This window comes from Delphinapterus leucas, chromosome X (genome assembly GCF_059928025.1).
Source record: "Delphinapterus leucas isolate spDelLeu-1000000601 "Yukka" chromosome X, BTC_Dleu_Yukka2, whole genome shotgun sequence".
NCBI lineage: Eukaryota > Metazoa > Chordata > Mammalia > Artiodactyla > Monodontidae > Delphinapterus > Delphinapterus leucas.
Genome location: NC_143150.1, coordinates 2,972,821 through 3,111,128, shown reverse-complemented (window position 1 = coordinate 3,111,128; position 138,308 = coordinate 2,972,821). Strand labels below are relative to the sequence as shown.

Genomic DNA, 138,308 nt, shown 5'->3' with positions numbered 1-138,308 from the left:
TGAACACTTAGGCTGTTTCCATATCTTGGCTATTGTGAACAATGCTTCAATGAATGTTGAAGTACAGATATCTCTTTAAGATCCTGATTTAATTTCCTTCATATATATACCCAGAAGTGAGATTGCTGGATCATATTGTAGTTCTGTTTTTAATGTTTTGAGGAACCTCCATGCTATTTTCCATAGTGGCTGCACCAATGTACACTCCCACCAACAGTGGAGAAGGATTACCTTTTTGCCACATCCTCGTCAACACTTGTTGCCTCTTGTCTTTTTGAAGATGGCCATTCTAACAGGTGTGAGGTGATGTCTCATTGTGGTTTTGATTTGCATGTCACTGATGATTAGTGATGCTGAGCATCTTTTCATGTGCCTGTTGGCCATTTGTATGTCTTCTTTGGGAAAATATTCAGTTCCTCTACACATTTTTGGTCAGATTGTTTGTTTTTTTGCTATTGAATTATGTGAGTTCCTTATATATTTTGGATATTAACCCCTTATCAGATGTGTGGTTTGTAAATTTTTTCTCCCATTCCATAGGCTTCCTTTGGATTTTGTTGGATGTTTCTTTTGCTATGCAGAAGATTTTTAGTTTGATATAGTCCCACTTGTTGATTTTTGCCTTTGTTGCTTATAATTTTGATGTCATATCAAAAAAACAGTTGCCAAGACCAATGTCAAAGAGCTTTTCCCCTATGTTTTCTTCTAGTAGTTTTATAGTTTAAGGTCTTACATTTAAGTCCTTAATCCATTTCAGGTTAATTTTTGTGAGTAGAATAAGATGGGGTCCGATTTAATTTTTCTGCATGTGGTTAATCCAATTTTTCCAACACCACTTATTGAAGAGACTCTTATTTCCCCATTGAGTCTTTTTGGCTCCTTTGTCAAATATTAGTTGACCATATAGGCATGGGCTTTCTTCTGGGATCTCAATTCTATTCCATTGTTCTATGTGTCTATTTTTATGCCAGTACCATGCTGTACTGATTACTATAGCTTTGCAATAAAGTTTAAAATCAGGAATTGTGATGTCTCCAGCTTTGTTCTTCTTTCTTGGTATTACTTTAGCTATTCAGGGTATTTTATCATTCTGTATGAATCTTAGGATTCTTTTTTTGTATTTCTGTGAAAAATGCCATTGGAAGTTTGATAGGGATTTCATTGAATCTATAGATTAGACTCATTATTTTTAGCTTTTTAAGAAGCAGAAGTAAACAATACTCTCCTAACTACTGTCATCGTCCTCAGTTTCTCTTCCTTCCAGTTTCTCCTTCACAAAGTAACCAGGCATTCTTCCAAGGCACCATTCTGATTGAGTCATTCCCTTGCACAATCCTTTCAAAAGCATACAGTTGACTCTAAAATAAAAATCAAAGTCCTTTGTTTGGACAATTAGGTCCAAAACTCTCTTGCTTCATTTATTTATTGTACACTGAGTGTGGGTGCTCACTAGGCCAGGTTCTGCCTAATCTCTTGCCTCTTACCTCTTGTCTTACTCCAAACATAACCTACACTCCAGCCAAACTGGAACATTTACTGCCGTGTGGCAGACTTGGATCCAGAACACAGATGGGCTAACTTCCAGGTCAATGCTCTTTCTCCTACATCATGGTCCCATAGGTGTAAGCCCATTCAATCTGGATATTTATGGATATTCTAATAAATTAATTAGACCAAAGCTCAACAAGTATTGATGCAAATTATAGTGGCATTTTTGTATTTCTTGTTGTTTTGTGGGCTATTTGTCTTGTGAGTTAGAAATTTCAACAAAGCATTACCTCTAGGGAGAGCAGAAGTGGGGGAGGACCCTCTGGGATGTAAGGCCTGGAAGTGAATTCTTCATCATCAACTTTTTGGCAATCTTCGTAGTCACAAGGGCACCTAGGAATAAAACTTCAAGCTTCAGGCTTGTTTTCCCCTGACAAATGAGGGACCAATTGCCTGTGGAATTTGATTCCAGGATACTGGGAACACCCTCATCTAAATAAATTTACTCCCATCTGCTGGCGGTTGCCTGAATTTCCAGTGGACACTGAATCACACTAAAACAAAACAAAACAAAAAACATAATGTTTTGGAAGTAGTCAAACCTGGAAATAGGATTCTAGTTTGGGCCTCTACTGTTATGTGACCTCAGGCCAACCCCTTTTCCTTCTCTGGGCCTCAGTTTCTCCATATTACAATCCAGATGGTTGGACAAAATGACCCAGAATAGCCATTCCCACTTTTATCAAGCAAGGATTGTCTCTACAAGGATGCCTGGATGACCAGAGACAATGGGGGCAGAATTAATAGCAGTAGGGATGAGTTTTGTTGATCCATTCCTGTATGTAATAGCCAGTGACATGCAGGTTCCACCATGTTCTTTTATTTCTACACTCATGTGAGAAGGAGACCATTTGCTGCAATAGTGGGGCAAAGGGAAAGGAAGGTGCAAGGGTGTTCTGCTCGTTAAAAAAGGCAGGGGACTATGAGACACATTTTTTTAAAGTTTGGTTCTAAGATGGTTAAGAAAGTGGGGATAAAGAGTTAAACACTTAAGTGTGGGCAACACTCAACCAAACAGGCAACTGGAGGTTTTCTGAGCACAAGTAGTCCCAACTCACTTCACCAAATACTGAGAGAAAGGAGAAGAGGGCTATATCTCTGTGTAAATGTTTTAGCTAACCAAGAGTGAACCTAAAATTCATTTTCATTGAAACCCTTCTCAGTGGCATGCCTTAGGAAGTTCAGCATTGGTGAACGTGACTGAGATCTATTTATCGATTGCCCATCTGGCCCATGTGCTCTGAAGGACGTCTTTCTGAACTTCATTTGTCAAGGATCTGAGAAGGGAAGGACAGAGGGGATTGGGTGAAGGAATTTCCCTATCCTCTGAGATCCTTTTGTTTCATAGGAGAGTGTTTGAGGTAGTGGAAAGAATAGCTAAAATTCCAGGCTTTTCCACATGATGGGCCCAAAATGCAGGAGCATTAGAGTTGCCTGCTCTCCAGGAACTAACTCCCTTGAATATCTGAAACACTGGTCTTTGCCTTCTTCCCCTTCCATGGTGTCAGCCCTGGCTATGGGACAGTCACATCTCAGCGTGATCCCAGTTGGTGAACCCTTCCAGTTCCCTGAGCTTTGTCCTGGGGACCCAAATGTGTCCAGCTCTATCAGAATGTAGATTCAGCCAGGGCAGTCTAATTACCTCACTCCCTCACCACAAAAAACAAACTCCTGGGCACACGGTCTTCCAAAAGAAACGCACATTTTGCATTTTTGCAGAGAGAAAGAGCAGGACCCACCGGGTGCCCTAGGTGCGGATGCATGCCCAGACCCCCTGCAGCCGATTCCCCTCCCCCTCCCCCGGGCCGGCCCCGCCCCTGTCTGTGTCTGTTGCTAGCAGGGGGACGACTGCAGAGGTCTGAAGGGGCGGGGAGCGGGCGGTGCGCTGGCTGCGGGCGGAGGCAAGAGCGCGCGCCTTTTTGTGTGGCTCCTGGCACCTGCTGGATTGGTTCTGCCAGTGCTACCGTCGGAGTGGGCGGAGTCAGCCGGGCGCCAGGCTGGGTGCCCAGTCGCAGCCTGGAGCGGCCGCAGACGGAGCGCACCTCACACCTGCTGGGCGCGTCCTGAGGGCGCTGCGTCGGGCAGAGGTACTGGAGGACTGCTCCCCCTGGGTTCTGGGCTCCGGTCCGAACCCCGCGCTCCCTGCTCCCCATACTCTCGCTACTGTCTCCTTAGAGGCGACTCCTAGCGACCCCCCAGCTCCCTCTCTCCCCGCACTGCCCACACCCCGTCCCTTTCCCCGGCGACTGACGGCAGTCTCTCGCGCCCTCCGACCCCCGGAGTGCCGTAGCCATGGGCATCCGTGGGATGCTGCGAGCCGCTGTGCTGCTGCTGCTCATCAGAACCTGGCTCGCGGAGGGCAACGACCTCAATCCCACCCCGAAGTTCCACTTCTTCGAGCTCTCCTCCACCGTGCCCGATGTCGTCCTGGACCTCTTCAACTGGTAAGCGGGAGCCACCAGCCTGGGCATGGCAGTGACAGGAGAGGATGGGCAGCCTCGGACCTCTTGGACGGAGCGGGCTGGGGAAGACTTGGACCCGGGCTCGCCGAGCCCTGGCGTGCGGGCCCTGCCTACAGGTCCCTGGAGGTTGGTGGGATGGGAGTGGCGGCCGCAGGGGGCCCTGTGCTTCAGCCCACCTGTTACTGCGGCGCCTGACCTGACAGAGCCCTGCGTGTGCCCAAACTGCAGCCCCGGGGGGTGGGGGGGGAAAGATGCTCTCACCCCAAGGTCTGCCATCCATCCCCGGGGACCAAGGCCCCTAGTAGCTTTTCCCAGTCACGTCCTTTGGCACCTGTAGGATTGGGGGAAGGGGTTACAGGGTGATGAGAAATTCACAAAACATAGACAGCAGAGACACCTGTTTGAGTCCGGATTTTTTTCCTATTCCATGAGGTGCGTGTGTGTGTTCCTGAATGCGTGTGTTGAGCAGTGAGGGACCTTTTCCGATGCTGCAGATAGAAATTATTGACTCAACCTCATCGTAGCCCAGACAGTGCGATCGGCGGCTGTATAGCATATAACCTTGTGGCCTGAGATGGGTGCATTTTTGTACTTGCTTCCTGTGAAAACATTTGAAGATTAGCTGTTTGATTTCAAGTTTGTTTGGGTCTGCAAATAACTGAAGAGATGTTAAACAGTCAGCCTTTACATGTAGATCACATGGAAATGTGTATTTGTGGTGGCCACAGATCCTGAGCGCTGGCATATGGATAATCTGTGTGTGGTCCTAAACAGGCAGAAATGCGTTGCTTTAATTCAGGAATCATTCATGTGCACACTTTGAAATTTTGTCATTAAAGATGATGAGAGTTTTTTTAAAGATGATTGAGAATAATTTTTTAAATGGCAAACCAGAAATGAACATGTATTAGGAAAAGGGGGCATAGTTGGGCAAGGTTCCAGCAGACAGCTCTGCAATGTCCTCAACCCAACATACCAAACTGCGCTAGTGAACACACACACACACACACACACACACACGAGAGATTTGCAGAGGCTGACATTCCATAGTCAATGCATCAAAGATCCTAAGAGTCATAGTGATGCCCAGGGCCTATTCTCATTCACAAGCCCCTTTTGGGGAAAAGAGCCCCCCATGAAGGACTAGGTGAATTGGGAGGGCACATCAGAGACTTCTGGAAAGGCCAGCTCTCTGCGGGGTTGCACTGGGTCCATTTACATGTGCTCACCCAAGACATGTCTAGGCTGGAAGCACATGCTTAGCCAAAGAGATGCCTGCTCCAAGAATACATGTGTTTTTGAGGACAGCCCTGAACCCCAAGAATCAAAAATCGTGATTGATGAGGGTCATAAAACTCTGCTACATGAGCAAGGCTGTCTCTCTGTGTCATATGTAATATGCCAAGTCTTAGAAACAGAGGTGTACAAAAACAGGATTCACATAGACGTGACAACAAAATGCTGGCCTTAGCCTAGGTAGGGGAAATGTGACTGAGCTAGAGAACATAGACTGGTGGGATCAGCTCATGGGACTACTGAGGGTGAAAGATGACCTTTCCTGGGGCAATCAGGTGCCCCCAGAAAGAGGACTCCCACCAACCTGGAAAGCTGCATCCAGGCTGATGGTAAAGTGGGGCTCCTTAGGGGGCTGAAGTAATACATTATGTGAGGGCTCACACCTGCCCACACCCTCTTCTCTCCACTTCCCCTACAGTTTCCCCCCATCCCCCCAATTCTGCCTGGTAACAAGAATCCAGTCTTGAGGCCCCACCCTTTGGATAAAAGCTGGGGAGGTGGAGGGGGGAAGAGGAGTCTGCGTCGCTGCTGTGCTTCTGGCTGACTCACTGCAGGGATGGAGGGGAGCGGGGAGAGACGTGTACATGTATGACTGTATATGTCTGCATGTGTGCAGGAGGGAAGGCCCTGGCAAGTTGATGCTTAGGGTGCTCTTTGTTGTTTGTTTTCTGAGAAGCAGTGTGGCATTCACTGATGACCAATATTTACCAATGACTTCTCTTTCAGCAAAAATTGTGCAAATGAAGCTATGGTTCACAAGATTTTGGACAGGGTGCTGTCGAAATATGATGTCCGTCTGAGGCCCAATTTTGGAGGTAAGACACGTCCAGACACTAGAGCTGAGATACAACAAGCCAGCCCCACCCAGTGAGCTGACCAGGAGCAGTCCTCTAGACCGGACACTTGTGCCTCTCCAAACCCCACCTTCCCGACCCTGCAGAGACCTGTAGCAGAGCACTCCCAGGCCCCCAACCCACAGGCCTTTCACTCTGCCCCTGGAATTTCTCCCACTTCTCTGCCTTCTAATGCAAGAGGCCTCTGCCCCCTCCACACTCCTTTACAGTGGCACAGAGCCTGAAGCACACTCCCTGGGGTGGCTGGAGAAGCACTAATCACACCAGGTGTGCTTCTCATGCTAGAGTTTTCTGCTCCATCTATGGGGAGGACACGTGTTCCACCTGTGAACACATTCTTTGCACCCTGGGCACTTACTCCATTCAGCTGGCTTAAAACTAAGGGCATGGACTTCTCTGCCTAGTTTACTTCACCCACCTGGGTCCCAGGCACTTCTGCTTCTGCTCCCCCTCCCCAAGCCTTCAGCTCCTACCAGGTTCAGTTTATTCAACACACTGCAGTCAACATGATCTTTATTAATCCCACCTAACCACCTCAGGAACTTTTGATGGCTTTATTTAACTGCAAAATAAAATCTAAACTCCTTAGCCTAGCACTCAGATCTTAAACACAAAGGTGAGAAATGACAAGGAAACTGAAATACAAACCTCCAGGAAGCCAATACATCAATTTCTCCTCTTATTTCTGCCTAGCCTCACCTCCCCCTACCCCTGGCTTTGGAAAGGGCGACTGGCTTCCATCACACAGCTTTGAAGTAACAGGCAAACTTCCCTGACACCACAGAACAGGAATAGCATTCTCTGGCTGAGGGGACACCCAAGAAACCCAGACCAAGGACAGACAAGAGGAAGGGTGAATTAAATAGACATTAGTCACATTTTGGCTCAGAGGAAACAGAGAAAGAACTAAAAAGTTGGGCGGCTAAGTCAGAGAAAGCACTCTCCTTCCTGCAGGTGGTAGAACTAGACACCCAATCTAAAGGGTTAATAAATGCTAATATTCACATTTGTACCTATGAATAGAGGTCTTCTGAATACACAAAGCCTCCACCCTAAAGGGCACACAGCTGTTAGCACTTGCCTTTGTGCTAGACCACTGGGGGGCTCTGTTATTTGCTTAGGAAGCCCCCTTGAAAACCAAGTTGATCGCCCTATGCCCTAAGGTTTGGAGGTTGGACATTTGACTGGTATCCCATTGGCTGCTTTGCTTCCTCCGAGTGTGAGGGCAGAAGGCCGTGCTGTCCCTGGATCCAAGGTGAGTGTGCACTGGGGAGTGGGCGGCTGGAGTGGAGAGGGCAGAAGGTAAGTTCTTTCATTATAGAAATTCAGGTGTTAGGGCACAGCCAGCACTCCATTGCATGACACTGGTTTTGGACCAGTTGCACCAAGCAACAGTGGGTGTCAAGGGTGTAGCTGTTACATTTTCTCCATTCATTGTTTTCCTGTTTCTCAGCAAAGGCTAACCAACAGCCATTCAAGTATATCAAGCACGTTCTCCTTGCTGCTTCAGGTTGCCATCTCTGCAGGCATCCGGGGCTATGGGGACAAAACAGGGACAAGGACCACCCTCTGGGGATTGTCAGGTGTGGCTGGCCCATGGTATCTCCAAGGCACCTCACCACCATTTTTTGAGCTAACTTGGATTTGTTTACACCTGATGCCTAACCTCCTGGGTTACCTAAGCTTTATGGGCATGCAGACCTGGGGAGTATGGGAATAGCTGGGTCCCCAGTTTGGCCAAACAGTAGATGAAGGTGGGAGAGCAAGGACAACGCAGGACCTTCTAGCATTTAGACAGAAGGAGGAACTACAGACTCTAAGTCTGGGGCTGTTTTATTGGGTTGGGGGGAGGCAGTCAATTGGAGAGCTGGGCCAGGGGGTTTAGAGTTGGGGTAGCCCATGACTCCCACTAGACACAGAGTCAAATTTCCCTCTGTGTCTGAAGTGAAGTAGAGTTTCAGAGCTTAACACGCAGGCACACACGCCCCCCACATGCAGAGACATGACCTAACTGTGGTTGGGTTCAAATGGGAGACATTCCTTCCTTGAGAAGAGGAGGATGAAGAGGAGGAGGAGGGACCAGGGAAAGTTAACAAAGCTGCTTCTTTCTGAGCACGTGCTGCAGAAGGCAGGTCCCTAAGGCCTTTGCTTAGCCCATCACCTGGTATGACATAGGTGTGGAGTGAAGGAATAAATGGGACATCTTCATCATTCCTTCATTTACCTCCTCTTCCTCTGGTACTCTGATGGATGCGAGGGAGGAAGTAGAGTTGGGTAGCAAAGTTTCCAAGAGGGAGGGAAGTGATTACCCCCTCCCACTTTTTCTGCCTTCCTGAGTCCATCAGGAAGGACAGCGATGGGATATGGGACAGAGGCCATCACCCCCGAGATAGCATTTAGATACCTTACCTGGAAGCATCTTGTTCCCCTCTGTTATCCTTGTAAGGATGTGGGATATCTTAGCTAAGCTCTTGTTCTGACCACTACTAGCACATAAGATATTCCCTCCTAATTTAGGTGGATAAATTAGAAAAAGATCCCAGGTCTCCTTCCTCCAGGCCACAGTCCTGGGCCAAGACTCATGCCTTGGTGAGGGGAATGTGGACTGCACTTCAGTTCCCACTTGCCTCTTCAACTGGGAACCTTGGACAAAGCTGAGCCCTGGCACTTTAGGGTTCGGGTCCCCAGGATTCTGCTGTAAGTAATTGGATTGCCTGAATGACACAGAATGGTCTAGGATTATAAGTTTGACACTAGAGTGAGGTAGTTGAGGGGATGACTGCCTGGCCCTTCTGGGGCTTGTTGCCTGCGTAACACAGCCTCCATCCTCATCTAAACGCATGTGGGGAGCCTGAAAGGCTGTAATAAAAAAACTGCCTTTCTAGAAACCCCTGTCACTACATAGCGATCATTCACAATAGCTGTGAATGCTATGCCTTCACACAGAGGCCCATTTACTTCTCAGCTGCCATTCATATGTGGATTCCCAATAGCACTTTGCAGCTCAGCTTCTAGGTAGCCAGCCTGCAGTGAAGCCAGCAGGCTGAATTGGAAGCGTCACACATGTTTCCATAACAGCTATGTGATGTAATACACATAGAATAATGGCTTAGCTGTGAGGCCCGGTGAAGAGTTTTGAGTCAATGAGGAAACAATTAAAATGTATTTTTCCACAGTACTTTATAGTCTAGTACATATTTGCACATCCATTATCACATTTGAATGGGCAGCACTAACACCTAGTCCTGAAAAAGAAAGCCAGGAGGCAGAAACAGACACACACACACACACACACACACACACACACACGCACACATGCACATGTACACGCACAACTTCAATCACAGTTACATATTAACACACACAAACACCCTCACCCATGTACTCACTCACATGAACACACAAATTCACTCACACACATATACACACTCACATACACTAACACACATGCTCACACATTTGCATACACACATGAACATGTTCATACATTCATTCTCACACAAACGTGCTCACATACACAAACACACTCACAAATTCATTCAAACACACCCACATACATCCACATGCTCATGCATTCACTTATACTTGCACACAAACATCCTCAGATATACAAACACAAATTCACTCACACACATAGACACACACACTCACACATGCTTTGTCATTCACACACATGAACATACCCACATGTTCACTCACACATGCACACATATACAAACATGTCTACATATTTACCAACTCAGAAACACACGCACCTGAACATGCTCACACATTCACTCATACCTATATAGTGACATGCTAACACACATGGATATGCTCATGGGTTCACTTGCACATCAGCATGATCACACACTCACTCAAACACACACATTCAGCCACACACACATGGACAAGTTCACAGATTTTCTCAAGCACATAAACATGCTTACATACACTCACACTTACACACTCACAGTTATAAGTGTGATGGGTGTGAGTGTAGAAGTGTAATCATTTATCACACTTATCACTTGCATGTGAACAAGGTCACACACACAAATACATTCATATATTCACACAATGAACTTGCTCACTCACACATACATACACCCATAAGTTCATTTACATTCCCAAACACAACTTTACACACACAAACATAATCATGCATTCACTTACACATGGACATGCTCACAAATACACTAAGTGAACAGCCTCACGCAAATAACCTACATATTCACTCCCACACAATACACTCAAATACACACACATGCTGACACATTCATTCACCCAGAAATGTGCTCACACATTCACTTATACAGAAACATGCTCACATACATGAAAACACTCACAAATTCACTCACACACATACAAACAAGGTTACAAACACACCCATGTTCACACATTCCCTTGCACATTAACAAGCTCACATACACTCACACAGTCACACATTCTCTCATACATGATCACGCAAACACATTAACTCATAATTCACTCCCACACAACACACTCAACTATACAAACATGCTCAAATACACTCATGTGCACACTGACACATTCACCTGCACATGAATACATGCACAGATTTACTCAGGTATGTGAACATGCTCACATACACTCATGCACACAGCTCATGCATTCATTCACACAAAAACACACGTTTGTTCCCACATGGACACATTCACATGAACTCACACAAATATGCTCATGCACACCACAGATCTTGTTTTGGGGCTCATTTCTCTTAAGTTTTTTATCAAGAAAACGTTTAGAAAAAGAGTGCTTCATTGCCTTATTTTTTTCTTCATTTTGGCCTGACTCTTTCTTTTCAGCATATTGTGAGCCAGGCCCTACTCTAAGTGCTTGGCTTGCATTAACTATGAGATAAGTGCTATCATTATCCCCATTTTACTCATGAGGAAACTAAGCTCAGAGAGGTTAGGTAGCTTATTCAAGGTCACATAGCTAGTAAGTGCCAAAATGGGGTTCAAACTTCAGGCAGTCTGGCTCCTGAGTCCATGTTTTACCCTTTTTCCTACACTGCATGTAATAGTGTCTTCCTGTATTGTAGGTGCCCCTGTGCCAGTGGGAGTATCTATCTATGTCTCCAGTATTGAACAGATCTCAGAAATGACTATGGTAAGTGTGTCAGTTCCAGCCATGAGACAAGGAGCAGGGTCATAAGCCTGTTGTTCTGACCTGCAGCAGAGGCCACATGGAGGGCACAGTAGGTTTTGGAAACTACAGCCACCTGAAATTAAAAATAAATAAATCTAGATGTATTACAGACATTAAAGTGAAAGGCTTATGATGGTTTTGAAATATAATATAGGATATTCTTTTAGTGTCTTTGAGATAGGTAAGGACTTTTAAAAAATGACACAGAAAACACAAACTATAAAAATAAATACTGGTAACTAAACTATATTAATATTCTCTTTAGCCAAAACTTCTGGCACTTCTGTTTTGCAAAATAAAAAAGCAAAGTGAGCATGACAAGTTTGAAAGGATAGTTCAGATTGGACTAAAATATTTGCAACACAAAAGACTGGTATTGAAAATACACATAATTCCTGTGAATTAATAAGAATATTTTTATTTTTTTTACATCTTTATTGGAGTATAATTGCTTTACAATGCTGTGTTAGTTTCTGCTTTATAACAAAGTGAATCAGTTATACATATACATATGTTCCCATATCTCTTGCATCTCCCTCCCTCCCACCCTCCCTATCCCACCCCTCTAGGTGGTCACAGAGCACCGAGCTGATCTCCCTGTGCTATAAGGCTGCTTCCCACTAGCTATCTATTTTACGTTTGGCAGTGTACATATGTCCATGCCACTCTCACAGAGTGAGAGTGAGAAGAATATTTTTAAAGCAATAGAAAAATGATCAGAAAATTTAAACAAGAACTTCACTTTTGTGAAGAAAACCAAGTAGCAGATAAACTTATGAAAATATGCTTGACTTTATTATTAATCAGTGAAATGCAAAATAAGACCACAGTGAGAACCCATTACATATCCACCAGACTAGCAAAAAGTCAAAAGTCAGACAGTACCAATGTTGGTAAGGCAGGAGCATTGGGAGCTCTTATCTGCACTTTATAGGGGTATAAACTGGAACTTTTGCTTTATAGTTTTTATTTCATTGCGATTTTGATGTGTATGGTGTCATCACATAATAATACACATAGTATATTCATATAAGGGAATAGTATCCAACAATGCAAGTGAACAAATTTTAATTACACACATCGACCTGAGCAAACACACAAACATAATGTTGAGTGAAAGAAGCAACTTATGAATACATAGAGTGTGATTCCATTCAGAAAAAAATTTTAAATAAGTCCAACTAAGCAATATGTTTCTTAGAAATACATAGACAATAAAACTTAAGAAAACATAAAGAAAAAATGGAAAAGCAAGGGATTATTATCATTAAAATCTAAGATAATGGTTACTGCTGGGAGGTGTGGGAAATATGTTCTGCAAGAGACACGTTGAAGATTGATAGTTATTGGGAACATTCTATTTCTTAACCTGAATTTTAATTTTATGGGGCTCGTTTTATTATTCGTAACATTGAACATTCTTACATATGTTTCGTTACGCATCTATATTTAGGATGTATTTCATACACCTGCATACACACACTGAGGACAGAAAGCTGGGCAACCTCACTTACAACTAGGATTTACCTTTCTTTCCTCAGGACTATACTATTACAATGTTTTTTCATCAGACCTGGAAAGATACACGTTTAGCATACTATGAGACCAATCTGAACCTGACCCTGGACTATCAGATGCTTGAGAAGTTGTGGGTCCCTGACTGCTACTTTCTAAATAGCAAGGATGCTTTTGTGCATGATGTGACTGTAGAAAATCGCGTGTTTCAGCTTCAGCCAGATGGAACGGTGCGGTATGGCATCCGGTGAGTTCTCCCAGGGACCTGGGGGTCACCATGACAGCCTACCTTCTTCCCACTAATTATCCCATGAACACACTCCAAGGGACACACAGAGGAGCCCACTGCTTTCCAAATCTCTCTTTCACTGCCCCCCTCACTCAGTAGTCAAAGTGGAACCTTCAGAGTTTCCCACAGCCATCCTTGGCTGTCCTATCCCCACACCTTGCCTTATGCTGTTGCTTCTGTCTGGAATGACCCGTTCCTCTTTCCACGAGTCTGAAGCTTTCCTATCCTTCAATCCCTAATTCAAATGCCCTCTTTGTCAAGAAATCATCTTTGATACTCTCAACTGGAAGAGCTCTCCCTTTGCCTTAGCATTGAATGTATATTCTGTTATTTATTTGTGTCTTTTCTCTCCCATGCAGTGAAGGAGGGGGACTGGTCTCTGCCATTGATCATATATTCAACATGCAGGGGACCCAAGGGTGCGCAGTGTGCGTATATTGCCTATGGCTTTGTACAAACAGAATGTGTGCACACTGGAGCTCCTCACTGGCATATTTATAGCATAGCAGACAGTCACCAAAGCCCTCCGCACAGCCTCATCTCTTACAAACCGTCTCTTAAGACAAGCATGAGACATAAATTTAGCTCAGAAAATGTCTCCAAGAGGGAACTACTAGGGTACAGCTCTTTCTCTGCGGTTCTCTTGCTGAATCCCTTTGTTTCCCTCTTCTTTCTCCATCCACTTTCCCATGGACCCAGACACTGGAGTCAGAGAACAACAAAGCTTACAGGGAACAGGTCACTGGTCACAAAGGGGGCCTCAGATGATTAATGTTCATGTAGAATTCACAGAAAGGAGATAAATACACACACACACACACACACACACACACACACACTACCCACTGTACAAAATGGAAATCACTTCAAGAGTTGAAAGGGACAAGGGTGGTATCAGCAACTGGGAAAGGCAGGACAAGGAAGGGGCCAGAGCTTCCCAGCTGGGGCTGCAAAGAACTTTTCTAATTATCCTCTTCCCCATTGTTCAATTCTCCCACTTCCCCAGGTCTTCCAAGATCCCTCCTCAGATTCCTCTTTTGGACCTACCACATGACAACTTGAAGCCCCATTCCATAGCTCACCTCAGATATATTAATCCCTCCTATCCATTTATACCCACTGGCATTTTGCTAAGCCCCAGTACCCTCATAAGCAATGCACAGAGATGGGATTGCTGCCGGAGCAGCTCCCATGGCCAAAGGTAGGCCAGGGCCACTGCCCACATCGGTACCCGCACACCACACACAGGCACTCCACATCAGATCTGGTGTTTCAGCTGCTTCAGTGTAGCAGTTTCCTCCTGACAGCTTTGCTGCTCCTTCAGCAAGAAAGTCCTCTTTCTGCCTCTGCATTCAGTTTCCTCAAGGACCCTTCCCATTCTGACACCCTGAGGCTTCCTGACATGCCATGTATCTGTTGTCATCTGTGTAAGTCCTACCAGACTTTTGGGTGTCTTTGTCACATACAAATTCCCTCTCTCCTCCTTACACAACTGCAACTCATCTTTCCTCTAGGAGGGAAGGAAGCGTGCGGGGCGGGGGCGGGGTGGGGGAGGAGAAAGAAGGAAAGAAGAAAGGGAGGGAAGGAGGACCCAGCTCTAATGTGACCAGTGTGGGAAGGTGTTAGGTGGGTCAGTCCTTGCGGTGCCTCTCCCCACCCCACCCCTTCAGTTTTCTCAGGAACAGTTACTTGCCTGGGCTTGACTCACTTTTCTCTTCCTTTTGCTTTTCCTTTGCAGGCTCACCACCACAGCATCTTGTTCCATGAATCTGCAAAAATTCCCTCTGGACAAGCAGACCTGCAAGCTGGAGGTGGAGAGCTGTACGTATGTCTCCCAAGGCCCCTTTTTTCCCTACCCAGGGTTGGGGCCGTGACAAAGCCAAAGGCAAACTTGACAGTGAGAGGGCCTGCATATCTCCCCTACTCCCTCCCTCCCCCATTTCTCTCTCTCCCACGTAGATAGATGATAGATAGATAGATAGATAGATAGATAGATAGATAGATAGATAGAGACAGAAAGACAGAGAGACAGACAGAGAGGGGTATATATACATATGGTATCAAGGAGAAGGTGGCCTTTAGGCTATAAAGAGTCCCATAGGGAAATGTGCCTAGCTATGGGAAAATTGTGCACAAGCTAATGGGTAGGAGCATATCTCTTTGCTGTGCTTTCCTTCCTGGATAAGAAACTTCAAACTGAGAGTTCTCTTTCCATGTGACCCCCTTCCTTATGCTCAGACCCACAAAACACAAAGGTACCCCAATATTGCAGGTTCCAACTACCCTTTGGTTTTCACAAGCTCCTCTGGTGTGAAATCTGCCTATGCCTGCTTTCTGAGATTAACTCTGTTTCCTTCCCCCTCCTAGATGGCTACACAGTTGAAGACATCCTATTATACTGGGAAGGCAATGGGAATGCCATCCAGGGTACTGAGAAGCTGCACATCCCTCAGTTCAGTTTCCTAGGAAAGACGATGACTAGCAAAGAGGTGTTTTTCTACACAGGTGGGTCTGACCCCCTCCTTCTCTCCTATCTCCTGTCTCTTTTGTACACTAGGAAACTCCTGGTGACCTCTGCCTTTGACCTCTAGACTCTCTTCTTCCTTCTTTCCTATTCCCTTCTTGTTCTGGACACCTTCCAAAGCCCCCTTCATAAAGTCCCAATGGCTTACCCTCTGCCAATGAGGAAATGTGTGTGGAAGCAGTTGGCCAGGTTTGACACTCCACAGGCCTCCTTCCAGGGCCAGCCTCTCCCCTTCCATCTGTTGTAGCTTTGAAATATCTCATGTCTTTCCCATTTCAACTTCAGTTGACATGGAGAAAGTGAGGAAGGAAGGAAGAGATAGCAGACTTGCTACGCCATATGGGCCTGCTGACACATGCCATTGTCACTGGCCTTAAGGCAGCAAATGGAGTCAGGTCTACATACTGCCCAGACTGTAATATTAGAGGCTGAACTGGCCATTGGTTTCCCCTCCACCATCGTGTACTTTACTCGGAAAATCCCCTCAGCCCTACCACCCTAATACCAGTATGTCTACCTGCCAGGTTCCTATGTGCGCCTGATAGTGAGGTTCCTGGTCAAGAGGGAAGTCACCAGCTACCTTGTGCAGATCTATTGGCCTACTGTCCTCACCACTGTTGTTTCCTGGATATCATTTTGGATGAACTATGAATCCTCTGCAGCCAGGGTGACAGTAGGTAGGTCCTGTTCCCATCCCAGGAAGGAACTTGGGTTGTCTTGCTCAGAAAAAAGTTGAAAGTAAGGAACAGTGTGTGACTGTACAGGCAAGGAAACAAGATGGGACCTAACAGGCACACTACAGGTGCCCAGCCAATCCACAGCAGAGAGACCAACATTGGAGACAGATGTGAAAAAAACATCAGGGTTGGGATCTTGGTATGTTGGGTCCAAAGTACCAGAATTCATTATTTGCTGGATACATAAATGAATGGACAAGTCACAAATTTAGATCAGAAATGCAACACAATAAACATTGATTAAGCAACATATCAAAATGCCCAATTAGGCAGCAGAGGGCTTCTAGATGAGCTGCTCCTGGCAAGTGTCTAATGGAATGCTGAGACAAATGCTATCAGAGTCCAGAGGAGGAAATGACCCAGGTCTTATTGGCTAAAACTGCACCAAGAAAGTATTGCTCAAACTGGGTTTTGAGGACTTCCAGGAGGGTGCCTGGAGCACAAGCTGGGGAAGTGGGGAGAGTAGCAGAAAGACAGCTTGGGCTGACTTGGGAAGAACTTGAAATTCCATTTTAAGCAGTTGGAACTTCATGTATAAGCAATGGGGAGCATCAAAGGCTTTTGAGCAGTACTAAGGAGGGGCCTAAAGAGATCAGCTCCCAAATTTATTTGGTCCCACTCTGCAGAATGCCTGTGTATCCCAGACCCTGGTCTGCTTTCTCCTTCACCATCTTTGGGGCAGACTTTTCAGCCTCCTTCTTTAGAAGCACACACTAGGCTAAACCTTTATATTTATGTAATATTTTAGGGGTCACAAAACTTTCTGAGGGATGGACTACAGGAAAGCTTACATACTAGCAGGCAAAGGGGGAAAGGACCATCATAGGGCAAAACGGGGCTGGACATGTAAATCACTATGAAACCATGGCTGGAGATTTTTGACTTGATCCTAAGAGCAATGGGAAATCACTAAACTATTGAAGTACATGATGGGTGTAAAGATGGGGGAGGAGAAGCAAAGATAGCAATTGAGCCAGGGCCCTAAGCCTGGTAAGCTGAAGGCCTTTTGCTGAGGGCCCTCTCAATCTCAGAGATGGCCTTTGCTCCCTTCCAGTGGGGTGTGGGCCTGATGGCTTGCCAAGAACTTCAGCCACCTGAGGGGACTAACCCTGTGCTATGTTGTTTATAGGTTTGACTTCAATGCTCATCCTGAATGCCATCAACTCACATCTACGGAATAAACTCCCCCAATTTTCCTGTATCAAGGCCATTGACATCTATATGGTCGTATGCTTCTTCTTTGTGTTCCTGTCCTTGCTAGAATATGTCTACATCAACTATGTTTTCTACAGCCGAAGAGGACCTCAGCGCTCTCAGAGGCAACTCAGAAGAGCCCAAAGAGTCATGACCCGCTACCGCTACCAAGAGGCGATGCAGGTTTGGCTTTTTGACTGATAATCTGCTTTCCTTGAGCACTTCTTAAACCTAAGATTAGCACTTGACCCTTTCAAATTTCTTAGCTCCTTTAATCCTCATACAACACACACACACGCGCACACATGCACGCACACACACACACGCACATGCACACACACGCACACGCACACACACACGCACTCCAGGTAAGAAAGAAGTAGAACAATTTATCATCACTCCTTTATAGGTTGAGTCATTGTCCAAGGTCATAAGTGGCAGAGCTATAGATTTCCCAAGACCTTTGGGCTTCAAATCCAGTCTACTTAGCATGCCTCCAGTGGCAGGCAATGGAGCCAGAGGGAAAGGGAACACAGGGAAGCTGAAAGGAAGAGACACCAGAGAGGCTGACCTAACCCTCCTTCCTTTACTCTTTTGACTCCGAAAGCCATGCTGAGCATTTTGCTGCTGGCAGTACGTTAATGTCCCTCCTTTACAGGGAACTTACCCCCACCTACCTGAGGAGGTCTTGCCTCTGTCCACTACACAGCACTCCAGAGGGAGCAGCTGCCCCAGAGGGGCAAGAGCCATGAACTTCCCTTGCATGCAAACAGCCTCTCGGTCCTGTTCCTCAGCACCTTGCGCACAAGAGACCCCAGGAAGAAGAGGTGGCTTTCTCAGTGGAAGAGCCCATCAGTCATGTTACAAGTGCTCATGAGGAAAGTCCCCCCCCCCACACTCCCTAAAAGTGATTGTACATGCAGTATTCGACCTCATGAGTCTATCCACTGTCTCCTTAAAGGATGACCAGTTGCACGTAGAAGATGAAAATGGCTCTCCTCCCTCCAGACGGGTGTGGGCTGGCCTAGCAAGCCCAGAAAGCCTCGGCTCTCTAGCCTCCATCTCAGAGCAGGCACCTCTGGCCTCCTCAGAAAGCCTCAGCTCACTGTCTTCTCTCTCGGACCAGTCCTGGCTGGCCACTGCAGAAAGCCTGAGTGACCTCCCATCCACCTCAGAGCAGGCCATGCCCAGCTATGGCATTCGCGTTAATGATATTGATATTGATGACAGTGTTATTCCTACTGAAATCCGCAACTGTGCAGAGGCCCATGGCCGTGCTGAGACCTGTGACCCAGAAGACCCTGAAGAGAGCTCCAACTCCAATGAGAGCCAAGACCATGGCCCCAGTAGGAAGCATCTGCTTGTCCACAGCCAGAGGTGTGTGCAAGAAGCAAACTACAACCTTGAGGAGATCCATAGCACCCTTCATGACATTTGTAGCTTGCCTGATGACGTCAGAGTTGAGAGTGGCTACCTTGACCTTGAGAAGCAACTCAAGTATAATGTTGACAGTACCTGGAGCCTTTATGGTAATGTTATGGGTTTTGATCCAGACAAGAACACTAACTCGGAGTCTGATGACAGTTCCCCCGCAAGCCCTGGGTGCTCCTTCAGTAAAGGGTTCTCTTCCAAGCTCTTTCACCCTGACTACATCCCTAAGGTCGACCAGTGCTCCCGGCTCCTCTTCCCTCTTGCCTTTGTGGTGTTCAACATTGTTTACTGGGTGTACCATATGTATTAGTTCCATAGTGTCCCAGAGTGACACTATGCTCCTTTCATAGTTCCTTTTGGTTCTGTTTTACCTTCTTTTCTTTTTTCGTTCTACTTTGTGGTTATTTGGGCAGTTGAATCAGTTCCACCTTTCTCTTTACAAACATGAGGTGGGGAGTAGTTGGAAAGGTTGTGTTCTGGCTGAAAGTAAAGGGATTGAGGTGGAGTTGGAGGTAAATAGCACATTGATTTCCCTTTTCTTCCGAATACTATCACGTTTTCAAAGCCTTCTAACACCTAATAAGCACAGAAAAGCCCCCTGGAAATGGAAATGTTTAGAAGATAGAGAGGAGCCAGACTGGGGGACAGAAAGGATCCAAGCCCTGTACACAAAAACATTTCTGGGGGCTTTTCTGTCCCACTAAAGTGTTGAGTTTTCTTTTTCATTACTTTTTTCTTCTGGTTTTTTTTTTCCCCCTCCTAGGGATTATGGTCCTTGCTCACCCTCTGCTTAGGGTTTTACAGGAGAAAGCCAGACTGGGTTGGGGAAGGGCTAGCCATCTCTTGCAAATGCAGGTGGCTGGCTTTGGGGAACTTGGGGGATTTTGCAAGTGCCTTCCCCCCACTATTTTTGTTTTTTTCTTGCGGTACGCAGGCCTCTCACTGTCGTGGCCTCTTCCGTTGCGGAGCACAGGCTCCAGATGCGCAGGCTCAGCGGCCATGGCTCACGGGCCCAGCCGCTCCGCGGCATGTGGGATTTTCCCGGACCGGGGCACGAACCCGTGTCCCCTGCATCGGCAGGCGGACTCTCAACCACTGTGCCACCAGGGAAGCCCTCCCCCACTATTTTTTCTGTTGTATTTTGAGTGTGGTGTTGTGGTGCGGGGTTGGGAATGGAATGTGGGTGGGTGGGTAGGGGTGCTGAGTGAAATGTCAGGGTAAATGAGAGAGCATGTTCCCAGCAGGAGCTCGCAGAGGGTGAATGATGTTGGGTTGGAGATTACTCAGATTGAGGCAGCATCTTTGGAGGGATTGGAACTTCTCTTGCGTATATTTCTGCTTCAGAATGTTTGACAATGGGGACTCAATACATCTGTCTAGGTCACATGCTGAGTTGATCACTAGACACAGTGCAAGCACTTGGTGAATGAAGACTAGGGTTTGGAAAGTTCACCATCTGATCTAGAATAGCTGTTGTGAATCAGTATACTGATTCTTTCTGTTTGTCAAGTGCATAGTGTCAACGAGCTTACCCACACATCCCATTGTTGAACCCTCACAAGAGTCCTGTGAGCCAGGGAAGGCAAAGTACATTGTCCCCAGTGTTCTGAGGGGGAAAAAATGGAATTTATGTACCACGCTTGAGGACATGCATCCAGTGAGTGGTGGAGCCACCCCACTTGCTCTTCCTTCTTCTTGTCCTCATAACTCTGTCAGCTGAGGTGCTCCCCTGTCTCTCCTCCCTTTTACAAAAGGGGGGTGCTCCATCAGGTTCTGCTTATGTGCCAGGCATCAGACCTCATCCTACAGCACCTGGAGCATCTCTGCAGAAAGAGACCAGTGACCAGCCAATGAGTGTGAACCGAGCACATTGAACATAGGCACTGCTCACCTGATGGGGCTCCTAAGGGAAGTGGGCAGTAGCCTGCATGCCAATTTGCCAAGCAGCTCCATTTCACTGACAGAGGAGGTGGGGGAGCAAGAATCGCCAAGCACCCAGCTTATGTTCCTCCTTCCTCCATAGGCAGAGCCTCTACTGCAGCCCCTCAGCCACCTACGCTTTTAACCGTGTTTCTATACTTGTGTTTCTGTGTATACCTGGGTGTGTGTCTGCATCAAGATAGTTCTGTGTGCACATACAACCAGTTGAGAAGCTGTATAGTACTATGTACATCAGTGTAAATCTATATTGGTGTGTATAAGATTGTATATATAAAAACATGTAGATGCACATGTGTGTGCATGTGTGCACCCCTATGAAAGAGTGTGTAAACTTACGGCTTATGTATGTGTGTGCTTGTGTGTACACACATGGGTGTATGCTGCATGCATGTGTATAAGTGCATGTGTGCATACCTCTGTTTATTTATCTGATTTGAATAGGTGTGAAAGGAAATACGTGTGAAAGCATATGCATTCCCTTTTGGTGGCTCTTCTTGAACCACCAGAATTCCCTTGGCCTGTTCCCACATAAGGGGGGCCGTATTTGGCCGGACTACTTAACTGACCATTTCTTTCCAATTCCCTTGTTCCAGGGAGCAGTGTCTCCCGGTCCCCATCCACTCTTCTCCTCGTCCCTCCACCCATCTGTGCTGTCTCCTGGACGGAAGATGCAGAAGAAGTGAACGTAGTCCCAGGAAGAGATAATTTAGTGCCTTGAGGTAGGAAATGCTCGATCATGGGCTAGGATGGGAGTTCAGAGATTTTGCTTTGTCCTGGAAGGACGTGTTTGGGAGTAACAAAGGTAGGGGTTGGGGTGGGGAAGCCTTGAAGATGCAGTAAGAACAAAAATATGATGTACACAATGGGATGGGAGAGCTAAAGAGCTGGAGAGGAGGTTGTATATAGCCTTTATGATTCATCCTTTTATTATAATCACCTTGTAAGTCTGAAACGTGTCAGGGCGGAGCCAGCTGCAAGCAGGTGGGTGGTATGAGGAAACGGCTCAGGGGATTGGCTGCTAGCAGTTGGAGGCAAAGAACCAAAGGGCACTTTGGTAGCCCATCCTGGGATGGTTGTTAGTTGCACTTCAGCCTTGGGTTTGGATTTGTAGTCCAGAGCTCCCTACTTCCACCCCCTCCAGGGAAAGAATAATCAGAGGGGTGAGAGGGCTGACCAAGGAGAGAAGTGCAAAGGAGCCCTCAGGGGATGACTACCTCGATCAGCTCAGCTTGTCTCTTCTTCTTTTCTATACACACAGCATACAAATATAGCATCCTAACACACCCACAGAGACCTACACAGTAACACATACATGTATACACACATGGGCACTCACCTTCAGCAGCATATACATATATACACACAGATATGCACAAACACATACAGCCACACGTACGTAAGTTCACATGCAAAATCACCCGTTTACCCTCATATCCGCACACAAACACACACATACACACACACAAATCTTATGAGACAGCTAAAAACAAGAAAATTGCTGCTGGAATATCAAAGATAGCCTCTTTCTTTTTGGACACCCCTCACAGAGAAATCAGGTTTGTGGGGAGAGCAATGACCTCACATCTGAAGCTCCCATCATGGCTATTGAAAGCCTTGCTTCCTGGGGTCTAAACATTGGTTGATTGATTTGGATTTGGGTTTCCAGGACCCAGGAGTGCCTTTGAGCCCTGCAGGAGGCAAGCAGTTCATTTGGGAGGAGATCATACAGATAGATTGGAGGAGTGGGGACAAAAAAAGAAGGTTTTAAGATGTATCTGGCAGAAATGCTCAGAAAGTCTTCAGAGTGCAGAGGAAGGGCAGAGAGGCAAGTTGTAAATATCTCTACAGATCCATGTAGCTAGATATAATATTATACTTTTAAAAAAGAATACCCTGCCCTAGTGTGCTGCAATGAGAGCAGTTGAACTACTGCGACTCACACTGTGTGAGAGTGAGTGTCAAGGTGAGGCGGAGGTTTGGCAATGACACCTTATCAGAAACTTGAACCTTTGAGTTTGCCATAGAATTGGTCGTTTTAGCCTGAAAATTGCCAGATCTCCCCTGTGTCATTCTCTGTGTGTTCTGTCGTCAGTGTCGTGGTTGAGCCCCACTCTTAGCTGCCCCCAGTTGTACAAGCACGCCGCCCTCCAGCTGGCTGCCTACACCCCCCACCCCCGCACTCCTCATCTCACACCCACTAACTCAATCAGGGTCTGTGCTAACAGAGAATTTGGAGCTTGGGCAGAGGGAAGGGTCTTGCTTAGTCTGGGATGGAGCAGCCCGGACTTTATTCGTCTACCCACCTTCTCTTTCTTTACCCCCGAAAATTGCTCCTCTACCACTACCACGGGAAGGAGACCTCTGTGTCTTTAATGTGTCAGTTTGTTGTGGGGATGTGTGACACGATTCCTACGAAGTTCTTGCATGTGCCACTGTGGGGCACCTTTGCAGAGATAACAGACAATCTCTTGGATCTTACTGGAGCTTGTCAAATGTATTCTTACAATCCATGTCATCTTGTTAATAGCAAGGCTGCAAAGTGTTTGCCCATTTAGAGCTGAGTTTTGCTGAGACTGTGGCCATTCCTAATGAAGTTTCCTTATTCTGTACATAAAAGAGCTAACCCTTTGAGCTATTAACTAATGAATGCATTCACTAAGCTATCCACCTGCATGGTACCCTGCTGTGGTGATGACCACCAAAGGAAATCATGACTTGTCCTACTGAAAGTGCAGTGTGTTTGTGTAGGTTGTATCGTGTCCTGTGATCAATATGAAATATTTATTATCAGTGTTAGGTTTTCAGGGTAGGGAGCAGGGAGGGCGTTACAGTGTCTCCCTGATATACTTCAATTATGAAATACCCCCAGTTGGTCAGGGTCACCTCTGTTGACTCAACATATGTAAGACTTTGTACCCACCATCTTGCCGGACTGCATCTCTGGGGTCAATAGTCATCAGTGGAAGTGAATTCTTCAGAGGGCAGCCAAGGCAGTGCCATTCTGGAAGCAGAGGAAATACAGTAAAACCACACATGTGCAGGTCTTCAGGAGTGGTGCTGGGCCCAGGCAGTGAAAATCAAGAAAGAAGACCAAGACCCATGTGTCCTGGATGGTCTGTCTGGCAAAAGGGCCCAGAGCAGCAGAGAGCCCCCAAGATGACCCAGTTCCCTCTTTGTCTTCATTAAATGCACATTTTTGCATGAAAAAGACCTCGACCAATCCTGACTTTTGAAAAGGAAAACATGAAGAAACATAAAATTATGCTTCTGAAAATATGCTGAAATAAAGGTTTGTAAATAGCCAAAAGGGGAAAATAAATGTATATAATTGCAAATACACATACATATGAGTCATTGCGTTTCCTCTCTATTATGTTGGAAGGGACCTTCATCTGGGTCCAGGAAGCCTCTGTCTTCCATTCATCACCTTTGCCTCCCCACAGCTTTGCACACCCACCTCCCCATACCCTGGGATATCTGAATCCATAGTTTTCAAGAGGAGGGGAAATAATGATGTCACAGTTGAAATTAGTTTATGCTCTTGCAAAAATCATTCTAATTATTTAAGACAAAAATTTTAAAACACAGCAAGTCATTGTGGTGTCAAATACAATGTGCACACTTATTTCCATTCGGGGGGACGGCTGGAGGAGAAAGGTCTTCATAAAGAAAATTTTTTTAAATCTCCATTACCAATGTGGATGTGCAGAGTAAAAAGCAAGAAAGCCCTGTAGAGGTGGGAAGAACGGTGTGCTCAGGTTTTAAAAAGTTTGCAGAGTCACATTAAAACATCCTGCTGATGCTGCAGAAGGTCATTGCTGTGGCCCACATTTGTCAGTGTGCCTGCCTCCAAACACCTTTTGTTGAAAACCTTGGACTTGCAGCAGGAACCCAGACCTAATGTCTCCTCCTCTGTGGTCCCTTTTGTACCCAAAGCAGGACAGGAGAGCTGTGCATTCACACCCAACAGGTCTGATCTGCCCAAGGGTCTGGGGGCTGGTGTTGTCACAGGGACATACAGAAAGAGAAAATGCAGTTGGGGGTAAAAGGGTAGTTTTCACAGTATGTCTGGAGTAAGCCCCTAGCTACTGAGTTATTTTCTGCTGGCTAATTTATTGCCAATAACTCAGGTTCTGAAACTGGCCTGCAATCCCAGGTGGAGTTGTGACCCTTGAATCGTCCTACTGTAACTTGCTACCCAACAACTATACAACCACCTTAATGGATATGGGGTAAGAGAAGGGGGATGTGGTCTCCCTCCCCATTTACAGCTTCCCTAACTCTCAGGGTGAAAGAACCCTTGCTACAACTTCTCCAGGCTCTCAGCAAGGTCTCTTCCCAGCCTCCCATGTTGGCTCAGCTGCCTCTGAGCCCTGGCAGGGCCTCCAGGGACCCCTTAGTACTGCCATGGTGCCACTTCCCCCAACCAGGTCTCTCCCAAGCTGCCTTCCTGGTAAGACTCTCAAGGGAATTACTAAGGTATACAGGACTGAGGAAGGATTATTTTATTTTTAATAACCTTAAGCACATTTTTTATACTGATATGTTTAATAGCAATAGGGGAAAATGGGGAAAAAAGAAAGTGAAGATCAAAAAAAAAGTAATGGGGGGACTTCCCTGGTGGAGCAGTGGTTAAGAATCCCCCTGCCAATGCAGGGGACACAGGTTCAATCCCTGGCCCAGGAAGATCCCACATGCCACGGAGCAACTAAGCCCGTGTGCTACAACTACTGAGCCTGTGCTCTAAGCCACAAACCACAGCTACTGAAGACCACACCTAAAGCCCCTGCTCTGCAACAAGAGAACCCACTACAATGAGAAACCTGCATGCCACAACGAAGAGTAGCCCCCTGCACACTACAACTAGAGAAAGCCCGTGCACAACAACGAAGACCCAATGCAGCCAAAAAAATAAATAAAATTTGTTTTAAAAAAGTAATGGGTGATGAGGACCTATTCCTCACGGGACTCAAACAAGTTTCTCTCCAATGGTCTAGAAGCAACTCAGGGACTGTACAGTGAGCAAGGGCCATAATTTGAACATAAACTCTGCCAATGGCCAGGCTAAGAGTTGCTACAGTAGAATGCAGCTCTGCATCCTTGACTAAATCTCTCAATTTCAATTACAAATCATCTTCTTAGAGAGTCTCCCTTTAATATCACATGAGGGATGGAGGTTAAAAATTTATTGGAAGTAGTGGACCCCAGCCCTCCCTTCTGTCTGGAATTCTCTGTGTGCCTTTAGGCAAGACCCTGTTCATTAGGGGGCCTCTTCGAATCCTCTCCTTTCCCAGCCCCAACCAAGGAGCCAGCCCATTTTCACCCCAGGCCAGGTGCACTGCTTAAATCTCTGCCTATTAGGAAGATTTTCCATCCCTGCTCTCTTTCAATAGCACTATCCATTTTCAACTTGTACCCACATACTGCACCAGCCCATGCTTAAACCAGCCAGGGCCTAAAAAAACTCTATATGGTCATAGGTGCAAGCTGGGGAAGGGGTGCTGGTGCAACTGTAGTGGGTGATATGGAGATCTGAGCTATCTGCTCATATAATTATTTGAACCCTCTGGTCCTGCTCAGGCTGGAACAAGCCAACACTACTATCCCTGCCATGCTGAATCATTGGATGAGAGCAGCCCAAGGGGGAAGTGTGACCTCATTGCAAACTCAACTGGGGCTGGCAAGCAACTATGCCCCCTACAATAGGTTCTCTTGCTGGAGATCTGAGTGGCATATCTACATCACCACAAGACAAATACATCTTTCTATTGTTAATGTTGGTCTACCTCTTTCAGGATACAATTTTGCACCTACCCAAAGACCACCTTGTTACTATCGTTGTAGTTTGGTGTATGCCAGGGATCCAGGACAGTCCCCATCCTGACACTATCTCCATAGAGGAATACATGAATGCTTTGCTAAGGAAGTGAGACACCCACCTTCCTTTCCAATGAGCAGAAAACACTCTACCCCATCACACAACCAGACAATAGAATAACGAGTGAACCACAGAGAGTAAGGGTAAGTATTCTTTCATGAAATTATATATATACATATATATGTGTATATATGTATATTACATATATACATATATATTCTAAAAGTACACTTGGTAGAGATATAAAATGTACTGTTTACTAGAAAAGAGGGTTCAGAAAAAAAAATCATTTCAATGGACAATGTAAAGTTAGATAGCCTGAAAACAACAGGACTTCCCCAAATCCCACCACGCAGCCTCTTCCGTGTAGAAAAGAAACCTTGTGAAACAACAGGTTTCCAAAGTCTGGTGGCTGGTGAGGAGCCCCGAGGGGAAGGTGTGCGGTTCTCTGTGCTCCCCCCACGGTCATGGGCACGGCAGCCCCCCTTCCAGCATCTGTGCTGGGACTGCAGCCTTTCTCTCAGGGGTTGAGGAGGAACCTCCTGAGTGAGGATGGAGGGGTCCAGCAGGCCCGGAACAGAGGGTCCCCCAGCATACAACTCCACCCATACTGGGACTCCTGGGGCACCCCGGGCCGGGCTATCAGGCTGCCCATCACCCCCGCTGCCCCCAACTCCTCAGGGATCTCGGGGGTTCAGAGGCTCAGTCTGAGGGGCACAGTCTCAGGTGGGCAGAGGGAGGGGCCCAGGTGCTGCCTGGAGTCGAGGTGAGGACCAGAGGAGGACTGAGGGCCCCCAGGGGGATGCATCTGCAGCCCTCCCGACAGCCCTGGGAGCCCCCCCACCCTGGCATGCTGTCAGGATGGGACTGCACTGATCCCCCTGGGAGGGGCAGGGAGGGGCCTGGGTCAGGGAGGCCGGGGCCAGGTCGGCAGAGGGAAGGAGCCCAGCCCCACCAGGAGTCAAGGTACAACCGTGAGGGGGACTCGGAGGCCGCAAGGCATCCAGGTTGGCCCTGCTGTCAGCCCTGAGAGACCACCGGCTGAGCTGTGGGAATAAGCGCCACCCCCGACCCCCGCTTCCCTCTCAGGGGTCCTGGCTGGGGAGGGCCTGGGTCTCAGGAGACCAAAGTCAGGTGGGTGGGGGGTGGGCCCTACCAGCTGGGAGAGAAGGTGAGTAGCCAACGGAGGGCTGAGGGACCCCCGCGGGATCATCTCAGCCCTGGGAAGCCCTGGGCTTGGGGGCCTGATGTGTTGTCCATAGATTCCCCCTGGGGGTCTCAGGACAGTGAAAGCCTTGGTGTGAGGGTCCGGCCTCGGATCAACACAGGGGGCGTCCAGGACCTGCCAGAGATCCAGCTGAGGACTCTGAAGGAAGACAGAGGGGACCCCACAGATCCCTGCCCCTGCCATCAGCCCTGGGCGGTCCCGGGACGGAATGAGCACTTGGCAAGGAGTTTTGACTTCCGCATCTGGGTCTCAGAGACACTGGGGACCTGGTATAAGGGGGGGGCCTAAGGTGGGTGGAGGGGAGAATCACAGGTCCGGCTGGGAGTCAATGTGAGGTCCCTGAGGGAGGACAGAGGGGACCCTGGGCCCCAGATCAGGGTAGGCCCTGGGAGGTCATAGGGCAGGAGGACCCCTTGCAGAACTTCCTGACATCCGGGTCCCAGAAAGAGTGGGGCCCCGGTATGAGGCGCGGGGCCTCAGGTGGGCAGAGGGGAGAATCCCAGGTCCTGCCGGGGGTCAGGGTGAGGACCCTGAGGCAGGACTGAGGGGACCCTGGACCCCAGAACAGAGGGGACCTCAGAGGAGCTCGCCCATGCTGTCAGCCCTGGGAGGTCCCGGGCAGGGCTGACTGGACGTTGCAGGCTCTCACCTCTGCCACGTGGTTGGGGATGGAGGTGTCTAGGGATGCGAGGACCTTGGTCTGAGGGGAAACATCAGGGCAGCGGAGGACGGAGTCCCAGGACCTGCCAGGGGTCAAGGTGTGGACCCCGAGAGAGGACTGGGGGGAGCCCAATCCCCGGAACAAACGGGGGCCCACAGACATCTGGCCTGACCCAACTGTCAGCCCTGGAAACCTCGGGCAGGACCTGTCTCACTGCCCCCTCCTCATTTCCAGATGGGTGGGCTCAGGGAGGAGGGAACCATGCTCTGGGGGTCTGGCCTCAGGCCCCGGCAAGGGTCATGGAAAAGACTGGGGAGACCCCTACTCACACAGAGTACTTGGAGCCCAGCCGGCCCTGCCCCTTTTGTCACCCATGGGTGTCCCAGAATAGGTGGGAGCATTGACTCCCTGTCACATCCTCTCCTGGTGTCTTATGGAGGTGAGGCCTTGGCTGAAGGAGATTGGTCATAGTCAGCAGAGGGAGCTGTCCCAGGCCCTGCAGGGTGTCAAGGTGCAGACTGAGCCGACCACCCATCGTTCCAGCACAGATGGACCCCACGGAGTTCGGCCACCCCTTTTTGTCCCCTGTGACCCCTGTTAGCCCCTGGGCAGGTGTAGCCAGTATTCGGGGCCCCTCACTTCTTGTCAGTGCAGGGAATTTGTTTGAGAATTTTGACTCAGACAGCAGACAGAGGGCCCAGGCCCTGCCAGGGGGAAGGGGAGGCCCTGCCCTGAGTGAGCACAGAGGGGGCCACCCATGCCAGGACAGTGGGAACCTCACAGAGTAAAGCCCAGTCCTCCTCCCAGCACCGAGGGGCACAGGGCTGTGCCACAATCTACAGCCGAGGTGCCCCATCCATCCCTCTTATAGGGGCTCAAGGAACTGGGAGGTGAAGGCCCAGGTCTGAAGACTGTGTCCTCAGGGCACAGAGCAGAGGAGGCCCAGGCAGTGCCAGGTATCAAGGTGAGGTGTGTGCCCTGAGTGTGTACCCAGGGGCTCCCCCTCCCAGAACAGAGGGGACCCCACAACACCCAAGTCACCCCACTGCCCTGTCAGCCCCAAAACCTGGGGCTGTGCTGGCTGCACCCTGAGGAGCCCCCTCACTTCCTTCTTCAGGTTGGCGGGGGACAGGCCGCCCAGGAGGAGCACCCCTGTGAGGCCCGAGGGCAGCCTTTAAGAGGAGACCTGTAAGTGGCGTTTGTCAGAGCTGCCCAGGGTGCCTTTCTCCGCCGAGGCCACTCACACCCCCTCTCTACCCCAGGTACGAGGTCCCCACCTGTCGCCCCTGCCCACACTCCCGTCGGCGACCTGACCCCAGTCATCAGGCCCCTGGTTGAGAGGAGTGAGCTCCGCCAGCCTGAGGCCGACCTTCATGCCCCAGTCCCGGCCCAGGGTCCGGTGGAGGCGCAGCTGTTGGGGGCTGTGGGGGAGGAGGCCGCATCCCTCTCGTCCTCCGCCTCCTCTTCTTACTCTGTCCTGTTCCTGGGCACCCTGGAGGAGGTGGCTGATGCTGGGGAACCCAGTCCCCCCCAGATCCCCTCCCCCACTGCCATGGCCACCCCTCCATGGAGCCAATCTGAAGACGACGGCCTCAGCACCCCAGATGAGGAAGGGCCGAGCACCTGGCATGACCAGGAAGATGCTGAGTCCTTGCTCCAAGATGCACCACATCAGAAGGTGGCTGACCTGGTGAGGCTCCTGCTGCTCAACTATCGCACAAAGGAGTCGACCACAAAGGCAGAAATGCTGCCATCCTCAAAGATTACCCAGACCACTTCCCCGTGGTCTTCAGCTGAGCCTCCGAGTGCATGCAGCTGGTCCTTGGCCTCGACGTGAAGGAGGTGGACCCAAGCAATCACTCCTATGTCCTCGTCCCCACCCTGAGCCTCACCTAGGATGGGATGCTGAGCAACGGGCAGAGCACGCCCGAGGCCGGCCACCTGGTGCTGGTCCTGGGCGTGATCGCCCTGTTCGGCGACCGCGGCCCTGAGGAGGAGGTGTGGGGAGTGCTCGGCAACATGGGGGTGTGTGCTGGGAGGGAGCCCTGCATCTATGGGGAGCCCAGGGAGCTGCTCACCAAAGTGTGGGTGCAGGAGGGCTACCTGGAGTACCGGCAGGTGCCCCAGAGCGACCCTGCCCACTACGAGTTCCTGTGGGGTGCCCGGGCCTACGCGGAGACCAGCAAGTGGCAGGTCCTGCAGCATCTGCTCAGAGTCAATAGCTTGGATCCCAGGTCCTTCCCATCTGTGTCTGCAGAGGGTGTGAGCGATGAGGAAGGCGGAGCCTGAGCCAGAGCAGCAGCTAGGCTCCTTCCAGGCCCACGTCCAGCAGCTTCTCCTGTGGGGCAGGAAAGGAGGCTGATCCTTCACTCTGAGTTTGAAGAGGGAGCGGTTAGCCTTCTAAGCAGTGAGGTCCCGGGCCAGTCGGAGGAACTCAGTGGGTAGCATCTTTGGGTTCCTGTTGTATATGATGACATGGAATTTCATCTCTGTTTTCTTTGGGAATTTTTCACATATTCTCTCATATAAAAGAAGGCTTAATAAGCTTCAGTATCTAAGTTTGCAAATGACATTAATCACACATGTATTTGCATTAGTTCAGTTCAATGACAAGAGTTTTGCAATTGTGTAAAACAAATTGTAAGATTCCCATATTATTTTGTGATGGTGAACAAGATAACATGGCATTGGAATAGGAATTTACTTGGAAATGTGAAAGTAATTAGCAGTACAACTGAAGGCCACCACGTTGTTCCTCGGGACACCCCGTCGTCCACTCAGTGGTGGGTGCCCTGCTGTGGGACGTTCCTGTTCCAGACAGAGGGCAGGGCTAGGCCCCGGGCATGTGGACCAGAGGGGGAGTGGCTGACCTGGGGGAGCGGGCATTGCCGGCACCCATCTTCCTGGAGAGACACCACCCGCAGGGCCCTCAGGAAGGGAGGCAGTGGGGGGATGGAGGGCCGCCAGGTGGGGTGTAGTGGAGGCATATTGTTGGGGACACTGGTGGGGGCGCCGTGACCCCCGGACTCTGGTGGCCGTTAGAAGTTCCTCTGTGTGTTGTTATGCCCTCTGTTCAATGGTTTCAGTCAATGTTTCTCTTTAATAAATTTCCCTGAACGTTTCCTCTGAGTCTGGCCTCTGCTGTGGGCAATGGAGGGAAAGGGCTGCTGCGGGTGAGGGCGTGGGTCCAGAGTGCGATTCCTGCTCAGCACCCATGGGACACCTCTCCAGGGAGAGGGTAAGGTAGGCACTTTGCAGACCCAGACATCGTGAGGGTTTTTCTTCCAGTTCATAGGTGAACTGTAAAGTTTTAGCGAAAACTGATAATTGCCTACAAAGGCAGTAGAGAAGTTAAAATGTAAATGAAAACCTTGAGTATCTCAGCAGGAAAAAGGGAACATAGGAGCAACAATAGTTGGACAGACACTGCTATGGACTGAATATTTGTAAACCTCTCCCCCTCATTCACCTGTTAAATTCTAACCCCCAAAGGGATGGGATTTGGAGGTGGGGCCCTGGGAAGTGATTAGCCCATGAGGGGGGAGCCCTCATGAATGATTACCTCCCTTATAAAAGAGGCCCCAGACGGCTGCCTCATTCTTTTGTGCCATGTGAGAAGATGGCTAGTTGATACAACTAGACAAGAAATCAGTCCATATGAAGAAGAGCTTTATTACTATTATTTATTACTCAGTTGTACAAAGGAACGAAACTGGGTCATTTGTAGATGCGTGGATGGATCTAGAGACCGTCATACAGAGTGAAGGAAGTCAGAAAGAGAGAAACAAATATCGTGTATTAATGCACATATGTGGAACCTAGATAAATGGTACAGATGAACCGGTTTGCAGGGCAGAAATAGAGACACAGACGTAGAGCACAAACATATGGGCACCAAGGTGAGAAAATGGTGGGGGCGGGCGGGGGGTGTGATGAATTGGGAGATTGGGATTGACAAAGGTACACTAATATGTATAAAATGGGTAACTCATAAGAACCTGCTGTATAAAAAAATACATAAAATAAAATTCAAAAATTAAAACAAACCAAAGAAATAAGAATAGGTTTATGACATTATCAATCACAGTAGGAAACCACCTGTGAAGACAAATGGACGTACTTGCCACAATGGGCTCTGCATCGCCAAGTTTGCTCCCCCAACTCCGCAGCCTTGCAGGGAGGCCTTCCTATTGGTGGAAGGCCAATGGGCGTGTCTTTTGCTTCCGGAGGCGCCAAGCCTTGGGACCTCAGGCCCTCAGTGCGCATGGCTACTGCTGCTTCCGTAGCAAAGCGCCTCCTCACGTGCTCTTCTGATCCAACCACTTTCCCTGTAAAGCGACGTCTAGAACTTTCTCCCTCATCTTCCTGGGGCTTCCGGGAACACCCGGAAACCCACGTGGCGTTCGCACAGAGTGCCTGGGACAGTCAGCTGCACAGTTCCCGGCTGCTCGGCTGAGACGAGCTCTTCAGCCCCTCGTGAGCGGGACTCCGGAGCCATCCACAGAGTCAGAGCAAGTCAGGAGACAGGCGGGGGCTTTGCCGGGGTCTGGACTCCGCAGGTACCGGGGGCCCTGGGAAGGAGTGGAGGTCGGGGGAGGGCTACGGGCTGCTCGGTTGGGAGTGGGGGAGCGGCGGCAGAGGGTAGCGGGCTGAAGGGGGCTGAGAGAAGGGTCCCCCAGTGAGCGGGTCAGAGGGGAGGACCGCTGGCTTCCGGGGTGGCTGGTGGGGGGCGTTCTGGAGTCGGGGTGCAGAGGGTGGGGCTAATGGCTAAGCGTGGGGTGGGGGCCGGAGCGGAGGGCTTCCTGCCGGTCGGGTGGGGCCGGCTTTGGGGGCCAGAGGAGAGGACGACTGGCTGCGGGGGTGGGGAGGACGGCCCGGGCGGGCCCCAGCCCCGGGGCCGAGACCGGAGGGGAGGGCTAACGGCTGCTGCGTGTGGCGGGAGGAAGGGGGAGCTACTCCTGGCTGAGGCGGGGGTCGATGGGGAGGACTCCCGGGCGCGGGTGCGGTAGGCGTTAGGGGAGCTCCCGCCGGGGCGGGGCGTGGGGTGGGGGGGGCGGGCGCTCGTGGCAGTTAGGGGGCTCCAGCTCCCGGGTGGGCGGGGGCAAGACGGGTGGGCTGTGCGTCTGGGGTACGAGAAGCGAGAGCCTCCGGCGCTGAGTGTGCTCGGGGGAGGACTCCCCCGTGTGGGGAGGTGAGAGAGGCAGTCTGACCTGTATGCATGGCGGGGCGCCCGGCTTCCAGGGCCCAGAGCGGAGCGCCACCAGCTGGTGGGTGGGGGAGGGTGTATGGAGGGGATGTAGTGCGAGGGGCCGGGGAGGAGCCGCCTGGCCACGGGGCGCGTAAGTGATGCTGAGAGGGGGAGGCGCTGGGGCTGCTGTGATCTGGTGGAGGCTGTTGGCCATGGCAGATGGATTTGTGGGGGTCCAGGGAGGGGCTCTGGCCCACTGCATTAGGCATCGAGAGCTTCAGGTCGCCTCTGTCCGGGTGGCACAGGAATTGCAGAGGTGGGTGGGCAGGGCAAGGCCCTGGCCTCCGCACAGAGTACGCAGATTCTTTACGAGGGTGCTTTGCACATTCACCCGGACACGCCATACCAGAGTTGTAAAAAAGTCTCCATAAATTTAGCAGTATTGCAAGTTTACATGATAGGTTTTCTCATCACGGGGGAATTCTATTTGATGGTACTAATGATAATATATCTTCAAATATTGGGAAACCCATGGATCAAAGAAAAAATCACAGAGGGACTTAGAAAATATTTCAACGTGAATACTAAAAAAGCACAACTTACCAAAATTAGTGGGAGGCAGCAAAAAGCGACAGGAGGAAACTGTATTCCCCTAAATGCTTCTGTTAGAAAAGAGTCAGGACATAAATTCAGTGAGCTAACAGTCCATTTAGAGATGCTAGAAGAAGAGCAAAGGAAACATAAAATGAAGTAATAAGAGAGCTAAGAGAGGAAATCAGTGATAGAAAGCAAATTATGGACACGATGAACAAAGCCATGCGCTTCTTTCAAAAGAGCAAGGAAACCGAGAAAGTCCTAGAACGATGAATCACGGAAAAATAGAAAGAACGCTGATCACCAATATGAGGAATGAAAGAGGGCCAACGTTACGGATCAGATGTACATTAACAAAGAGGATATAGGGGAATATTATGGGATATTATGGAAATGTTTATGCTAACAAATTGGAAGACTTGAAACATTCCTTGGGAAAAAGGCAGCTTCCTAAAGCTGAGGCCAGAAATGTAGAAAAGGTGACGAGCCTTCTATCTGTCTTTTTTTAAAACGTTATTTTATTTTATTTTATTTTATTATTGTTTCTTGAGTCGTACGCAACAAGTGCTCTTTTGTTATTATTTTTAAATTTTATTTTTACTTTTGGCTGCGTTAGGTCTTTGTTGCTGCGCGCGGGCTTTCTCTAGGTGCAGCGAGCGGCGGCTACTCTTCGTTGCGGTGCGCAGGCCTCTCATTACGGTGGCTTCTCTTGTTGCAGAGCACGGGCTCCAGGCATGTGGGCTTCAGTAGTTGTGTCACGTGGACTCAGTAGTTGTGGCTCGTGGGCTCTAGAGCGCTGGGTCAGTGGTTGCGGCGCGCGGGGTTAGTGGCTCCGCGGCTTGTGGGATCTTCCCGGACCAGGGATCGAACCTGTGTCCCCTGCACTGACAGGTGGATTCTTACCCACTGCACCACCAGGGAAGTCCCTAGCCTTCTATCCTGTAAATAAATGGAATTTATTTTAAAAGTTTCCTAAAGTCAAACAAACCAAACAGGGCAGGGAGGTGCTCCAGGCTGCTGCTGTGAGGGGCACTAGGGTGGCCTGTGTGGCACAAACATGATCCTCTCCTCTTTGCACCCACAGGCCGATTCCCACACTTCAACAGCCTGTGCACACCTGTTTGATCGCTTCCCCCCACCCTCAGGTCCTCGAAGATGGCGACGGCTCTGGCGGTATTGCGGGACTGGTGCAGGTCGATGGGCGTGAACGCTCAGCGATCTCTGCTCATCCTGGGAATCCCAGATGACTGCAAAGACCAGGAATTCCAGGAGGCTGTGCAGGCTGCCCTGCGTTCCCTGGGCAGGTACCGAGTGCTGGGCAAGGTCTACAGAAAGGAGCTGGGGTCGAGTGTTGCCCTGGTCGAGTTTGCTGAGTGTTTAAATCGAAGCTTGCTCCCCCGCCAAATACCAGGCAAGGGAGGGCCCTGGACTGTGGTCTGCCTGCCCCAGGCCCCTGATGCTGATTCACAGGATAGACCCAATGTCCCTGCGCAGCCCCAGAGACAAGCAGTGGTTGGCAGGGCAGGTGAGGCAGGAACTGCAGGTCACTCAGGAACTGCAGGGGAGGAGGAAGCTGCAGGGGAGGCGGGAGTCGCAGGTGTGGAGGGAGACAGAGGTGAGGAGGAAGCCTTAGGTGAGGAGGGAGCTGAAGGTGAGGAGGGAGCTGAAGGTGAGGAGGGAGGTGCAGGTGAGGAGGGAGGTGCAGGTGAGGAGGGAGCTGCAGGTGAGGAGGGAGCTGAAGGTGAGGCAGGAGCTGCAGGTGAGGAGGGAGCTGAAGGTGAGGGAGGTGCAGGTGAGGAGGGAGGTGCAGGTGAGGAGGGAGCTGCAGGTGAGGCAGGAGATGCAGGTGAGGAAGGAGCTGCAGGTGACGAGGGAGCTGCAGGTGAGGCAGGAGATTCAGGTGAGGAAGGAGCTGCAGGTGAGGAGGGAGCCTCAGGTGAGGCAGGAGCTACAGGTGGGGAAAGATCTGAGGGTCGAGCAGGAGCTGAAGGTGAAGCAGGAGTGTCAGATGAGGAAGGAGCTGCAGGTGACGACGGAACCTCAGGTGAGGCAGGAGTTGCAGGTGAGGCAGGAGCTGCAGGTGAGGAAGGAGCTGCAGGTGAAGCAGGAGATGAAGGTGAAGCAGGAGCTGAGTCAGATGAGGAAGGAGCTGCAGGTGCGGAAGGAGCTGAGGGTGAAGCAGGAGCTGAGGGTGAAGCAGGAGCTGAAGGTGAAGCAGGAGCTGAGTCAGATGAGGAAGGAGCTGCAGGTTACAGAAATGTTGCAGGCGTGGCAGGACTTCTGAGTATGGCAGGACCCACAGGCCAGGCAATGACTGCGCCTGAGGAAGCAGTTGTGACAGTGGCAGGCGCCATGGGTGAGGCAGGGCCCGGGACCCAGCAGTGGAGGCAGGCCCTGCAGCCCGTGCTACACGGCATGGGCTACCAGGAGCTGGGAACCTTCTCTGGGATGGAAGAGCCGGGCCACGGGGAAGAGTCCTCTGAGAGCTGGCTGGAGCAGGCCAACGACATGCTGCACCTGTGGCGCCACGTGTCTGAGAGGGAGAGGAGGAGGAGGCTGGTGGAGAGCTTGCGCGGCCCCGCGCTGGACCTCCTGCGCGGCCTCCTGGCGGAAGATCCCGAGCTGGCTGCCCAGGACTGCCTGGCCGCGCTGGTGCAGGTGTTTGGGAACAAGGACCCCCGGGGGAGTGCTCGGCTGAAGTTCGTGACCTGTGCCCAGCGGCCCCAGGAGACTCTCTCTGCGTACGTGAGGCGCCTGGAAGGCCTGCTGCAGTCGGCCCTGGAGAAGGGGGCCATCCACCCGGCCATGGCGGACCAGGCGCGTGCCCGGCAGGTGCTGATGCGGGCCCGGCTGAACGACACGCTCCGGGACACGCTGAGGACGATGCGGCTGAGGAGGTGGCCTCCCGGCTTTGCGGGGATGCTGCGGCTCATCCAGAAGACCGAGGCCTGGGAGGCCGGCCCGGCTAGCAGGGAGCACTTCCCAGGGCAGGAAGAGGCCCGTGTGGACGTTGGAGTCCTGGCAGCAGCCGCCCAGGCCGCCGCGGCCCATGAGGCCATCACCGCAGGTACCACTGCACATGGCACCAAGGCCTCCCCGGCCGGTGAAGATGCCACCGCCCAGGCCGCCCGTTCCAAGGAAGGGAGCGCCGAGGACCACCCGGCACGTGAGGAGGCCAGTGCGGCAGTTGCCGGCACTGCCAAGGCTGGCGAGGCGGCCCCTGAAGACCATGGTGCCACCAGGGCAGCCCCTGAAGACCATGGTGCCGCCAGGGCAGCCCCTGGCCCTGGGGAGACCAGCAAGGCGTCCGCGGCCACTCAGGAAGACGGAAGTGCTGCCGCCCCTGCGGGCCTAGGTCAGGCAAGACCCTCAGATGCCCCCAGAGTCCCCATGCCTGGCCGGATGGGCAGTGCTTCCCCGGTGGCCCCAGGAGGTCCTGGCTGGGAGCCAGAGGGCCTCGCCCAGGCAGGAGGCCAGGAGGCCGAGGAGAGCCCCGAGGAGGGGCTCAAGCCCATCCCAAAAGAGCCGGGAAATGAGGACGGGGCTGCAGAGATGAGCCCCCCGGGGTCCACCTCGGGCCAGTAGGCTCAGCAGGCCGTGGGGCCGCCAGGCTTGGAGGCAGGGGGAGGCCAGGCCTGGCAGCCTACTGGCCCCATATTAGGGGCTACTCAAGGTGCCTGGGCCTCCCTCCTGAGAGGGGACCCCTATTCATCATCCCCTGAGGCAGGTTGCTCCCTGTACTGGCAAGCCCAAGTGTGTCCCTCTAGGCCCCAGAGGGACCCAGGTGTCAAGGAACCCCCCAGCCCCCGCTCCCCTCCCCCCAACACATACACCCTAGCCATCGCCCCCCCGCAGAGCCCTGAGGTGTGCCACGTGCCAGCCAAGGCTCTGGTCTCTGTGGGCCAGTGTCCTGAGCTCAACGTGTGCTTTCTGGGCATAGATTCAGGCCCAGCGCTGCCTGTTGTTGTGGAAATGTGCATGTGTTCCCCTCTGAGCAGTTCCCCAAAACCCTGCGCGGCGTGGAGACCCCGAGCCCAGTCCCAGGAGCTGGCGGGAAGGACGGGATGGACGAGGTCACAGCCAGCGCCCAGCCCAGGACCTGGGATCCCACCTGGGACCTTGGGAAGGAAGACCTTGACCGTGGCTGCAGGATGTCTGCGGGAGGCCCCCCAGGGCTTGTGTTCTGCTGGGCCACCCCGTTGTTCCTCGGGACTCCACGTCCCCGGCTCGGTGGCGCGCGCCCTGCTGTGGGACTGTCCTGTGGCCGCCATAGGGCAGGGCCGGGCCCCAGGCATGTGGGCCAGAAATGGAGGGTCTGCCCTGGGGGGAGCGGGCATGGCCGGCGCCCATCTTCCTGGCGAGAGGCCACCCGCGGGGCCCTCAGGAAGGGAGACTGTGGGGAGACGGAGGGCCGCCGGGTGGGGTGTAGCGGAGGCACCTTTTGGAGGACCCTGGGGGGGGGCCGGGACCCGTGGGCTCCGGTGGCCGTTAGAAGTTCCTCTGTGTGTTGTTATGCCCTCTGTTCAATGGTTTCAGTCAATGTTTCTGTTTAATAAATTTCCCTGAACGTTTCCTCTGAGTCTGGCCTCTGCTGTGGGCAATGGAGGGAAAGGGCTGCTGCGGGTGAGGGCGTGGGTCCAGAGTGCGATTCCTGCTCAGCACCCATGGGACACCTCTCCAGGGAGAGGGTAAGGTAGGCACTTTGCAGACCCAGACATCGTGAGGGTTTTTCTTCCAGTTCATAGGTGAACTGTAAAGTTTTAGCGAAAACTGATAATTGCCTACAAAGGCAGTAGAGAAGTTAAAATGTAAATGAAAACCTTGAGTATCTCAGCAGGAAAAAGGGAACATAGGAGCAACAATAGTTGGACAGACACTGCTATGGACTGAATATTTGTAAACCTCTCCCCCTCATTCACCTGTTAAATTCCAACCCCCAAAGGGATGGGATTTGGAGGTGGGGCCCTGGGAAGTGATTAGCCCATGAGGGGGGAGCCCTCATGAATGATTACCTCCCTTATAAAAGAGGCCCCAGACGGCTGCCTCATTCTTTTGTGCCATGTGAGAAGATGGCTAGTTGATACAACTAGACAAGAAATCAGTCCATATGAAGAAGAGCTTTATTACTATTATTTATTACTCAGTTGTACAAAGGAACGAAACTGGGTCATTTGTAGATGCGTGGATGGATCTAGAGACCGTCATACAGAGTGAAGCAAGTCAGAAAGAGAGAAACAAATATCGTGTATTAATGCACATATGTGGAACCTAGATAAATGGTACAGATGAACCGGTTTGCAGGGCAGAAATAGAGACACAGACGTAGAGCACAAACATATGGGCACCAAGGTGAGAAAATGGTGGGGGCGGGCGGGGGGTGTGATGAATTGGGAGATTGGGATTGACAAAGGTACACTAATATGTATAAAATGGGTAACTCATAAGAACCTGCTGTATAAAAAAATACATAAAATAAAATTCAAAAATTAAAACAAACCAAAGAAATAAGAATAGGTTTATGACATTATCAATCACAGTAGAAAACCACCTGTGAAGACAAATGGACGTACTTGCCACAATGGGCTCTGCATCGCCAAGTTTGCTCCCCCAACTCCGCAGCCTTGCAGGGAGGCCTTCCTATTGGTGGAAGGCCAATGGGCGTGTCTTTTGCTTCCGGAGGCGCCAAGCCTTGGGACCTCAGGCCCTCAGTGCGCATGGCTACTGCTGCTTCCGTAGCAAAGCGCCTCCTCACGTGCTCTTCTGATCCAACCACTTTCCCTGTAAAGCGACGTCTAGAACTTTCTCCCTCATCTTCCTGGGGCTTCCGGGAACACCCGGAAACCCACGTGGCGTTCGCACAGAGTGCCTGGGACAGTCGGCTGCACAGTTCCCGGCTGCTCGGCTGAGACGAGCTCTTCAGCCCCTCGTGAGCGGGACTCCGGAGCCATCCACAGAGTCAGAGCAAGTCAGGAGACAGGCGGGGGCTTTGCCGGGGTCTGGACTCCGCAGGTACCGGGGGCCCTGGGAAGGAGTGGAGGTCGGGGGAGGGCTACGGGCTGCTCGGTTGGGAGTGGGGGAGCGGCGGCAGAGGGTAGCGGGCTGAAGGGGGCTGAGGGAAGGGTCCCCCAGTGAGCGGGTCAGAGGGGAGGACCGCTGGCTTCCGGGGTGGCTGGTGGGGGGCGTTCTGGAGTCGGGGTGCAGAGGGTGGGGCTAATGGCTAAGCGTGGGGTGGGGGCCGGAGCGGAGGGCTTCCTGCCGGTCGGGTGGGGCCGGCTTTGGGGGCCAGAGGAGAGGACGACTGGCTGCGGGGGTGGGGAGGACGGCCCGGGCGGGCCCCACCCCCGGGGCCGAGACCGGAGGGGAGGGCTAACGGCTGCTGCGTGTGGCGGGAGGAAGGGGGAGCTACTCCTGGCTGAGGCGGGGGTCGATGGGGAGGACTCCCGGGCGCGGGTGCGGTAGGCGTTAGGGGAGCTCCCGCCGGGGCGGGGCGTGGGGTGGGGGGGGCGGGCGCTCGTGGCAGTTAGGGGGCTCCAGCTCCCGGGTGGGCGGGGGCAAGACGGGTGGGCTGTGCGTCTGGGGTACGAGAAGCGAGAGCCTCCGGCGCTGAGTGTGCTCGGGGGAGGACTCCCCCGTGTGGGGAGGTGAGAGAGGCAGTCTGACCTGTATGCATGGCGGGGCGCCCGGCTTCCAGGGCCCAGAGCGGAGCGCCACCAGCTGGTGGGTGGGGGAGGGTGTATGGAGGGGATGTAGTGCGAGGGGCCGGGGAGGAGCCGCCTGGCCACGGGGCGCGTAAGTGATGCTGAGAGGGGGAGGCGCTGGGGCTGCTGTGATCTGGTGGAGGCTGTTGGCCATGGCAGATGGATTTGTGGGGGTCCAGGGAGGGGCTCTGGCCCACTGCATTAGGCATCGAGAGCTTCAGGTCGCCTCTGTCCGGGTGGCACAGGAATTGCAGAGGTGGGTGGGCAGGGCAAGGCCCTGGCCTCCGCACAGAGTACGCAGATTCTTTACGAGGGTGCTTTGCACATTCACCCGGACACGCCATACCAGAGTTGTAAAAAAGTCTCCATAAATTCAGCAGTATTGCAAGTTTACATGATAGGTTTTCTCATCACGGGGGAATTCTATTTGATGGTACTAATGATAATATATCTTCAAATATTGGGAAACCCATGGATCAAAGAAAAAATCACAGAGGGACTTAGAAAATATTTCAACGTGAATACTAAAAAAGCACAACTTACCAAAATTAGTGGGAGGCAGCAAAAAGCGACAGGAGGAAACTGTATTCCCCTAAATGCTTCTGTTAGAAAAGAGTCAGGACATAAATTCAGTGAGCTAACAGTCCATTTAGAGATGCTAGAAGAAGAGCAAAGGAAACATAAAATGAAGTAATAAGAGAGCTAAGAGAGGAAATCAGTGATAGAAAGCAAATTATGGACACGATGAACAAAGCCATGCGCTTCTTTCAAAAGAGCAAGGAAACCGAGAAAGTCCTAGAACGATGAATCACGGAAAAATAGAAAGAACGCTGATCACCAATATGAGGAATGAAAGAGGGCCAACGTTACGGATCAGATGTACATTAACAAAGAGGATATAGGGGAATATTATGGGATATTATGGAAATGTTTATGCTAACAAATTGGAAGACTTGAAACATTCCTTGGGAAAAAGGCAGCTTCCTAAAGCTGAGGCCAGAAATGTAGAAAAGGTGACGAGCCTTCTATCTGTCTTTTTTTAAAACGTTATTTTATTTTATTTTATTTTATTATTGTTTCTTGAGTCGTACGCAACAAGTGCTCTTTTGTTATTATTTTTAAATTTTATTTTTACTTTTGGCTGCGTTGGGTCTTTGTTGCTGCGCGCGGGCTTTCTCTAGGTGCAGCGAGCGGCGGCTACTCTTCGTTGCGGTGCGCAGGCCTCTCATTACGGTGGCTTCTCTTGTTGCAGAGCACGGGCTCCAGGCATGTGGGCTTCAGTAGTTGTGTCACGTGGACTCAGTAGTTGTGGCTCGTGGGCTCTAGAGCGCTGGGTCAGTGGTTGCGGCGCGCGGGGTTAGTGGCTCCGCGGCTTGTGGGATCTTCCCGGACCAGGGATCGAACCTGTGTCCCCTGCACTGACAGGTGGATTCTTACCCACTGCGCCACCAGGGAAGTCCCTAGCCTTCTATCCTGTAAATAAATGGAATTTATTTTAAAAGTTTCCTAAAGTCAAACAAACCAAACAGGGCAGGGAGGTGCTCCAGGCTGCTGCTGTGAGGGGCACTAGGGTGGCCTGTGTGGCACAAACATGATCCTCTCCTCTTTGCACCCACAGGCCGATTCCCACACTTCAACAGCCTGTGCACACCTGTTTGATCGCTTCCCCCCACCCTCAGGTCCTCGAAGATGGCGACGGCTCTGGCGGTATTGCGGGACTGGTGCAGGTCGATGGGCGTGAACGCTCAGCGATCTCTGCTCATCCTGGGAATCCCAGATGACTGCAAAGACCAGGAATTCCAGGAGGCTGTGCAGGCTGCCCTGCGTTCCCTGGGCAGGTACCGAGTGCTGGGCAAGGTCTACAGAAAGGAGCTGAGGTCGAGTGTTGCCCTGGTCGAGTTTGCTGAGTGTTTAAATCGAAGCTTGCTCCCCCGCCAAATACCAGGCAAGGGAGGGCCCTGGACTGTGGTCTGCCTGCCCCAGGCCCCTGATGCTGATTCACAGGATAGACCCAATGTCCCTGCGCAGCCCCAGAGACAAGCAGTGGTTGGCAGGGCAGGTGAGGCAGGAACTGCAGGTCACTCAGGAACTGCAGGGGAGGAGGAAGCTGCAGGGGAGGCGGGAGTCGCAGGTGTGGAGGGAGACAGAGGTGAGGAGGAAGCCTTAGGTGAGGAGGGAGCTGAAGGTGAGGAGGGAGCTGAAGGTGAGGAGGGAGGTGCAGGTGAGGAGGGAGGTGCAGGTGAGGAGGGAGCTGCAGGTGAGGAGGGAGCTGAAGGTGAGGCGGGAGCTGCAGGTGAGGAGGGAGCTGAAGGTGAGGGAGGTGCAGGTGAGGAGGGAGGTGCAGGTGAGGAGGGAGCTGCAGGTGAGGCAGGAGATGCAGGTGAGGAAGGAGCTGCAGGTGACGAGGGAGCTGCAGGTGAGGCAGGAGATTCAGGTGAGGAAGGAGCTGCAGGTGAGGAGGGAGCCTCAGGTGAGGCAGGAGCTACAGGTGGGGAAAGATCTGAGGGTCGAGCAGGAGCTGAAGGTGAAGCAGGAGTGTCAGATGAGGATGGAGCTGCAGGTGACGACGGAACCTCAGGTGAGGCAGGAGTTGCAGGTGAGGCAGGAGCTGCAGGTGAGGAAGGAGCTGCAGGTGAAGCAGGAGATGAAGGTGAAGCAGGAGCTGAGTCAGATGAGGAAGGAGCTGCAGGTGCGGAAGGAGCTGAGGGTGAAGCAGGAGCTGAGGGTGAAGCAGGAGCTGAAGGTGAAGCAGGAGCTGAGTCAGATGAGGAAGGAGCTGCAGGTTACAGAAATGTTGCAGGCGTGGCAGGACTTCTGAGTATGGCAGGACCCACAGGCCAGGCAATGACTGCGCCTGAGGAAGCAGTTGTGACAGTGGCAGGCGCCATGGGTGAGGCAGGGCCCGGGACCCAGCAGTGGAGGCAGGCCCTGCAGCCCGTGCTACACGGCATGGGCTACCAGGAGCTGGGAACCTTCTCTGGGATGGAAGAGCCGGGCCACGGGGAAGAGTCCTCTGAGAGCTGGCTGGAGCAGGCCAACGACATGCTGCACCTGTGGCGCCACGTGTCTGAGAGGGAGAGGAGGAGGAGGCTGGTGGAGAGCTTGCGCGGCCCCGCGCTGGACCTCCTGCGCGGCCTCCTGGCGGAAGATCCCGAGCTGGCTGCCCAGGACTGCCTGGCCGCGCTGGTGCAGGTGTTTGGGAACAAGGACCCCCGGGGGAGTGCTCGGCTGAAGTTCGTGACCTGTGCCCAGCGGCCCCAGGAGACTCTCTCTGCGTACGTGAGGCGCCTGGAAGGCCTGCTGCAGTCGGCCCTGGAGAAGGGGGCCATCCACCCGGCCATGGCGGACCAGGCGCGCGCCCGGCAGGTGCTGATGCGGGCCCGGCTGCACGACACGCTCCGGGACACGCTGAGGACGATGCGGCTGAGGAGGAGGCCTCCCGGCTTTGCGGGGATGCTGCGGCTCATCCAGAAGACCGAGGCCTGGGAGGCCGGCCCGGCTAGCAGGGAGCACTTCCCAGGGCAGGAAGAGGCCCGTGTGGACGTTGGAGTCCTGGCAGCAGCCGCCCAGGCCGCCGCGGCCCATGAGGCCATCACCGCAGGTACCACTGCACATGGCACCAAGGCCTCCCCGGCCGGTGAAGATGCCACCGCCCAGGCCGCCCGTTCCAAGGAAGGGAGCGCCGAGGACCACCCGGCACGTGAGGAGGCCAGTGCGGCAGTTGCCGGCACTGCCAGGGCTGGCGAGGCGGCCCCTGAAGACCATGGTGCCGCCAGGGCAGCCCCTGAAGACCATGGTGCCGCCAGGGCAGCCCCTGGCCCTGGGGAGACCAGCAAGGCGTCCGCGGCCACTCAGGAAGACGGAAGTGCTGCCGCCCCTGCGGGCCTAGGTCAGGCAAGACCCTCAGATGCCCCCAGAGTCCCCATGCCTGGCCGGATGGGCAGTGCTTCCCCGGTGGCCCCAGGAGGTCCTGGCTGGGAGCCAGAGGGCCTCGCCCAGGCAGGAGGCCAGGAGGCCGAGGAGAGCCCCGAGGAGGGGCTCAAGCCCATCCCAAAAGAGCCGGGAAATGAGGACGGGGCTGCAGAGATGAGCCCCCCGGGGTCCACCTCGGGCCAGTAGGCTCAGCAGGCCGTGGGGCCGCCAGGCTTGGAGGCAGGGGGAGGCCAGGCCTGGCAGCCTACTGGCCCCATATTAGGGGCTACTCAAGGTGCCTGGGCCTCCCTCCTGAGAGAGGACCCCTATTCATCATCCCCTGAGGCAGGTTGCTCCCTGTGCTGGCAAGCCCAAATGTGTCCCTCTAGGCCCCAGAGGGACCCAGGTGTCAAGGAACCCCCCAGCCCCCGCTCCCCTCCCCCCAACACACACACCCTAGCCATCGCCCCCCCGCAGAGCCCTGAGGTGTGCCACGTGCCAGCCAAGGCTCTGGTCTCTGTGGGCCAGTGTCGTGAGCTCAACGTGTGCTTTCTGGGCATAGATTCAGGCCCAGCGCTGCCTGTTGTTGTGGAAATGTGCATGTGTTCCCCTCTGAGCAGTTCCCCCAAACCCTGCGCGGCATGGAGACCCCGAGCCCAGTCCCAGGAGCTGGCAGGAAGGACGGGATGGACGAGGTCACAGCCAGCGCCCAGCCCAGGACCTGGGATCCCACCTGGGACCTTGGGAAGGAAGACCTTGACCGTGGCTGCAGGAGGTCTGCGGGAGGCCCCCCAGGGCTTGTGTTCTGCTGGGCCACCCCGTTGTTCCTCGGGACTCCACGTCCCCGGCTCGGTGGCGCGCGCCCTGCTGTGGGACTGTCCTGTGGCCGCCATAGGGCAGGGCCGGGCCCCAGGCATGTGGGCCAGAAATGGAGGGTCTGCCCTGGGGGGAGCGGGCATGGCCGGCGCCCATCTTCCTGGCGAGAGGCCACCCGCGGGGCCCTCAGGAAGGGAGACTGTGGGGAGACGGAGGGCCGCCGGGTGGGGTGTAGCGGAGGCACCTTTTGGAGGACCCTGGGGGGGGGGCCGGGACCCGTGGGCTCCGGTGGCCGTTAGAAGTTCCTCTGTGTGTTGTTATGCCCTCTGTTCAATGGTTTCAGTCAATGTTTCTCTTTAATAAATTTCCCTGAACGTTTCCTCTGAGTCTGGCCTCTGCTGTGGGCAATGGAGGGAAAGGGCTGCTGCGGGTGAGGGCGTGGGTCCAGAGTGCGATTCCTGCTCAGCACCCATGGGACACCTCTCCAGGGAGAGGGTAAGGTAGGCACTTTGCAGACCCAGACATCGTGAGGGTTTTTCTTCCAGTTCATAGGTGAACTGTAAAGTTTTAGCGAAAACTGATAATTGCCTACAAAGGCAGTAGAGAAGTTAAAATGTAAATGAAAACCTTGAGTATCTCAGCAGGAAAAAGGGAACATAGGAGCAACAATAGTTGGACAGACACTGCTATGGACTGAATATTTGTAAACCTCTCCCCCTCATTCACCTGTTAAATTCTAACCCCCAAAGGGATGGGATTTGGAGGTGGGGCCCTGGGAAGTGATTAGCCCATGAGGGGGGAGCCCTCATGAATGATTACCTCCCTTATAAAAGAGGCCCCAGACGGCTGCCTCATTCTTTTGTGCCATGTGAGAAGGTGGCTAGTTGATACAACTAGACAAGAAATCAGTCCATATGAAGAAGAGCTTTATTACTATTATTTATTACTCAGTTGTACAAAGGAACGAAACTGGGTCATTTGTAGATGCGTGGATGGATCTAGAGACCGTCATACAGAGTGAAGCAAGTCAGAAAGAGAGAAACAAATATCGTGTATTAATGCACATATGTGGAACCTAGATAAATGGTACAGATGAACCGGTTTGCAGGGCAGAAATAGAGACACAGACGTAGAGCACAAACATATGGGCACCAAGGTGAGAAAATGGTGGGGGCGGGCGGGGGGTGTGATGAATTGGGAGATTGGGATTGACAAAGGTACACTAATATGTATAAAATGGGTAACTCATAAGAACCTGCTGTATAAAAAAATACATAAAATAAAATTCAAAAATTAAAACAAACCAAAGAAATAAGAATAGGTTTATGACATTATCAATCACAGTAGAAAACCACCTGTGAAGACAAATGGACGTACTTGCCACAATGGGCTCTGCATCGCCAAGTTTGCTCCCCCAACTCCGCAGCCTTGCAGGGAGGCCTTCCTATTGGTGGAAGGCCAATGGGCGTGTCTTTTGCTTCCGGAGGCGCCAAGCCTTGGGACCTCAGGCCCTCAGTGCGCATGGCTACTGCTGCTTCCGTAGCAAAGCGCCTCCTCACGTGCTCTTCTGATCCAACCACTTTCCCTGTAAAGCGACGTCTAGAACTTTCTCCCTCATCTTCCTGGGGCTTCCGGGAACACCCGGAAACCCACGTGGCGTTCGCACAGAGTGCCTGGGACAGTCGGCTGCACAGTTCCCGGCTGCTCGGCTGAGACGAGCTCTTCAGCCCCTCGTGAGCGGGACTCCGGAGCCATCCACAGAGTCAGAGCAAGTCAGGAGACAGGCGGGGGCTTTGCCGGGGTCTGGACTCCGCAGGTACCGGGGGCCCTGGGAAGGAGTGGAGGTCGGGGGAGGGCTACGGGCTGCTCGGTTGGGAGTGGGGGAGCGGCGGCAGAGGGTAGCGGGCTGAAGGGGGCTGAGGGAAGGGTCCCCCAGTGAGCGGGTCAGAGGGGAGGACCGCTGGCTTCCGGGGTGGCTGGTGGGGGGCGTTCTGGAGTCGGGGTGCAGAGGGTGGGGCTAATGGCTAAGCGTGGGGTGGGGGCCGGAGCGGAGGGCTTCCTGCCGGTCGGGTGGGGCCGGCTTTGGGGGCCAGAGGAGAGGACGACTGGCTGCGGGGGTGGGGAGGACGGCCCGGGCGGGCCCCACCCCCGGGGCCGAGACCGGAGGGGAGGGCTAACGGCTGCTGCGTGTGGCGGGAGGAAGGGGGAGCTACTCCTGGCTGAGGCGGGGGTCGATGGGGAGGACTCCCGGGCGCGGGTGCGGTAGGCGTTAGGGGAGCTCCCGCCGGGGCGGGGCGTGGGGTGGGGGGGGCGGGCGCTCGTGGCAGTTAGGGGGCTCCAGCTCCCGGGTGGGCGGGGGCAAGACGGGTGGGCTGTGCGTCTGGGGTACGAGAAGCGAGAGCCTCCGGCGCTGAGTGTGCTCGGGGGAGGACTCCCCCGTGTGGGGAGGTGAGAGAGGCAGTCTGACCTGTATGCATGGCGGGGCGCCCGGCTTCCAGGGCCCAGAGCGGAGCGCCACCAGCTGGTGGGTGGGGGAGGGTGTATGGAGGGGATGTAGTGCGAGGGGCCGGGGAGGAGCCGCCTGGCCACGGGGCGCGTAAGTGATGCTGAGAGGGGGAGGCGCTGGGGCTGCTGTGATCTGGTGGAGGCTGTTGGCCATGGCAGATGGATTTGTGGGGGTCCAGGGAGGGGCTCTGGCCCACTGCATTAGGCATCGAGAGCTTCAGGTCGCCTCTGTCCGGGTGGCACAGGAATTGCAGAGGTGGGTGGGCAGGGCAAGGCCCTGGCCTCCGCACAGAGTACGCAGATTCTTTACGAGGGTGCTTTGCACATTCACCCGGACACGCCATACCAGAGTTGTAAAAAAGTCTCCATAAATTTAGCAGTATTGCAAGTTTACATGATAGGTTTTCTCATCACGGGGGAATTCTATTTGATGGTACTAATGATAATATATCTTCAAATATTGGGAAACCCATGGATCAAAGAAAAAATCACAGAGGGACTTAGAAAATATTTCAACGTGAATACTAAAAAAGCACAACTTACCAAAATTAGTGGGAGGCAGCAAAAAGCGACAGGAGGAAACTGTATTCCCCTAAATGCTTCTGTTAGAAAAGAGTCAGGACATAAATTCAGTGAGCTAACAGTCCATTTAGAGATGCTAGAAGAAGAGCAAAGGAAACATAAAATGAAGTAATAAGAGAGCTAAGAGAGGAAATCAGTGATAGAAAGCAAATTATGGACACGATGAACAAAGCCATGCGCTTCTTTCAAAAGAGCAAGGAAACCGAGAAAGTCCTAGAACGATGAATCACGGAAAAATAGAAAGAACGCTGATCACCAATATGAGGAATGAAAGAGGGCCAACGTTACGGATCAGATGTACATTAACAAAGAGGATATAGGGGAATATTATGGGATATTATGGAAATGTTTATGCTAACAAATTGGAAGACTTGAAACATTCCTTGGGAAAAAGGCAGCTTCCTAAAGCTGAGGCCAGAAATGTAGAAAAGGTGACGAGCCTTCTATCTGTCTTTTTTTAAAACGTTATTTTATTTTATTTTATTTTATTATTGTTTCTTGAGTCGTACGCAACAAGTGCTCTTTTGTTATTATTTTTAAATTTTATTTTTACTTTTGGCTGCGTTAGGTCTTTGTTGCTGCGCGCGGGCTTTCTCTAGGTGCAGCGAGCGGCGGCTACTCTTCGTTGCGGTGCGCAGGCCTCTCATTACGGTGGCTTCTCTTGTTGCAGAGCACGGGCTCCAGGCATGTGGGCTTCAGTAGTTGTGTCACGTGGACTCAGTAGTTGTGGCTCGTGGGCTCTAGAGCGCTGGGTCAGTGGTTGCGGCGCGCGGGGTTAGTGGCTCCGCGGCTTGTGGGATCTTCCCGGACCAGGGATCGAACCTGTGTCCCCTGCACTGACAGGTGGATTCTTACCCACTGCACCACCAGGGAAGTCCCTAGCCTTCTATCCTGTAAATAAATGGAATTTATTTAAAAAGTTTCCTAAAGTCAAACAAACCAAACAGGGCAGGGAGGTGCTCCAGGCTGCTGCTGTGAGGGGCACTAGGGTGGCCTGTGTGGCACAAACATGATCCTCTCCTCTTTGCACCCACAGGCCGATTCCCACACTTCAACAGCCTGTGCACACCTGTTTGATCGCTTCCCCCCACCCTCAGGTCCTCGAAGATGGCGACGGCTCTGGCGGTATTGCGGGACTGGTGCAGGTCGATGGGCGTGAACGCTCAGCGATCTCTGCTCATCCTGGGAATCCCAGATGACTGCAAAGACCAGGAATTCCAGGAGGCTGTGCAGGCTGCCCTGCGTTCCCTGGGCAGGTACCGAGTGCTGGGCAAGGTCTACAGAAAGGAGCTGGGGTCGAGTGTTGCCCTGGTCGAGTTTGCTGAGTGTTTAAATCGAAGCTTGCTCCCCCGCCAAATACCAGGCAAGGGAGGGCCCTGGACTGTGGTCTGCCTGCCCCAGGCCCCTGATGCTGATTCACAGGATAGACCCAATGTCCCTGCGCAGCCCCAGAGACAAGCAGTGGTTGGCAGGGCAGGTGAGGCAGGAACTGCAGGTCACTCAGGAACTGCAGGGGAGGAGGAAGCTGCAGGGGAGGCGGGAGTCGCAGGTGTGGAGGGAGACAGAGGTGAGGAGGAAGCCTTAGGTGAGGAGGGAGCTGAAGGTGAGGAGGGAGCTGAAGGTGAGGAGGGAGCTGAAGGTGAGGCAGGAGCTGCAGGTGAGGAGGGTGCTGAAGGTGAGGGAGGTGCAGGTGAGGAGGGAGGTGCAGGTGAGGAGGGAGCTGCAGGTGAGGCAGGAGATGCAGGTGAGGAAGGAGCTGCAGGTGACGAGGGAGCTGCAGGTGAGGCAGGAGATTCAGGTGAGGAAGGAGCTGCAGGTGAGGAGGGAGCCTCAGGTGAGGCAGGAGCTACAGGTGGGGAAAGATCTGAGGGTCGAGCAGGAGCTGAAGGTGAAGCAGGAGTGTCAGATGAGGAAGGAGCTGCAGGTGACGACGGAACCTCAGGTGAGGCAGGAGTTGCAGGTGAGGCAGGAGCTGCAGGTGAGGAAGGAGCTGCAGGTGAAGCAGGAGATGAAGGTGAAGCAGGAGCTGAGTCAGATGAGGAAGGAGCTGCAGGTGCGGAAGGAGCTGAGGGTGAAGCAGGAGCTGAGGGTGAAGCAGGAGCTGAAGGTGAAGCAGGAGCTGAGTCAGATGAGGAAGGAGCTGCAGGTTACAGAAATGTTGCAGGCGTGGCAGGACTTCTGAGTATGGCAGGACCCACAGGCCAGGCAATGACTGCGCCTGAGGAAGCAGTTGTGACAGTGGCAGGCGCCATGGGTGAGGCAGGGCCCGGGACCCAGCAGTGGAGGCAGGCCCTGCAGCCCGTGCTACACGGCATGGGCTACCAGGAGCTGGGAACCTTCTCTGGGATGGAAGAGCCGGGCCACGGGGAAGAGTCCTCTGAGAGCTGGCTGGAGCAGGCCAACGACATGCTGCACCTGTGGCGCCACGTGTCTGAGAGGGAGAGGAGGAGGAGGCTGGTGGAGAGCTTGCGCGGCCCCGCGCTGGACCTCCTGCGCGGCCTCCTGGCGGAAGATCCCGAGCTGGCTGCCCAGGACTGCCTGGCCGCGCTGGTGCAGGTGTTTGGGAACAAGGACCCCCGGGGGAGTGCTCGGCTGAAGTTCGTGACCTGTGCCCAGCGGCCCCAGGAGACTCTCTCTGCGTACGTGAGGCGCCTGGAAGGCCTGCTGCAGTCGGCCCTGGAGAAGGGGGCCATCCACCCGGCCATGGCGGACCAGGCGCGTGCCCGGCAGGTGCTGATGCGGGCCCGGCTGAACGACACGCTCCGGGACACGCTGAGGACGATGCGGCTGAGGAGGTGGCCTCCCGGCTTTGCGGGGATGCTGCGGCTCATCCAGAAGACCGAGGCCTGGGAGGCCGGCCCGGCTAGCAGGGAGCACTTCCCAGGGCAGGAAGAGGCCCGTGTGGACGTTGGAGTCCTGGCAGCAGCCGCCCAGGCCGCCGCGGCCCATGAGGCCATCACCGCAGGTACCACTGCACATGGCACCAAGGCCTCCCCGGCCGGTGAAGATGCCACCGCCCAGGCCGCCCGTTCCAAGGAAGGGAGCGCCGAGGACCACCCGGCACGTGAGGAGGCCAGTGCGGCAGTTGCCGGCACTGCCAAGGCTGGCGAGGCGGCCCCTGAAGACCATGGTGCCACCAGGGCAGCCCCTGAAGACCATGGTGCCGCCAGGGCAGCCCCTGGCCCTGGGGAGACCAGCAAGGCGTCCGCGGCCACTCAGGAAGACGGAAGTGCTGCCGCCCCTGCGGGCCTAGGTCAGGCAAGACCCTCAGATGCCCCCAGAGTCCCCATGCCTGGCCGGATGGGCAGTGCTTCCCCGGTGGCCCCAGGAGGTCCTGGCTGGGAGCCAGAGGGCCTCGCCCAGGCAGGAGGCCAGGAGGCCGAGGAGAGCCCCGAGGAGGGGCTCAAGCCCATCCCAAAAGAGCCGGGAAATGAGGACGGGGCTGCAGAGATGAGCCCCCCGGGGTCCACCTCGGGCCAGTAGGCTCAGCAGGCCGTGGGGCCGCCAGGCTTGGAGGCAGGGGGAGGCCAGGCCTGGCAGCCTACTGGCCCCATATTAGGGGCTACTCAAGGTGCCTGGGCCTCCCTCCTGAGAGGGGACCCCTATTCATCATCCCCTGAGGCAGGTTGCTCCCTGTACTGGCAAGCCCAAGTGTGTCCCTCTAGGCCCCAGAGGGACCCAGGTGTCAAGGAACCCCCCAGCCCCCGCTCCCCTCCCCCCAACACATACACCCTAGCCATCGCCCCCCCGCAGAGCCCTGAGGTGTGCCACGTGCCAGCCAAGGCTCTGGTCTCTGTGGGCCAGTGTCCTGAGCTCAACGTGTGCTTTCTGGGCATAGATTCAGGCCCAGCGCTGCCTGTTGTTGTGGAAATGTGCATGTGTTCCCCTCTGAGCAGTTCCCCAAAACCCTGCGCGGCGTGGAGACCCCGAGCCCAGTCCCAGGAGCTGGCGGGAAGGACGGGATGGACGAGGTCACAGCCAGCGCCCAGCCCAGGACCTGGGATCCCACCTGGGACCTTGGGAAGGAAGACCTTGACCGTGGCTGCAGGATGTCTGCGGGAGGCCCCCCAGGGCTTGTGTTCTGCTGGGCCACCCCGTTGTTCCTCGGGACTCCACGTCCCCGGCTCGGTGGCGCGCGCCCTGCTGTGGGACTGTCCTGTGGCCGCCATAGGGCAGGGCCGGGCCCCAGGCATGTGGGCCAGAAATGGAGGGTCTGCCCTGGGGGGAGCGGGCATGGCCGGCGCCCATCTTCCTGGCGAGAGGCCACCCGCGGGGCCCTCAGGAAGGGAGACTGTGGGGAGACGGAGGGCCGCCGGGTGGGGTGTAGCGGAGGCACCTTTTGGAGGACCCTGGGGGGGGGCCGGGACCCGTGGGCTCCGGTGGCCGTTAGAAGTTCCTCTGTGTGTTGTTATGCCCTCTGTTCAATGGTTTCAGTCAATGTTTCTCTTTAATAAATTTCCCTGAACGTTTCCTCTGAGTCTGGCCTCTGCTGTGGGCAATGGAGGGAAAGGGCTGCTGCGGGTGAGGGCGTGGGTCCAGAGTGCGATTCCTGCTCAGCACCCATGGGACACCTCTCCAGGGAGAGGGTAAGGTAGGCACTTTGCAGACCCAGACATCGTGAGGGTTTTTCTTCCAGTTCATAGGTGAACTGTAAAGTTTTAGCGAAAACTGATAATTGCCTACAAAGGCAGTAGAGAAGTTAAAATGTAAATGAAAACCTTGAGTATCTCAGCAGGAAAAAGGGAACATAGGAGCAACAATAGTTGGACAGACACTGCTATGGACTGAATATTTGTAAACCTCTCCCCCTCATTCACCTGTTAAATTCCAACCCCCAAAGGGATGGGATTTGGAGGTGGGGCCCTGGGAAGTGATTAGCCCATGAGGGGGGAGCCCTCATGAATGATTACCTCCCTTATAAAAGAGGCCCCAGACGGCTGCCTCATTCTTTTGTGCCATGTGAGAAGATGGCTAGTTGATACAACTAGACAAGAAATCAGTCCATATGAAGAAGAGCTTTATTACTATTATTTATTACTCAGTTGTACAAAGGAACGAAACTGGGTCATTTGTAGATGCGTGGATGGATCTAGAGACCGTCATACAGAGTGAAGCAAGTCAGAAAGAGAGAAACAAATATCGTGTATTAATGCACATATGTGGAACCTAGATAAATGGTACAGATGAACCGGTTTGCAGGGCAGAAATAGAGACACAGACGTAGAGCACAAACATATGGGCACCAAGGTGAGAAAATGGTGGGGGCGGGCGGGGGGTGTGATGAATTGGGAGATTGGGATTGACAAAGGTACACTAATATGTATAAAATGGGTAACTCATAAGAACCTGCTGTATAAAAAAATACATAAAATAAAATTCAAAAATTAAAACAAACCAAAGAAATAAGAATAGGTTTATGACATTATCAATCACAGTAGAAAACCACCTGTGAAGACAAATGGACGTACTTGCCACAATGGGCTCTGCATCGCCAAGTTTGCTCCCCCAACTCCGCAGCCTTGCAGGGAGGCCTTCCTATTGGTGGAAGGCCAATGGGCGTGTCTTTTGCTTCCGGAGGCGCCAAGCCTTGGGACCTCAGGCCCTCAGTGCGCATGGCTACTGCTGCTTCCGTAGCAAAGCGCCTCCTCACGTGCTCTTCTGATCCAACCACTTTCCCTGTAAAGCGACGTCTAGAACTTTCTCCCTCATCTTCCTGGGGCTTCCGGGAACACCCGGAAACCCACGTGGCGTTCGCACAGAGTGCCTGGGACAGTCGGCTGCACAGTTCCCGGCTGCTCGGCTGAGACGAGCTCTTCAGCCCCTCGTGAGCGGGACTCCGGAGCCATCCACAGAGTCAGAGCAAGTCAGGAGACAGGCGGGGGCTTTGCCGGGGTCTGGACTCCGCAGGTACCGGGGGCCCTGGGAAGGAGTGGAGGTCGGGGGAGGGCTACGGGCTGCTCGGTTGGGAGTGGGGGAGCGGCGGCAGAGGGTAGCGGGCTGAAGGGGGCTGAGGGAAGGGTCCCCCAGTGAGCGGGTCAGAGGGGAGGACCGCTGGCTTCCGGGGTGGCTGGTGGGGGGCGTTCTGGAGTCGGGGTGCAGAGGGTGGGGCTAATGGCTAAGCGTGGGGTGGGGGCCGGAGCGGAGGGCTTCCTGCCGGTCGGGTGGGGCCGGCTTTGGGGGCCAGAGGAGAGGACGACTGGCTGCGGGGGTGGGGAGGACGGCCCGGGCGGGCCCCACCCCCGGGGCCGAGACCGGAGGGGAGGGCTAACGGCTGCTGCGTGTGGCGGGAGGAAGGGGGAGCTACTCCTGGCTGAGGCGGGGGTCGATGGGGAGGACTCCCGGGCGCGGGTGCGGTAGGCGTTAGGGGAGCTCCCGCCGGGGCGGGGCGTGGGGTGGGGGGGGCGGGCGCTCGTGGCAGTTAGGGGGCTCCAGCTCCCGGGTGGGCGGGGGCAAGACGGGTGGGCTGTGCGTCTGGGGTACGAGAAGCGAGAGCCTCCGGCGCTGAGTGTGCTCGGGGGAGGACTCCCCCGTGTGGGGAGGTGAGAGAGGCAGTCTGACCTGTATGCATGGCGGGGCGCCCGGCTTCCAGGGCCCAGAGCGGAGCGCCACCAGCTGGTGGGTGGGGGAGGGTGTATGGAGGGGATGTAGTGCGAGGGGCCGGGGAGGAGCCGCCTGGCCACGGGGCGCGTAAGTGATGCTGAGAGGGGGAGGCGCTGGGGCTGCTGTGATCTGGTGGAGGCTGTTGGCCATGGCAGATGGATTTGTGGGGGTCCAGGGAGGGGCTCTGGCCCACTGCATTAGGCATCGAGAGCTTCAGGTCGCCTCTGTCCGGGTGGCACAGGAATTGCAGAGGTGGGTGGGCAGGGCAAGGCCCTGGCCTCCGCACAGAGTACGCAGATTCTTTACGAGGGTGCTTTGCACATTCACCCGGACACGCCATACCAGAGTTGTAAAAAAGTCTCCATAAATTCAGCAGTATTGCAAGTTTACATGATAGGTTTTCTCATCACGGGGGAATTCTATTTGATGGTACTAATGATAATATATCTTCAAATATTGGGAAACCCATGGATCAAAGAAAAAATCACAGAGGGACTTAGAAAATATTTCAACGTGAATACTAAAAAAGCACAACTTACCAAAATTAGTGGGAGGCAGCAAAAAGCGACAGGAGGAAACTGTATTCCCCTAAATGCTTCTGTTAGAAAAGAGTCAGGACATAAATTCAGTGAGCTAACAGTCCATTTAGAGATGCTAGAAGAAGAGCAAAGGAAACATAAAATGAAGTAATAAGAGAGCTAAGAGAGGAAATCAGTGATAGAAAGCAAATTATGGACACGATGAACAAAGCCATGCGCTTCTTTCAAAAGAGCAAGGAAACCGAGAAAGTCCTAGAACGATGAATCACGGAAAAATAGAAAGAACGCTGATCACCAATATGAGGAATGAAAGAGGGCCAACGTTACGGATCAGATGTACATTAACAAAGAGGATATAGGGGAATATTATGGGATATTATGGAAATGTTTATGCTAACAAATTGGAAGACTTGAAACATTCCTTGGGAAAAAGGCAGCTTCCTAAAGCTGAGGCCAGAAATGTAGAAAAGGTGACGAGCCTTCTATCTGTCTTTTTTTAAAACGTTATTTTATTTTATTTTATTTTATTATTGTTTCTTGAGTCGTACGCAACAAGTGCTCTTTTGTTATTATTTTTAAATTTTATTTTTACTTTTGGCTGCGTTGGGTCTTTGTTGCTGCGCGCGGGCTTTCTCTAGGTGCAGCGAGCGGCGGCTACTCTTCGTTGCGGTGCGCAGGCCTCTCATTACGGTGGCTTCTCTTGTTGCAGAGCACGGGCTCCAGGCATGTGGGCTTCAGTAGTTGTGTCACGTGGACTCAGTAGTTGTGGCTCGTGGGCTCTAGAGCGCTGGGTCAGTGGTTGCGGCGCGCGGGGTTAGTGGCTCCGCGGCTTGTGGGATCTTCCCGGACCAGGGATCGAACCTGTGTCCCCTGCACTGACAGGTGGATTCTTACCCACTGCGCCACCAGGGAAGTCCCTAGCCTTCTATCCTGTAAATAAATGGAATTTATTTTAAAAGTTTCCTAAAGTCAAACAAACCAAACAGGGCAGGGAGGTGCTCCAGGCTGCTGCTGTGAGGGGCACTAGGGTGGCCTGTGTGGCACAAACATGATCCTCTCCTCTTTGCACCCACAGGCCGATTCCCACACTTCAACAGCCTGTGCACACCTGTTTGATCGCTTCCCCCCACCCTCAGGTCCTCGAAGATGGCGACGGCTCTGGCGGTATTGCGGGACTGGTGCAGGTCGATGGGCGTGAACGCTCAGCGATCTCTGCTCATCCTGGGAATCCCAGATGACTGCAAAGACCAGGAATTCCAGGAGGCTGTGCAGGCTGCCCTGCGTTCCCTGGGCAGGTACCGAGTGCTGGGCAAGGTCTACAGAAAGGAGCTGGGGTCGAGTGTTGCCCTGGTCGAGTTTGCTGAGTGTTTAAATCGAAGCTTGCTCCCCCGCCAAATACCAGGCAAGGGAGGGCCCTGGACTGTGGTCTGCCTGCCCCAGGCCCCTGATGCTGATTCACAGGATAGACCCAATGTCCCTGCGCAGCCCCAGAGACAAGCAGTGGTTGGCAGGGCAGGTGAGGCAGGAACTGCAGGTCACTCAGGAACTGCAGGGGAGGAGGAAGCTGCAGGGGAGGCGGGAGTCGCAGGTGTGGAGGGAGACAGAGGTGAGGAGGAAGCCTTAGGTGAGGAGGGAGGTGCAGGTGAGGAGGGAGGTGCAGGTGAGGAGGGAGCTGCAGGTGAGGAGGGAGCTGAAGGTGCGGCAGGAGCTGCAGGTGAGGAGGGAGCTGAAGGTGAGGGAGGTGCAGGTGAGGAGGGAGGTGCAGGTGAGGAGGGAGCTGCAGGTGAGGCAGGAGATGCAGGTGAGGAAGGAGCTGCAGGTGACGAGGGAGCTGCAGGTGAGGCAGGAGATTCAGGTGAGGAAGGAGCTGCAGGTGAGGAGGGAGCCTCAGGTGAGGCAGGAGCTACAGGTGGGGAAAGATCTGAGGGTCGAGCAGGAGCTGAAGGTGAAGCAGGAGTGTCAGATGAGGAAGGAGCTGCAGATGACGACGGAACCTCAGGTGAGGCAGGAGTTGCAGGTGAGGCAGGAGCTGCAGGTGAGGAAGGAGCTGCAGGTGAAGCAGGAGATGAAGGTGAAGCAGGAGCTGAGTCAGATGAGGAAGGAGCTGCAGGTGCGGAAGGAGCTGAGGGTGAAGCAGGAGCTGAGGGTGAAGCAGGAGCTGAAGGTGAAGCAGGAGCTGAGTCAGATGAGGAAGGAGCTGCAGGTTACAGAAATGTTGCAGGCGTGGCAGGACTTCTGAGTATGGCAGGACCCACAGGCCAGGCAATGACTGCGCCTGAGGAAGCAGTTGTGACAGTGGCAGGCGCCATGGGTGAGGCAGGGCCCGGGACCCAGCAGTGGAGGCAGGCCCTGCAGCCCGTGCTACACGGCATGGGCTACCAGGAGCTGGGAACCTTCTCTGGGATGGAAGAGCCGGGCCACGGGGAAGAGTCCTCTGAGAGCTGGCTGGAGCAGGCCAACGACATGCTGCACCTGTGGCGCCACGTGTCTGAGAGGGAGAGGAGGAGGAGGCTGGTGGAGAGCTTGCGCGGCCCCGCGCTGGACCTCCTGCGCGGCCTCCTGGCGGAAGATCCCGAGCTGGCTGCCCAGGACTGCCTGGCCGCGCTGGTGCAGGTGTTTGGGAACAAGGACCCCCGGGGGAGTGCTCGGCTGAAGTTCGTGACCTGTGCCCAGCGGCCCCAGGAGACTCTCTCTGCGTACGTGAGGCGCCTGGAAGGCCTGCTGCAGTCGGCCCTGGAGAAGGGGGCCATCCACCCGGCCATGGCGGACCAGGCGCGTGCCCGGCAGGTGCTGATGCGGGCCCGGCTGAACGACACGCTCCGGGACACGCTGAGGACGATGCGGCTGAGGAGGTGGCCTCCCGGCTTTGCGGGGATGCTGCGGCTCATCCAGAAGACCGAGGCCTGGGAGGCCGGCCCGGCTAGCAGGGAGCACTTCCCAGGGCAGGAAGAGGCCCGTGTGGACGTTGGAGTCCTGGCAGCAGCCGCCCAGGCCGCCGCGGCCCATGAGGCCATCACCGCAGGTACCACTGCACATGGCACCAAGGCCTCCCCGGCCGGTGAAGATGCCACCGCCCAGGCCGCCCGTTCCAAGGAAGGGAGCGCCGAGGACCACCCGGCACGTGAGGAGGCCAGTGCGGCAGTTGCCGGCACTGCCAAGGCTGGCGAGGCGGCCCCTGAAGACCATGGTGCCACCAGGGCAGCCCCTGAAGACCATGGTGCCGCCAGGGCAGCCCCTGGCCCTGGGGAGACCAGCAAGGCGTCCGCGGCCACTCAGGAAGACGGAAGTGCTGCCGCCCCTGCGGGCCTAGGTCAGGCAAGACCCTCAGATGCCCCCAGAGTCCCCATGCCTGGCCGGATGGGCAGTGCTTCCCCGGTGGCCCCAGGAGGTCCTGGCTGGGAGCCAGAGGGCCTCGCCCAGGCAGGAGGCCAGGAGGCCGAGGAGAGCCCCGAGGAGGGGCTCAAGCCCATCCCAAAAGAGCCGGGAAATGAGGACGGGGCTGCAGAGATGAGCCCCCCGGGGTCCACCTCGGGCCAGTAGGCTCAGCAGGCCGTGGGGCCGCCAGGCTTGGAGGCAGGGGGAGGCCAGGCCTGGCAGCCTACTGGCCCCATATTAGGGGCTACTCAAGGTGCCTGGGCCTCCCTCCTGAGAGGGGACCCCTATTCATCATCCCCTGAGGCAGGTTGCTCCCTGTACTGGCAAGCCCAAGTGTGTCCCTCTAGGCCCCAGAGGGACCCAGGTGTCAAGGAACCCCCCAGCCCCCGCTCCCCTCCCCCCAACACATACACCCTAGCCATCGCCCCCCCGCAGAGCCCTGAGGTGTGCCACGTGCCAGCCAAGGCTCTGGTCTCTGTGGGCCAGTGTCCTGAGCTCAACGTGTGCTTTCTGGGCATAGATTCAGGCCCAGCGCTGCCTGTTGTTGTGGAAATGTGCATGTGTTCCCCTCTGAGCAGTTCCCCAAAACCCTGCGCGGCGTGGAGACCCCGAGCCCAGTCCCAGGAGCTGGCGGGAAGGACGGGATGGACGAGGTCACAGCCAGCGCCCAGCCCAGGACCTGGGATCCCACCTGGGACCTTGGGAAGGAAGACCTTGACCGTGGCTGCAGGATGTCTGCGGGAGGCCCCCCAGGGCTTGTGTTCTGCTGGGCCACCCCGTTGTTCCTCGGGACTCCACGTCCCCGGCTCGGTGGCGCGCGCCCTGCTGTGGGACTGTCCTGTGGCCGCCATAGGGCAGGGCCGGGCCCCAGGCATGTGGGCCAGAAATGGAGGGTCTGCCCTGGGGGGAGCGGGCATGGCCGGCGCCCATCTTCCTGGCGAGAGGCCACCCGCGGGGCCCTCAGGAAGGGAGACTGTGGGGAGACGGAGGGCCGCCGGGTGGGGTGTAGCGGAGGCACCTTTTGGAGGACCCTGGGGGGGGGGCCGGGACCCGTGGGCTCCGGTGGCCGTTAGAAGTTCCTCTGTGTGTTGTTATGCCCTCTGTTCAATGGTTTCAGTCAATGTTTCTCTTTAATAAATTTCCCTGAACGTTTCATCTGAGTCTGGCCTCTGCTGTGGGCAATGGAGGGAAAGGGCTGCTGCGGGTGAGGGCGTGGGTCCAGAGTGCGATTCCTGCTCAGCACCCATGGGACACCTCTCCAGGGAGAGGGTAAGGTAGGCACTTTGCAGACCCAGACATCGTGAGGGTTTTTCTTCCAGTTCATAGGTGAACTGTAAAGTTTTAGCGAAAACTGATAATTGCCTACAAAGGCAGTAGAGAAGTTAAAATGTAAATGAAAACCTTGAGTATCTCAGCAGGAAAAAGGGAACATAGGAGCAACAATAGTTGGACAGACACTGCTATGGACTGAATATTTGTAAACCTCTCCCCCTCATTCACCTGTTAAATTCCAACCCCCAAAGGGATGGGATTTGGAGGTGGGGCCCTGGGAAGTGATTAGCCCATGAGGGGGGAGCCCTCATGAATGATTACCTCCCTTATAAAAGAGGCCCCAGACGGCTGCCTCATTCTTTTGTGCCATGTGAGAAGATGGCTAGTTGATACAACTAGACAAGAAATCAGTCCATATGAAGAAGAGCTTTATTACTATTATTTATTACTCAGTTGTACAAAGGAACGAAACTGGGTCATTTGTAGATGCGTGGATGGATCTAGAGACCGTCATACAGAGTGAAGCAAGTCAGAAAGAGAGAAACAAATATCGTGTATTAATGCACATATGTGGAACCTAGATAAATGGTACAGATGAACCGGTTTGCAGGGCAGAAATAGAGACACAGACGTAGAGCACAAACATATGGGCACCAAGGTGAGAAAATGGTGGGGGCGGGCGGGGGGTGTGATGAATTGGGAGATTGGGATTGACAAAGGTACACTAATATGTATAAAATGGGTAACTCATAAGAACCTGCTGTATAAAAAAATACATAAAATAAAATTCAAAAATTAAAACAAACCAAAGAAATAAGAATAGGTTTATGACATTATCAATCACAGTAGAAAACCACCTGTGAAGACAAATGGACGTACTTGCCACAATGGGCTCTGCATCGCCAAGTTTGCTCCCCCAACTCCGCAGCCTTGCAGGGAGGCCTTCCTATTGGTGGAAGGCCAATGGGCGTGTCTTTTGCTTCCGGAGGCGCCAAGCCTTGGGACCTCAGGCCCTCAGTGCGCATGGCTACTGCTGCTTCCGTAGCAAAGCGCCTCCTCACGTGCTCTTCTGATCCAACCACTTTCCCTGTAAAGCGACGTCTAGAACTTTCTCCCTCATCTTCCTGGGGCTTCCGGGAACACCCGGAAACCCACGTGGCGTTCGCACAGAGTGCCTGGGACAGTCGGCTGCACAGTTCCCGGCTGCTCGGCTGAGACGAGCTCTTCAGCCCCTCGTGAGCGGGACTCCGGAGCCATCCACAGAGTCAGAGCAAGTCAGGAGACAGGCGGGGGCTTTGCCGGGGTCTGGACTCCGCAGGTACCGGGGGCCCTGGGAAGGAGTGGAGGTCGGGGGAGGGCTACGGGCTGCTCGGTTGGGAGTGGGGGAGCGGCGGCAGAGGGTAGCGGGCTGAAGGGGGCTGAGGGAAGGGTCCCCCAGTGAGCGGGTCAGAGGGGAGGACCGCTGGCTTCCGGGGTGGCTGGTGGGGGGCGTTCTGGAGTCGGGGTGCAGAGGGTGGGGCTAATGGCTAAGCGTGGGGTGGGGGCCGGAGCGGAGGGCTTCCTGCCGGTCGGGTGGGGCCGGCTTTGGGGGCCAGAGGAGAGGACGACTGGCTGCGGGGGTGGGGAGGACGGCCCGGGCGGGCCCCACCCCCGGGGCCGAGACCGGAGGGGAGGGCTAACGGCTGCTGCGTGTGGCGGGAGGAAGGGGGAGCTACTCCTGGCTGAGGCGGGGGTCGATGGGGAGGACTCCCGGGCGCGGGTGCGGTAGGCGTTAGGGGAGCTCCCGCCGGGGCGGGGCGTGGGGTGGGGGGGGCGGGCGCTCGTGGCAGTTAGGGGGCTCCAGCTCCCGGGTGGGCGGGGGCAAGACGGGTGGGCTGTGCGTCTGGGGTACGAGAAGCGAGAGCCTCCGGCGCTGAGTGTGCTCGGGGGAGGACTCCCCCGTGTGGGGAGGTGAGAGAGGCAGTCTGACCTGTATGCATGGCGGGGCGCCCGGCTTCCAGGGCCCAGAGCGGAGCGCCACCAGCTGGTGGGTGGGGGAGGGTGTATGGAGGGGATGTAGTGCGAGGGGCCGGGGAGGAGCCGCCTGGCCACGGGGCGCGTAAGTGATGCTGAGAGGGGGAGGCGCTGGGGCTGCTGTGATCTGGTGGAGGCTGTTGGCCATGGCAGATGGATTTGTGGGGGTCCAGGGAGGGGCTCTGGCCCACTGCATTAGGCATCGAGAGCTTCAGGTCGCCTCTGTCCGGGTGGCACAGGAATTGCAGAGGTGGGTGGGCAGGGCAAGGCCCTGGCCTCCGCACAGAGTACGCAGATTCTTTACGAGGGTGCTTTGCACATTCACCCGGACACGCCATACCAGAGTTGTAAAAAAGTCTCCATAAATTCAGCAGTATTGCAAGTTTACATGATAGGTTTTCTCATCACGGGGGAATTCTATTTGATGGTACTAATGATAATATATCTTCAAATATTGGGAAACCCATGGATCAAAGAAAAAATCACAGAGGGACTTAGAAAATATTTCAACGTGAATACTAAAAAAGCACAACTTACCAAAATTAGTGGGAGGCAGCAAAAAGCGACAGGAGGAAACTGTATTCCCCTAAATGCTTCTGTTAGAAAAGAGTCAGGACATAAATTCAGTGAGCTAACAGTCCATTTAGAGATGCTAGAAGAAGAGCAAAGGAAACATAAAATGAAGTAATAAGAGAGCTAAGAGAGGAAATCAGTGATAGAAAGCAAATTATGGACACGATGAACAAAGCCATGCGCTTCTTTCAAAAGAGCAAGGAAACCGAGAAAGTCCTAGAACGATGAATCACGGAAAAATAGAAAGAACGCTGATCACCAATATGAGGAATGAAAGAGGGCCAACGTTACGGATCAGATGTACATTAACAAAGAGGATATAGGGGAATATTATGGGATATTATGGAAATGTTTATGCTAACAAATTGGAAGACTTGAAACATTCCTTGGGAAAAAGGCAGCTTCCTAAAGCTGAGGCCAGAAATGTAGAAAAGGTGACGAGCCTTCTATCTGTCTTTTTTTAAAACGTTATTTTATTTTATTTTATTTTATTATTGTTTCTTGAGTCGTACGCAACAAGTGCTCTTTTGTTATTATTTTTAAATTTTATTTTTACTTTTGGCTGCGTTGGGTCTTTGTTGCTGCGCGCGGGCTTTCTCTAGGTGCAGCGAGCGGCGGCTACTCTTCGTTGCGGTGCGCAGGCCTCTCATTACGGTGGCTTCTCTTGTTGCAGAGCACGGGCTCCAGGCATGTGGGCTTCAGTAGTTGTGTCACGTGGACTCAGTAGTTGTGGCTCGTGGGCTCTAGAGCGCTGGGTCAGTGGTTGCGGCGCGCGGGGTTAGTGGCTCCGCGGCTTGTGGGATCTTCCCGGACCAGGGATCGAACCTGTGTCCCCTGCACTGACAGGTGGATTCTTACCCACTGCGCCACCAGGGAAGTCCCTAGCCTTCTATCCTGTAAATAAATGGAATTTATTTTAAAAGTTTCCTAAAGTCAAACAAACCAAACAGGGCAGGGAGGTGCTCCAGGCTGCTGCTGTGAGGGGCACTAGGGTGGCCTGTGTGGCACAAACATGATCCTCTCCTCTTTGCACCCACAGGCCGATTCCCACACTTCAACAGCCTGTGCACACCTGTTTGATCGCTTCCCCCCACCCTCAGGTCCTCGAAGATGGCGACGGCTCTGGCGGTATTGCGGGACTGGTGCAGGTCGATGGGCGTGAACGCTCAGCGATCTCTGCTCATCCTGGGAATCCCAGATGACTGCAAAGACCAGGAATTCCAGGAGGCTGTGCAGGCTGCCCTGCGTTCCCTGGGCAGGTACCGAGTGCTGGGCAAGGTCTACAGAAAGGAGCTGAGGTCGAGTGTTGCCCTGGTCGAGTTTGCTGAGTGTTTAAATCGAAGCTTGCTCCCCCGCCAAATACCAGGCAAGGGAGGGCCCTGGACTGTGGTCTGCCTGCCCCAGGCCCCTGATGCTGATTCACAGGATAGACCCAATGTCCCTGCGCAGCCCCAGAGACAAGCAGTGGTTGGCAGGGCAGGTGAGGCAGGAACTGCAGGTCACTCAGGAACTGCAGGGGAGGAGGAAGCTGCAGGGGAGGCGGGAGTCGCAGGTGTGGAGGGAGACAGAGGTGAGGAGGAAGCCTTAGGTGAGGAGGGAGCTGAAGGTGAGGAGGGAGCTGAAGGTGAGGAGGGAGGTGCAGGTGAGGAGGGAGGTGCAGGTGAGGAGGGAGCTGCAGGTGAGGAGGGAGCTGAAGGTGAGGCGGGAGCTGCAGGTGAGGAGGGAGCTGAAGGTGAGGGAGGTGCAGGTGAGGAGGGAGGTGCAGGTGAGGAGGGAGCTGCAGGTGAGGCAGGAGATGCAGGTGAGGAAGGAGCTGCAGGTGACGAGGGAGCTGCAGGTGAGGCAGGAGATTCAGGTGAGGAAGGAGCTGCAGGTGAGGAGGGAGCCTCAGGTGAGGCAGGAGCTACAGGTGGGGAAAGATCTGAGGGTCGAGCAGGAGCTGAAGGTGAAGCAGGAGTGTCAGATGAGGATGGAGCTGCAGGTGACGACGGAACCTCAGGTGAGGCAGGAGTTGCAGGTGAGGCAGGAGCTGCAGGTGAGGAAGGAGCTGCAGGTGAAGCAGGAGATGAAGGTGAAGCAGGAGCTGAGTCAGATGAGGAAGGAGCTGCAGGTGCGGAAGGAGCTGAGGGTGAAGCAGGAGCTGAGGGTGAAGCAGGAGCTGAAGGTGAAGCAGGAGCTGAGTCAGATGAGGAAGGAGCTGCAGGTTACAGAAATGTTGCAGGCGTGGCAGGACTTCTGAGTATGGCAGGACCCACAGGCCAGGCAATGACTGCGCCTGAGGAAGCAGTTGTGACAGTGGCAGGCGCCATGGGTGAGGCAGGGCCCGGGACCCAGCAGTGGAGGCAGGCCCTGCAGCCCGTGCTACACGGCATGGGCTACCAGGAGCTGGGAACCTTCTCTGGGATGGAAGAGCCGGGCCACGGGGAAGAGTCCTCTGAGAGCTGGCTGGAGCAGGCCAACGACATGCTGCACCTGTGGCGCCACGTGTCTGAGAGGGAGAGGAGGAGGAGGCTGGTGGAGAGCTTGCGCGGCCCCGCGCTGGACCTCCTGCGCGGCCTCCTGGCGGAAGATCCCGAGCTGGCTGCCCAGGACTGCCTGGCCGCGCTGGTGCAGGTGTTTGGGAACAAGGACCCCCGGGGGAGTGCTCGGCTGAAGTTCGTGACCTGTGCCCAGCGGCCCCAGGAGACTCTCTCTGCGTACGTGAGGCGCCTGGAAGGCCTGCTGCAGTCGGCCCTGGAGAAGGGGGCCATCCACCCGGCCATGGCGGACCAGGCGCGCGCCCGGCAGGTGCTGATGCGGGCCCGGCTGCACGACACGCTCCGGGACACGCTGAGGACGATGCGGCTGAGGAGGAGGCCTCCCGGCTTTGCGGGGATGCTGCGGCTCATCCAGAAGACCGAGGCCTGGGAGGCCGGCCCGGCTAGCAGGGAGCACTTCCCAGGGCAGGAAGAGGCCCGTGTGGACGTTGGAGTCCTGGCAGCAGCCGCCCAGGCCGCCGCGGCCCATGAGGCCATCACCGCAGGTACCACTGCACATGGCACCAAGGCCTCCCCGGCCGGTGAAGATGCCACCGCCCAGGCCGCCCGTTCCAAGGAAGGGAGCGCCGAGGACCACCCGGCACGTGAGGAGGCCAGTGCGGCAGTTGCCGGCACTGCCAGGGCTGGCGAGGCGGCCCCTGAAGACCATGGTGCCGCCAGGGCAGCCCCTGAAGACCATGGTGCCGCCAGGGCAGCCCCTGGCCCTGGGGAGACCAGCAAGGCGTCCGCGGCCACTCAGGAAGACGGAAGTGCTGCCGCCCCTGCGGGCCTAGGTCAGGCAAGACCCTCAGATGCCCCCAGAGTCCCCATGCCTGGCCGGATGGGCAGTGCTTCCCCGGTGGCCCCAGGAGGTCCTGGCTGGGAGCCAGAGGGCCTCGCCCAGGCAGGAGGCCAGGAGGCCGAGGAGAGCCCCGAGGAGGGGCTCAAGCCCATCCCAAAAGAGCCGGGAAATGAGGACGGGGCTGCAGAGATGAGCCCCCCGGGGTCCACCTCGGGCCAGTAGGCTCAGCAGGCCGTGGGGCCGCCAGGCTTGGAGGCAGGGGGAGGCCAGGCCTGGCAGCCTACTGGCCCCATATTAGGGGCTACTCAAGGTGCCTGGGCCTCCCTCCTGAGAGAGGACCCCTATTCATCATCCCCTGAGGCAGGTTGCTCCCTGTGCTGGCAAGCCCAAATGTGTCCCTCTAGGCCCCAGAGGGACCCAGGTGTCAAGGAACCCCCCAGCCCCCGCTCCCCTCCCCCCAACACACACACCCTAGCCATCGCCCCCCCGCAGAGCCCTGAGGTGTGCCACGTGCCAGCCAAGGCTCTGGTCTCTGTGGGCCAGTGTCGTGAGCTCAACGTGTGCTTTCTGGGCATAGATTCAGGCCCAGCGCTGCCTGTTGTTGTGGAAATGTGCATGTGTTCCCCTCTGAGCAGTTCCCCCAAACCCTGCGCGGCATGGAGACCCCGAGCCCAGTCCCAGGAGCTGGCAGGAAGGACGGGATGGACGAGGTCACAGCCAGCGCCCAGCCCAGGACCTGGGATCCCACCTGGGACCTTGGGAAGGAAGACCTTGACCGTGGCTGCAGGAGGTCTGCGGGAGGCCCCCCAGGGCTTGTGTTCTGCTGGGCCACCCCGTTGTTCCTCGGGACTCCACGTCCCCGGCTCGGTGGCGCGCGCCCTGCTGTGGGACTGTCCTGTGGCCGCCATAGGGCAGGGCCGGGCCCCAGGCATGTGGGCCAGAAATGGAGGGTCTGCCCTGGGGGGAGCGGGCATGGCCGGCGCCCATCTTCCTGGCGAGAGGCCACCCGCGGGGCCCTCAGGAAGGGAGACTGTGGGGAGACGGAGGGCCGCCGGGTGGGGTGTAGCGGAGGCACCTTTTGGAGGACCCTGGGGGGGGGGCCGGGACCCGTGGGCTCCGGTGGCCGTTAGAAGTTCCTCTGTGTGTTGTTATGCCCTCTGTTCAATGGTTTCAGTCAATGTTTCTCTTTAATAAATTTCCCTGAACGTTTCCTCTGAGTCTGGCCTCTGCTGTGGGCAATGGAGGGAAAGGGCTGCTGCGGGTGAGGGCGTGGGTCCAGAGTGCGATTCCTGCTCAGCACCCATGGGACACCTCTCCAGGGAGAGGGTAAGGTAGGCACTTTGCAGACCCAGACATCGTGAGGGTTTTTCTTCCAGTTCATAGGTGAACTGTAAAGTTTTAGCGAAAACTGATAATTGCCTAAAAAGGCAGTAGAGAAGTTAAAATGTAAATGAAAACCTTGAGTATCTCAGCAGGAAAAAGGGAACATAGGAGCAACAATAGTTGGACAGACACTGCTATGGACTGAATATTTGTAAACCTCTCCCCCTCATTCACCTGTTAAATTCTAACCCCCAAAGGGATGGGATTTGGAGGTGGGGCCCTGGGAAGTGATTAGCCCATGAGGGGGGAGCCCTCATGAATGATTACCTCCCTTATAAAAGAGGCCCCAGACGGCTGCCTCATTCTTTTGTGCCATGTGAGAAGGTGGCTAGTTGATACAACTAGACAAGAAATCAGTCCATATGAAGAAGAGCTTTATTACTATTATTTATTACTCAGTTGTACAAAGGAACGAAACTGGGTCATTTGTAGATGCGTGGATGGATCTAGAGACCGTCATACAGAGTGAAGCAAGTCAGAAAGAGAGAAACAAATATCGTGTATTAATGCACATATGTGGAACCTAGATAAATGGTACAGATGAACCGGTTTGCAGGGCAGAAATAGAGACACAGACGTAGAGCACAAACATATGGGCACCAAGGTGAGAAAATGGTGGGGGCGGGCGGGGGGTGTGATGAATTGGGAGATTGGGATTGACAAAGGTACACTAATATGTATAAAATGGGTAACTCATAAGAACCTGCTGTATAAAAAAATACATAAAATAAAATTCAAAAATTAAAACAAACCAAAGAAATAAGAATAGGTTTATGACATTATCAATCACAGTAGAAAACCACCTGTGAAGACAAATGGACGTACTTGCCACAATGGGCTCTGCATCGCCAAGTTTGCTCCCCCAACTCCGCAGCCTTGCAGGGAGGCCTTCCTATTGGTGGAAGGCCAATGGGCGTGTCTTTTGCTTCCGGAGGCGCCAAGCCTTGGGACCTCAGGCCCTCAGTGCGCATGGCTACTGCTGCTTCCGTAGCAAAGCGCCTCCTCACGTGCTCTTCTGATCCAACCACTTTCCCTGTAAAGCGACGTCTAGAACTTTCTCCCTCATCTTCCTGGGGCTTCCGGGAACACCCGGAAACCCACGTGGCGTTCGCACAGAGTGCCTGGGACAGTCGGCTGCACAGTTCCCGGCTGCTCGGCTGAGACGAGCTCTTCAGCCCCTCGTGAGCGGGACTCCGGAGCCATCCACAGAGTCAGAGCAAGTCAGGAGACAGGCGGGGGCTTTGCCGGGGTCTGGACTCCGCAGGTACCGGGGGCCCTGGGAAGGAGTGGAGGTCGGGGGAGGGCTACGGGCTGCTCGGTTGGGAGTGGGGGAGCGGCGGCAGAGGGTAGCGGGCTGAAGGGGGCTGAGGGAAGGGTCCCCCAGTGAGCGGGTCAGAGGGGAGGACCGCTGGCTTCCGGGGTGGCTGGTGGGGGGCGTTCTGGAGTCGGGGTGCAGAGGGTGGGGCTAATGGCTAAGCGTGGGGTGGGGGCCGGAGCGGAGGGCTTCCTGCCGGTCGGGTGGGGCCGGCTTTGGGGGCCAGAGGAGAGGACGACTGGCTGCGGGGGTGGGGAGGACGGCCCGGGCGGGCCCCACCCCCGGGGCCGAGACCGGAGGGGAGGGCTAACGGCTGCTGCGTGTGGCGGGAGGAAGGGGGAGCTACTCCTGGCTGAGGCGGGGGTCGATGGGGAGGACTCCCGGGCGCGGGTGCGGTAGGCGTTAGGGGAGCTCCCGCCGGGGCGGGGCGTGGGGTGGGGGGGGCGGGCGCTCGTGGCAGTTAGGGGGCTCCAGCTCCCGGGTGGGCGGGGGCAAGACGGGTGGGCTGTGCGTCTGGGGTACGAGAAGCGAGAGCCTCCGGCGCTGAGTGTGCTCGGGGGAGGACTCCCCCGTGTGGGGAGGTGAGAGAGGCAGTCTGACCTGTATGCATGGCGGGGCGCCCGGCTTCCAGGGCCCAGAGCGGAGCGCCACCAGCTGGTGGGTGGGGGAGGGTGTATGGAGGGGATGTAGTGCGAGGGGCCGGGGAGGAGCCGCCTGGCCACGGGGCGCGTAAGTGATGCTGAGAGGGGGAGGCGCTGGGGCTGCTGTGATCTGGTGGAGGCTGTTGGCCATGGCAGATGGATTTGTGGGGGTCCAGGGAGGGGCTCTGGCCCACTGCATTAGGCATCGAGAGCTTCAGGTCGCCTCTGTCCGGGTGGCACAGGAATTGCAGAGGTGGGTGGGCAGGGCAAGGCCCTGGCCTCCGCACAGAGTACGCAGATTCTTTACGAGGGTGCTTTGCACATTCACCCGGACACGCCATACCAGAGTTGTAAAAAAGTCTCCATAAATTCAGCAGTATTGCAAGTTTACATGATAGGTTTTCTCATCACGGGGGAATTCTATTTGATGGTACTAATGATAATATATCTTCAAATATTGGGAAACCCATGGATCAAAGAAAAAATCACAGAGGGACTTAGAAAATATTTCAACGTGAATACTAAAAAAGCACAACTTACCAAAATTAGTGGGAGGCAGCAAAAAGCGACAGGAGGAAACTGTATTCCCCTAAATGCTTCTGTTAGAAAAGAGTCAGGACATAAATTCAGTGAGCTAACAGTCCATTTAGAGATGCTAGAAGAAGAGCAAAGGAAACATAAAATGAAGTAATAAGAGAGCTAAGAGAGGAAATCAGTGATAGAAAGCAAATTATGGACACGATGAACAAAGCCATGCGCTTCTTTCAAAAGAGCAAGGAAACCGAGAAAGTCCTAGAACGATGAATCACGGAAAAATAGAAAGAACGCTGATCACCAATATGAGGAATGAAAGAGGGCCAACGTTACGGATCAGATGTACATTAACAAAGAGGATATAGGGGAATATTATGGGATATTATGGAAATGTTTATGCTAACAAATTGGAAGACTTGAAACATTCCTTGGGAAAAAGGCAGCTTCCTAAAGCTGAGGCCAGAAATGTAGAAAAGGTGACGAGCCTTCTATCTGTCTTTTTTTAAAACGTTATTTTATTTTATTTTATTTTATTATTGTTTCTTGAGTCGTACGCAACAAGTGCTCTTTTGTTATTATTTTTAAATTTTATTTTTACTTTTGGCTGCGTTGGGTCTTTGTTGCTGCGCGCGGGCTTTCTCTAGGTGCAGCGAGCGGCGGCTACTCTTCGTTGCGGTGCGCAGGCCTCTCATTACGGTGGCTTCTCTTGTTGCAGAGCACGGGCTCCAGGCATGTGGGCTTCAGTAGTTGTGTCACGTGGACTCAGTAGTTGTGGCTCGTGGGCTCTAGAGCGCTGGGTCAGTGGTTGCGGCGCGCGGGGTTAGTGGCTCCGCGGCTTGTGGGATCTTCCCGGACCAGGGATCGAACCTGTGTCCCCTGCACTGACAGGTGGATTCTTACCCACTGCGCCACCAGGGAAGTCCCTAGCCTTCTATCCTGTAAATAAATGGAATTTATTTAAAAAGTTTCCTAAAGTCAAACAAACCAAACAGGGCAGGGAGGTGCTCCAGGCTGCTGCTGTGAGGGGCACTAGGGTGGCCTGTGTGGCACAAACATGATCCTCTCCTCTTTGCACCCACAGGCCGATTCCCACACTTCAACAGCCTGTGCACACCTGTTTGATCGCTTCCCCCCACCCTCAGGTCCTCGAAGATGGCGACGGCTCTGGCGGTATTGCGGGACTGGTGCAGGTCGATGGGCGTGAACGCTCAGCGATCTCTGCTCATCCTGGGAATCCCAGATGACTGCAAAGACCAGGAATTCCAGGAGGCTGTGCAGGCTGCCCTGCGTTCCCTGGGCAGGTACCGAGTGCTGGGCAAGGTCTACAGAAAGGAGCTGAGGTCGAGTGTTGCCCTGGTCGAGTTTGCTGAGTGTTTAAATCGAAGCTTGCTCCCCCGCCAAATACCAGGCAAGGGAGGGCCCTGGACTGTGGTCTGCCTGCCCCAGGCCCCTGATGCTGATTCACAGGATAGACCCAATGTCCCTGCGCAGCCCCAGAGACAAGCAGTGGTTGGCAGGGCAGGTGAGGCAGGAACTGCAGGTCACTCAGGAACTGCAGGGGAGGAGGAAGCTGCAGGGGAGGCGGGAGTCGCAGGTGTGGAGGGAGACAGAGGTGAGGAGGAAGCCTTAGGTGAGGAGGGAGCTGAAGGTGAGGAGGGAGCTGAAGGTGAGGAGGGAGGTGCAGGTGAGGAGGGAGGTGCAGGTGAGGAGGGAGCTGCAGGTGAGGAGGGAGCTGAAGGTGAGGCGGGAGCTGCAGGTGAGGAGGGAGCTGAAGGTGAGGGAGGTGCAGGTGAGGAGGGAGGTGCAGGTGAGGAGGGAGCTGCAGGTGAGGCAGGAGATGCAGGTGAGGAAGGAGCTGCAGGTGACGAGGGAGCTGCAGGTGAGGCAGGAGATTCAGGTGAGGAAGGAGCTGCAGGTGAGGAGGGAGCCTCAGGTGAGGCAGGAGCTACAGGTGGGGAAAGATCTGAGGGTCGAGCAGGAGCTGAAGGTGAAGCAGGAGTGTCAGATGAGGATGGAGCTGCAGGTGACGACGGAACCTCAGGTGAGGCAGGAGTTGCAGGTGAGGCAGGAGCTGCAGGTGAGGAAGGAGCTGCAGGTGAAGCAGGAGATGAAGGTGAAGCAGGAGCTGAGTCAGATGAGGAAGGAGCTGCAGGTGCGGAAGGAGCTGAGGGTGAAGCAGGAGCTGAGGGTGAAGCAGGAGCTGAAGGTGAAGCAGGAGCTGAGTCAGATGAGGAAGGAGCTGCAGGTTACAGAAATGTTGCAGGCGTGGCAGGACTTCTGAGTATGGCAGGACCCACAGGCCAGGCAATGACTGCGCCTGAGGAAGCAGTTGTGACAGTGGCAGGCGCCATGGGTGAGGCAGGGCCCGGGACCCAGCAGTGGAGGCAGGCCCTGCAGCCCGTGCTACACGGCATGGGCTACCAGGAGCTGGGAACCTTCTCTGGGATGGAAGAGCCGGGCCACGGGGAAGAGTCCTCTGAGAGCTGGCTGGAGCAGGCCAACGACATGCTGCACCTGTGGCGCCACGTGTCTGAGAGGGAGAGGAGGAGGAGGCTGGTGGAGAGCTTGCGCGGCCCCGCGCTGGACCTCCTGCGCGGCCTCCTGGCGGAAGATCCCGAGCTGGCTGCCCAGGACTGCCTGGCCGCGCTGGTGCAGGTGTTTGGGAACAAGGACCCCCGGGGGAGTGCTCGGCTGAAGTTCGTGACCTGTGCCCAGCGGCCCCAGGAGACTCTCTCTGCGTACGTGAGGCGCCTGGAAGGCCTGCTGCAGTCGGCCCTGGAGAAGGGGGCCATCCACCCGGCCATGGCGGACCAGGCGCGTGCCCGGCAGGTGCTGATGCGGGCCCGGCTGCACGACACGCTCCGGGACACGCTGAGGACGATGCGGCTGAGGAGGAGGCCTCCCGGCTTTGCGGGGATGCTGCGGCTCATCCAGAAGACCGAGGCCTGGGAGGCCGGCCCGGCTAGCAGGGAGCACTTCCCAGGGCAGGAAGAGGCCCGTGTGGACGTTGGAGTCCTGGCAGCAGCCGCCCAGGCCGCCGCGGCCCATGAGGCCATCACCGCAGGTACCACTGCACATGGCACCAAGGCCTCCCCGGCCGGTGAAGATGCCACCGCCCAGGCCGCCCGTTCCAAGGAAGGGAGCGCCGAGGACCACCCGGCACGTGAGGAGGCCAGTGCGGCAGTTGCCGGCACTGCCAGGGCTGGCGAGGCGGCCCCTGAAGACCATGGTGCCGCCAGGGCAGCCCCTGAAGACCATGGTGCCGCCAGGGCAGCCCCTGGCCCTGGGGAGACCAGCAAGGCGTCCGCGGCCACTCAGGAAGACGGAAGTGCTGCCGCCCCTGCGGGCCTAGGTCAGGCAAGACCCTCAGATGCCCCCAGAGTCCCCATGCCTGGCCGGATGGGCAGTGCTTCCCCGGTGGCCCCAGGAGGTCCTGGCTGGGAGCCAGAGGGCCTCGCCCAGGCAGGAGGCCAGGAGGCCGAGGAGAGCCCCGAGGAGGGGCTCAAGCCCATCCCAAAAGAGCCGGGAAATGAGGACGGGGCTGCAGAGATGAGCCCCCCGGGGTCCACCTCGGGCCAGTAGGCTCAGCAGGCCGTGGGGCCGCCAGGCTTGGAGGCAGGGGGAGGCCAGGCCTGGCAGCCTACTGGCCCCATATTAGGGGCTACTCAAGGTGCCTGGGCCTCCCTCCTGAGAGAGGACCCCTATTCATCATCCCCTGAGGCAGGTTGCTCCCTGTGCTGGCAAGCCCAAATGTGTCCCTCTAGGCCCCAGAGGGACCCAGGTGTCAAGGAACCCCCCAGCCCCCGCTCCCCTCCCCCCAACACACACACCCTAGCCATCGCCCCCCCGCAGAGCCCTGAGGTGTGCCACGTGCCAGCCAAGGCTCTGGTCTCTGTGGGCCAGTGTCGTGAGCTCAACGTGTGCTTTCTGGGCATAGATTCAGGCCCAGCGCTGCCTGTTGTTGTGGAAATGTGCATGTGTTCCCCTCTGAGCAGTTCCCCCAAACCCTGCGCGGCATGGAGACCCCGAGCCCAGTCCCAGGAGCTGGCAGGAAGGACGGGATGGACGAGGTCACAGCCAGCGCCCAGCCCAGGACCTGGGATCCCACCTGGGACCTTGGGAAGGAAGACCTTGACCGTGGCTGCAGGAGGTCTGCGGGAGGCCCCCCAGGGCTTGTGTTCTGCTGGGCCACCCCGTTGTTCCTCGGGACTCCACGTCCCCGGCTCGGTGGCGCGCGCCCTGCTGTGGGACTGTCCTGTGGCCGCCATAGGGCAGGGCCGGGCCCCAGGCATGTGGGCCAGAAATGGAGGGTCTGCCCTGGGGGGAGCGGGCATGGCCGGCGCCCATCTTCCTGGCGAGAGGCCACCCGCGGGGCCCTCAGGAAGGGAGACTGTGGGGAGACGGAGGGCCGCCGGGTGGGGTGTAGCGGAGGCACCTTTTGGAGGACCCTGGGGGGGGGGCCGGGACCCGTGGGCTCCGGTGGCCGTTAGAAGTTCCTCTGTGTGTTGTTATGCCCTCTGTTCAATGGTTTCAGTCAATGTTTCTCTTTAATAAATTTCCCTGAACGTTTCCTCTGAGTCTGGCCTCTGCTGTGGGCAATGGAGGGAAAGGGCTGCTGCGGGTGAGGGCGTGGGTCCAGAGTGCGATTCCTGCTCAGCACCCATGGGACACCTCTCCAGGGAGAGGGTAAGGTAGGCACTTTGCAGACCCAGACATCGTGAGGGTTTTTCTTCCAGTTCATAGGTGAACTGTAAAGTTTTAGCGAAAACTGATAATTGCCTAAAAAGGCAGTAGAGAAGTTAAAATGTAAATGAAAACCTTGAGTATCTCAGCAGGAAAAAGGGAACATAGGAGCAACAATAGTTGGACAGACACTGCTATGGACTGAATATTTGTAAACCTCTCCCCCTCATTCACCTGTTAAATTCTAACCCCCAAAGGGATGGGATTTGGAGGTGGGGCCCTGGGAAGTGATTAGCCCATGAGGGGGGAGCCCTCATGAATGATTACCTCCCTTATAAAAGAGGCCCCAGACGGCTGCCTCATTCTTTTGTGCCATGTGAGAAGGTGGCTAGTTGATACAACTAGACAAGAAATCAGTCCATATGAAGAAGAGCTTTATTACTATTATTTATTACTCAGTTGTACAAAGGAACGAAACTGGGTCATTTGTAGATGCGTGGATGGATCTAGAGACCGTCATACAGAGTGAAGCAAGTCAGAAAGAGAGAAACAAATATCGTGTATTAATGCACATATGTGGAACCTAGATAAATGGTACAGATGAACCGGTTTGCAGGGCAGAAATAGAGACACAGACGTAGAGCACAAACATATGGGCACCAAGGTGAGAAAATGGTGGGGGCGGGCGGGGGGTGTGATGAATTGGGAGATTGGGATTGACAAAGGTACACTAATATGTATAAAATGGGTAACTCATAAGAACCTGCTGTATAAAAAAATACATAAAATAAAATTCAAAAATTAAAACAAACCAAAGAAATAAGAATAGGTTTATGACATTATCAATCACAGTAGAAAACCACCTGTGAAGACAAATGGACGTACTTGCCACAATGGGCTCTGCATCGCCAAGTTTGCTCCCCCAACTCCGCAGCCTTGCAGGGAGGCCTTCCTATTGGTGGAAGGCCAATGGGCGTGTCTTTTGCTTCCGGAGGCGCCAAGCCTTGGGACCTCAGGCCCTCAGTGCGCATGGCTACTGCTGCTTCCGTAGCAAAGCGCCTCCTCACGTGCTCTTCTGATCCAACCACTTTCCCTGTAAAGCGACGTCTAGAACTTTCTCCCTCATCTTCCTGGGGCTTCCGGGAACACCCGGAAACCCACGTGGCGTTCGCACAGAGTGCCTGGGACAGTCGGCTGCACAGTTCCCGGCTGCTCGGCTGAGACGAGCTCTTCAGCCCCTCGTGAGCGGGACTCCGGAGCCATCCACAGAGTCAGAGCAAGTCAGGAGACAGGCGGGGGCTTTGCCGGGGTCTGGACTCCGCAGGTACCGGGGGCCCTGGGAAGGAGTGGAGGTCGGGGGAGGGCTACGGGCTGCTCGGTTGGGAGTGGGGGAGCGGCGGCAGAGGGTAGCGGGCTGAAGGGGGCTGAGGGAAGGGTCCCCCAGTGAGCGGGTCAGAGGGGAGGACCGCTGGCTTCCGGGGTGGCTGGTGGGGGGCGTTCTGGAGTCGGGGTGCAGAGGGTGGGGCTAATGGCTAAGCGTGGGGTGGGGGCCGGAGCGGAGGGCTTCCTGCCGGTCGGGTGGGGCCGGCTTTGGGGGCCAGAGGAGAGGACGACTGGCTGCGGGGGTGGGGAGGACGGCCCGGGCGGGCCCCACCCCCGGGGCCGAGACCGGAGGGGAGGGCTAACGGCTGCTGCGTGTGGCGGGAGGAAGGGGGAGCTACTCCTGGCTGAGGCGGGGGTCGATGGGGAGGACTCCCGGGCGCGGGTGCGGTAGGCGTTAGGGGAGCTCCCGCCGGGGCGGGGCGTGGGGTGGGGGGGGCGGGCGCTCGTGGCAGTTAGGGGGCTCCAGCTCCCGGGTGGGCGGGGGCAAGACGGGTGGGCTGTGCGTCTGGGGTACGAGAAGCGAGAGCCTCCGGCGCTGAGTGTGCTCGGGGGAGGACTCCCCCGTGTGGGGAGGTGAGAGAGGCAGTCTGACCTGTATGCATGGCGGGGCGCCCGGCTTCCAGGGCCCAGAGCGGAGCGCCACCAGCTGGTGGGTGGGGGAGGGTGTATGGAGGGGATGTAGTGCGAGGGGCCGGGGAGGAGCCGCCTGGCCACGGGGCGCGTAAGTGATGCTGAGAGGGGGAGGCGCTGGGGCTGCTGTGATCTGGTGGAGGCTGTTGGCCATGGCAGATGGATTTGTGGGGGTCCAGGGAGGGGCTCTGGCCCACTGCATTAGGCATCGAGAGCTTCAGGTCGCCTCTGTCCGGGTGGCACAGGAATTGCAGAGGTGGGTGGGCAGGGCAAGGCCCTGGCCTCCGCACAGAGTACGCAGATTCTTTACGAGGGTGCTTTGCACATTCACCCGGACACGCCATACCAGAGTTGTAAAAAAGTCTCCATAAATTTAGCAGTATTGCAAGTTTACATGATAGGTTTTCTCATCACGGGGGAATTCTATTTGATGGTACTAATGATAATATATCTTCAAATATTGGGAAACCCATGGATCAAAGAAAAAATCACAGAGGGACTTAGAAAATATTTCAACGTGAATACTAAAAAAGCACAACTTACCAAAATTAGTGGGAGGCAGCAAAAAGCGACAGGAGGAAACTGTATTCCCCTAAATGCTTCTGTTAGAAAAGAGTCAGGACATAAATTCAGTGAGCTAACAGTCCATTTAGAGATGCTAGAAGAAGAGCAAAGGAAACATAAAATGAAATAATAAGAGAGCTAAGAGAGGAAATCAGTGATAGAAAGAAAATTATGGACACGATGAACAAAGCCATGCGCTTCTTTCAAAAGAGCAAGGAAACCGAGAAAGTCCTAGAACGATGAATCACGGAAAAATAGAAAGAACGCTGATCACCAATATGAGGAATGAAAGAGGGCCAACGTTACGGATCAGATGTACATTAACAAAGAGGATATAGGGGAATATTATGGGATATTATGGAAATGTTTATGCTAACAAATTGGAAGACTTGAAACATTCCTTGGGAAAAAGGCAGCTTCCTAAAGCTGAGGCCAGAAATGTAGAAAAGGTGACGAGCCTTCTATCTGTCTTTTTTTAAAACGTTATTTTATTTTATTTTATTTTATTATTGTTTCTTGAGTCGTACGCAACAAGTGCTCTTTTGTTATTATTTTTAAATTTTATTTTTACTTTTGGCTGCGTTGGGTCTTTGTTGCTGCGCGCGGGCTTTCTCTAGGTGCAGCGAGCGGCGCCTACTCTTCGTTGCGGTGCGCAGGCCTCTCATTACGGTGGCTTCTCTTGTTGCAGAGCACGGGCTCCAGGCATGTGGGCTTCAGTAGTTGTGTCACGTGGACTCAGTAGTTGTGGCTCGTGGGCTCTAGAGCGCTGGGTCAGTGGTTGCGGCGCGCGGGGTTAGTGGCTCCGCGGCTTGTGGGATCTTCCCGGACCAGGGATCGAACCTGTGTCCCCTGCACTGACAGGTGGATTCTTACCCACTGCGCCACCAGGGAAGTCCCTAGCCTTCTATCCTGTAAATAAATGGAATTTATTTTAAAAGTTTCCTAAAGTCAAACAAACCAAACAGGGCAGGGAGGTGCTCCAGGCTGCTGCTGTGAGGGGCACTAGGGTGGCCTGTGTGGCACAAACATGATCCTCTCCTCTTTGCACCCACAGGCCGATTCCCACACTTCAACAGCCTGTGCACACCTGTTTGATCGCTTCCCCCCACCCTCAGGTCCTCGAAGATGGCGACGGCTCTGGCGGTATTGCGGGACTGGTGCAGGTCGATGGGCGTGAACGCTCAGCGATCTCTGCTCATCCTGGGAATCCCAGATGACTGCAAAGACCAGGAATTCCAGGAGGCTGTGCAGGCTGCCCTGCGTTCCCTGGGCAGGTACCGAGTGCTGGGCAAGGTCTACAGAAAGGAGCTGGGGTCGAGTGTTGCCCTGGTCGAGTTTGCTGAGTGTTTAAATCGAAGCTTGCTCCCCCGCCAAATACCAGGCAAGGGAGGGCCCTGGACTGTGGTCTGCCTGCCCCAGGCCCCTGATGCTGATTCACAGGATAGACCCAATGTCCCTGCGCAGCCCCAGAGACAAGCAGTGGTTGGCAGGGCAGGTGAGGCAGGAACTGCAGGTCACTCAGGAACTGCAGGGGAGGAGGAAGCTGCAGGGGAGGCGGGAGTCGCAGGTGTGGAGGGAGACAGAGGTGAGGAGGAAGCCTTAGGTGAGGAGGGAGCTGAAGGTGAGGAGGGAGCTGAAGGTGAGGAGGGAGGTGCAGGTGAGGAGGGAGGTGCAGGTGAGGAGGGAGCTGCAGGTGAGGAGGGAGCTGAAGGTGAGGCAGGAGCTGCAGGTGAGGAGGGAGCTGAAGGTGAGGGAGGTGCAGGTGAGGAGGGAGGTGCAGGTGAGGAGGGAGCTGCAGGTGAGGCAGGAGATGCAGGTGAGGAAGGAGCTGCAGGTGACGAGGGAGCTGCAGGTGAGGCAGGAGATTCAGGTGAGGAAGGAGCTGCAGGTGAGGAGGGAGCCTCAGGTGAGGCAGGAGCTACAGGTGGGGAAAGATCTGAGGGTCGAGCAGGAGCTGAAGGTGAAGCAGGAGTGTCAGATGAGGAAGGAGCTGCAGGTGACGACGGAACCTCAGGTGAGGCAGGAGTTGCAGGTGAGGCAGGAGCTGCAGGTGAGGAAGGAGCTGCAGGTGAAGCAGGAGATGAAGGTGAAGCAGGAGCTGAGTCAGATGAGGAAGGAGCTGCAGGTGCGGAAGGAGCTGAGGGTGAAGCAGGAGCTGAGGGTGAAGCAGGAGCTGAAGGTGAAGCAGGAGCTGAGTCAGATGAGGAAGGAGCTGCAGGTTACAGAAATGTTGCAGGCGTGGCAGGACTTCTGAGTATGGCAGGACCCACAGGCCAGGCAATGACTGCGCCTGAGGAAGCAGTTGTGACAGTGGCAGGCGCCATGGGTGAGGCAGGGCCCGGGACCCAGCAGTGGAGGCAGGCCCTGCAGCCCGTGCTACACGGCATGGGCTACCAGGAGCTGGGAACCTTCTCTGGGATGGAAGAGCCGGGCCACGGGGAAGAGTCCTCTGAGAGCTGGCTGGAGCAGGCCAACGACATGCTGCACCTGTGGCGCCACGTGTCTGAGAGGGAGAGGAGGAGGAGGCTGGTGGAGAGCTTGCGCGGCCCCGCGCTGGACCTCCTGCGCGGCCTCCTGGCGGAAGATCCCGAGCTGGCTGCCCAGGACTGCCTGGCCGCGCTGGTGCAGGTGTTTGGGAACAAGGACCCCCGGGGGAGTGCTCGGCTGAAGTTCGTGACCTGTGCCCAGCGGCCCCAGGAGACTCTCTCTGCGTACGTGAGGCGCCTGGAAGGCCTGCTGCAGTCGGCCCTGGAGAAGGGGGCCATCCACCCGGCCATGGCGGACCAGGCGCGTGCCCGGCAGGTGCTGATGCGGGCCCGGCTGAACGACACGCTCCGGGACACGCTGAGGACGATGCGGCTGAGGAGGTGGCCTCCCGGCTTTGCGGGGATGCTGCGGCTCATCCAGAAGACCGAGGCCTGGGAGGCCGGCCCGGCTAGCAGGGAGCACTTCCCAGGGCAGGAAGAGGCCCGTGTGGACGTTGGAGTCCTGGCAGCAGCCGCCCAGGCCGCCGCGGCCCATGAGGCCATCACCGCAGGTACCACTGCACATGGCACCAAGGCCTCCCCGGCCGGTGAAGATGCCACCGCCCAGGCCGCCCGTTCCAAGGAAGGGAGCGCCGAGGACCACCCGGCACGTGAGGAGGCCAGTGCGGCAGTTGCCGGCACTGCCAAGGCTGGCGAGGCGGCCCCTGAAGACCATGGTGCCACCAGGGCAGCCCCTGAAGACCATGGTGCCGCCAGGGCAGCCCCTGGCCCTGGGGAGACCAGCAAGGCGTCCGCGGCCACTCAGGAAGACGGAAGTGCTGCCGCCCCTGCGGGCCTAGGTCAGGCAAGACCCTCAGATGCCCCCAGAGTCCCCATGCCTGGCCGGATGGGCAGTGCTTCCCCGGTGGCCCCAGGAGGTCCTGGCTGGGAGCCAGAGGGCCTCGCCCAGGCAGGAGGCCAGGAGGCCGAGGAGAGCCCCGAGGAGGGGCTCAAGCCCATCCCAAAAGAGCCGGGAAATGAGGACGGGGCTGCAGAGATGAGCCCCCCGGGGTCCACCTCGGGCCAGTAGGCTCAGCAGGCCGTGGGGCCGCCAGGCTTGGAGGCAGGGGGAGGCCAGGCCTGGCAGCCTACTGGCCCCATATTAGGGGCTACTCAAGGTGCCTGGGCCTCCCTCCTGAGAGGGGACCCCTATTCATCATCCCCTGAGGCAGGTTGCTCCCTGTACTGGCAAGCCCAAATGTGTCCCTCTAGGCCCCAGAGGGACCCAGGTGTCAAGGAACCCCCCAGCCCCCGCTCCCCTCCCCCCAACACACACACCCTAGCCATCGCCCCCCCGCAGAGCCCTGAGGTGTGCCACGTGCCAGCCAAGGCTCTGGTCTCTGTGGGCCAGTGTCGTGAGCTCAACGTGTGCTTTCTGGGCATAGATTCAGGCCCAGCGCTGCCTGTTGTTGTGGAAATGTGCATGTGTTCCCCTCTGAGCAGTTCCCCCAAACCCTGCGCGGCGTGGAGACCCCGAGCCCAGTCCCAGGAGCTGGCGGGAAGGACGGGATGGACGAGGTCACAGCCAGCGCCCAGCCCAGGACCTGGGATCCCACCTGGGACCTTGGGAAGGAAGACCTTGACCGTGGCTGCAGGAGGTCTGCGGGAGGCCCCCCAGGGCTTGTGTTCTGCTGGGCCACCCCGTTGTTCCTCGGGACTCCACGTCCCCGGCTCGGTGGCGCGCGCCCTGCTGTGGGACTGTCCTGTGGCCGCCATAGGGCAGGGCCGGGCCCCAGGCATGTGGGCCAGAAATGGAGGGTCTGCCCTGGGGGGAGCGGGCATGGCCGGCGCCCATCTTCCTGGCGAGAGGCCACCCGCGGGGCCCTCAGGAAGGGAGACTGTGGGGAGACGGAGGGCCGCCGGGTGGGGTGTAGCGGAGGCACCTTTTGGAGGACCCTGGGGGGGGGCCGGGACCCGTGGGCTCCGGTGGCCGTTAGAAGTTCCTCTGTGTGTTGTTATGCCCTCTGTTCAATGGTTTCAGTCAATGTTTCTCTTTAATAAATTTCCCTGAACGTTTCCTCTGAGTCTGGCCTCTGCTGTGGGCAATGGAGGGAAAGGGCTGCTGCGGGTGAGGGCGTGGGTCCAGAGTGCGATTCCTGCTCAGCACCCATGGGACACCTCTCCAGGGAGAGGGTAAGGTAGGCACTTTGCAGACCCAGACATCGTGAGGGTTTTTCTTCCAGTTCATAGGTGAACTGTAAAGTTTTAGCGAAAACTGATAATTGCCTACAAAGGCAGTAGAGAAGTTAAAATGTAAATGAAAACCTTGAGTATCTCAGCAGGAAAAAGGGAACATAGGAGCAACAATAGTTGGACAGACACTGCTATGGACTGAATATTTGTAAACCTCTCCCCCTCATTCACCTGTTAAATTCTAACCCCCAAAGGGATGGGATTTGGAGGTGGGGCCCTGGGAAGTGATTAGCCCATGAGGGGGGAGCCCTCATGAATGATTACCTCCCTTATAAAAGAGGCCCCAGACGGCTGCCTCATTCTTTTGTGCCATGTGAGAAGATGGCTAGTTGATACAACTAGACAAGAAATCAGTCCATATGAAGAAGAGCTTTATTACTATTATTTATTACTCAGTTGTACAAAGGAACGAAACTGGGTCATTTGTAGATGCGTGGATGGATCTAGAGACCGTCATACAGAGTGAAGGAAGTCAGAAAGAGAGAAACAAATATCGTGTATTAATGCACATATGTGGAACCTAGATAAATGGTACAGATGAACCGGTTTGCAGGGCAGAAATAGAGACACAGACGTAGAGCACAAACATATGGGCACCAAGGTGAGAAAATGGTGGGGGCGGGCGGGGGGTGTGATGAATTGGGAGATTGGGATTGACAAAGGTACACTAATATGTATAAAATGGGTAACTCATAAGAACCTGCTGTATAAAAAAATACATAAAATAAAATTCAAAAATTAAAACAAACCAAAGAAATAAGAATAGGTTTATGACATTATCAATCACAGTAGAAAACCACCTGTGAAGACAAATGGACGTACTTGCCACAATGGGCTCTGCATCGCCAAGTTTGCTCCCCCAACTCCGCAGCCTTGCAGGGAGGCCTTCCTATTGGTGGAAGGCCAATGGGCGTGTCTTTTGCTTCCGGAGGCGCCAAGCCTTGGGACCTCAGGCCCTCAGTGCGCATGGCTACTGCTGCTTCCGTAGCAAAGCGCCTCCTCACGTGCTCTTCTGATCCAACCACTTTCCCTGTAAAGCGACGTCTAGAACTTTCTCCCTCATCTTCCTGGGGCTTCCGGGAACACCCGGAAACCCACGTGGCGTTCGCACAGAGTGCCTGGGACAGTCGGCTGCACAGTTCCCGGCTGCTCGGCTGAGACGAGCTCTTCAGCCCCTCGTGAGCGGGACTCCGGAGCCATCCACAGAGTCAGAGCAAGTCAGGAGACAGGCGGGGGCTTTGCCGGGGTCTGGACTCCGCAGGTACCGGGGGCCCTGGGAAGGAGTGGAGGTCGGGGGAGGGCTACGGGCTGCTCGGTTGGGAGTGGGGGAGCGGCGGCAGAGGGTAGCGGGCTGAAGGGGGCTGAGGGAAGGGTCCCCCAGTGAGCGGGTCAGAGGGGAGGACCGCTGGCTTCCGGGGTGGCTGGTGGGGGGCGTTCTGGAGTCGGGGTGCAGAGGGTGGGGCTAATGGCTAAGCGTGGGGTGGGGGCCGGAGCGGAGGGCTTCCTGCCGGTCGGGTGGGGCCGGCTTTGGGGGCCAGAGGAGAGGACGACTGGCTGCGGGGGTGGGGAGGACGGCCCGGGCGGGCCCCAGCCCCGGGGCCGAGACCGGAGGGGAGGGCTAACGGCTGCTGCGTGTGGCGGGAGGAAGGGGGAGCTACTCCTGGCTGAGGCGGGGGTCGATGGGGAGGACTCCCGGGCGCGGGTGCGGTAGGCGTTAGGGGAGCTCCCGCCGGGGCGGGGCGTGGGGTGGGGGGGGCGGGCGCTCGTGGCAGTTAGGGGGCTCCAGCTCCCGGGTGGGCGGGGGCAAGACGGGTGGGCTGTGCGTCTGGGGTACGAGAAGTGAGAGCCTCCGGCGCTGAGTGTGCTCGGGGGAGGACTCCCCCGTGTGGGGAGGTGAGAGAGGCAGTCTGACCTGTATGCATGGCGGGGCGCCCGGCTTCCAGGGCCCAGAGCGGAGCGCCACCAGCTGGTGGGTGGGGGAGGGTGTATGGAGGGGATGTAGTGCGAGGGGCCGGGGAGGAGCCGCCTGGCCACGGGGCACGTAAGTGATGCTGAGAGGGGGAGGCGCTGGGGCTGCTGTGATCTGGTGGAGGCTGTTGGCCATGGCAGATGGATTTGTGGGGGTCCAGGGAGGGGCTCTGGCCCACTGCATTAGGCATCGAGAGCTTCAGGTCGCCTCTGTCCGGGTGGCACAGGAATTGCAGAGGTGGGTGGGCAGGGCAAGGCCCTGGCCTCCGCACAGAGTACGCAGATTCTTTACGAGGGTGCTTTGCACATTCACCCGGACACGCCATACCAGAGTTGTAAAAAAGTCTCCATAAATTTAGCAGTATTGCAAGTTTACATGATAGGTTTTCTCATCACGGGGGAATTCTATTTGATGGTACTAATGATAATATATCTTCAAATATTGGGAAACCCATGGATCAAAGAAAAAATCACAGAGGGACTTAGAAAATATTTCAACGTGAATACTAAAAAAGCACAACTTACCAAAATTAGTGGGAGGCAGCAAAAAGCGACAGGAGGAAACTGTATTCCCCTAAATGCTTCTGTTAGAAAAGAGTCAGGACATAAATTCAGTGAGCTAACAGTCCATTTAGAGATGCTAGAAGAAGAGCAAAGGAAACATAAAATGAAGTAATAAGAGAGCTAAGAGAGGAAATCAGTGATAGAAAGCAAATTATGGACACGATGAACAAAGCCATGCGCTTCTTTCAAAAGAGCAAGGAAACCGAGAAAGTCCTAGAACGATGAATCACGGAAAAATAGAAAGAACGCTGATCACCAATATGAGGAATGAAAGAGGGCCAACGTTACGGATCAGATGTACATTAACAAAGAGGATATAGGGGAATATTATGGGATATTATGGAAATGTTTATGCTAACAAATTGGAAGACTTGAAACATTCCTTGGGAAAAAGGCAGCTTCCTAAAGCTGAGGCCAGAAATGTAGAAAAGGTGACGAGCCTTCTATCTGTCTTTTTTTAAAACGTTATTTTATTTTATTTTATTTTATTATTGTTTCTTGAGTCGTACGCAACAAGTGCTCTTTTGTTATTATTTTTAAATTTTATTTTTACTTTTGGCTGCGTTGGGTCTTTGTTGCTGCGCGCGGGCTTTCTCTAGGTGCAGCGAGCGGCGGCTACTCTTCGTTGCGGTGCGCAGGCCTCTCATTACGGTGGCTTCTCTTGTTGCAGAGCACGGGCTCCAGGCATGTGGGCTTCAGTAGTTGTGTCACGTGGACTCAGTAGTTGTGGCTCGTGGGCTCTAGAGCGCTGGGTCAGTGGTTGCGGCGCGCGGGGTTAGTGGCTCCGCGGCTTGTGGGATCTTCCCGGACCAGGGATCGAACCTGTGTCCCCTGCACTGACAGGTGGATTCTTACCCACTGCGCCACCAGGGAAGTCCCTAGCCTTCTATCCTGTAAATAAATGGAATTTATTTAAAAAGTTTCCTAAAGTCAAACAAACCAAACAGGGCAGGGAGGTGCTCCAGGCTGCTGCTGTGAGGGGCACTAGGGTGGCCTGTGTGGCACAAACATGATCCTCTCCTCTTTGCACCCACAGGCCGATTCCCACACTTCAACAGCCTGTGCACACCTGTTTGATCGCTTCCCCCCACCCTCAGGTCCTCGAAGATGGCGACGGCTCTGGCGGTATTGCGGGACTGGTGCAGGTCGATGGGCGTGAACGCTCAGCGATCTCTGCTCATCCTGGGAATCCCAGATGACTGCAAAGACCAGGAATTCCAGGAGGCTGTGCAGGCTGCCCTGCGTTCCCTGGGCAGGTACCGAGTGCTGGGCAAGGTCTACAGAAAGGAGCTGGGGTCGAGTGTTGCCCTGGTCGAGTTTGCTGAGTGTTTAAATCGAAGCTTGCTCCCCCGCCAAATACCAGGCAAGGGAGGGCCCTGGACTGTGGTCTGCCTGCCCCAGGCCCCTGATGCTGATTCACAGGATAGACCCAATGTCCCTGCGCAGCCCCAGAGACAAGCAGTGGTTGGCAGGGCAGGTGAGGCAGGAACTGCAGGTCACTCAGGAACTGCAGGGGAGGAGGAAGCTGCAGGGGAGGCGGGAGTCGCAGGTGTGGAGGGAGACAGAGGTGAGGAGGAAGCCTTAGGTGAGGAGGGAGCTGAAGGTGAGGAGGGAGCTGAAGGTGAGGAGGGAGGTGCAGGTGAGGAGGGAGGTGCAGGTGAGGAGGGAGCTGCAGGTGAGGAGGGAGCTGAAGGTGAGGCAGGAGCTGCAGGTGAGGAGGGAGCTGAAGGTGAGGGAGGTGCAGGTGAGGAGGGAGGTGCAGGTGAGGAGGGAGCTGCAGGTGAGGCAGGAGATGCAGGTGAGGAAGGAGCTGCAGGTGACGAGGGAGCTGCAGGTGAGGCAGGAGATTCAGGTGAGGAAGGAGCTGCAGGTGAGGAGGGAGCCTCAGGTGAGGCAGGAGCTACAGGTGGGGAAAGATCTGAGGGTCGAGCAGGAGCTGAAGGTGAAGCAGGAGTGTCAGATGAGGAAGGAGCTGCAGGTGACGACGGAACCTCAGGTGAGGCAGGAGTTGCAGGTGAGGCAGGAGCTGCAGGTGAGGAAGGAGCTGCAGGTGAAGCAGGAGATGAAGGTGAAGCAGGAGCTGAGTCAGATGAGGAAGGAGCTGCAGGTGCGGAAGGAGCTGAGGGTGAAGCAGGAGCTGAGGGTGAAGCAGGAGCTGAAGGTGAAGCAGGAGCTGAGTCAGATGAGGAAGGAGCTGCAGGTTACAGAAATGTTGCAGGCGTGGCAGGACTTCTGAGTATGGCAGGACCCACAGGCCAGGCAATGACTGCGCCTGAGGAAGCAGTTGTGACAGTGGCAGGCGCCATGGGTGAGGCAGGGCCCGGGACCCAGCAGTGGAGGCAGGCCCTGCAGCCCGTGCTACACGGCATGGGCTACCAGGAGCTGGGAACCTTCTCTGGGATGGAAGAGCCGGGCCACGGGGAAGAGTCCTCTGAGAGCTGGCTGGAGCAGGCCAACGACATGCTGCACCTGTGGCGCCACGTGTCTGAGAGGGAGAGGAGGAGGAGGCTGGTGGAGAGCTTGCGCGGCCCCGCGCTGGACCTCCTGCGCGGCCTCCTGGCGGAAGATCCCGAGCTGGCTGCCCAGGACTGCCTGGCCGCGCTGGTGCAGGTGTTTGGGAACAAGGACCCCCGGGGGAGTGCTCGGCTGAAGTTCGTGACCTGTGCCCAGCGGCCCCAGGAGACTCTCTCTGCGTACGTGAGGCGCCTGGAAGGCCTGCTGCAGTCGGCCCTGGAGAAGGGGGCCATCCACCCGGCCATGGCGGACCAGGCGCGTGCCCGGCAGGTGCTGATGCGGGCCCGGCTGCACGACACGCTCCGGGACACGCTGAGGACGATGCGGCTGAGGAGGAGGCCTCCCGGCTTTGCGGGGATGCTGCGGCTCATCCAGAAGACCGAGGCCTGGGAGGCCGGCCCGGCTAGCAGGGAGCACTTCCCAGGGCAGGAAGAGGCCCGTGTGGACGTTGGAGTCCTGGCAGCAGCCGCCCAGGCCGCCGCGGCCCATGAGGCCATCACCGCAGGTACCACTGCACATGGCACCAAGGCCTCCCCGGCCGGTGAAGATGCCACCGCCCAGGCCGCCCGTTCCAAGGAAGGGAGCGCCGAGGACCACCCGGCACGTGAGGAGGCCAGTGCGGCAGTTGCCGGCACTGCCAAGGCTGGCGAGGCGGCCCCTGAAGACCATGGTGCCGCCAGGGCAGCCCCTGAAGACCATGGTGCCGCCAGGGCAGCCCCTGGCCCTGGGGAGACCAGCAAGGCGTCCGCGGCCACTCAGGAAGATGGAAGTGCTGCCGCCCCTGCGGGCCTAGGTCAGGCAAGACCCTCAGATGCCCCCAGAGTCCCCATGCCTGGCCGGATGGGCAGTGCTTCCCCGGTGGCCCCAGGAGGTCCTGGCTGGGAGCCAGAGGGCCTCGCCCAGGCAGGAGGCCAGGAGGCCGAGGAGAGCCCCGAGGAGGGGCTCAAGCCCATCCCAAAAGAGCCGGGAAATGAGGACGGGGCTGCAGAGATGAGCCCCCCGGGGTCCACCTCGGGCCAGTAGGCTCAGCAGGCCGTGGGGCCGCCAGGCTTGGAGGCAGGGGGAGGCCAGGCCTGGCAGCCTACTGGCCCCATATTAGGGGCTACTCAAGGTGCCTGGGCCTCCCTCCTGAGAGGGGACCCCTATTCATCATCCCCTGAGGCAGGTTGCTCCCTGTACTGGCAAGCCCAAATGTGTCCCTCTAGGCCCCAGAGGGACCCAGGTGTCAAGGAACCCCCCAGCCCCCGCTCCCCTCCCCCCAACACACACACCCTAGCCATCGCCCCCCCGCAGAGCCCTGAGGTGTGCCACGTGCCAGCCAAGGCTCTGGTCTCTGTGGGCCAGTGTCGTGAGCTCAACGTGTGCTTTCTGGGCATAGATTCAGGCCCAGCGCTGCCTGTTGTTGTGGAAATGTGCATGTGTTCCCCTCTGAGCAGTTCCCCCAAACCCTGCGCGGCGTGGAGACCCCGAGCCCAGTCCCAGGAGCTGGCGGGAAGGACGGGATGGACGAGGTCACAGCCAGCGCCCAGCCCAGGACCTGGGATCCCACCTGGGACCTTGGGAAGGAAGACCTTGACCGTGGCTGCAGGAGGTCTGCGGGAGGCCCCCCAGGGCTTGTGTTCTGCTGGGCCACCCCGTTGTTCCTCGGGACTCCACGTCCCCGGCTCGGTGGCGCGCGCCCTGCTGTGGGACTGTCCTGTGGCCGCCATAGGGCAGGGCCGGGCCCCAGGCATGTGGGCCAGAAATGGAGGGTCTGCCCTGGGGGGAGCGGGCATGGCCGGCGCCCATCTTCCTGGCGAGAGGCCACCCGCGGGGCCCTCAGGAAGGGAGACTGTGGGGAGACGGAGGGCCGCCGGGTGGGGTGTAGCGGAGGCACCTTTTGGAGGACCCTGGGGGGGGGCCGGGACCCGTGGGCTCCGGTGGCCGTTAGAAGTTCCTCTGTGTGTTGTTATGCCCTCTGTTCAATGGTTTCAGTCAATGTTTCTCTTTAATAAATTTCCCTGAACGTTTCCTCTGAGTCTGGCCTCTGCTGTGGGCAATGGAGGGAAAGGGCTGCTGCGGGTGAGGGCGTGGGTCCAGAGTGCGATTCCTGCTCAGCACCCATGGGACACCTCTCCAGGGAGAGGGTAAGGTAGGCACTTTGCAGACCCAGACATCGTGAGGGTTTTTCTTCCAGTTCATAGGTGAACTGTAAAGTTTTAGCGAAAACTGATAATTGCCTACAAAGGCAGTAGAGAAGTTAAAATGTAAATGAAAACCTTGAGTATCTCAGCAGGAAAAAGGGAACATAGGAGCAACAATAGTTGGACAGACACTGCTATGGACTGAATATTTGTAAACCTCTCCCCCTCATTCACCTGTTAAATTCTAACCCCCAAAGGGATGGGATTTGGAGGTGGGGCCCTGGGAAGTGATTAGCCCATGAGGGGGGAGCCCTCATGAATGATTACCTCCCTTATAAAAGAGGCCCCAGACGGCTGCCTCATTCTTTTGTGCCATGTGAGAAGGTGGCTAGTTGATACAACTAGACAAGAAATCAGTCCATATGAAGAAGAGCTTTATTACTATTATTTATTACTCAGTTGTACAAAGGAACGAAACTGGGTCATTTGTAGATGCGTGGATGGATCTAGAGACCGTCATACAGAGTGAAGGAAGTCAGAAAGAGAGAAACAAATATCGTGTATTAATGCACATATGTGGAACCTAGATAAATGGTACAGATGAACCGGTTTGCAGGGCAGAAATAGAGACACAGACGTAGAGCACAAACATATGGGCACCAAGGTGAGAAAATGGTGGGGGCGGGCGGGGGGTGTGATGAATTGGGAGATTGGGATTGACAAAGGTACACTAATATGTATAAAATGGGTAACTCATAAGAACCTGCTGTATAAAAAAATACATAAAATAAAATTCAAAAATTAAAACAAACCAAAGAAATAAGAATAGGTTTATGACATTATCAATCACAGTAGAAAACCACCTGTGAAGACAAATGGACGTACTTGCCACAATGGGCTCTGCATCGCCAAGTTTGCTCCCCCAACTCCGCAGCCTTGCAGGGAGGCCTTCCTATTGGTGGAAGGCCAATGGGCGTGTCTTTTGCTTCCGGAGGCGCCAAGCCTTGGGACCTCAGGCCCTCAGTGCGCATGGCTACTGCTGCTTCCGTAGCAAAGCGCCTCCTCACGTGCTCTTCTGATCCAACCACTTTCCCTGTAAAGCGACGTCTAGAACTTTCTCCCTCATCTTCCTGGGGCTTCCGGGAACACCCGGAAACCCACGTGGCGTTCGCACAGAGTGCCTGGGACAGTCGGCTGCACAGTTCCCGGCTGCTCGGCTGAGACGAGCTCTTCAGCCCCTCGTGAGCGGGACTCCGGAGCCATCCACAGAGTCAGAGCAAGTCAGGAGACAGGCGGGGGCTTTGCCGGGGTCTGGACTCCGCAGGTACCGGGGGCCCTGGGAAGGAGTGGAGGTCGGGGGAGGGCTACGGGCTGCTCGGTTGGGAGTGGGGGAGCGGCGGCAGAGGGTAGCGGGCTGAAGGGGGCTGAGGGAAGGGTCCCCCAGTGAGCGGGTCAGAGGGGAGGACCGCTGGCTTCCGGGGTGGCTGGTGGGGGGCGTTCTGGAGTCGGGGTGCAGAGGGTGGGGCTAATGGCTAAGCGTGGGGTGGGGGCCGGAGCGGAGGGCTTCCTGCCGGTCGGGTGGGGCCGGCTTTGGGGGCCAGAGGAGAGGACGACTGGCTGCGGGGGTGGGGAGGACGGCCCGGGCGGGCCCCAGCCCCGGGGCCGAGACCGGAGGGGAGGGCTAACGGCTGCTGCGTGTGGCGGGAGGAAGGGGGAGCTACTCCTGGCTGAGGCGGGGGTCGATGGGGAGGACTCCCGGGCGCGGGTGCGGTAGGCGTTAGGGGAGCTCCCGCCGGGGCGGGGCGTGGGGTGGGGGGGGCGGGCGCTCGTGGCAGTTAGGGGGCTCCAGCTCCCGGGTGGGCGGGGGCAAGACGGGTGGGCTGTGCGTCTGGGGTACGAGAAGCGAGAGCCTCCGGCGCTGAGTGTGCTCGGGGGAGGACTCCCCCGTGTGGGGAGGTGAGAGAGGCAGTCTGACCTGTATGCATGGCGGGGCGCCCGGCTTCCAGGGCCCAGAGCGGAGCGCCACCAGCTGGTGGGTGGGGGAGGGTGTATGGAGGGGATGTAGTGCGAGGGGCCGGGGAGGAGCCGCCTGGCCACGGGGCGCGTAAGTGATGCTGAGAGGGGGAGGCGCTGGGGCTGCTGTGATCTGGTGGAGGCTGTTGGCCATGGCAGATGGATTTGTGGGGGTCCAGGGAGGGGCTCTGGCCCACTGCATTAGGCATCGAGAGCTTCAGGTCGCCTCTGTCCGGGTGGCACAGGAATTGCAGAGGTGGGTGGGCAGGGCAAGGCCCTGGCCTCCGCACAGAGTACGCAGATTCTTTACGAGGGTGCTTTGCACATTCACCCGGACACGCCATACCAGAGTTGTAAAAAAGTCTCCATAAATTTAGCAGTATTGCAAGTTTACATGATAGGTTTTCTCATCACGGGGGAATTCTATTTGATGGTACTAATGATAATATATCTTCAAATATTGGGAAACCCATGGATCAAAGAAAAAATCACAGAGGGACTTAGAAAATATTTCAACGTGAATACTAAAAAAGCACAACTTACCAAAATTAGTGGGAGGCAGCAAAAAGCGACAGGAGGAAACTGTATTCCCCTAAATGCTTCTGTTAGAAAAGAGTCAGGACATAAATTCAGTGAGCTAACAGTCCATTTAGAGATGCTAGAAGAAGAGCAAAGGAAACATAAAATGAAGTAATAAGAGAGCTAAGAGAGGAAATCAGTGATAGAAAGCAAATTATGGACACGATGAACAAAGCCATGCGCTTCTTTCAAAAGAGCAAGGAAACCGAGAAAGTCCTAGAACGATGAATCACGGAAAAATAGAAAGAACGCTGATCACCAATATGAGGAATGAAAGAGGGCCAACGTTACGGATCAGATGTACATTAACAAAGAGGATATAGGGGAATATTATGGGATATTATGGAAATGTTTATGCTAACAAATTGGAAGACTTGAAACATTCCTTGGGAAAAAGGCAGCTTCCTAAAGCTGAGGCCAGAAATGTAGAAAAGGTGACGAGCCTTCTATCTGTCTTTTTTTAAAACGTTATTTTATTTTATTTTATTTTATTATTGTTTCTTGAGTCGTACGCAACAAGTGCTCTTTTGTTATTATTTTTAAATTTTATTTTTACTTTTGGCTGCGTTGGGTCTTTGTTGCTGCGCGCGGGCTTTCTCTAGGTGCAGCGAGCGGCGGCTACTCTTCGTTGCGGTGCGCAGGCCTCTCATTACGGTGGCTTCTCTTGTTGCAGAGCACGGGCTCCAGGCATGTGGGCTTCAGTAGTTGTGTCACGTGGACTCAGTAGTTGTGGCTCGTGGGCTCTAGAGCGCTGGGTCAGTGGTTGCGGTGCGCGGGGTTAGTGGCTCCGCGGCTTGTGGGATCTTCCCGGACCAGGGATCGAACCTGTGTCCCCTGCACTGACAGGTGGATTCTTACCCACTGCGCCACCAGGGAAGTCCCTAGCCTTCTATCCTGTAAATAAATGGAATTTATTTAAAAAGTTTCCTAAAGTCAAACAAACCAAACAGGGCAGGGAGGTGCTCCAGGCTGCTGCTGTGAGGGGCACTAGGGTGGCCTGTGTGGCACAAACATGATCCTCTCCTCTTTGCACCCACAGGCCGATTCCCACACTTCAACAGCCTGTGCACACCTGTTTGATCGCTTCCCCCCACCCTCAGGTCCTCGAAGATGGCGACGGCTCTGGCGGTATTGCGGGACTGGTGCAGGTCGATGGGCGTGAACGCTCAGCGATCTCTGCTCATCCTGGGAATCCCAGATGACTGCAAAGACCAGGAATTCCAGGAGGCTGTGCAGGCTGCCCTGCGTTCCCTGGGCAGGTACCGAGTGCTGGGCAAGGTCTACAGAAAGGAGCTGAGGTCGAGTGTTGCCCTGGTCGAGTTTGCTGAGTGTTTAAATCGAAGCTTGCTCCCCCGCCAAATACCAGGCAAGGGAGGGCCCTGGACTGTGGTCTGCCTGCCCCAGGCCCCTGATGCTGATTCACAGGATAGACCCAATGTCCCTGCGCAGCCCCAGAGACAAGCAGTGGTTGGCAGGGCAGGTGAGGCAGGAACTGCAGGTCACTCAGGAACTGCAGGGGAGGAGGAAGCTGCAGGGGAGGCGGGAGTCGCAGGTGTGGAGGGAGACAGAGGTGAGGAGGAAGCCTTAGGTGAGGAGGGAGCTGAAGGTGAGGAGGGAGCTGAAGGTGAGGAGGGAGGTGCAGGTGAGGAGGGAGGTGCAGGTGAGGAGGGAGCTGCAGGTGAGGAGGGAGCTGAAGGTGAGGCGGGAGCTGCAGGTGAGGAGGGAGCTGAAGGTGAGGGAGGTGCAGGTGAGGAGGGAGGTGCAGGTGAGGAGGGAGCTGCAGGTGAGGCAGGAGATGCAGGTGAGGAAGGAGCTGCAGGTGACGAGGGAGCTGCAGGTGAGGCAGGAGATTCAGGTGAGGAAGGAGCTGCAGGTGAGGAGGGAGCCTCAGGTGAGGCAGGAGCTACAGGTGGGGAAAGATCTGAGGGTCGAGCAGGAGCTGAAGGTGAAGCAGGAGTGTCAGATGAGGAAGGAGCTGCAGGTGACGACGGAACCTCAGGTGAGGCAGGAGTTGCAGGTGAGGCAGGAGCTGCAGGTGAGGAAGGAGCTGCAGGTGAAGCAGGAGATGAAGGTGAAGCAGGAGCTGAGTCAGATGAGGAAGGAGCTGCAGGTGCGGAAGGAGCTGAGGGTGAAGCAGGAGCTGAGGGTGAAGCAGGAGCTGAAGGTGAAGCAGGAGCTGAGTCAGATGAGGAAGGAGCTGCAGGTTACAGAAATGTTGCAGGCGTGGCAGGACTTCTGAGTATGGCAGGACCCACAGGCCAGGCAATGACTGCGCCTGAGGAAGCAGTTGTGACAGTGGCAGGCGCCATGGGTGAGGCAGGGCCCGGGACCCAGCAGTGGAGGCAGGCCCTGCAGCCCGTGCTACACGGCATGGGCTACCAGGAGCTGGGAACCTTCTCTGGGATGGAAGAGCCGGGCCACGGGGAAGAGTCCTCTGAGAGCTGGCTGGAGCAGGCCAACGACATGCTGCACCTGTGGCGCCACGTGTCTGAGAGGGAGAGGAGGAGGAGGCTGGTGGAGAGCTTGCGCGGCCCCGCGCTGGACCTCCTGCGCGGCCTCCTGGCGGAAGATCCCGAGCTGGCTGCCCAGGACTGCCTGGCCGCGCTGGTGCAGGTGTTTGGGAACAAGGACCCCCGGGGGAGTGCTCGGCTGAAGTTCGTGACCTGTGCCCAGCGGCCCCAGGAGACTCTCTCTGCGTACGTGAGGCGCCTGGAAGGCCTGCTGCAGTCGGCCCTGGAGAAGGGGGCCATCCACCCGGCCATGGCGGACCAGGCGCGCGCCCGGCAGGTGCTGATGCGGGCCCGGCTGCACGACACGCTCCGGGACACGCTGAGGACGATGCGGCTGAGGAGGAGGCCTCCCGGCTTTGCGGGGATGCTGCGGCTCATCCAGAAGACCGAGGCCTGGGAGGCCGGCCCGGCTAGCAGGGAGCACTTCCCAGGGCAGGAAGAGGCCCGTGTGGACGTTGGAGTCCTGGCAGCAGCCGCCCAGGCCGCCGCGGCCCATGAGGCCATCACCGCAGGTACCACTGCACATGGCACCAAGGCCTCCCCGGCCGGTGAAGATGCCACCGCCCAGGCCGCCCGTTCCAAGGAAGGGAGCGCCGAGGACCACCCGGCACGTGAGGAGGCCAGTGCGGCAGTTGCCGGCACTGCCAAGGCTGGCGAGGCGGCCCCTGAAGACCATGGTGCCGCCAGGGCAGCCCCTGAAGACCATGGTGCCGCCAGGGCAGCCCCTGGCCCTGGGGAGACCAGCAAGGCGTCCGCGGCCACTCAGGAAGATGGAAGTGCTGCCGCCCCTGCGGGCCTAGGTCAGGCAGTTCCCTCAGATGCCCCCAGAGTCCCCATGTCTGGCCTTTTGGGCAGTGCTTCCCCGGTGGCCCCAGGAGGTCCTGGCTGGGAGCCAGAGGGCCTCGCCCAGGCAGGAGGCCAGGAGGCCGAGGAGAGCCCCGAGGAGGGGCTCAAGCCCATCCCAAAAGAGCCGGGAAATGAGGACGGGGCTGCAGAGATGAGCCCCCCGGGGTCCACCTCGGGCCAGTAGGCTCAGCAGGTCCCAGGGCCCCCAGGCTTGCAGGCAGGGGGAGGGAAGGCCTGGCAGCCTACTGGCCCCATATTAGGGGCTACTCAAGGTGCCTGGGCCTCCTTCCTGGGAGGGCACCCCTATTCATCATCCCCTGGGGCAGGTTGCTCCCTGTACTGGCAAGCCCAAATGTGTCCCTCTAGGCCCCAGAGGGACCCAGGTGTCAAGGAACCCCCCAGCCCCCGCTCCCCTCCCCCCAACACACACACCCTAGCCATCGCCCCCCCGCAGAGCCCTGAGGTACGCCACGTGCCAGCCAAGGCTCTGGTCTCTGTGGGCCAGTGTCGTGAGCTCAACGTGTGCTTTCTGGGCATAGATTCAGGCCCAGCGCTGCCTGTTGTTGTGGAAATGTGCATGTGTTCCCCTCTGAGCAGTTCCCCCAAACCCTGCGCGGCGTGGAGACCCCGAGCCCAGTCCCAGGAGCTGGCGGGAAGGACGGGATGGACGAGGTCACAGCCAGTGCCCAGCCCAGGACCTGGGATCCCACCTGGGACCTTGGGAAGGAAGACCTTGACCGTGGCTGCAGGAGGTCTGCGGGAGGCCCCCCAGGGCTTGTGTTCTGCTGGGCCACCCCGTTGTTCCTCGGGACTCCACGTCCCTGGCTCGGTGGCGCGCGCCCTGCTGTGGGACTGTCCTGTGGCCGCCATAGGGCAGGGCCGGGCCCCGGGCATGTGGGCCAGAAATGGAGGGTCTGCCCTGGGGGGAGCGGGCATGGCCGGCGCCCATCTTCCTGGCGAGAGGCCACCCGCGGGGCCCTCAGGAAGGGAGACTGTGGGGAGACGGAGGGCCGCCGGGTGGGGTGTAGCGGAGGCACCTTTTGGAGGACCCTGGGGGGGGGCCGGGACCCGTGGGCTCCGGTGGCCGTTAGAAGTTCCTCTGTGTGTTGTTATGCCCTCTGTTCAATGGTTTCAGTCAATGTTTCTGTTTAATAAATTTCCCTGAACGTTTCATCTGAGTCTGGCCTCTGCTGTGGGCAATGGAGGGAAAGGGCTGCTGCGGGTGAGGGCGGGGGTCCAGAGTCAGATTCCTGCTCAGCACCCATGGGACACCTCTCCAGGGAGAGGGTAAGGTAGGCACTTTGCAGACCCAGACCTCATGAGGGTTTTTCTTCTAGTTCATAGTTGAATTGTAAAGTTTTAGCGCCCTTGACCGTGGGCCGTATCTCGGACGATGCTCGTGCTTGAAATCATGGGTGCTGTGCACGGCCCGGAAGGCCAGGGGACACACAGGAGGACCTCTGACCTCGTGGGTCACACGTGGGTCCGTGCACGTCTGCCTGGCCCGGGGGCTCTGGGACCAGAAGGCCGTGCCCGGTTTGCACGAGCGCTCGGCCTGTGGCTCTGCACCCGTGCACGAGTGTCTTCGTGCCCCCTGCGATGACGGGCGTGAAGCAGGAGGCTGACATGCTGACGGGCCTGCCCTTTATGATGTCACTTGCTGGCTGGGCTGTGATGTCACCCCCGAGCAACCGGAGCACTTCTGTGAGGGGCTGAGCGGGAGTGTGAGCCCAGGGTGCTGCCGGCCGCGCTGCACTGTCCCGTTTACGTGGCGGAGGGACACGCCGCGCTCCGCATGGCTGCGGACCAGAAGGGCCCCGCCGCGGACAGGGCGCCCGGCTTCGGCGAGGCGCCTCTTCCTCCCGACACAGCGGCTCCGGCCCTCGGCTCAGGGAGCTGCACCCCCCAGTCCCTCGCCCTGGACCAGCCCGTGCCCGCGGGGCACCCCGACCTCAGGCTGCTGCCTGGAGAAGCCGCTTTCCAGGATTTGACGGAAGAGCCTTTGTTGAAAAGGCCTCGCACCGCCTGCGAGGCCGTGTGGGAAGGCAGCATGCTCTTCCACCCCTTTCCCAGGAAGCTGTGGACGATCGTCAACAGCAGTCGCTTTGCGTCCATTTGGTGGAATGAGGACGGGACTTGCATAGGCATCAACAGGCCGCTGTTTCAAAAGGAGGTTTTGGACAGGGACGGCCTAGACAAGGTGTTCAAGACAGAATGTATGAAGAGCTTCATCCGCCAGCTTAACCGCTACGGATTCAGCAAAGTGCACCAGGACATGCACACGTCCCTCTGCGTGACCAACCTGTCCACGAAGGAGCGGCCCGCCCACGTCCTGAGCGAGGTAAGGAGGGCGGGGGACGGCGGGGGAGGAGCCCTCTCCAGGGGCTGAGCCGCTGGGCCCGGGGGTGGGGGGCGGGTGCCAACCCCCGGGCCGCCTGGGACGGCGGCAGGCGTGTCGGGAGAGCTTCCTTTAAAGGTGGTACTTGGGGACCTGTGTGACAGCCGGAGCTGGCAGTGCCGCGCGCTGTGTTGGGACGTTGTTATGGGGGGACCCGAAGCGTTCTCAGCACAGGGACGTCACTCCTCTCCCTCCTCCTTTTCCCTTTGGTGTGTCTGTGTGAGGTGATGCGTGTGAACTGGACCCCCTGTGGTGATCATTTCACAGCACACGCGGGCAAGGCGTCATCCTGTACTCCTGACACGTGGGCAGTGCCGCTCGTGCCTGACACGCAGTCACACCGGGGGACAAGAGGACACTGCTGCAACGCTGGCCCTTCCCGTCCTCCTGCTCGGGGACAGTGGCCCGCCGGGGGGAGGGGGGAGGTCTGTGTGCCCCCTTGACTCCCATAGCTCCAGAGCATCACCTGAGTGGGGGCGCAGGTCCCTTCCTGGGAAGCAGTCAGCGTCCCTGGTCTGGCCCCTGGAGGCGCTGGCCAGGGGGCGATTCGGACACTTCCTTAGAAAGCTACCGAACCTTGTTGCAGTCTCGTACCTGCAAACGCCACGTCCCCTTTCGTGGGCCTTGTGCTCATACTAAGGGGCCACGTTCAGTCCTTTTCCAAGGGTGAGAGGTGATGGTGAGTGAGCGAGTCTCGGGGATGTAAACGCTGGGGCCCAGCGTCCTGCTGGGACCGGGTCCCGCTCTCTGCAAAGAGGCCTTGGGTCGGCTGGGGGAGGGCGCCCAGGGGCCCAGCCAGGCGGCTGCTGCTTGCGAGCAGCTCTTTTGTGACTCGGGGTTTCCTTTCCTCTCTCAACTGCGACCTCAGTTACACTTCTACCACAGTCCCCTGTTCCAGAGAGACTGCCCGCACCTCCTGGTGAGGATGCAGCCGAGAGTGCACACTAAACCAGCATCCGGGCAGGTGGACGGCGAGCCGGCAGCCCCGGGGCACCTCCCGGCGCCCAGCGCCGCGGAGCCGCAGCACGGCCTCCCACCGTATCCTGAGCACATCCAGGGGACCCCGAGCTACCCGCAACTCGACCATGCCTCCGCCCTGGCCAGGACTGACTCTGTCGCTCGGGCCCCTCCTCAGACAGCAGCCGAGCCCCCCGCACCGCATCCCAGCGCGCAGGTTCTGGTCCCTCTAGTCCCTGTCCTGGCAGAGGTGGCCCAGCCAGCCGAGGTCCCCTGGCTCTGCTGCGCCTGGCCTCCCGCCCAGATGAGTCCTCCCTGGCCCGTGCCGGGCCTGGCCGCCGCACCCCCGCAAGTCCTCAGCCTGCCCCCCCCGCGCAGCTCCCGGGGTCCGCGCTTTTGCCTCTTGTGCACCCTGGATGCCTGAGGTGGCCGCCAGGCCTGCCGCCTCCCTGACCTTGATCCATCGGCCGCTGAGCCACTTCTACCATCGCTGCGTGGGCTCCCGCTCTTTCCTGGAATACCCGGCCCCTCCAGGCAGGCCCACAGAGGACCCTGACCAGGCAGACCCTGCAGACACACGGAGGTGGTGACGCGGCCAGAACCTTGCAGGGCAATAAAGAGCACAGGGACTTGAGAGCGATGTTCCACCCAACACGTGTTTGGCGCCTCCGTCCTGGGCGTGGCTGAGCAGTTGAGTCCCCTCAGCAGGAAACGATGACGGGTGTCAGCCCACCCCCGGCACAGTGCGGGCACCTAGCAGACACCTGGAGAAGCCCCTCAGACGCCCTGTGTCCACTCACTAGAAAGACACTTGAAGGGCTGGACAAACACAAGGAAGGCCCTGGCACCCGCGGCTTCACAGTTGCGGGGGCATCGTGTCCAGCAGGGTCTCGATTTGACAGATGAGAAGAGCTCAGGCCTCCCCTGGTCAGAGGCCTGAAAAGAGCCCTTACTGTCCTGAGACGCACAGGTGTGGAGGTGACGGTCCCTGGCAGGGGCCTGCGGGTGTTCAGTTTGGGGGTGCTCTCTGGTGTCTGGACAGCAGGATTGAGGTTTGCTTTTCACTGCGGGTCCTGCGTCTGGAGACATTTTCCTGGTTCTCTTTTCCTTGCCTTTCAAGCTAAACCCTTCAAGGGCGCCATGCTCCACCACCCTCTGGGCGCTGGGGTGTCGAGCTTATACCGTGAGTCCTTGTGGTCAGTGCCCAGTGGTGTGTACAGAGCACTGAAGGCCAGGGCGCACCCCCAGCTCACAGCTGCTGCCTCCACGTGTGGGGGATGGGCTGGGGGACCTGGCCAGGACTCTGTGGCTGTCACAGCGATAGGGCAACATCCTCTCCCAAACACTGCTAAGGAGGGGGCGGGGAGCGGGAATTGCCTGGAGTTCCAGGGGTTAGGACTCTATGCTTTCACTTCGGTGGCCCGGGTTCAATCCCTGGTCGGGGATCTAAGATCCCCCAAGCCTTGTGGGGTGGCCAAAAACACAGAAAAGAAAAAAAAAGGTGGGTTGGGGGAGGACGGGAAGTAGACCCAAGGTACCAGGAATGATCCAAGCACCAGCAGCCAGAGGAGCCCCGGGTCTGCCCGGGTGATGGGTGGTCCCGTCTGCCGCTCCCGTCTGTCACAATGCCACAGCTAGTGCACGTCAGGGGGGTCTCTTGAGCAGCCCAACAGCAGTGCCCCAAATGAACGATGCAGAAATGGACAGAAGGGACGGAAGAAACCGGTCTACAATAGAAGTGGGAGACTTCGGTCCCCCCTGTGATGGATTCAAATGGATCCCCCAGCTCCCACCCCAATCATTAAGTCCACCTGTTGCAGTGCTAATCTCAAGGTGCATGTATTTGGAGATAGCACCCTTGGGGAAGTCAGTAAGGTTAAATGAGGTCACAAGGGTGGGACCCTAGTCCGACAAGAGCGGTGTCCTTTGGAAAAGAGGAAGAGACAGCGAAGATCTCCCTCCCGCCCTCCCTCCCTCAGCCTCTCTTCCACCCTCCCAACCTCCCTCCCTCTCTCTCCCTCTGTCCCTCTCTCTCTCCATCCCTCCCTCCCCCTCTGCCCCCCTCTCCCCGCTCCCTCTCTCTCTCTCTCCCCCTACCTTCCTCCCCCTCTCTCTTTCCCTCCCTCGCCCCCCCTTTATCTCTCTCCCTCCCTCCCCCTCTCTCCCTCCTTCCCTGCTCCTTATCTCTCTCTCCCTTCCCTGTCTCTCCCTCCCTCCTCTCTTCTCTCTTGCCCTCCTTCCCTCCCCCTTCCCCTCTCTCTCTCTCCCTTCCTCCCTTCCCCTCTATCACTCCCTCTCTCTCTCTCTCTCTCTCTCTCTCTCTCTCTCACCCTCCCTCCCTCCCTCCCCCCCCCAACCTGTGCAGAGAAGCAGCCAAGTGAGGGACCAAGAGAAAACCAGCTGTCTGTGAGCCAGAAAGAGACGCCTTCCCTCACCTGAAACTGCACTTTCCAGCAAGTTGAGGTTGGACTTCTAGCCACCAGGACTGGTACCCAGTACATTTCTGTAGTTTTAGCCACCTCCTCTGTGGGACCTTGCTATGGCAGCTCTAAGCAGACTAACACAGCCTGCTTTCATTATGGGTACAGCGACCAGACAGCACCGCAGTAAGGGAATCACAGATTTGAACAGCACTGTACAAAGGCTAGGTCTCATGACATGTGTAGACTATTAGCCCCAAGAACAGAATAGACACGTGCTCGTCAAGCGTACCTAGAACGTTCTCCAGGGTACTCCACGCGTCAGGCCACACAGCATCCCTCAGTAAACTTAAGGGGATACAAAAAAAAAGGGCTGAAATCATACAAAGTATGTTCTCTGGCCAAAATAGAGTGAAATTAGACCTCAATAACAGAAGGAAATGTGGGAAATCTGAAAATAGAGGGAAATTGAGCCGTGCGTCCCCAAATAACCGCATTAGTCTGGGACGATGCCAAATCCCACAGCACAGGGTGAGGGGCTGAAACAGCAGACACAGATTCTCACGGTGGTTCCGACCAGGAGGCCGAGAGGGAGGGTCCAGCAGGGGTGGCTCGTACTGCGGCCGGTCTCCTTGGTTGCAGGTGGCCGTGCTCTTACCGCCCCTCACGTGGTCACCCTCTGTGCACGCACCCCCAGCCCCTGCCTTCTCTCCTTGCGTCTGCTGATCCGCTCTTCCCTCAAGGGCACCAGCCATCTTGGATTAGACCTCATCCTAATGGCCTCATTTCAACCTAAGAACCACTAACTCCAGTCACAGTGACATCCTGAGGTTCTAGGGGATTAGGGCTTCAACATGCAAATTTTGGGGGGACGCAGTTCAGTCCATAACAGTAGCCCAGGGAACGTACAAGACATCACAAGGGAAATTAGAAAATACTTTGAAATGAAGAAAACACATACCAAAGCCCTCAGGACCTATGGCACGCGGCCAAAGAGGCACTTGGGACCTAAAGCTGCAAACACTCCTGTTCCAATGGAGGCGACACCTCAAATCAACAGCCTCATCTTGAACAGGGACAAGCGAGAAGAAGAGGAAGGCGAGCCCAAGCATCCTGACAACAAATTTTCACGAGAAAAGAAAAACTGCGCTAATCCACGTACGCGGGGATCACAAGGCGTGTACTGGTTGGGAATCCTCACAACATGGGGGAGGGCGCATCTTTCTTACACGCTCAGTAACAAGAGCTACATCCACCGACCACTTCATTTGGCCCAGGCTTTTAACAAGCAGGTCACATCATGGGGAAACCCACACCAATGCTTTTGCCTTGTACTATTAGGAGGCCCATTTTACAGATGGAGAAATCGAGGCATAGGGAGTCTCCGTGATTTGAGCAGCTTGTCACTAGAAGGACTCTTATTGAAGCTAAGCATCATATGTGTGCAAAGCCCCATCCCCGCACTGGCCTGACCTGTCTCCCCAACAGTCAAGGGCGTTCAGCCGTCCTCCACGGGGTCCTACTACCGGATGCCTCAGGCCACATAATGGAGAAAACACAGGGAAGCCAGGCATTAGTGCCCATGGGAGCCTGACACTGGATTCTGCCCACGTGGCCTCCCCAGCCCCATCAGGTCACCATCTCTCGTGAAATGGACACGAGGGCCAGGGAGGAGGGTGAGGGTCTAGGACTGAGGGCGTGAGGATGGAGAAGGGTCCTGGACGTGGGGGTCCGAGGCACGGCCCTCTGAAGGCGGCTCCTATGCTCAGGCTTGGGCCCTGCTCTCTCCTTCCACTGCCCACTCTGCTCCCTTCTGTCCCAGCGGCGTGGTGGCCCCACGTTCTCCTGCAGGCTCACTTCCCCGGGCACACTGGCTGTCAGGCAGGCGGCAAGCCTGCATTCAAAGCACGGGGACCACCGGGCTGCTGGACTCTCGGCATCCCCACGGGGCGTGAGTGTCTGTGCCCTTCAGGGCCCTGCGGATGCACCTCCTCCTGGATGCTTGCTCACACGTGGCTTTACACCCTGCTGCTGTCTTCTGAATGTCACTTGGCTTCACACCCTGCATCCCGCCACCAACCCAGCCCTATCCCTGTGCCCAGCCCCAGCTCAGGGACCACGGACAGGCACAGGCCCGGGCCCCCGCACTTGCTCACAAAGGCCCCTAAAGCAGCAGCCGGCGATATTTGCCACAGAGGAGGGTAGGCGAGAGCCAGGCAGGAGGTCAGCCCTTTGCCAAGGAGGCTGGAGCTCAGAGCAGACTTTAGCTGGGGCTGGGGAATGGGGGCTTCTCGGGAAACAGGGCCACGGCTGAGACGACTCACACCAGCCCCTCAGGGGGCAGGCTCAGCGCACGTGGAGAACGTCAGAGCTTCCCGCTGACGGGCAGCAGCTCCCGTGTGCCCTGCCCCGCCCTGGTCAGGACTGGCTGGGTGCCGGGGTGGTGTGTGCTCGTCCACAGTCTACTGGGGAGGGTGCTGCTGCCCCCCTGAAAAGTGCCTCCCTGAATGTCCCTGGGGCGCTCTTGGCGTGTCCCGGCCGCTGCTGCGCTGCCTGCCACGGCCGTCCCTGGGCTAGCACTGTCCCCCATCAGTCAGTTCACTGCACGAACGGGCACTAGGAATCCCTGCTTTCCCCCGGCAGTGCCCCACGGGGCTCTGGTCCTGGAGCACCCGTTGTCCCAAGAGCACCCATTTCCTGCTGGGGTCCAGGGCTGCAGCTCACCGGCAGAGGCATCTGCTCCCACCTGCCTCCCCCGGCCAGCCCAGGGCCGGTCAGATGGGATCTGGTGGGTGCTGTTCCTTCCACCTCTCTGGGGCGGCTGACCCTCTTCACAGCCTGCATCACCGGGACCCCAAAGCCCTCTCCTGCCTGGCTCCTTTCCAAACCCTCATGCGGGTCTGCGGGTGGCTGGGGCCTGGGGGAGCGTCCTGGGGACCACCCCTGCCATCTGCTACAGCCTGTCCCTCTGCTCAAACACCCTGATCGGGGACACCAGAGTCCTAGCCGGCTCTGCGGGTGGCTGACAGGACACGCCTGTGCCTCTCGCACTCAGGCTCAAAAACCAAAACCTCACGGTCACATTCAGAAGGCCATCAGTGTACTCAAACATTTGGGCATTACGTAGGGAATGATTTCAAAATAAGTCGGAAGCACAGAGATTCGCCCCACATCCACGTGGCAATGATTATCACTTACCAACCACGAGGAGGCTCGCCGAGTGGCTACATCACGTCCTGTGAGCTCCACCCGAACCATGATATTGGTGGGGGGGGGGGGATGCTTCTCTGGGACTCTCAGATAAACATACATGCACGAGGTCATCAGGACCGGGGCCTAAGCGGCTCTTAGTCGGGGGACAGGCAGGGCAAAAGCCAGGCTGTGCATACCGAGGCCAGGTTCCGGAGAGAGTGGGCGCTGTGGGCAGCAGGGTCACCCCTGAGGGGGACTCGGGGCTGGGCCCCACGAGGACGCCCCCGACCCCAACAGGGCCGTTCGGCAGCTGGCGGCTGCCCTCCTGACAGAGACTCAGCACAGCCCCGCGGGGACGGATGGGTGCAGCTCAGGGACCTAAGGGTGCGGGTTGCGTGAGGGAAATGCCCTCCGCCAGCTCCCTGTGGGGCAGCCTCTCTCTGGAACACCTCCAACCCTGCCCAGGGCCTTAAAGGCACAGAGTCTGGCATCTCACATCTAAGGGTCAAAGGTGCAGGACTTAAGACCCTGGGGGAGGAAACACGGTGGTCTGTGTCTGTGTTGTCATGGCTTGAGGACTAACCCCCGACCCCGGTGTGCCTTCGATACAGATGGCCGTGACAAAAATGCTTCTGCTCAGAATTCAGTGGCAAAGGGTCATCACATGACCCCTCCTAAGTGAAGAGGACTCTGGCAGTGCTGTGTCCCCACTTGTGCGGGGAGGAGAGGAAGACAAGATGGGGACGAGCACCTGACGGCTCTCCAATGCCACACTGCCTAGTAGAGGCTCAACAAAAGCAGGGCTTACCTTTTGTGATGACAAAATCCCCTTCTTTTCTGGCAGGAGTGTCTGAGCAGGTTACATTGGCCCTGAAGTTCTCCACCTTTTCCAAGTGCCCACCTGCAATATGGCAGGTGCTTCAAATCCAGGATCCCACGTAATGTTCACGTTGTCGTACGGCGCTCAGCAGGGAGGGCCGCCTCTTTAGCCCCCGGCACCGTCTGCACCTCCCACTGCAGTGACCTCCCAATCCCATTAGGCCCAGAAGTTGCTCCTTCCTTTCGATGCCAGGTCACAGCCCAAACCTGTGGGTCTCTGATGCCGCCATATTTCTGCGCCTGCCTGAACGCGGGGACACTGGCGGACGTTGCTTCTTAGTGGCTAGGACTTATTTCTAGTATTATTCTGATCCCAGACTCTGTCCTTCTCTCCTCTGGAAATTGCTTTCTTTTCATGACATCTCAGAGAATTTGCAGCTCCATAGGAAACGGAATAGAAAACCAGTCAAAATTGCTGTTCTGTGTGTTTTACTCCTGCAGGATATATTATTCAATTTGGATGTGTGTGTGTGTGTGTGTGTGTCGGCATGGAGGGAAGGGTGGTGATTTCCCCAGCTGGGGGCAGCTCACGCAAAGCTCCAGTCACACGGCGACTCCTTTCCACTTCGGCAGCCTCTCTTCTTTCAAACCCCCTATTTTCATTCATTTCATCCCACTGAAATCTAGACCTTGCTCACAAGTGGCCAAAGTAAACTCCAGGTGACTAAAATGGTCGTTTCCATACAGTTGGTAATTGGCTCTCCCAGGGCAGGGAGAGGAGGGCCAGCCCCGGGAATACCGAGCAGGGCTTCAAAGAGCAAGACCCTCATTTCTCTGGAAATCCTTGCAGATGGCGGGTATGAAACACCTACCTCTTCACTGTGGCCCACTGCAATGCAACAAGAGCCAGCACCCCTTCCTTCCTGCCCCAGGGCGAGATTTCTCTCGGCTTTATCCATGACCCAGAAGGACATCTCACAGCAATGTCCCATTTCAGACTTTCCCCTCCAACCCAAGACACACCCTCTGCATGTCTGGCTGCTGCCACCGTCCAGCTTCATCACCATCACCTCCCACAGAAGGAACCCCCACTTCCCAAAGGCCCAAAGTGCCCTGGCTCGGGGCACTTAACACTCCAGGGCTCGCTCCTGGAGCCCCACCGCCTCGTCCCATGTTGTCTTATTCTGTGGGACTTAGGGGACGTCTCACCACCTTCCTCATGTGACAGTGGCTCCTAGACCATCACTCTAGGTGTGGGTGTGTCCTGCTTTTCCTAGCGTTCCCGCTACTAACACAGGCCCTTCCGGAGAGCAGAGGCTCCGTGGAGGTCTGCGGAATAAACAAGCCAGTGGGCAGGGGGCTTATTGACGCCGGATGAACCTTCTCCTACTTTCTTAAAATACCCGTGCAAATCCAACTCAACAGAGATAGTTCGTTTTATTTACAGAATGACAGACAAGACAGGGAAGCAAGAATTGGAACAACAATGACTTTTATTTTTCTATTTCTTCCCCCATCTATATCACTGCTAAGTACTTCCACGTTTCCAGAGCAATTCTGATTCCAATTCCCTGTTATCTTGTACACGGTCACAAAACGAACTGGGAGATTTCCCAACCTCTCTTACAAAACAGCAAAACTCTTGTTCTTGAACTGAATTAGTGCAAATACCTGTGGGATTAACGTCATACACAAAGTTAGACACTGAAGCTTGTTTAGTCTTCTATTCAAAGAACCAACATCTGAAAAATTCCTAAAGAAAACAGACATGGAAGTCCATGTCAACATACACAACAGGAACCCAAAATGCTGCACACCGGCTTCCCCCAACTCGCCCGGCTCTCACTGCTTAGAAGGCTGACCGCTCCCTCTTCAAACTCAGAGTGAAGGATCAGCCCCCCTTCCTGCCCCACGGGAGAAGCTGCTGGACGTGGGACTGGCTGCTGCTCTGGCTGAGGCTCCCTCTTCCTCATCGCTCACGCTCTCTGCAGACACGGATGGGAAGAACCTGGGATCCATGCTACTGATCCTGAGGAGATGCTGCAGGACCTGCCACTTGCTGGCCTCCGCGTAGGCCCGGGGACCCCACAGGAACTCGTAGCGGGCAGGGTCGCTGTGGGGCACCTGCCGGTACTTCAGGTAGCCCGTCCGCACCCACACTTCGGTGAGCAGCTCCCTCCCGCCACAAAACCCAAGGGTGCCTAGCATTCCCCACACCTCCTCCTCAGGGGCGCGGTCACCAAACAGGGTGACCATGGCCAGGACCAGCACAGGGAGGCTGGCCTCGGGCGTGCACTGCCAGTCGTGCAGCACTGCATCCCAGGTGAGGCCCAGGGTGGGGACCAGGACGTAGGTGCGCTCGCGGGGGTCCACCTGCTTCACGTCCACGCCAAACACCAGCTGCAGGCACTCGCAAACGAGGCGGAAGACCTCGGGGAAGTGGTCCCGATGCTCCCGGAGGAACGTACACAGCATCTCCGCCTCGGAGGTCGGCTCCCCGGTACGAAACTTGAGGAGCAGGAACGCCACCAGGTCAGCCATCAGCACAGCAAGTGCCTCGCGGGGCAAGGGCTCGCCATAGGCGGAGACGGAGGGGGCGCCAGGGGAGGCGGAGGACGAGGGGGATGCGGCCTCCTCCCCCGCAGCCCCCAGCAGCGGCGCCTCCACCGGACCCTGGGCCGGGACTGGGGCCTGAAGGTCGGCCTCAGGCTGGCGGAGCTCACTCATCTCGACCGGGGACCTGATCACTGGGGTCGAGCCGCCCACGGGAGTGTGGGCATGGGTGACAGGCGGGGACCTCATACCTGGGGAAGAGAGGGGGTGTGAGCGGCCTCGGCAGAGAAAGGCACCCTGGGCAGCTCTGACAAAGGCCACTTACAGGTCTCCTCTTAAAGGCTGCCCTCGGGCCTCACAGGGGCGCTCCTCCTGGGCGGCCTGTCCCCTGCCAACCTGAAGAAGGAAATGAGCGGGCTCCTCAGGGTGCAGCCAGCACAGCCCCAGGTTCTGGGGCTGACAGGGCAATGGGGGTGACTTGGGTGTTGTGGGGTGCCCTCTGTTCTGGGAGGGGGAGGCCCTGGGTACACACTCAGGGCACGCACCTCCCCTTGACTCCTGGCGCTGCCTGGGCCTCCTCTGCTCTGTGCCCTGAGGACACGGTCCTCAGACCTGGGCCTTCGCCTCCCGGTTCCTGGAGCCCCTGTAAGAGGAATGGAGGGCCGCACCTCTTGTGTAAACTGTGGCACAGCTCTGGGCCTCGGTGCTGGTAGGAGGATTGGGCCGGACTCTGTGAGGTGCCCCAGTTCTGAGTTCTGGGGTGGGTGGTCCCCTCGGGGCTCGCTCGTCGTGCTCACTCTTCCCCTTAAGGGCCTGGACCCTCCCCTTTGCAGGCCGGAGGAGAAACTCAGAACAGGACCCCGAATCTGAACAGAAAGCAGGGAGGGGGCCCCACAGGTGGCCGCACCTGCCCAGGGCCTCCCGAGGGTCCTAGGATGGAGAGATGCTGGGTCCTCACCTCCTCCTCACATCCTGCCTGGCCTCCCAGCGCTGACCACAGGGGCAGGTTTCTGTTGAGACCCCTGTTCCAGGGCTGGGGGTCTGCTCAGTCCTCCCTCGGGGTCCTGGGAGTCCACCCTCTGCGGACCTGAAGGCTCACCCCTCACACCAAACACCTGACCTCCTGAGGACCCCGACCCAGAGGTCAGGAAACATCTCATCTGCTGACCGTGCTCTGGCGCCTCCAAGGCCCCCGTGGAAGGGCAAAGGATCCCTCCCTGTGTTGGGGTCTAACGTCCTCAGCCCTTCCTTCCTCGCGTGCAGGCTGGACTCTGGGCAGGACCTGGGATTGTCCCGTCTGCCAGTGTGAGTCCCTGCTCCTTAAACCAGGTCTCCAGTCTCTCAGAGACCCTGACGTCAGGACGTCAGGACAGGCCTACCGTGCTCATCCCGCCCCGGGGCCTCCCACGGCCACCTGCAAGGGCAGTGATCTGGTGGGTCCCTTTTGTCCTCCCTCAGGGTCCCCTCAGTCCTGCCTAAGGGCCCTAACCATAGTCCACCAGGGACCTGACATTTTACCCTCTGCGCTCATGAGACCCCGCCCCTTATCCCAGGTCCCCAGCTTCTCTGAGACCCGGATGTCAGGGAGTGCTGCATGTGACGGCCCCCCAGGACCAACTCAGTTCTGGGATCCAGGTTGCCCTCAGTGCTCCCTCAGGGCCCTCAACTTGACTCCACATAAGACCTGGGACTCTCTCCTGTGCCCGCCTAGGATCCCGCCCCTTATACCCCCTCCCCAGCCTCTCTGAGACTCCGCCCTGTGCTCCCCCTCCCCAGCGTCTCTGAAACCCGGATGTCAGGAAGTGCTGCACGTGCTCATCCCGCCCTATGGCCTCCCAAGGGCAACTCTGTTTTGGGGTCCAGGCTCCCCTCAGTCCTCCCTCAGGGTCCTCACCTTGACTCCACGCAGGACCTGGGATTCTCTCCCGTACCCATCAGACACCCCGACCTTTATACCGCCTACCCAGCCTCTCTAAGACCCCGCCCTGTGCTCCCCCTCCCCAGCGTCTCTGAGACTCGGATGTCAGGAAGTGCTGCACGTGCTCATTCCGCCTTAAGGCCTCCCAGGGCCAACTCTGTTCTGGAGTCCAGGCCCCCCTCAGTCCTCCCTCAGGGCCGTCACCTTGACTCCACGCAGGACCTGGGATTCTCTCCCGTACCCATCAGACACCCCGACCTTTATACCGCCTACCCAGCCTCTCTGAGACCCCCGCCCCGTGCTCCCCCTCCCCAGCACCTCTGAGACCCGGATGTCAGGAAGTGCTTCACGTGCTCATCTCGCCCTATGGCCTGCCAGGGCCAACTCTGTTCTGGGGTCCAGGCTCCCCCCAGTCCTCCTTCAGGGTGCTCACCTTGACTCAACGCAGGACCTGGGATTCTCTCCCATGCCCACCAGACACCCCCGCCCGTTATACGCCCTCCCCAGCGTCTCTGAAACCCGGATGTCTGAACGTGCTGCACTTGTTCATCCCGCCCTATGGTCTCCAAGGGCCAACTCTGTTCTAGGATCCAGGCTCCCCTCAGTCCACCCTCAGGGCGCTCACCTTGACTCAACACAGGACCTGGGATACTCTCCCGTGCTCACCAGACACCCCGACCCTTATACCGCCTCCCCAGCCTCTCTCAGACCCCGCCCCGTGCTCCCCTCCGCAGCGTCTCTGAGACCCGGATGTCAGGAAGTGCTGCACGTGCTCATCCCGCCCTATGGCCTCCCAGGGTCAACTCTGTTCTGGGGTCCAGGCTCCCCGCAGTCCTAGCTCAGGGCCCTCACCTAGACTCCACGGAGTACCTGGGATTCTCTCCCGTGCTCACCAGACACCCCGACCCTTATACCGCCTCCGCAGCCTATCTGAGACCCCGCCCCCTGTTCCCCCTCCGCAGCGTCTCTGAGACCCGGATGTCAGGAAGTGCTGCACGTGCTCATCCCGCCCTATGGCCTCCCAGGGCCAACTCTATTCTGGGGTCCAGGCTCCCCTCAGTCCTCCCTCAGGGTGCTCACCTTGACTCCGCGGAGGACCTGGGATTCTCTCCCGTGCCCACCAGAATCCCCGACCCTTATACCCCCTCCATAGCCTCTGTGAGAACCCGCCCTGTGCTCCCGCTCTGCAGCGTCTGTGAGACCCGGATGTCAGGAAGTGCTGCACGTGGTCATCCCACCCTATGGCCTCCCAGAGCCAACTCTTTCTGGGGTCCAGGCTCCCCTCAGTCCTCCTTCAGGGCCGTCACCTTGACTCAATGCAGGACCTGAGATTCTCTCCTGTGCTCACCAGACACCCCGACTCTTATACCTCCTCCCCAGGCTCTCTGAGACCCCGCCCCTTAGTTCCCTCCCCAGCGTCTCTGAGACCCGGATGTCAGGAAGTGCTGCACGTGCTCATCTCGCCCTATGGCCTCCCACGGCCAACTCTGTTCTGGGGTCCAGGCTCCCCTCAGTCCTCCCTCAGGGCCCTCACCTTGACTCCACAGAGGACCTCGTTTTCTCTCCCGTGCCCACCAGACACCCCGACCCTTATACCCACTCCCTAGCCTCTCTGAGACCCCGCCCCTTAGTCCCCTCCCCAGCGTCTCTGAGACCCAGATGTCAGGAAGTGCTGCACGTGCTCATCCCGCCCTATGGCCTCCCAGGGCTAACTCTGTTCTGGGGTCCAGGCTCCCGTCAGTCCTCCTTCAGGGTGCTCACCTTGACTCAACACAGGACCTGGGATTCTCTCCTGTGCTCACCAGACACGCTGACCCTTATACCGCCTCCCCAGGCTCTCTGAGACCCCGCCCCATGCTCCCCCTCCACAGCGTGTCTGAGACCCGGATGTCAGGAAGTGCTGCACGTGCTCTTTCTGCCCTATGGCCTCCCAGGGCCAACTCTGTTCTGGGGTCCAGGCTCCCCTCAGTCTTCCCTCAGGGCACTCACCTTGACTCCACGCAGGACCTGGATTTTCTCCTGTGCGCGCCTGAGACCCCGCCCCTTATACCCCCTCCCCAGCCTCTCTGAGACCCTGCCCCTTACACCCCCTCCCCAGCGTCTCTGAGACCCGGATGTCAGGAAGTGCTGCACGTGCTCATCCTGCCCTCTGGCCTCCCAGGACCAACTCTCTTCTGGGGTCCAGGCTCCCCTCAGTCCTCCCTCAGGGCCGTCACCTTGACTCCACGCAGGACCTGGGATACTCTCCCGTGCCCACCAGACACCCCGACCCTTATACCGCCTCCCCAGCCTCTCTGAGACCCTGCCCCGTGCTCCCCCTCCGCAGCGTGTCTGAGACCCGGATGTCTGGAAGTGCTGCACTTGTTCATCCCACCCTATGGTCTCCAAGAACCAACTCTATTCAGGGATCCAGGTTCCCCTCAGTCCTAGCTCAGTGCTCTCACCTTCACGCCAAGCAGGAACTGGATTCTCTCCTGTGCCCGCCTGAGACCCCGCCCCTTATAACCCCTCCCCAGCCTCTCTGAGACCCTACCCCTTACACCCTCTCCCCAGCGTCTCTGAGACCCGGATGTCAGGAAGTGCTGCGCGTGCTCATCCCGCCCTATGGCCTCCCACGGCCAACTCTGTTCTGGGGTCCAGGTTCCCCTCAGTCCGCCCTCAGGGCCCTCACCTTGACTCCAAGGAGGACCTGGGATTCTATACCTTGCTCACCAGACACCCCGACCCTTATACCGCCTCCCCAGCCTCTCTGAGACCCCACCCCGTGCTCCCCCTCCACAGCGTCTCTGAGACCCGGATGTCAGGAAGTGCTGCACGTGCTCATCCTGCCCTCTGGCCTCCCAGGACCAACTCGGTTCTGGGGTCCAGGCTCCCCTCAGTCCTCCTTCAGGGCCGTCACCTTGACTCCACGCAGGACCTGGGATTCTCTCCCGTGCCCACGAGACCCCCCGACCCTTATACCGCCTCCCCAGCCTCTCTGAGACCCCGCCCCATGCTCCCCCTCCGCAGTGTCTCTGAGACCCAGATGTCAGGAAGTGCTTCACGTGCTCATCTCGCCCTATGGCCTCCCACGGCCAACTCTGTTCTGGGGTCCAGGCTGCCACCAGTCCTCCCTCAGGGCGCTCACCTTGACTCAACGCAGGACCTGGGCTTCTCTCCCGTGCCCACGAGACACCCCGACCCTTATATCGCATCCTCAGCCTCTCTGAGACCCCGCCCCTTACACCCCCTCCCCATCGTTTGTGAGACCCGGATGTCAGGAAGTGCTGCACGTGTTCATCCCGCCCTGTGGTCTCCAAGGGCCACTTCTGTTCTGGGATCCAGGTTCCCCTCCTCCTCCCTCAGTGGTCTCACCTTGACTCCAAGCAGTAACTGGATTCTCTCCTGTGCCCGCCTGAGACCCCACCCCTTACACCCCATCCCCAGCCTCTCTGAGACCGCGCCCCTTACACCCCCTCCCTAGAGTCTGAGACTGGGATGTCAGGAAGTGGTGGAGGTGCTCATCCCGCCCTATGTCCTCCCAGGGCCAACTCTGTTCTGGGGTTCAGGCTCCCCTCAGTTCTCCCTCAGGGCCCTCACCTTGACTGCACGCAGGACCTGGATTCTCTCCTGTGCCCGCCTGAGACCCCGCCCCTTACACCCCCTCCCCAGCGTCTCTGAGACCTGGATGTCAGGAAGTGCTGCATGTGCTCATCCCGCCGTATGGCTTCCAACGACCAACTCTGTTCTGGGACCCAGGCTCCCCTCAATCCTCCCTAAGTGCTCTCACCTTGACTCCACGCAGGACCTGGGATTCTCTCCTGTGCCCGCCTGAGACCCCGCCCCTTATACCCCTCCGTAGCCTCTATGAGACCCCGCCCTTTATACCCGCTCCGCAGTCTCTGTGAGACCCTGACCCTTATACCCTTCCCTGCCTTCAGCCCTGGGAGGCCCTGGGGCGGAATGAGCACTTGGCAGCGAGTCCTCACTTACGTATCCGGGTCTCAGAGAGGCTTAGGAACAGGTATAAGCGTCCGGTCTCAGGTGTGCTATGGCTAGAATCCCAGGTCCTGCGTGGAGTCAAGGTGAGGGGCTTGAGGGAGGACTGAGGAAAACGTGGACCCCAGAACAGAGTTGGCCCAGTGAGGTCATAGGGCGGGATGAACACATCAGCACTTCCTGACTTCCGGGTCTCAGAGAAGCTGGGGACCTGGGATAAGGGGCGGGGTCTCATGAGCGCAGAGGGTAAAATGTCAGGTCCCTGGTGGACTAAGGTTAGGGCCCTTAGGCAGGACTGAGGGGACCCTGAGGGAGGACAAAAGGGACCCACCAGATCACCGCCCTTGCAGGTGGCCGTGGGAGGCCCCGGGGCGGGATGAGCACGGTAGGCCTGTCCTGACGTCCTGACGTCAGGGTCTCTGAGAGACTGGAGACCTGGTATAAGGAGCAGGGACTCACACTGGCAGACGGGACAATCCCAGGTCCTGCCCAGAGTCCAGCCTGCACGCGAGGAAGGAAGGACTGAGGACGTTAGACCCCAACACAGGGAGGGATCCTTTGCCCTTCCGCGGGGGCCTTGGAGGCGCCAGAGCATGGTCAGCAGATGAGATGTTTCCTGACCTCTGGGTCGGGGTCCTCAGGAGGTCAGGTGTTTGGTGTGAGGGGTGAGCCTTCAGGTCCGCAGAGGGTGGACTCCCAGGACCCCGAGGGAGGACTGAGCAGACCCCCAGCCCTGGAACAGGGGCCTCAACAGAAACCTGCCCCTGTGGTCAGCGCTGGGAGGCCAGGCAGGATGTGAGGAGGAGGTGAGGACCCAGCATCTCTCCATCCTAGGACCCTTGGGAGGCCCTGGGCAGGTGCAGCCACCTGTGGGGCCCCCTCCCTGCTTTCTGTTCAGATTCGGGGTCCTGATCTGAGTTTCCCCTCAGGCCTGCAAAGGGGAGGGTCCAGGCCCTTAAGGGGAAGAGTGAGCACGACGAGCGAGCCCCGAGGGGACCACCCACCCCAGAACTCAGAACTGGGGTGACCTCACAGAGTCCGGCCCAATCCTCCTACCAGCACCGAGGCCCAGAGCTGTGCCACAGTTTACACAAGAGGTGCGGCCCTCCATTCCTCTTACAGGGGCTCCAGGAACCGGGAGGCGAAGGCCCAGGTCTGAGGACCGTGTCCTCAGGGCACAGAGCAGAGGAGGCCCAGGCAGCGCCAGGAGTCAAGGGGAGGTGTGTGCCCTGAGTGTGTACCCAGGGGCTCCCCCTCCCAGAACAGAGGGGACCCCACAACACCCAAGTCACCCCACCCCCCTGACAGCCCCAGAACCTGGGGCCGTGCTGGCTGCACCCTGAGGAGCCCCCTCACTTCCTTCTTCAGGTTGGCAGGGGACAGGCCGCCCAGGAGGAGCGCCCCTGTGAGGCCCGAGGGCAGCCTTTAAGAGGAGACCTGTAAGTGGCCTTTGTCAGAGCTGCCCAGGGTGCCTTTCTCTGCCGAGGCCGCTCACACCCGCTCTCTACCCCAGGTAAGAGGTCCCCTGCCCACACTCCCGTGGGCTGCCCGACCCCAGTGATCAGGCCCCTGGTCGAGATGAGTGAGCTCCGCCAGCCTGAGGCCGACCTTCAGGCCCCAGTCCCGGCCCAGGGTCCGGTGGAGGCGCCGCTGCTGGGGGCTGCGGGGGAGGAGGCCGCATCCCGCTCGTCCTCCGCCTCCCCTGGCGCCCCCTCCGTCTCCGCCTATGCCGAGCCCTTGCCCCGCGAGGCACTTGCTGTGCCGATGGCTGACCTGGTGGCGTTGCTGCTCGTGTATCGCCGCCGACCTCCGAGGCAGAGATGCTGAGTATGGTCCTCCGGGGGCATCGGGACCACTTCCCCGAGGTCTTCAGCCACGCTTGCGAGTGCCTGCAGCTGGCGTTTGGCTTGGACGTGAAGGAGGTGGACTCCCGCGAGCGCACCTACGTCCTGGTCCCCACCCTGGGCCTCACCTGGGATGCAGTGCTGAGCGAAGGGCAGTGCACGCCCGAGGCCGGCCTCCTGGTGCTGGTCCTGGGCGTGATCACGCTGTTCGGTGACCACGCCCCTGAGGAGGAGGTGTGGGGAGTGCTCGGCAACATGGGGGTGTGTGCCGGGAGGGAGCCCTGCATCTATGGGGAGCCCAGGGAGCTGCTCACCAAAGTGTGGGTGCAGGAGGGCTACCTGGAGTACCGGCAGGTGCCCCAGAGCGACCCTGCCCGCTACGAGTTCCTGTGGGGTGCCCGGGCCTACGCGGAGACCAGCAAGTGGCAGGTCCTGGAGCATCTGCTCAGGGTCAGTATCTTGGATCCCAGGTCCTTCCCATCCCTGTGTGCAGAGGGTGTGAGCGACGAGGAAGAGGGAGCCTGAGCCAGAGCAGCAGCCAGGCTCCTTCCAGGCCCAAGTTCACTGGTAGCAAGTGAGGCTGGTCCTTCACTCTGAGTTTGAAGAGAGAGCGGTCGAGTTTCCAAGTAGTGAGGGCCCCTGCGAGTGGGGGGAACATGGTGTGTCGCATCTTTGGGTTCCTGTCGTGTAAGATGACATGGAATATCATCTGTGTTTTCTTTAGGAAGTTTTCAAATATTGTTCCATTTGAAAGAAGGCTTAATAAGCTTCAGTATCTAAGTTTGCAAATGACATTAATCACACATGTATTTGCACTAATTCAGTTCAACGACAAGAGTTTTGCAATTGTGTAAAACAAATTGTAGGATTCCCATATTGTTCGGTGATGGTGAACAAGATAACATGGCATTGGAATAGGAATTTACTTGGAAATGTGAAAGTAAATAGCACTACAACTGAAGGCCACCACGTTGTTCCTCGGGACACCTCGTCGTCCGCTCAGTGGTGGGTGCCCTGCTGTGGGACTTTCCTGTTCCAGCCAGAGGGCAGGGCCAGGCCCCAAGCATGTGGGCCAGAGGGGGAGTGGCTGACCTGAGGGAGCGGGCATGGCTGGCGCCCATCTTCCTGGCGACACACCACCCGCAGGGCCCTCAGGAAGGGAGACTGTGGGGGGATGGAGGGCCGCCGGGTGGGGTGTAGCGGAGGCACCTTTTTGAGGACCCTGGGGGGCGCCGGGACCCGTGGGCTCCGGTGGCCGTTAGAAGTTCCTCTGTGTGTTGTTATGCCCTCTGTTCAATGGTTTCAGTCAATGTTTCTCTTTAATAAATTTCCCTGAACGTTTCCTCTGAGTCTGGCCTCTGCTGTGGGCAATGGAGGGAAAGGGCTGCTGCGGGTGAGGGCGTGGGTCCAGAGTGCGATTCCTGCTCAGCACCCATGGGACACTTCTCCAGGGAGAGGGTAAGGTAGGCACTTTGCAGACCCAGACCTCATGAGGGTTTTTCTTCCAGTTCATAGGTGAACTGTAAAGTTTTAGCGAAAACTGATAATTGCCTAAAAAGGCAGTAGAGAAGTTAAAATGTAAATGAAAACCTTGATTATCTCAGCAGGAAAAAGGGAACATAGGAGCAACAATAGATGGACAGACACTGCTATGGACTGAATATTTGTAAACCTCTCCCCCTCATTCACCTGTTAAATTCTAACCCCCAAAGGGATGGGATTTGGAGGTGGGGCCCTGGGAAGTGATTAGCCCATGAGGGGGGAGCCCTCATGAATGATTACCTCCCTTATAAAAGAGGCCCCAGACGGCTGCCTCATTCTTTTGTGCCATGTGAGAAGATGGCTAGTTGATACAACTAGACAAGAAATCAGTCCATATGAAGAAGAGCTTTATTACTATTATTTATTACTCAGTTGTACAAAGGAACGAAACTGGGTCATTTGTAGATGCGTGGATGGATCTAGAGACCGTCATACAGAGTGAAGGAAGTCAGAAAGAGAGAAACAAATATCGTGTATTAATGCACATATGTGGAACCTAGATAAATGGTACAGATGAACCGGTTTGCAGGGCAGAAATAGAGACACAGACGTAGAGCACAAACATATGGGCACCAAGGTGAGAAAATGGTGGGGGCGGGCGGGGGGTGTGATGAATTGGGAGATTGGGATTGACAAATGTACACTAATATGTATAAAATGGGTAACTCATAAGAACCTGCTGTATAAAAAAAACATAAAATAAAATTCAAAAATTAAAACAAACCAAAGAAATAAGAATAGGTTTATGACATTATCAATCACAGTAGAAAACCACCTGTGAAGACAAATGGACGTACTTGCCACAATGGGCTCTGCATCGCCAAGTTTGCTCCCCCAACTCCGCAGCCTTGCAGGGAGGCCTTCCTATTGGTGGAAGGCCAATGGGCGTGTCTTTTGCTTCCGGAGGCGCCAAGCCTTGGGACCTCAGGCCCTCAGTGCGCATGGCTACTGCTGCTTCCGTAGCAAAGCGCCTCCTCACGTGCTCTTCTGATCCAACCACTTTCCCTGTAAAGCGACGTCTAGAACTTTCTCCCTCATCTTCCTGGGGCTTCCGGGAACACCCGGAAACCACGTGGCGTTCGCACAGAGTGCCTGGGACAGTCGGCTGCACAGTTCCCGGCTGCTCGGCTGAGACGAGCTCTTCAGCCCCTCGTGAGCGGGACTCCGGAGCCATCCACAGGGTCAGAGCAAGTCAGGAGACAGGCGGGGGCTTTGCCGGGGGTTGGACTCCGCAGGTACCGGGGGCCCTGGGAAGGAGTGGAGGTCGGGGGAGGGCTACGGGCTGCTCGGTTGGGAGTGGGGGAGCGGCGGCAGAGGGTAGCGGGCTGAAGGGGGCTGAGGGAAGGGTCCCCCAGTGAGCGGGTCAGAGGGGAGGACCGCTGGCTTCCGGGGTGGCTGGTGGGGGGCGTTCTGGAGTCGGGGTGCAGAGGGTGGGGCTAATGGCTAAGCGTGGGGTGGGGGCCGGAGCGGAGGGCTTCCTGCCGGTCGGGTGGGGCCGGCTTTGGGGGCCAGAGGAGAGGACGACTGGCTGCGGGGGTGGGGAGGACGGCCCGGGCGGGCCCCACCCCCGGGGCCGAGACCGGAGGGGAGGGCTAACGGCTGCTGCGTGTGGCGGGAGGAAGGGGGAGCTACTCCTGGCTGAGGCGGGGGTCGATGGGGAGGACTCCCGGGCGCGGGTGCGGTAGGCGTTAGGGAAGCTCCCGCCGGGGCGGGGCGTGGGGTGGGGGGGGCGGGCGCTCGTGGCAGTTAGGGGGCTCCAGCTCCCGGGTGGGCGGGGGCAAGACGGGTGGGCTGTGCGTCTGGGGTACGAGAAGCGAGAGCCTCCGGCGCTGAGTGTGCTCGGGGGAGGACTCCCCCGTGTGGGGAGGTGAGAGAGGCAGTCTGACCTGTATGCATGGCGGGGCGCCCGGCTTCCAGGGCCCAGAGCGGAGCGCCACCAGCTGGTGGGTGGGGGAGGGTGTATGGAGGGGATGTATTGGAGGGGCCGGGGAGGAGCCGCCTGGCCACGGGGCGCGTAAGTGATGCTGAGAGGGGGAGGCGCTGGGGCTGCTGTGATCTGGTGGAGGCTGTTGGCCATGGCAGATGGATTTGTGGGGGTCCAGGGAGGGGCTCTGGCCCACTGCATTAGGCATCGAGAGCTTCAGGTCGCCTCTGTCCGGGTGGCACAGGAATTGCAGAGGTGGGTGGGCAGGGCAAGGCCCTGGCCTCCGCACAGAGTACGCAGATTCTTTACGAGGGTGCTTTGCACATTCACCCGGACACGCCATACCAGAGTTGTAAAAAAGTCTCCATAAATTTAGCAGTATTGCAAGTTTACATGATAGGTTTTCTCATCACGGGGGAATTCTATTTGATGGTACTAATGATAATATATCTTCAAATATTGGGAAACCCATGGATCAAAGAAAAAATCACAGAGGGACTTAGAAAATATTTCAACGTGAATACTAAAAAAGCACAACTTACCAAAATTAGTGGGAGGCAGCAAAAAGCGACAGGAGGAAACTGTATTCCCCTAAATGCTTCTGTTAGAAAAGAGTCAGGACATAAATTCAGTGAGCTAACAGTCCATTTAGAGATGCTAGAAGAAGAGCAAAGGAAACATAAAATGAAGTAATAAGAGAGCTAAGAGAGGAAATCAGTGATAGAAAGCAAATTATGGACACGATGAACAAAGCCATGCGCTTCTTTCAAAAGAGCAAGGAAACCGAGAAAGTCCTAGAACGATGAATCACGGAAAAATAGAAAGAACGCTGATCACCAATATGAGGAATGAAAGAGGGCCAACGTTACGGATCAGATGTACATTAACAAAGAGGATATAGGGGAATATTATGGGATATTATGGAAATGTTTATGCTAACAAATTGGAAGACTTGAAACATTCCTTGGGAAAAAGGCAGCTTCCTAAAGCTGAGGCCAGAAATGTAGAAAAGGTGACGAGCCTTCTATCTGTCTTTTTTTAAAACGTTATTTTATTTTATTTTATTTTATTATTGTTTCTTGAGTCGTACGCAACAAGTGCTCTTTTGTTATTATTTTTAAATTTTATTTTTACTTTTGGCTGCGTTGGGTCTTTGTTGCTGCGCGCGGGCTTTCTCTAGGTGCAGCGAGCGGCGGCTACTCTTCGTTGCGGTGCGCAGGCCTCTCATTACGGTGGCTTCTCTTGTTGCAGAGCACGGGCTCCAGGCATGTGGGCTTCAGTAGTTGTGTCACGTGGACTCAGTAGTTGTAGCTCGTGGGCTCTAGAGCGCTGGGTCAGTGGTTGCGGCGCGCGGGGTTAGTGGCTCCGCGGCTTGTGGGATCTTCCCGGACCAGGGATCGAACCTGTGTCCCCTGCACTGACAGGTGGATTCTTACCCACTGCGCCACCAGGGAAGTCCCTAGCCTTCTATCCTGTAAATAAATGGAATTTATTTAAAAAGTTTCCTAAAGTCAAACAAACCAAACAGGGCAGGGAGGTGCTCCAGGCTGCTGCTGTGAGGGGCACTAGGGTGGCCTGTGTGGCACAAACATGATCCTCTCCTCTTTGCACCCACAGGCCGATTCCCACACTTCAACAGCCTGTGCACACCTGTTTGATCGCTTCCCCCCACCCTCAGGTCCTCGAAGATGGCGACGGCTCTGGCGGTATTGCGGGACTGGTGCAGGTCGATGGGCGTGAACGCTCAGCGATCTCTGCTCATCCTGGGAATCCCAGATGACTGCAAAGACCAGGAATTCCAGGAGGCTGTGCAGGCTGCCCTGCGTTCCCTGGGCAGGTACCGAGTGCTGGGCAAGGTCTACAGAAAGGAGCTGGGGTCGAGTGTTGCCCTGGTCGAGTTTGCTGAGTGTTTAAATCGAAGCTTGCTCCCCCGCCAAATACCAGGCAAGGGAGGGCCCTGGACTGTGGTCTGCCTGCCCCAGGCCCCTGATGCTGATTCACAGGATAGACCCAATGTCCCTGCGCAGCCCCAGAGACAAGCAGTGGTTGGCAGGGCAGGTGAGGCAGGAACTGCAGGTCACTCAGGAACTGCAGGGGAGGAGGAAGCTGCAGGGGAGGCGGGAGTCGCAGGTGTGGAGGGAGACAGAGGTGAGGAGGAAGCCTTAGGTGAGGAGGGAGCTGAAGGTGAGGAGGGAGCTGAAGGTGAGGAGGGAGGTGCAGGTGAGGAGGGAGGTGCAGGTGAGGAGGGAGCTGCAGGTGAGGAGGGAGCTGAAGGTGAGGCGGGAGCTGCAGGTGAGGAGGGAGCTGAAGGTGAGGGAGGTGCAGGTGAGGAGGGAGGTGCAGGTGAGGAGGGAGCTGCAGGTGAGGCAGGAGATGCAGGTGAGGAAGGAGCTGCAGGTGACGAGGGAGCTGCAGGTGAGGCAGGAGATTCAGGTGAGGAAGGAGCTGCAGGTGAGGAGGGAGCCTCAGGTGAGGCAGGAGCTACAGGTGGGGAAAGATCTGAGGGTCGAGCAGGAGCTGAAGGTGAAGCAGGAGTGTCAGATGAGGAAGGAGCTGCAGGTGACGACGGAACCTCAGGTGAGGCAGGAGTTGCAGGTGAGGCAGGAGCTGCAGGTGAGGAAGGAGCTGCAGGTGAAGCAGGAGATGAAGGTGAAGCAGGAGCTGAGTCAGATGAGGAAGGAGCTGCAGGTGCGGAAGGAGCTGAGGGTGAAGCAGGAGCTGAGGGTGAAGCAGGAGCTGAAGGTGAAGCAGGAGCTGAGTCAGATGAGGAAGGAGCTGCAGGTTACAGAAATGTTGCAGGCGTGGCAGGACTTCTGAGTATGGCAGGACCCACAGGCCAGGCAATGACTGCGCCTGAGGAAGCAGTTGTGACAGTGGCAGGCGCCATGGGTGAGGCAGGGCCCGGGACCCAGCAGTGGAGGCAGGCCCTGCAGCCCGTGCTACACGGCATGGGCTACCAGGAGCTGGGAACCTTCTCTGGGATGGAAGAGCCGGGCCACGGGGAAGAGTCCTCTGAGAGCTGGCTGGAGCAGGCCAACGACATGCTGCACCTGTGGCGCCACGTGTCTGAGAGGGAGAGGAGGAGGAGGCTGGTGGAGAGCTTGCGCGGCCCCGCGCTGGACCTCCTGCGCGGCCTCCTGGCGGAAGATCCCGAGCTGGCTGCCCAGGACTGCCTGGCCGCGCTGGTGCAGGTGTTTGGGAACAAGGACCCCCGGGGGAGTGCTCGGCTGAAGTTCGTGACCTGTGCCCAGCGGCCCCAGGAGACTCTCTCTGCGTACGTGAGGCGCCTGGAAGGCCTGCTGCAGTCGGCCCTGGAGAAGGGGGCCATCCACCCGGCCATGGCGGACCAGGCGCGCGCCCGGCAGGTGCTGATGCGGGCCCGGCTGCACGACACGCTCCGGGACACGCTGAGGACGATGCGGCTGAGGAGGAGGCCTCCCGGCTTTGCGGGGATGCTGCGGCTCATCCAGAAGACCGAGGCCTGGGAGGCCGGCCCGGCTAGCAGGGAGCACTTCCCAGGGCAGGAAGAGGCCCGTGTGGACGTTGGAGTCCTGGCAGCAGCCGCCCAGGCCGCCGCGGCCCATGAGGCCATCACCGCAGGTACCACTGCACATGGCACCAAGGCCTCCCCGGCCGGTGAAGATGCCACCGCCCAGGCCGCCCGTTCCAAGGAAGGGAGCGCCGAGGACCACCCGGCACGTGAGGAGGCCAGTGCGGCAGTTGCCGGCACTGCCAAGGCTGGCGAGGCGGCCCCTGAAGAACATGGTGCCGCCAGGGCAGCCCCTGGCCCTGGGGAGAGCAGCAAGGCGTCCGCGGCCACTCAGGAAGATGGAAGTGCTGCCGCCCCTGCGGGCCTAGGTCAGGCAGTTCCCTCAGATGCCCCCAGAGTCCCCATGTCTGGCCTTTTGGGCAGTGCTTCCCCGGTGGCCCCAGGAGGTCCTGGCTGGGAGCCAGAGGGCCTCGCCCAGGCAGGAGGCCAGGAGGCCGAGGAGAGCCCCGAGGAGGGGCTCAAGCCCATCCCAAAAGAGCCGGGAAATGAGGACGGGGCTGCAGAGATGAGCCCCCCGGGGTCCACCTCGGGCCAGTAGGCTCAGCAGGTCCCAGGGCCCCCAGGCTTGCAGGCAGGGGGAGGGAAGGCCTGGCAGCCTACTGGCCCCATATTAGGGGCTACTCAAGGTGCCTGGGCCTCCTTCCTGGGAGGGCACCCCTATTCATCATCCCCTGGGGCAGGTTGCTCCCTGTACTGGCAAGCCCAAATGTGTCCCTCTAGGCCCCAGAGGGACCCAGGTGTCAAGGAACCCCCCAGCCCCCGCTCCCCTCCCCCCAACACACACACCCTAGCCATCGCCCCCCCGCAGAGCCCTGAGGTGCGCCACGTGCCAGCCAAGGCTCTGGTCTCTGTGGGCCAGTGTCGTGAGCTCAACGTGTGCTTTCTGGGCATAGATTCAGGCCCAGCGCTGCCTGTTGTTGTGGAAATGTGCATGTGTTCCCCTCTGAGCAGTTCCCCCAAACCCTGCGCGGCGTGGAGACCCCGAGCCCAGTCCCAGGAGCTGGCGGGAAGGACGGGATGGACGAGGTCACAGCCAGTGCCCAGCCCAGGACCTGGGATCCCACCTGGGACCTTGGGAAGGAAGACCTTGACCGTGGCTGCAGGAGGTCTGCGGGAGGCCCCCCAGGGCTTGTGTTCTGCTGGGCCACCCCGTTGTTCCTCGGGACTCCACGTCCCTGGCTCGGTGGCGCGCGCCCTGCTGTGGGACTGTCCTGTGGCCGCCATAGGGCAGGGCCGGGCCCCGGGCATGTGGGCCAGAAATGGAGGGTCTGCCCTGGGGGGAGCGGGCATGGCCGGCGCCCATCTTCCTGGCGAGAGGCCACCCGCGGGGCCCTCAGGAAGGGAGACTGTGGGGAGACGGAGGGCCGCCGGGTGGGGTGTAGCGGAGGCACCTTTTGGAGGACCCTGGGGGGGGGCCGGGACCCGTGGGCTCCGGTGGCCGTTAGAAGTTCCTCTGTGTGTTGTTATGCCCTCTGTTCAATGGTTTCAGTCAATGTTTCTGTTTAATAAATTTCCCTGAACGTTTCATCTGAGTCTGGCCTCTGCTGTGGGCAATGGAGGGAAAGGGCTGCTGCGGGTGAGGGCGGGGGTCCAGAGTCAGATTCCTGCTCAGCACCCATGGGACACCTCTCCAGGGAGAGGGTAAGGTAGGCACTTTGCAGACCCAGACCTCATGAGGGTTTTTCTTCTAGTTCATAGTTGAATTGTAAAGTTTTAGCGCCCTTGACCGTGGGCCGTATCTCGGACGATGCTCGTGCTTGAAATCATGGGTGCTGTGCACGGCCCGGAAGGCCAGGGGACACACAGGAGGACCTCTGACCTCGTGGGTCACACGTGGGTCCGTGCACGTCTGCCTGGCCCGGGGGCTCTGGGACCAGAAGGCCGTGCCCGGTTTGCACGAGCGCTCGGCCTGTGGCTCTGCACCCGTGCACGAGTGTCTTCGTGCCCCCTGCGATGACGGGCGTGAAGCAGGAGGCTGACATGCTGACGGGCCTGCCCTTTATGATGTCACTTGCTGGCTGGGCTGTGATGTCACCCCCGAGCAACCGGAGCACTTCTGTGAGGGGCTGAGCGGGAGTGTGAGCCCAGGGTGCTGCCGGCCGCGCTGCACTGTCCCGTTTACGTGGCGGAGGGACACGCCGCGCTCCGCATGGCTGCGGACCAGAAGGGCCCCGCCGCGGACAGGGCGCCCGGCTTCGGCGAGGCGCCTCTTCCTCCCGACACAGCGGCTCCGGCCCTCGGCTCAGGGAGCTGCACCCCCCAGTCCCTCGCCCTGGACCAGCCCGTGCCCGCGGGGCACCCCGACCTCAGGCTGCTGCCTGGAGAAGCCGCTTTCCAGGATTTGACGGAAGAGCCTTTGTTGAAAAGGCCTCGCACCGCCTGCGAGGCCGTGTGGGAAGGCAGCCTGCTCTTCCACCCCTTTCCCAGGAAGCTGTGGACGATCGTCAACAGCAGTCGCTTTGCGTCCATTTGGTGGAATGAGGACGGGACTTGCATAGGCATCAACAGGCCGCTGTTTCAAAAGGAGGTTTTGGACAGGGACGGCCTAGACAAGGTGTTCAAGACAGAATGTATGAAGAGCTTCATCCGCCAGCTTAACCGCTACGGATTCAGCAAAGTGCACCAGGACATGCACACGTCCCTCTGCGTGACCAACCTGTCCACGAAGGAGCGGCCCGCCCACGTCCTGAGCGAGGTAAGGAGGGCGGGGGACGGCGGGGGAGGAGCCCTCTCCAGGGGCTGAGCCGCTGGGCCCGGGGGTGGGGGGCGGGTGCCAACCCCCGGGCCGCCTGGGACGGCGGCAGGCGTGTCGGGAGAGCTTCCTTTAAAGGTGGTACTTGGGGACCTGCGTGACAGCCGGAGCTGGCAGTGCCGCGCGCTGTGTTGGGACGTTGTTATGGGGGGACCCGAAGCGTTCTCAGCACAGGGACGTCACTCCTCTCCCTCCTCCTTTTCCCTTTGGTGTGTCTGTGTGAGGTGATGCGTGTGAACTGGACCCCCTGTGGTGATCATTTCACAGCACACGCGGGCAAGGCGTCATCCTGTACTCCTGACACGTGGGCAGTGCCGCTCGTGCCTGACACGCAGTCACACCGGGGGACAAGAGGACACTGCTGCAACGCTGGCCCTTCCCGTCCTCCTGCTCGGGGACAGTGGCCCGCCGGGGGGAGGGGGGAGGTCTGTGTGCCCCCTTGACTCCCATAGCTCCAGAGCATCACCTGAGTGGGGGCGCAGGTCCCTTCCTGGGAAGCAGTCAGCGTCCCCGGTCTGGCCCCTGGAGGCGCTGGCCAGGGGGCGATTCGGACACTTCCTTAGAAAGCTACCGAACCTTGTTGCAGTCTCGTACCTGCAAACGCCACGTCCCCTTTCGTGGGCCTTGTGCTCATACTAAGGGGCCACGTTCAGTCCTTTTCCAAGGGCGAGAGGTGATGGTGAGTGAGCGAGTCTCGGGGGTGTAAACGCTGGGGCCCAGCGTCCTGCTGGGACCGGGTCCCGCTCTCTGCAAAGAGGCCTTGGGTCGGCTGGGGGAGGGCGCCCAGGGGCCCAGCCAGGCGGCTGCTGCTTGCGAGCAGCTCTTTTGTGACTCGGGGTTTCCTTTCCTCTCTCAACTGCGACCTCAGTTACACTTCTACCACAGTCCCCTGTTCCAGAGAGACTGCCCGCACCTCCTGGTGAGGATGCAGCCGAGAGTGCACACTAAACCAGCATCCGGGCAGGTGGACGGCGAGCCGGCAGCCCCGGGGCACCGCCCGGCGCCCAGCGCCGCGGAGCCGCAGCACGGCCTCCCACCGTATCCTGAGCACATCCAGGGGACCCCGAGCTACCCGCAACTCGACCATGCCTCCGCCCTGGCCAGGACTGACTCTGTCGCTCGGGCCCCTCCTCAGACAGCAGCCGAGCCCCCCGCACCGCATCCCAGCGCGCAGGTTCTGGTCCCTCTAGTCCCTGTCCTGGCAGAGGTGGCCCAGCCAGCCGAGGTCCCCTGGCTCTGCTGCGCCTGGCCTCCCGCCCAGATGAGTCCTCCCTGGCCCGTGCCGGGCCTGGCCGCCGCGCCCCCGCAAGTCCTCAGCCTGCCCCCCCACGCAGCTCCCGGGGTCTGCGCTTTTGCCTCTTGCGCACCCTGGATGCCTGAGGTGGCCGCCAGGCCTGCCGCCTCCCTGACCTTGATCCATCGGCCGCTGAGCCACTTCTACCATCGCTGCGTGGGCTCCCGCTCTTTCCTGGAATACCCGGCCCCTCCAGGCAGGCCCACAGAGGACCCTGACCAGGCAGACCCTGCAGACACACGGAGGTGGTGACGCGGCCAGAACCTTGCAGGGCAATAAAGAGCACAGGGACTTGAGAGCGATGTTCCACCCAACACGTGTTTGGCGCCTCCGTCCTGGGCGTGGCTGAGCAGTTGAGTCCCCTCAGCAGGAAACGATGACGGGTGTCAGCCCACCCCCGGCACAGTGCGGGCACCTAGCAGACACCTGGAGAAGCCCCTCAGACGCCCTGTGTCCACTCACTAGAAAGACACTTGAAGGGCTGGACAAACACAAGGAAGGCCCTGGCACCCGCGGCTTCACAGTTGCGGGGGCATCGTGTCCAGCAGGGTCTCGATTTGACAGATGAGAAGAGCTCAGGCCTCCCCTGGTCAGAGGCCTGAAAAGAGCCCTTACTGTCCTGAGACGCACAGGTGTGGAGGTGACGGTCCCTGGCAGGGGCCTGCGGGTGTTCAGTTTGGGGGTGCTCTCTGGTGTCTGGACAGCAGGATTGAGGTTTGCTTTTCACTGCGGGTCCTGCGTCTGGAGACATTTTCCTGGTTCTCTTTTCCTTGCCTTTCAAGCTAAACCCTTCAAGGGCGCCATGCTCCACCACCCTCTGGGCGCTGGGGTGTCGAGCTTATACCGTGAGTCCTTGTGGTCAGTGCCCAGTGGTGTGTACAGAGCACTGAAGGCCAGGGCGCACCCCCAGCTCACAGCTGCTGCCTCCACGTGTGGGGGATGGGCTGGGGGACCTGGCCAGGACTCTGTGGCTGTCACAGCGATAGGGCAACATCCTCTCCCAAACACTGCTAAGGAGGGGGCGGGGAGCGGGAATTGCCTGGAGTTCCAGGGGTTAGGACTCTATGCTTTCACTTCGGTGGCCCGGGTTCAATCCCTGGTCGGGGATCTAAGATCCCCCAAGCCTTGTGGGGTGGCCAAAAACACAGAAAAGAAAAAAAAAGGTGGGTTGGGGGAGGACGGGAAGTAGACCCAAGGTACCAGGAATGATCCAAGCACCAGCAGCCAGAGGAGCCCCGGGTCTGCCCGGGTGATGGGTGGTCCCGTCTGCCGCTCCCGTCTGTCACAATGCCACAGCTAGTGCACGTCAGGGGGGTCTCTTGAGCAGCCCAACAGCAGTGCCCCAAATGAACGATGCAGAAATGGACAGAAGGGACGGAAGAAACCGGTCTACAATAGAAGTGGGAGACTTCGGTCCCCCCTGTGATGGATTCAAATGGATCCCCCAGCTCCCACCCCAATCATTAAGTCCACCTGTTGCAGTGCTAATCTCAAGGTGCATGTATTTGGAGATAGCACCCTTGGGGAAGTCAGTAAGGTTAAATGAGGTCACAAGGGTGGGACCCTAGTCCGACAAGAGCGGTGTCCTTTGGAAAAGAGGAAGAGACAGCGAAGATCTCCCTCCCGCCCTCCCTCCCTCAGCCTCTCTTCCACCCTCCCAACCTCCCTCCCTCTCTCTCCCTCCGTCCCTCTCTCTCTCCATCCCTCCCTCCCCCTCTGCCCCCCTCTCCCCGCTCCCTCTCTCTCTCTCTCCCCCTACCTTCCTCCCCCTCTCTCTTTCCCTCCCTCGCCCCCCCTTTATCTCTCTCCCTCCCTCCCCCTCTCTCCCTCCTTCCCTGCTCCTTATCTCTCTCTCCCTTCCCTGTCTCTCCCTCCCTCCTCTCTTCTCTCTTGCCCTCCTTCCCTCCCCCTTCCCCTCTCTCTCTCTCCCTTCCTCCCTTCCCCTCTATCACTCCCTCTCTCTCTCTCTCTCTCTCTCTCTCTCTCTCTCTCTCCACCCTCCCTCCCTCCCTCCCCCCCCCAACCTGTGCAGAGAAGCAGCCAAGTGAGGGACCAAGAGAAAACCAGCTGTCTGTGAGCCAGAAAGAGACGCCTTCCCTCACCTGAAACTGCACTTTCCAGCAAGTTGAGGTTGGACTTCTAGCCACCAGGACTGGTACCCAGTACATTTCTGTAGTTTTAGCCACCTCCTCTGTGGGACCTTGCTATGGCAGCTCTAAGCAGACTAACACAGCCTGCTTTCATTATGGGTACAGCGACCAGACAGCACCGCAGTAAGGGAATCACAGATTTGAACAGCACTGTACAAAGGCTAGGTCTCATGACATGTGTAGACTATTAGCCCCAAGAACAGAATAGACACGTGCTCGTCAAGCGTACCTAGAACGTTCTCCAGGGTACTCCACGCGTCAGGCCACACAGCATCCCTCAGTAAACTTAAGGGGATACAAAAAAAAAGGGCTGAAATCATACAAAGTATGTTCTCTGGCCAAAATAGAGTGAAATTAGACCTCAATAACAGAAGGAAATGTGGGAAATCTGAAAATAGAGGGAAATTGAGCCGTGCGTCCCCAAATAACCGCATTAGTCTGGGACGATGCCAAATCCCACAGCACAGGGTGAGGGGCTGAAACAGCAGACACAGATTCTCACGGTGGTTCCGACCAGGAGGCCGAGAGGGAGGGTCCAGCAGGGGTGGCTCGTACTGCGGCCGGTCTCCTTGGTTGCAGGTGGCCGTGCTCTTACCGCCCCTCACGTGGTCACCCTCTGTGCACGCACCCCCAGCCCCTGCCTTCTCTCCTTGCGTCTGCTGATCCGCTCTTCCCTCAAGGGCACCAGCCATCTTGGATTAGACCTCATCCTAATGGCCTCATTTCAACCTAAGAACCACTAACTCCAGTCACAGTGACATCCTGAGGTTCTAGGGGATTAGGGCTTCAACATGCAAATTTTGGGGGGACGCAGTTCAGTCCATAACAGTAGCCCAGGGAACGTACAAGACATCACAAGGGAAATTAGAAAATACTTTGAAATGAAGAAAACACATACCAAAGCCCTCAGGACCTATGGCACGCGGCCAAAGAGGCACTTGGGACCTAAAGCTGCAAACACTCCTGTTCCAATGGAGGCGACACCTCAAATCAACAGCCTCATCTTGAACAGGGACAAGCGAGAAGAAGAGGAAGGCGAGCCCAAGCATCCTGACAACAAATTTTCACGAGAAAAGAAAAACTGCGCTAATCCACGTACGCGGGGATCACAAGGCGTGTACTGGTTGGGAATCCTCACAACATGGGGGAGGGCGCATCTTTCTTACACGCTCAGTAACAAGAGCTACATCCACCGACCACTTCATTTGGCCCAGGCTTTTAACAAGCAGGTCACATCATGGGGAAACCCACACCAATGCTTTTGCCTTGTACTATTAGGAGGCCCATTTTACAGATGGAGAAATCGAGGCATAGGGAGTCTCCGTGATTTGAGCAGCTTGTCACTAGAAGGACTCTTATTGAAGCTAAGCATCATATGTGTGCAAAGCCCCATCCCCGCACTGGCCTGACCTGTCTCCCCAACAGTCAAGGGCGTTCAGCCGTCCTCCACGGGGTCCTACTACCGGATGCCTCAGGCCACATAATGGAGAAAACACAGGGAAGCCAGGCATTAGTGCCCATGGGAGCCTGACACTGGATTCTGCCCACGTGGCCTCCCCAGCCCCATCAGGTCACCATCTCTCGTGAAATGGACACGAGGGCCAGGGAGGAGGGTGAGGGTCTAGGACTGAGGGCGTGAGGATGGAGAAGGGTCCTGGACGTGGGGGTCCGAGGCACGGCCCTCTGAAGGCGGCTCCTATGCTCAGGCTTGGGCCCTGCTCTCTCCTTCCACTGCCCACTCTGCTCCCTTCTGTCCCAGCGGCGTGGTGGCCCCACGTTCTCCTGCAGGCTCACTTCCCCGGGCACACTGGCTGTCAGGCAGGCGGCAAGCCTGCATTCAAAGCACGGGGACCACCGGGCTGCTGGACTCTCGGCATCCCCACGGGGCGTGAGTGTCTGTGCCCTTCAGGGCCCTGCGGATGCACCTCCTCCTGGATGCTTGCTCACACGTGGCTTTACACCCTGCTGCTGTCTTCTGAATGTCACTTGGCTTCACACCCTGCATCCCGCCACCAACCCAGCCCTATCCCTGTGCCCAGCCCCAGCTCAGGGACCACGGACAGGCACAGGCCCGGGCCCCCGCACTTGCTCACAAAGGCCCCTAAAGCAGCAGCCGGCGATATTTGCCACAGAGGAGGGTAGGCGAGAGCCAGGCAGGAGGTCAGCCCTTTGCCAAGGAGGCTGGAGCTCAGAGCAGACTTTAGCTGGGGCTGGGGAATGGGGGCTTCTCGGGAAACAGGGCCACGGCTGAGACGACTCACACCAGCCCCTCAGGGGGCAGGCTCAGCGCACGTGGAGAACGTCAGAGCTTCCCGCTGACGGGCAGCAGCTCCCGTGTGCCCTGCCCCGCCCTGGTCAGGACTGGCTGGGTGCCGGGGTGGTGTGTGCTCGTCCACAGTCTACTGGGGAGGGTGCTGCTGCCCCCCTGAAAAGTGCCTCCCTGAATGTCCCTGGGGCGCTCTTGGCGTGTCCCGGCCGCTGCTGCGCTGCCTGCCACGGCCGTCCCTGGGCTAGCACTGTCCCCCATCAGTCAGTTCACTGCACGAACGGGCACTAGGAATCCCTGCTTTCCCCCGGCAGTGCCCCACGGGGCTCTGGTCCTGGAGCACCCGTTGTCCCAAGAGCACCCATTTCCTGCTGGGGTCCAGGGCTGCAGCTCACCGGCAGAGGCATCTGCTCCCACCTGCCTCCCCCGGCCAGCCCAGGGCCGGTCAGATGGGATCTGGTGGGTGCTGTTCCTTCCACCTCTCTGGGGCGGCTGACCCTCTTCACAGCCTGCATCACCGGGACCCCAAAGCCCTCTCCTGCCTGGCTCCTTTCCAAACCCTCATGCGGGTCTGCGGGTGGCTGGGGCCTGGGGGAGCGTCCTGGGGACCACCCCTGCCATCTGCTACAGCCTGTCCCTCTGCTCAAACACCCTGATCGGGGACACCAGAGTCCTAGCCGGCTCTGCGGGTGGCTGACAGGACACGCCTGTGCCTCTCGCACTCAGGCTCAAAAACCAAAACCTCACGGTCACATTCAGAAGGCCATCAGTGTACTCAAACATTTGGGCATTACGTAGGGAATGATTTCAAAATAAGTCGGAAGCACAGAGATTCGCCCCACATCCACGTGGCAATGATTATCACTTACCAACCACGAGGAGGCTCGCCGAGTGGCTACATCACGTCCTGTGAGCTCCACCCGAACCATGATATTGGTGGGGGGGGGGGGGATGCTTCTCTGGGACTCTCAGATAAACATACATGCACGAGGTCATCAGGACCGGGGCCTAAGCGGCTCTTAGTCGGGGGACAGGCAGGGCAAAAGCCAGGCTGTGCATACCGAGGCCAGGTTCCGGAGAGAGTGGGCGCTGTGGGCAGCAGGGTCACCCCTGAGGGGGACTCGGGGCTGGGCCCCACGAGGACGCCCCCGACCCCAACAGGGCCGTTCGGCAGCTGGCGGCTGCCCTCCTGACAGAGACTCAGCACAGCCCCGCGGGGACGGATGGGTGCAGCTCAGGGACCTAAGGGTGCGGGTTGCGTGAGGGAAATGCCCTCCGCCAGCTCCCTGTGGGGCAGCCTCTCTCTGGAACACCTCCAACCCTGCCCAGGGCCTTAAAGGCACAGAGTCTGGCATCTCACATCTAAGGGTCAAAGGTGCAGGACTTAAGACCCTGGGGGAGGAAACACGGTGGTCTGTGTCTGTGTTGTCATGGCTTGAGGACTAACCCCCGACCCCGGTGTGCCTTCGATACAGATGGCCGTGACAAAAATGCTTCTGCTCAGAATTCAGTGGCAAAGGGTCATCACATGACCCCTCCTAAGTGAAGAGGACTCTGGCAGTGCTGTGTCCCCACTTGTGCGGGGAGGAGAGGAAGACAAGATGGGGACGAGCACCTGACGGCTCTCCAATGCCACACTGCCTAGTAGAGGCTCAACAAAAGCAGGGCTTACCTTTTGTGATGACAAAATCCCCTTCTTTTCTGGCAGGAGTGTCTGAGCAGGTTACATTGGCCCTGAAGTTCTCCACCTTTTCCAAGTGCCCACCTGCAATATGGCAGGTGCTTCAAATCCAGGATCCCACGTAATGTTCACGTTGTCGTACGGCGCTCAGCAGGGAGGGCCGCCTCTTTAGCCCCCGGCACCGTCTGCACCTCCCACTGCAGTGACCTCCCAATCCCATTAGGCCCAGAAGTTGCTCCTTCCTTTCGATGCCAGGTCACAGCCCAAACCTGTGGGTCTCTGATGCCGCCATATTTCTGCGCCTGCCTGAACGCGGGGACACTGGCGGACGTTGCTTCTTAGTGGCTAGGACTTATTTCTAGTATTATTCTGATCCCAGACTCTGTCCTTCTCTCCTCTGGAAATTGCTTTCTTTTCATGACATCTCAGAGAATTTGCAGCTCCATAGGAAACGGAATAGAAAACCAGTCAAAATTGCTGTTCTGTGTGTTTTACTCCTGCAGGATATATTATTCAATTTGGATGTGTGTGTGTGTGTGTGTGTGTGTCGGCATGGAGGGAAGGGTGGTGATTTCCCCAGCTGGGGGCAGCTCACGCAAAGCTCCAGTCACACGGCGACTCCTTTCCACTTCGGCAGCCTCTCTTCTTTCAAACCCCCTATTTTCATTCATTTCATCCCACTGAAATCTAGACCTTGCTCACAAGTGGCCAAAGTAAACTCCAGGTGACTAAAATGGTCGTTTCCATACAGTTGGTAATTGGCTCTCCCAGGGCAGGGAGAGGAGGGCCAGCCCCGGGAATACCGAGCAGGGCTTCAAAGAGCAAGACCCTCATTTCTCTGGAAATCCTTGCAGATGGCGGGTATGAAACACCTACCTCTTCACTGTGGCCCACTGCAATGCAACAAGAGCCAGCACCCCTTCCTTCCTGCCCCAGGGCGAGATTTCTCTCGGCTTTATCCATGACCCAGAAGGACATCTCACAGCAATGTCCCATTTCAGACTTTCCCCTCCAACCCAAGACACACCCTCTGCATGTCTGGCTGCTGCCACCGCCCAGCTTCATCACCATCACCTCCCACAGAAGGAACCCCCACTTCCCAAAGGCCCAAAGTGCCCTGGCTCGGGGCACTTAACACTCCAGGGCTCGCTCCTGGAGCCCCACCGCCTCGTCCCATGTTGTCTTATTCTGTGGGACTTAGGGGACGTCTCACCACCTTCCTCATGTGACAGTGGCTCCTAGACCATCACTCTAGGTGTGGGTGTGTCCTGCTTTTCCTAGCGTTCCCGCTACTAACACAGGCCCTTCCGGAGAGCAGAGGCTCCGTGGAGGTCTGCGGAATAAACAAGCCAGTGGGCAGGGGGCTTATTGACGCCGGATGAACCTTCTCCTACTTTCTTAAAATACCCGTGCAAATCCAACTCAACAGAGATAGTTCGTTTTATTTACAGAATGACAGACAAGACAGGGAAGCAAGAATTGGAACAACAATGACTTTTATTTTTCTATTTCTTCCCCCATCTATATCACTGCTAAGTACTTCCACGTTTCCAGAGCAATTCTGATTCCAATTCCCTGTTATCTTGTACACGGTCACAAAACGAACTGGGAGATTTCCCAACCTCTCTTACAAAACAGCAAAACTCTTGTTCTTGAACTGAATTAGTGCAAATACCTGTGGGATTAACGTCATACACAAAGTTAGACACTGAAGCTTGTTTAGTCTTCTATTCAAAGAACCAACATCTGAAAAATTCCTAAAGAAAACAGACATGGAAGTCCATGTCAACATACACAACAGGAACCCAAAATGCTGCACACCGGCTTCCCCCAACTCGCCCGGCTCTCACTGCTTAGAAGGCTGACCGCTCCCTCTTCAAACTCAGAGTGAAGGATCAGCCCCCCTTCCTGCCCCACGGGAGAAGCTGCTGGACGTGGGACTGGCTGCTGCTCTGGCTGAGGCTCCCTCTTCCTCATCGCTCACGCTCTCTGCAGACACGGATGGGAAGAACCTGGGATCCATGCTACTGATCCTGAGGAGATGCTGCAGGACCTGCCACTTGCTGGCCTCCGCGTAGGCCCGGGGACCCCACAGGAACTCGTAGCGGGCAGGGTCGCTGTGGGGCACCTGCCGGTACTTCAGGTAGCCCGTCCGCACCCACACTTCGGTGAGCAGCTCCCTCCCGCCACAAAACCCAAGGGTGCCTAGCATTCCCCACACCTCCTCCTCAGGGGCGCGGTCACCGAACAGGGTGACCATGGCCAGGACCAGCACAGGGAGGCTGGCCTCGGGCGTGCACTGCCAGTCGTGCAGCACTGCATCCCAGGTGAGGCCCAGGGTGGGGACCAGGACGTAGGTGCGCTCGCGGGGGTCCACCTGCTTCACGTCCACGCCAAACACCAGCTGCAGGCACTCGCAAACGAGGCGGAAGACCTCGGGGAAGTGGTCCCGATGCTCTCGGAGGAACGTACACAGCATCTCCGCCTCGGAGGTCGGCTCCCCGGTACGAAACTTGAGGAGCAGGAACGCCACCAGGTCAGCCATCAGCACAGCAAGTGCCTCGCGGGGCAAGGGCTCGCCATAGGCGGAGACGGAGGGGGCGCCAGGGGAGGCGGAGGACGAGGGGGATGCGGCCTCCTCCCCCGCAGCCCCCAGCAGCGGCGCCTCCACCGGACCCTGGGCCGGGACTGGGGCCTGAAGGTCGGCCTCAGGCTGGCGGAGCTCACTCATCTCGACCGGGGACCTGATCACTGGGGTCGAGCCGCCCACGGGAGTGTGGGCATGGGTGACAGGCGGGGACCTCATACCTGGGGAAGAGAGGGGGTGTGAGCGGCCTCGGCAGAGAAAGGCACCCTGGGCAGCTCTGACAAAGGCCACTTACAGGTCTCCTCTTAAAGGCTGCCCTCGGGCCTCACAGGGGCGCTCCTCCTGGGCGGCCTGTCCCCTGCCAACCTGAAGAAGGAAATGAGCGGGCTCCTCAGGGTGCAGCCAGCACAGCCCCAGGTTCTGGGGCTGACAGGGCAATGGGGGTGACTTGGGTGTTGTGGGGTGCCCTCTGTTCTGGGAGGGGGAGGCCCTGGGTACACACTCAGGGCACGCACCTCCCCTTGACTCCTGGCGCTGCCTGGGCCTCCTCTGCTCTGTGCCCTGAGGACACGGTCCTCAGACCTGGGCCTTCGCCTCCCGGTTCCTGGAGCCCCTGTAAGAGGAATGGAGGGCCGCACCTCTTGTGTAAACTGTGGCACAGCTCTGGGCCTCGGTGCTGGTAGGAGGATTGGGCCGGACTCTGTGAGGTGCCCCAGTTCTGAGTTCTGGGGTGGGTGGTCCCCTCGGGGCTCGCTCGTCGTGCTCACTCTTCCCCTTAAGGGCCTGGACCCTCCCCTTTGCAGGCCGGAGGAGAAACTCAGAACAGGACCCCGAATCTGAACAGAAAGCAGGGAGGGGGCCCCACAGGTGGCCGCACCTGCCCAGGGCCTCCCGAGGGTCCTAGGATGGAGAGATGCTGGGTCCTCACCTCCTCCTCACATCCTGCCTGGCCTCCCAGCGCTGACCACAGGGGCAGGTTTCTGTTGAGACCCCTGTTCCAGGGCTGGGGGTCTGCTCAGTCCTCCCTCGGGGTCCTGGGAGTCCACCCTCTGCGGACCTGAAGGCTCACCCCTCACACCAAACACCTGACCTCCTGAGGACCCCGACCCAGAGGTCAGGAAACATCTCATCTGCTGACCGTGCTCTGGCGCCTCCAAGGCCCCCGTGGAAGGGCAAAGGATCCCTCCCTGTGTTGGGGTCTAACGTCCTCAGTCCTTCCTTCCTCGCGTGCAGGCTGGACTCTGGGCAGGACCTGGGATTGTCCCGTCTGCCAGTGTGAGTCCCTGCTCCTTAAACCAGGTCTCCAGTCTCTCAGAGACCCTGACGTCAGGACGTCAGAACAGGCCTACCGTGCTCATCCCGCCCCGGGGCCTCCCACGGCCACCTGCAAGGGCAGTGATCTGGTGGGTCCCTTTTGTCCTCCCTCAGGGTCCCCTCAGTCCTGCCTAAGGGCCCTAACCATAGTCCACCAGGGACCTGACATTTTACCCTCTGCGCTCATGAGACCCCGCCCCTTATCCCAGGTCCCCAGCTTCTCTGAGACCCGGATGTCAGGGAGTGCTGCATGTGACGGCCCCCCAGGACCAACTCAGTTCTGGGATCCAGGTTGCCCTCAGTGCTCCCTCAGGGCCCTCAACTTGACTCCACATAAGACCTGGGACTCTCTCCTGTGCCCGCCTAGGATCCCGCCCCTTATACCCCCTCCCCAGCCTCTCTGAGACTCCGCCCTGTGCTCCCCCTCCCCAGCGTCTCTGAAACCCGGATGTCAGGAAGTGCTGCACGTGCTCATCCCGCCCTATGGCCTCCCAAGGGCAACTCTGTTTTGGGGTCCAGGCTCCCCTCAGTCCTCCCTCAGGGTCCTCACCTTGACTCCACGCAGGACCTGGGATTCTCTCCCGTACCCATCAGACACCCCGACCTTTATACCGCCTACCCAGCCTCTCTAAGACCCCGCCCTGTGCTCCCCCTCCCCAGCGTCTCTGAGACTCGGATGTCAGGAAGTGCTGCACGTGCTCATTCCGCCTTAAGGCCTCCCAGGGCCAACTCTGTTCTGGAGTCCAGGCCCCCCTCAGTCCTCCCTCAGGGCCGTCACCTTGACTCCACGCAGGACCTGGGATTCTCTCCCGTACCCATCAGACACCCCGACCTTTATACCGCCTACCCAGCCTCTCTGAGACCCCGCCCCGTGCTCCCCCTCCCCAGCACCTCTGAGACCCGGATGTCAGGAAGTGCTTCACGTGCTCATCTCGCCCTATGGCCTGCCAGGGCCAACTCTGCTCTGGGGTCCAGGCTCCCCCCAGTCCTCCTTCAGGGTGCTCACCTTGACTCAACGCAGGACCTGGGATTCTCTCCCATGCCCACCAGACACCCCCGCCCGTTATACGCCCTCCCCAGCGTCTCTGAAACCCGGATGTCTGAACGTGCTGCACTTGTTCATCCCGCCCTATGGTCTCCAAGGGCCAACTCTGTTCTAGGATCCAGGCTCCCCTCAGTCCACCCTCAGGGCGCTCACCTTGACTCAACACAGGACCTGGGATACTCTCCCGTGCTCACCAGACACCCCGACCCTTATACCGCCTCCCCAGCCTCTCTCAGACCCCGCCCCGTGCTCCCCTCCGCAGCGTCTCTGAGACCCGGAAGTCAGTAAGTACTGCACGTGCTCATCCCGCCCTATGGCCTCCCAGGGTCAACTCTGTTCTGGGGTCCAGGCTCCCCGCAGTCCTAGCTCAGGGCCCTCACCTAGACTCCACGGAGTACCTGGGATTCTCTCCCGTGCTCACCAGACACCCCGACCCTTATACCGCCTCCGCAGCCTATC

The 138,308-nt window shown here is 57.0% G+C and overlaps 6 protein-coding genes and 10 pseudogenes across 6 annotated transcripts; 14 read left to right on the top strand and 2 right to left on the bottom strand.

Moving 5' to 3' along the window:
- The first annotated feature begins 3,558 nt into the window (after positions 1–3,558).
- On the top strand, positions 3,559–19,812 carry GABRQ (gamma-aminobutyric acid type A receptor subunit theta). Its single transcript, XM_089904026.1, is given in 10 exon segments — positions 3,559–3,992; positions 6,033–6,121; positions 11,208–11,275; positions 12,856–13,076; positions 14,857–14,939; positions 15,486–15,623; positions 16,167–16,319; positions 17,509–17,756; positions 18,368–18,461; positions 18,464–19,812. Coding segments are annotated over 10 exon segments (2,097 nt in total). The 5' UTR covers positions 3,559–3,840; the 3' UTR covers positions 19,315–19,812.
- Positions 19,813–27,290: 7,478 nt separating this feature from the next.
- LOC111171165 (melanoma-associated antigen 8-like) lies at positions 27,291–31,001 on the top strand (annotated as a pseudogene).
- Positions 31,002–35,438: 4,437 nt separating this feature from the next.
- LOC149744154 (paraneoplastic antigen Ma6E pseudogene) lies at positions 35,439–39,044 on the top strand (annotated as a pseudogene).
- Positions 39,045–41,601: 2,557 nt separating this feature from the next.
- On the top strand, positions 41,602–46,299 carry LOC149744153 (paraneoplastic antigen Ma6E pseudogene; annotated as a pseudogene).
- Positions 46,300–49,598: 3,299 nt separating this feature from the next.
- On the top strand, positions 49,599–53,477 carry LOC149744152 (paraneoplastic antigen Ma6F-like). The gene has a single exon (XM_089904025.1). It carries the CDS (start codon positions 50,115–50,117, stop codon positions 52,488–52,490), a length of 2,376 nt encoding a protein of 791 aa, XP_089760151.1. The 5' UTR covers positions 49,599–50,114; the 3' UTR covers positions 52,491–53,477.
- A 2,536-nt stretch (positions 53,478–56,013) lies between these two features.
- On the top strand, positions 56,014–60,674 carry LOC149744151 (paraneoplastic antigen Ma6F pseudogene; annotated as a pseudogene).
- Positions 60,675–63,209: 2,535 nt separating this feature from the next.
- On the top strand, positions 63,210–67,907 carry LOC149744150 (paraneoplastic antigen Ma6E pseudogene; annotated as a pseudogene).
- A 2,535-nt stretch (positions 67,908–70,442) lies between these two features.
- On the top strand, positions 70,443–75,140 carry LOC149744149 (paraneoplastic antigen Ma6E pseudogene; annotated as a pseudogene).
- Positions 75,141–78,487: 3,347 nt separating this feature from the next.
- LOC149744148 (paraneoplastic antigen Ma6E pseudogene) lies at positions 78,488–82,372 on the top strand (annotated as a pseudogene).
- A 2,199-nt stretch (positions 82,373–84,571) lies between these two features.
- LOC149744147 (paraneoplastic antigen Ma6E pseudogene) lies at positions 84,572–89,604 on the top strand (annotated as a pseudogene).
- Positions 89,605–91,049: 1,445 nt separating this feature from the next.
- On the top strand, positions 91,050–97,279 carry LOC149744146 (paraneoplastic antigen Ma6E pseudogene; annotated as a pseudogene).
- A 7,986-nt stretch (positions 97,280–105,265) lies between these two features.
- Positions 105,266–108,235, bottom strand: LOC149744145 (melanoma-associated antigen 8-like). Its single transcript, XM_089904020.1, has one exon. It carries the CDS (start codon positions 108,176–108,178, stop codon positions 107,330–107,332), a length of 849 nt encoding a protein of 282 aa, XP_089760146.1. The 5' UTR covers positions 108,179–108,235; the 3' UTR covers positions 105,266–107,329.
- Positions 108,236–115,705: 7,470 nt separating this feature from the next.
- LOC149744144 (melanoma-associated antigen 10-like) lies at positions 115,706–116,705 on the top strand. Its single transcript, XM_089904021.1, has one exon. It carries the CDS (start codon positions 115,721–115,723, stop codon positions 116,267–116,269), a length of 549 nt encoding a protein of 182 aa, XP_089760147.1. The 5' UTR covers positions 115,706–115,720; the 3' UTR covers positions 116,270–116,705.
- A 3,827-nt stretch (positions 116,706–120,532) lies between these two features.
- Positions 120,533–124,724, top strand: LOC149744143 (paraneoplastic antigen Ma6E pseudogene; annotated as a pseudogene).
- A 185-nt stretch (positions 124,725–124,909) lies between these two features.
- On the top strand, positions 124,910–128,485 carry LOC111171357 (heat shock transcription factor, X-linked-like). The gene is made up of 2 exons (XM_089903918.1): positions 124,910–125,455; positions 126,381–128,485. The coding sequence occupies exons 1-2, from the start codon at positions 124,910–124,912 to the stop codon at positions 127,056–127,058; spliced, it is 1,224 nt and encodes a 407-aa protein (XP_089760044.1). The 3' UTR covers positions 127,059–128,485.
- A 4,234-nt stretch (positions 128,486–132,719) lies between these two features.
- LOC149744142 (melanoma-associated antigen 8-like) lies at positions 132,720–135,691 on the bottom strand. The gene has a single exon (XM_089904009.1). It carries the CDS (start codon positions 135,632–135,634, stop codon positions 134,786–134,788), a length of 849 nt encoding a protein of 282 aa, XP_089760135.1. The 5' UTR covers positions 135,635–135,691; the 3' UTR covers positions 132,720–134,785.
- Positions 135,692–138,308: the final 2,617 nt, after the last annotated feature.

What these genes read in the sequence shown, in the direction of transcription:
- LOC149744142 (XM_089904009.1), bottom strand. Translation starts at nt 135,634, where the DNA reads ATGAGTGAGCTCCGCCAGCCTGAGGCCGACCTTCAGGCCCCAGTCCCG.
- LOC111171357 (XM_089903918.1), top strand. Translation starts at nt 124,910, where the DNA reads ATGGCTGCGGACCAGAAGGGCCCCGCCGCGGACAGGGCGCCCGGCTTC. An exon ending in CCGCCCACGTCCTGAGCGAG is followed by an intron (nt 125,456 to 126,380) that starts GTAAGGAGGGCG and finishes CTGCGACCTCAG; the next exon opens with TTACACTTCTACCACAGTCC.
- LOC149744145 (XM_089904020.1), bottom strand. Translation starts at nt 108,178, where the DNA reads ATGAGTGAGCTCCGCCAGCCTGAGGCCGACCTTCAGGCCCCAGTCCCG.
- LOC149744152 (XM_089904025.1), top strand. Translation starts at nt 50,115, where the DNA reads ATGGCGACGGCTCTGGCGGTATTGCGGGACTGGTGCAGGTCGATGGGC.
- LOC149744144 (XM_089904021.1), top strand. Translation starts at nt 115,721, where the DNA reads ATGCTGAGTATGGTCCTCCGGGGGCATCGGGACCACTTCCCCGAGGTC.